The sequence below is a fragment of the Cannabis sativa genome, chromosome X (assembly GCF_029168945.1).
Source record: "Cannabis sativa cultivar Pink pepper isolate KNU-18-1 chromosome X, ASM2916894v1, whole genome shotgun sequence".
Lineage (NCBI taxonomy): Eukaryota > Viridiplantae > Streptophyta > Magnoliopsida > Rosales > Cannabaceae > Cannabis > Cannabis sativa.
Window position 1 is genome coordinate 82,914,332 of NC_083610.1, and position 144,179 is coordinate 83,058,510.

Below are 144,179 nucleotides of genomic sequence, written 5' to 3' on the forward strand. Positions count from 1 at the left end.
AACAACAAATTAAAATAAATAAAATAATAAATTCAAAGGAAGAAAAAAATTGTATTTATAAAGACATATTTAATTTTGTTTTAAATTGTATGTAAAATATATATATAAGAATAGAATATACATTTGATCTATTAAGTTTTAAAATATAATTATATTATATGTATATTTTTTTTACATTAGAATATTATTTGTATATATAATTTTTTTAATTTTTTTATAAATATGTGTGGATTGTATTTGTTGCTCCAAAATTCGCCCAAAATACGTGGACCAGTCAAGAGGGGACACGTGGATCAGATAACTTGGAAAGATTTGCTAATGGGTCCCGGAGGAGACACCCGGAGTACAAGCCACTCCCGGAAGCTAGTATAGCGTAAAGGCCCTCCGGGATGTGTCAGGTCTCTCCCGAGAAATCAAGTCGCATTTAATGCTGCATGGGAGGAAGCGTGTTGGGACTGTAACACGCAATAAAGTCTGACGGCACAACCCCCAAACAAGAAGGCGCTACAGTAATGATCATTTAAGTCTAGCGACGGCTATTCTGCGAAGAGTCACGTCAATCATAAGACAAAAAGGACATTCTCCATAAAAGCCCTACAGCACCTAGGGATTTGACCATGCATCACCCATGGTATATTCATCGGAAATGCCCAACTTTATGGATACTTACAGACACATGTGTAAGAACAATTCTAGGGATTATCCCACCAAAACACTATAAATACCCCCTCAAAGCTCATTTAATGGGGTCGGAGAATCTTGGTTGCAAAAGAGCAAGAAGAGAAAAAACTCACCAAGAACATTCTCTGTATTTAAGAGAAAAACATTCTCTCAAGTGTAGAATCTGTATTAAATACATCCATTAATAGCAGTGGCTCGTGGACTAAGGCTCATTAACGCCCCAACCACGTAAAAAGTCTTCATCTCACTTTCTTACAGCTCATTATTATAATTATATTTTAACAGTTGCCGAAAACCTCGGTCAACAGTATTAAATCGGTTACTTTTACATGTCAATCAATACTTAATCCGCACAAGTGTAGATTTTGAATTTTCTAATTCAATCCAATCCGCACAAGTGTAGATATCCGCACTTTATAGATTAGATTGAATTTGATCGGCTATTTTATAAACACCCCTAGTTTAAATGTTATTGTGGAAGATTGTGTTGATAAAAGTATTACAGTTCAGTCTCTTGTTATTGTCCTGCTAGATAAAGGATTCAAACATTAAAGAGAGGAAGGAAAGAAAAACCATTATTTCAATACTTACTTTTCTCTTTGTTATTATTAATTCTATTAGAATTATGTTCTTGGTGATTTTGTATTTACTTGGTTTGGTTAATATGAAATCCGCATTGAAATAATAAAGATCCAGCAATGTTATTTTATACAAATATTTCAGAGGTGGCTTGATAGAATAGTGGCAATATGAGTCAGTTGACGCATACTTTTTAAGTGCTTAATATGAGTATTCCAAAACTGCTATCTTAAAAGTTCTTGAGTTTTGATGTAAGACTTATGAGTACTCTAAGTTCGCTTTATGACTCATATTATTTGGCCACTTTAGTAGAATCATCTAAACTCAAGCTGTATACATGATTTTAATAATCTTTTAAAAGACTTGAGAGATATATATTTTATATGATTTTATGTATATATGTTATCTAAAAGACATTTTGTTCTAATTATAGAATAAATAAAAGCTACTTATAATACATCTAAAATACCTATAAAAATCTTGTATATCCAGTGTGGGATGTGCAACAAATATAATAAAGCTTCTTATCTTGTTCCTAAAACTTTTATGGTATTCACAAATAGTTTTTTGAATGTAAATCTCAAAAGTTTTTAAGAAGGAGTGTGCTGAGTTTGCTATGATTAAAAAGAAATAACCAATTCACACAGATTAAGGGGTATCAAAATAACAATTGCTCAAGTGTAAATAAAATTCCATGGTGGCAATGTTTGGAGAAAATAGTGATTTTCCGAACAATCAGCTTACAAAGATGTAAAAAGAAATAGACAACTTTATGCACTATTTACTGGATGCTCTTAGTTTATGCTATTTCTAAGGGCTGTTGCACAAGATCTTTGACTATATAGTATAAAAATGCATATTACAAGTGTCATACATAACATTTATTTTAATAACTATTATTGAATATTGTTAACTATTTACAAATACCACTTTTAAATACTATACACTACTAATGCCTAATATCAATACTCATTTCATCTATCTAAATACATCAGTTTCCACTACAAAGTAAAAGAAAAACTTGATGGTTAAGTTGTCTTACAACTCAGTCATTGGAAGTTTGATTCATCCAATAATCTGTGTGAGACTAGATAATGGCCAAATAGTTAGTAGATCTATGTCAAATTGAAGAAAGACTCACAACATTTTCAGATTACACTATTATAAACCAAACAAATAAAAAATGATGCATATCATTATTGATAAGGATTTTATTTTTAATTTTTATCTTTTGAACATAAGGAATGAACCCATGCTATTTTATTTAATTTAAGAGTACTTACCAGTAATGGTTATTTTATTAACTGTTACAATAATTAATTTTAAAAGGGAAATTTGATTTTCTATACTTACATATACCTAATATTTTATTTCTAAACTAATACATATCATCATTGAAAATATATGACCACTTTATCTAAAACCCAAAAATACCCCTCTCAAATTTTCCATACTTTTTTTTAGTGCAAAAACATAAAAAAAAAAAAATTGGTAGTCCGATGGGGTCCGATGGTAGTCCGGTGGTGGTCCGATGGTCACCTGATGCTACTTTTGTATGTACAAAAACAAAAAAAAAAATTGGTAGCAGATTTGGTCCGATGGGTGGTCCGATGGGTGGCCCGATGGGTGGTCCGATGGTGGCCCGATGGGGTGGCCCGATGGATGGTCCGATGGGTAGCCCGATGGGTGGTCCGATGGTGTAAATGGGGTGATGTAAATAGGGGTATTTTAGGGATAACATAAAAATTGTCATATTTTACAAATATTAGTTATTATTTGTTTAGAAAAAAAATTTTAACCACATGTAAGCATAAAAAATCAAATTTCCCTTTTAAAATTATTCAAGTGGGCAAAGGAGATGTAGGAAACCAGCAAATATAATTAAATAATATATATTTATGGGTAAATACTATTTTGGACCCTCTGTTTTACAAAAGTTACCAATTGGACCCTGTGTTTTGTTAAATGACAAAATAGATCCTGTATTTTCTAAAATAGTACAAATAGGACCCTGAATTGATTTTTTGTCAAAATAAAATTTAATTATAATCCGATCTAAAAGTGCTATGACAAAACTGTTTACATTTTTTGTATCTGTTCGTATTAAGCATTGTTTTCAAGTTGTTGTATTAAAAAAAAAAGTTGTCAAAAATTAAGCTCAGGGTCCTATTTTTACTATTTTAGAAAATACAGGGTCCATTTTGTTATTTAACAAAACACAGGGGCCAATCTGTAACTTTTACAAAACACAGGATCCAAAATAGTATTTACCCTATATTTATTCACTTCCCCTCAATTATATATTTCTCTTTTCCTTTTTTTCTCTAATTGAAGAAGTCACTCTTTTAAAAAAGTCACCCTTTAATTATTTAACAAATAAAATAAATGAGAAAAAACATTACTTTATTTAGTTTTATCACTTTGCTTTTTATATTCTCCTTTATTTTTTTTATTTTTTTTAAAAAAAATACATTTTATACAACAGGGACTATATTTAAAACCTTATATTCTTTCCATTAAAAGAAAAATCATTTATCATAAACATTCAGCCTATGGGGTATAGTAGTGATAAAAAGAAACGAAAAAAAAATATCACTACCATAAGAGTCCACATACATATAAGTACAAAAAAGAATTAAATTAATATAAAGTTAATCTCCATGTATAAATTTCTTTAAAAAAGAAAACAAAAATCCATGTATAACAATCTATCTCTCAACTCAAAACCAACAATTTCATAATCGTGATTGAAATACAAACTCCCATCCCGTGCCTACTTTTAAGCAAATTAACACTGAGTCAACTCACAAATCTGTTTAATACAAAGCAACTTAAATAAACTTACTCCAATATATTCAACATAATGTATGCCTTGTTTACAACTTTGAAACACAAATATACAAAATATATATATCAACATCATCAAACTTATGTAACGGATGATATACTATTAGTCTAGTTCTTCAAATTAATTAATTACAAAAAATTATACATCTAATTAATAATAATAATAATAAAAAAAAAGATTTTGTTGTCGTATTTAGATCTTATATAAGACTTGAAACGAAAGACCTGCTAAATAAAATGGTCAAACGCTAATGGCCATGAGTAAAAAACTGCCGAATATGAAATGAACTAGTCGTATTCCATCAAAGCAGAGCAGAGCACTACACAATATATAAAAGCTGAATCAAAACATTACCTGCTTAGAACCGAAAATGACCACTAACTATCCAAATACAAATCTAATATAAGTGAATTGAGATGGAAAGGTTTTCAGCTCACGAGCATTCATATCATACATAATGAAAGTTTTTCTTTGAGGAAGAAAACAGCATTCTCTCCTTATGGTAACAGTGCATTTTTGGTTAATTTCAACCAATAAAAGTAATTAAGTTCTGATTGACTATTATCTGGATTCTCGTTTTAATCTTTCATTAAAAACAACAAATGGAAAATAGAACAAGTGAATCTCACCGATTTATTAATATGCCACCTTCAGCTTGACCCTTTTGCAGAGGCAATATTGGAGACTGATAAAGATGATGTTTGATCTGGACCACCTACTCTAATAGAGTCCGGAGAATGTGCAGTAGCAATGGATAAACCGTTCTGAGAAGGCTGTGGTGAAGTCAATTTATAAGCATTTTCTTGAGACGCGTGCATGTTGACCTTAATCCTGTTTGTCCAAGAAATATCTTTTAGAATTGCCATAAATGCCTAATATATTAAACCAAAAGAAGAGGCTCTTCCTTGATGTAGATTAATAAAATGGAATGCAAATGCAATAGGCGACGACGGATCAAGCTTAAGGAAACACGTGTGAACGACATGTTATGGAAGAAAAATGGTTAAACTTTTACTTTACCTATTATGGATGTTCACATACTCGTCTGTTTCATCCAATATCTCCTCCTGAAAGAAACAAACTGAAAATTAGCTCCGATCTTTCAGGATGAAATACAAGTAGGACAATTATAACAATCTGCAGAAGTAGAATCCTGATCTGCTCCAGCCAGTCTAGTCAGTAGGATTCTAGCTTATTAATGAAACCACATAGAATGACAGGCTCCACAAATAACACACTGATCGGGCATGGCCATGATTTGCATTTGTTTTGAAAAATAACATTTACCTGAAGAAGTTCTTCGATAACATCCTCCATGCTAATTACTCCAACAACTTCTTCATCAAGTGAAAAATCTGGAATTGGAGTATTCTCAATGTCTAGAATGCAATAGGAACAACCTCGGTGTCGTTTCTTAAAGGCTGGTGTAGATGGTGGACTTTTCTTCATCTGTCCTCCACTGCTTTTATTTGTTTGAGAATCATGAAAACCAAAGTTTTCTTTTGCACCAGAATGGCCCACCACCTTATCATCTGTTAATCCAGCAAGCAAACCAATTCACACAGATTAAGGAGCATCAAAATGACAATGCTAAAGTATTAATAAAATTCCACAATGGCCCACCACCTTATCATAGTGATTTCTCGACCAATTGGATTAACAAAGATGTAGAAAGAAAATAGACAAATTTGTGCACTATTTTACGGCATGCACTCAATTTATGCTATTTCTAAGAAATGTTGCATCAGATCTTTAACTATAAAGAAAACATATTACAAGAGTCACACACCACTCAAATAAATCTCATTTTCTGATCCCAAAAGACTTTGTAGTTATCTAAAGCAGGGTATATCAAAAGCATCTTGCAGAGATTCAATATGAATTGTGTCAAGACAGTTAGTACACCTCACGTCAGTCACCTTCATCTATCTAAAGATCAGTTCCCGCAGACAAAGTAAGAGAAAAACTTCATGGTTAAGGTGTCTTAGAACTCAGCCATGTTGTGCATTGCAATGTTGAGGGAATAAAAAGCAGATTGTTGTGCATGTCAAGGCTTTAAGCATCGAGACAGACAGCATTAAGTTTCATGATGCCAAGAGGATAAAAAGCTTATCATTGTGTGTACAAGGACTTTAGTGTCGCGGTACCTAATGCCTGGCAACGCAATGCTGAACCGAATACAAAAAAGGGTAACTGGTTTTGTACAGGAAAGTTACTAGTTTTGACCTTGGCTATAAAATTGATGGGCAGGACATTTTTAGAGAGTGAATTGAAATTTCTCTTGTATACATTGGTTGAAGCCATGTTGGAGCATCCAAACAAACCAACAACCTGTCTAGTAACTTTGACTATTATAACTGGTTTAAAGTAAATGCTTAAGGAGTTTTACTCTAATTTGACATCATAGGAATATAGATAGTTGATTAAGTAAAACATATTGGCATGACCATCGGGAAAGTCCTGCAAATCAATATGGTTTCTTGGTTGACATTTCGCATTGAGGGGTAGAATTAAGTAAGTGTAATTATGTTCAATGAAATATTGAGGGAAAATTGTAGTCCTAGGCTCCCCAGAAATATTTGTTTATTTGAATCTGTTTAAAGTACTCAACAACTTTTAGTAATAATTCCCTGTGGGACAGTACTTCACTTTCACTTTATTACCTATTGACATAGTGGGCATTTGCATTGTTTGAAATCATAAGAGTATTGACCAGTCATTAGACAAGATATGGTTTCACAATTGTTAACTAAGTTAAGATTCAAACCTGAGAAGAATGTGACGCCAAAGAATATTAGATTTCGTTGTCACTTCATCAAGTCTTTGTTAGAGGATATACTGTAAGGACATAAAAGATCCTAGCTAGCAAAAATCAGCATCCATGTTGATGAAGACTATGATCACCAACAAATTGAAGTTGTGTTCCACTTCAGTTGGCATGCAAGCATGACACGATCAAGAAGATTTGGCACATAGATCAGGGTGTGAAGACGTAATTAAAATCAGCCTATATATGAGAGATTGTTAGATAGGTTTGAAGTACAAAAAATGGAGGGTGGTTTGACGGCCAGAGCAAAATAGAAAGAATAAAAAAATAGCCTTTGGAATTAGAAGTATGTGAGGTTTTCTTTTTGAGTGTCGTGTGAAACACGAACTGTTACTCGTGTTTTGTCAAAACCTCACATGTGGGGTGTTCGTGGTCGTCACGAGACATATGTCACGCTTGGAACAAGCTGTCACTTCTCAACTAGATAACTAATGCTACTCATGGCCCATTGAGGGTCAAGACCGACTAGCTCCTCGAGCAATGACCCCTTTGCACCAGCGATATTAGTATGTGGTCTTGTCCAAAGTTCCTCGAAGGCACTAGCTACTCGAATTTGATGAGACATGCTGAAAAAGTAACTACCAGAAGAGCAGAGGCAAAATGGACGCGGAGACCATGGACAACCAAAAAGCAAGCATGTCCAACTACCACCGACAACTTTGCGATTGTAAGAGTGGACGCTAGCTTTGTACATCCAAAAACTTGAAAGGTAAGAAATAAAATCAAATTGGGGAAATGGAGGTTAGGTGCACGGCTTGACATCTCCTGCCATTTCCCAAGACACGATCGTACACTCATCCAGTTCCTCTTCCAAAAGTTATGGCTACAGGATGCGAGTAGACCATATTCCTTATTGAACAAAGGAAATCCAACAAATTTCTTGCACTTAATATATTTTTCCTACTCTTCCTTGGGTAAACATGTTCTTGGCAAATATTTAGGATAAGTAATGTAACTTACCCTCATTAAGAGTACTAATCGCCCAAACGTCTATAAATAGGGTTGTGGGAGAGACTTGAAGGAACATCACAATTTGAGCAAGCAAAAATGCTGCCAAATTAAAAGCCTAATGGTAACATGGGATTTGCAAGTTCTTACTCAATATATTGTCTAGTGGACTAAGTCATTAATGAATCACGCAGAAAAATCATTGCCTAGAACAATTTTAAGCTTTCTAATATCATTGACAAAAAACAATGTCAACACTAACAATATTTATCATTAAGCGAAAGTTTTACAACATCATGTGGAAGTAGCCACAATTGGATGAATCACATAGAATATTATTAGTGGATTAGAAGTTAGTATTTTCCAAGGAACTCGAAATTCCTTCACAAAGTGAATACAAACACCTTCACAATCAGGAAAAAAAAAGAACGGTGTCTACCATTAACACATGATAAAATTTGGCATTAGATTTCTCATTGATGCTTTAAAAAGTATTACCTTTCTTAGACAATGGCCCAGACTGGCCAATTGTTTCTTTTTTCTCATTTAGATCCTTATAGACAACAGCAATGTGACTGTGACCCTTCTGAAATTCATTTAGAATATCATACAAAGGCATGTTTTCTGAAACCCTGTAAAATGAATGATAAAATCAAGAATAACAAACCACACAAGCAAAAAGATTGTCCAAGCAATCAATAAGCTCAAACATAATTTAAACAAAAAAGCTCAATCAATCAATCAGCATCTTACTACTATATCATATCTATCATTAAAAAGCCAATCATGCGAACGACATCGTGCCTCATGAAACAACTAAGAGAGAAACATGAACAAAAATATGGACATCTTATTATACCTAGGAATTTTTCTCAGGATCATCTTTCTCAATGGAACTGCATCGTCTGGATCAACTGCCAATAGATTTTTAACCTACACAAGTAACAGAAGTAATAGATTAGTTTAACTTACAAAACAATATCAGGTCTTTGTTTTCAAACAATCAATTATACTATTTCCCAAGGCAAGAGGAATACATCTAAAAGTAAAGATAAATAAAGTAGACAGACATAATCAAAGTAGAAGGAAACATAAAAATCTGGTGACCTTAAAAATCAAGTTCTAGAAAAAATGGTCTTTCAATACAAAAGAAATGAAATTACCAAAATAAGTCCAATTATATTTTTGGGATTGCCAGCATAAACCGGAACTCTACTGTGACCCATGGTCATTATTGAATTCAATGTCTCCCTGTAATGCACCATGAGAGAGATAAGTCAGAAGGAATGAAATGTATATAGACATGCCCCCTAGTCTACTTTTTTTTTCTTCTTCTTCTTCTCTTTGCTGAATCACTAGTCTACTTAAACAACCAAGATAATATATATATCGGTTACTTACAAATTAAGATTTGCATCCAAATCAAGGGAAAAAGCATTTGATATTGGAGTCATGGCATCTTTTGCGGTCTTTTCAGTCAATTCAAGTGCCCCAGTGATAATTGTAGTCTCGTCATGCGTTAAATCTCCACCTTTCCCAGCCTAAATAACAGCGTCATATATACATTAATATTTCATCGATGAAAATGAATAAGGTGGCCAGAGGTAAATGTCCCCACGGATGTAAACAAACTCCAAGCATGTAAGTTTTTGAACAAAAAAGAGTGAATCAGGGAAACACATCATTCCAATGGAACTCTTAATACCTCATTCCCATGGAAATTCACAAAGGTCTTGAGCTCTGCTCTCCTTAAAAGGACAGCGTGGCCCTTGCCCAACATCCAATCAAGCACCTACATGTCAAATGGATTAGATCAATAGAACAAAAATAACACTACACCAATGAACACAGAAACATGAATGCAAGCATTTAAACTGTTTAGTGAACCAAACAATCAAGTCAACTTGGGAAAAACACAGGTTGCTTGGATTTTTACCTACAATCAGTTATCATCTATAGATTTAGATGAGAAGATCACCTTACTGATTGGATAAGAGATTGGGAAAAATAACATGAGTAGAACTCGAACAAATGGTGCCAATTTTGCTCCAATAGTCAAGCCATAGCGAGTGCAGACTGCTTGAGGCAATATCTGGAACAGAAGAGAACAGAACATGCGTGTCATTATTAATTTTATAAACCTTCTGGCTCAGGGAAAGGAAAAGCAAAACGTACCTCCCCAAACATGAGAATAAGAGTGACAGATAGCAAAACTGCTGCCCAAGGAGGTACTAATTTGTCCAAAAATATTGGAAGAGCCTATCCGAATACAATTCGACAAACCATAAAAAAATAACCCACAAAATTGAAATCAAACAGTAACAATCGCCAGATTATATCCACAAGAAGAGGGTACGGTAATTATACCTCCATTGCTAAGGCGTTGCCCATTAAAAGCGTGCAAAGCAGAAGATGCTGGTTCTTCACTACAGGATAAATTTTAGCTGCCAAAAAATCAGAATAGTCGGAGTTAACGATTAATCTCAAACCATATTTTCAGCTGATATTGCTTACTTGCCACAATCGAAAGTAGTACGCTAACAAGAATAACCATCAGGATCATACAAGACGATTGAAATTCTAAATTTCCAAATTCAAGAAGACCAGAACCCCTAAAAACAAAAGTTATGGAAGGAGTGGTAGTAGTAGTAGTAGTAGGTAGGTAAGGGGGAAAGGAAGATTACTAACCGGCGTGTTTTCGATCCTGGGGACGGCCGGACTTCATGAGGACCTCAAGGTCGACAAGGCCAAGAGACATGAGACCAAGAGTGAGACCGGCCATGAGTCCCGCAAAGCATACTAAACCTATAATCACCAATACATACAACGAGAATAGCGACCCACAACAAGGCACGTCCGAGGCCATATCACCCTTTTGGGTTTTGCTCAACCCTTCAATCAATCAATCAATGTACATATGTATTATAATTGTAAGGCTAGATTCATATGCTCTCCTACTCTGATGTTCTTCCACTTCCAGTTTCTGTCACCAAACACCAAACCTTTGCTTGATATGATCAGAATTATTCACAAATTATATTACAAAGGATTTGGTTGGCTTGTGACGTATTTCACTTATACACATTTTCTTTAGAGTACATCAAGAAAGAAGAGTGTAAGTACAATTACAAATTACAATACACAAACGGCACCATGGTGCCTACTGCGGCCTGCCCACCCTTTTCTTTTAATGACGTCTTCTATCTTTATTTATTTATTTATTTTACTTTAACTATCATTATACAAAATTATTAATTAACTTAGGTGGCATTTGGTAACACTTTTTTAATTAATTTTTTGTTGTTTTTACTTTTCAATTTTATAATTAGAAATTAAAATTTTAAAAACAAAAAAAAATCACTTTCAATATTTTTTTAAATAGTTTTTTTTTAATCAATCTTTTGGATTATGACCAGACCCGGACCCAAATTCCCTCCCCACGGCCCTGGCGCTGAACTCGGCTTTTGACTTGAACCCGAATCTGACCCCGGACCTAGACCCGACTTAAATAAAATCAAAAAATAAAAATAAAAATAAATTTTACAGAACACACTTTTGTTTTCTGTTTTTAAAATTAAAAAACAAAAGTGGTTACTGAACGCATTTTTGTTTTTCAAAAATAAATTTTTTAAAAACAAAAATTTTAGTTTCATTTTGTGATTAAAAAATTAAAAAAACAAAAGTGTTACCAACACATTTTATTTTAGACGCAAAAGTTATATATTATTAAATAATAAAATAGGTCTTATATTTTTTAAAATAGTAAAAAATAGGACGTTGAAATTAATTTTTGATAACTTATAATCAACTTGAAGACAAATACAGAAAATATAAAGAGTTTTGTCATAATATCTTTATATCAGATTATTATTAAATTTTATTTTGACAAAAAATCAGTTCAGGATCTTATTTGTACCATTTTAAAAAATACAGAGTTCATTTTGTCATTTAACAAAAAGATTCAATTGATATTTTTTTGCAAAATACAAGATCTAAAATAGTATTTATCCATTAATTTATAGGATGTTACTTTATGAAATGAAGGTGCTTCCTACAATAATTCTTTTTAGCAATTTTGTAAAATATAAGACATGTTCTAACATAAAATGAAATGGTAATTATATATAAATTTTAGTAATTTGTAATTAAATAAAAAATTTATTAATTAATATTTAGAATAGATTTTTTTTAGTAATTATTCAATTCTTAAGAGAGACCATAAGAGCATTTTTAATTATACTCTCTAATTAACTAAAATAGGAAGTGAGATTTAAAAAAATGAACTCTAATAGTAGACTTTCAAATTTTTTACTTTTGTAGTATATTTTTTTAATAGTATTTTAATTGAAAACATTATTATTTTTTTATTATTTTATAAAATTAATTTATATTTCATAAATTTAAATTATAAAATATTGATTATAGTAGAAAAAGAGCAATAATAATAAAATAGCTTTTTATTTTAATTTTTTAGCTATTTTAGTAAAAGAAAATAGAAAATACTATTAAAAATATGCTCATAACTAACGACTGTAATTAGAATCACTTAATTACTTTCATTTGCATAATTATATAATTACATTATCAGGTAAACATGTTAAATTGTATAATTATCTCTAATTACACTATAACTTTTTAACAGAGTCGATCCTAAGCTAAGGCGGGCTAGACCCACATCTAGAGCCGACTCAATTTAAGAGTCCAAATAAAAAATATATTTTAAAAAATATACATATTTTTAATAATTTTTAAAAAGGGCTAAAAAAACTTTTTTACCTATAACCTATTTCAATTAAGGTGGGCTCTACTTTTTAAATGCAATTAATACCATAAATAGAAGTATTAAACACAACTAGGAATATTTATTTATTTTTTATAAAAAAAATGTGTAGATGCGTAATTTGAATTAGTGTCTACCATTACTGAATAATGTGAATACTACTCTAACTCTTTTGCTCTTCTCTCTACAGATGATATTAAGCCTGTCTAGTCACCCACTATCTTATTCTATAATTCAGGTTTTTTTTTTTTGTTTTTTAATTTTTCTGAATATGACTTTTCAAAAAAGATAAAAATTTACCGAATATGCTTAGTGGTGATTTGCTTACGCCTGCATATGCAACATGCATATTTTCCATTATTCCAGTATCTTTCGATGCCGTAGGAATAAGATATGCCTGCCTGGGAATATAATAATGCTATGTATGGACCGATTCACCAATCCATTTGCTTTGCTTTTAAAAAAAAAATAATATTGGGAATGTTACCCAAAATCTCATTTTTGACACAATTTTAACAAAATAATTTGTTTTTTACATTTTTATATAAGAAAAAAAGTTTAAAATTTTACTGTTTTAATTTTTTAATTAGAATTTTATTGATTTTTTTTCAAAAAAAATTACAATTTTATTATGTCCTAAAATAACATAAAAAAAATAGAAAAGCGACGTACAAACAACATTGAATGAGAACAATGTGTAATGTGTAATTGGAAAAAAAACTTATAATATGTAAAAAAAAAAAATCCGCACAAATTTATTTTACATAGTTTAAATAATTATGAAATAAAAAGCATTTGAAATTTAAACTTAATAAAGTAGGGTGAATAATGTCTTGGAAATCTTGGTTCGAGTTAGAATAGCGTGATTGTAATATATATAGCTTAAATTAAATTAAAAAAAAAAAAAAATTCAGAATTATGAACCTAATATGTAACTGGAAAAATTTTACAGTATTTTTTTAAAATTAAGCTTAATTAACTCTGTACCAGTGGTCCAGTACGAATGAATTTTAGCAAAAAAAAAAAAAAAAAAGAAACTGTGTACGTATGTAGAAACACGTGCTCCTGTTTGTACCTAACAAATACCAACTGTACCCCAACTACAACTGTTCTCCACTGTCTTTGGGTCCCACAAACCAACAATTCAGTTGTCAGTAATTTCCACTTGTTTTACATATTAATAATAGAATCAAATACATATTAAATAATTTCTCTCAAAAAAAAATACATATTAAATAATTTGTTTCAAAAAAATACATATTAAATAAAATATATTTTAAATATTTTATAATATATATATATATATGAAAATAAATGGGTCGGCCCGGTTAGATTATACGGGTTACAAAGAAATCAGCCTGTTACCAACTTAATAACCACGAGTTCAAGGCTTTTAAACTCAATTAGTTTAAGCCCAATAAAAATAGAACTGTTTTGGCCCAAAAACAGATTGGGTTAGCTTGGTTGGTCGGCCCAACGACCTAAAATCTCAACCCTATATAAGGGAAATGCCCAGTTCACTTTTCACTTTTAGGACAAGTAGAAGATTTTTAGAATTTATGCCCTAAAAATTATATAAAAATATTTTTAATTATTAACAAAGAGTTAAATATTTTAATGTATACATAAATATTAAATTATTAATATTTATTATTGAATAATTTATACATAAATATCAGAAAATTTCTTATTCATATAAGGATGTAATTTGTAGTTCTACAAAGAACTAAGATCACTTACCTATGAATAAAACAGTCAGCAACATATTAAAGTTATTAAATTTTTAATCAATGGTTGCTAGTACGGTTCATTAATGCAAGTAATTTTGGTTATGATTACTGATGTAGTATGACATCAAAGTAAATGTGTTGTATATAATATAAATTATATATGACAATGACTTATATGAATGAAGTTGTCTTTATCTAACATGCAGTTTACTATAAAGACTTAATTCATATCATAACAATGATCAATAGTATATCGGCTTAAATCCTAGTAATCATGAACTCTTGTTCATGTTATTAGTTTCTTTGATTCATTCGTTAAAGTTTTTCAGAGAAGATAATTCTTACAACTTCTGTTTTTCGAATCTAATAAAGTGGATGGCTGGGAACATGATCTACAATTATCGAATCCTAATTTTCTTAACGAATCGAATGTTGGTTCCCTTTAAGTGTTAATTCTAGAACTGGAAAGTTGTACACAAATTTAGATGGGATCTAAATTATACTTCCACTAGTGAATTAATGGTACTAAAGGATAAAGAAATAATTAGAAGGGTAAAACAGTAATTTGACCAAGACTAATTACGAACCAACACATAGAGGGCTAATCACTGAAATTGATTATATTAATGAACACTGCAGTAAAAGTAAATATAATTCTTAAATTATTAAGAGTTCAATTTCATATTTATTGTAGAGTAATTATGGAATTGATAAATAGGATTATTTGGTTAATGAGACTCAATGAATATCTACTTTATTGAAGCTTAGAATTATAGGTCTATGATCCCCGAATCACCACCTTGAAATACTGTCAAGGGAAGGAATAAAGAATAGTATAATGTTGTTCGAAAAATTTATTTTGAATTGGCAAAATAATAATTATTTATTTTTGTAATAAATAAATAAATTAAATAGGAAAAGAACAAAATTTGTCAAGATAATATTTGTTAAGACAGAAATTGTCAGGACAAAAGACATCATCCTTGTATTAATTCAGACATGGTAGGCGCCTATCCTTAGTGTAGGATGTCCCTATTGGTTTTGTCTTTTTGAGTTAATTAATTAATTAATTCAATTAGATAAATACTTGAATGTTTTAAAAAAAGGTTAAAGATACTTTAAAGTAATTAAGATATTCTCTCAAGTAGTTGAGGGATTACCTCATAAATATTAGTAACTAAATTCGGTTATAGATATTTGTTTATTTAAATAATAAAATGTGATTTAATTAATGAGATTTAACTACTATAAATAGAAGCCTGATTTAAGAAATTAGAAGAGAATTTTTAATAGGTATTTTTGAAATACAGTGAGAAAAAGAAAATAGTTTTTTCTCTCAAATTGTTCTTGCTCATGTGTTGAGAATTTTAACAAGAACACATTGTACACTTTATCCTAATAGCCCACAATATTCCTTGTGTATGGTGGATCGATTTGGAAGACACTGGTGTGAGTTATTTTGTATCATCCTTATCATCTGAATTAAAGGATACAACATACAGAAGTTTTGAGGATATCTCGATAGCCATCAAGAAGTATATGTTCTTAACTTATATTTTATTGTTAAGCTTTAATGTATACACATCTGGAGATCCATTGGGCTATGGTACAATGCTAATCAAATAATATGAATCTTTCCGCTACATACCTAATTTAGTACCATAAAAACCAACAGGATCTCCATCGACTCTTGTCTTCGCCTGGGCTGCAGGATCTACGCCGTCCATAGGAGTATCTCCATCATGGCCACCAGTTTATTTTGAGTGAGTACCATGGTTGTAGCATACAACCTTTGACAGTATCATTACTTTCTTCAGCTCTTAATGAAAGTACCAAAATGTTTATCAAAATTTTCAAAAACTAATAAGCTATAAACAAAAGCTAAAGACATAGATAAATAACACCAGAGTTTTTACGTGATTGGGGCATTAATGAACCTTAATCCACGAGTCAATATTATTATGCTAAGACTGGAAAAGCCTTAGGATTTACACAAGTGTTTGAACCCTAAAATTTACCTAAGCAATTGAGGAATGAGATTCTAACCCTTTGCTTGTATGGTTGTTCTTATATTTATATTGTTAGGGTTCTTTTTCGTTCGAATTTGCCCACTGGTTACAAATAATATATTAACTTTTGCACATCAATTGAATTATTATATTTGCTAATGTTTGGAAAGATAAATGCATGTTTGACTTTTGATTTAAAGTCTAAACCACTTTAGAACTTGTTTGATAATTATTTGAGGTGAAATTGATAAATTACATATGATTTTGAGATATGATATATGCAATTTTTTTTTTTTTTGATCGATTAAGCTTTTTAAGTTTACCTTAGTTGTGAATTCTCTAGTTTTACCCAATTTGAGCCTAAATGTTGACATCTTATTTTTTCTTTTTAACCCTATGCAATAACCTTTGAGCCTAAAAATTAAATTCTTATTCATCCTTTTCACACTGTAGTATATTAATGTTTTATATATTTGTATATATGTGAGAGTTTTGTTGATGAGAAATATTTATGGTTATATATAAGTGATAATGAGAAAAAAAAAATATTATTCCCTTAGAATGAATGTTTGCAAGTTATAAGTATCATAAAAAAAACAATGAAAAATAAATAAAATAAATGAATACTTGCAACAATTTAAGTATGGGGGAATAGTAAGTTTTATGAAAAAAAAAATACAAGATTAAATTGTTGAGGAGAGTGATTGGGGAACAAATAGAAATTATTTGAGAGAATATTGTATATGTATGCTACGGTGTGATTTGAGCCCAAATTAACTTTTTTTATCTACCTTTCACTTAAGTCTTACATTATAAGCCTATAAAGTCCTATTGATCTTTAAATTGTGTGTAATTAAATTAGTGGAGAATGGTTTGATAATTAAGCTTATAGAGTGAATTTTCGTTGAAAAATACATTTATTTTGAGATAAACATTGATTGTTGGCATGCATGAATTGATTTGAATGTTCGTAATATGATGAGTTGATTAAACACACACACTCACACAAAAATTGAGTTTGAAAAGTAATTATCTTGAGTTGAAATTCTAATGATTGAAGAGTTTAGATTTTCTTGGAATTATAAAGGAATGTACAATTTTTGAAACTACAATTATTTTTCATAAAGACCGATTTGTTTAAGTATTATTCATTTTATCATTAACTTACTCAAGGACGAGCAAGAGTCAAGTGTGGGGAAATTCGATGAGTCCATATTTGTCTTATAAATATGATCATTTTATGTATTAATATTCTTAAATTGATTCTTTAAATTATTGATTAGTGTGATTTTAATTTGTTAGGCTATTTTAAAGACTATTCATGCATTTAGAGTCTTTTGGAAGGATTTTAGCATATTTTGGTGGAAATAGTGGAAGTTGGCAAGCTCGATTTTATAAGGTGGAACTTAATTGTAAATTTGGATGACCTTAGAGGCAGAACTGGACTTGGAGCTAAACATAAAAATTTTAGATCTCGTTCTTATCTTTCCAGAACATCATGAATCGTCCAATTCTGAGCAATATCGAGAGAGTTATGGCTAAAATACTATCAGTCATCGCAGTAGGAAATTTCTAAAAAAAAAAAAAGATAGCGGAAAAAAAGGTAGTTTTTTTAAGTAGAGTTGAGATTTTTTTTATTTTTTTTTAAAAGATGAGTTATCTTTTCTTTTAGTAAGATATTTCCTAATACTAAAATAGAATCTTAATTCTAAAGGAATTTATCTATCTTTTCAAGCACTATAAATAGAATCCTAATTCTAAGGGGATTCATCTATCTTTTCAAGCTATAAATAGGGCATCTTAGGCTACGAATTTATTAATTCAAAAGCTACAAATTAGAGAGAGAGCAAGGAAGAGACGGAGATTGCGACTTTGAAGTGTTCTTCATTCTAGTTCTTTTCTTCTCTTTCTACTATTACTAATTATTATGATTTTTGTTATAATGACTAGTTCTGAGTAGTTTTCTTTTAGTTAAGGATTATTTCAAAACTCGAGACATGAATTCTTAATTTTATTATTGAATGCTAATTTCTAGTTTCCATCATATATCAAATTGCTTCTATTCTTCTATGTTTAATGTCAGGGTTATTGCTTTAATCTTGTTTAGATGACCACTAAATTAGGTTTTACTTTAATCTACTAATGAAGAATAGAACCTAGGTCAAATAAATTATATGCTTCATTGATTTGTTGCCTAGATTAGTCTATCTCCATAAATCTCAAGCTTTATCTAAGTTAAATAAATTACATGCTTCGTGGATTTACTGCTTAGGTAAAAGAGTTAATTATTGAGCGCTTCACTTTGATTACATACAATAGGGAGATTGGAATAATTGACTGCTTCAACTTTATCTGCGAGATTAATAGTTTGATTGGAAACTAAAAATTATATTCTTTAATAGAAATTAGGAATGACTGTTAAGGGTGGAGAATAACATTTAACTAGTTTCTCATATCGTAGTCTCACTTTAAATTTGTTCTTTTTATTTTTATTTTTATTTTGCTATTTTTATTCTAATAATCAAAATCCTCCATTTTCTAATTCTTGTTACTAAATTGTGAATAATTAAATAAACATAGTCCTCGTGGGATCGACCCTTACTTACGATTATACTAAAATAATTGGAATTAAAAAAATAGTAAATTTATTGTGGCTTACGACACGCATCATCAGGATGGCCCAACTGAGCCAAGGAAAAGAATGGAAGAAGCATTTGACTTCTCCATGCATGCTCCACTTGGCTCGGGGGGACATAGCTCAGTTGATATAGCTCCGCTCTTGCAATTGGGTCGTTGCAATTACGGGTTAGGTGTCTAATAGTTCAGGCAGTAATGATAGTATCTTGTACTTGAACCGGTGGCTCACTTTTTCTAAGTAATAGGCTGCTTACACTAGAAAATTGTTGATAAAACTCCAAAATGACATTTTCTTTTGACTTAAATTTTTTTCTCCTTATCATTCAGGAAAGACAAGAAAATTTCTAGGTAACAAACATTCTCTAGAATTTCTCTTAGATTTGAGCCCATAGCCGATGATAGAACTAGAATAGATATTTTTTTTTTCCTATTCACACGAGCCCATATCCTTTCTTTTCTATCAATCTCTAATTCTAACCTTCCTCCCCAATATGATATTATGGTGTCAGTATAGATCGAAATTTGCCAATTATGAGTTGGGTGCTTTAACCATTCAGCCATGGATGCTTAGCGGGGATCCTCGCACATGGTGAATAACCAAATTTCAATTGAAGTAAAATCTTTAGGGTAAATCAATGCAATTTAAGAGGACTTAATCTTAATGAAAGGACATCAATTCAAATCCTGAATTTTCAAATCGAGAGAGATCAAGAATTCTCACTATTTCTTAGATTCATGGACCCAATTGAATTCAGTGATATCTTTCATTCACATCTTTTTCCATCAAGAATGTTTTTATAAAATTCTTGGACTCCCAAATTTGGAGTATCCTACTTTCACGCAATTCACATTTACAAGGTTCAACGAGCAATTGATATTTCACGATCAAGGGTGTAGTACTATTTGTAGTAGCGGTCCTTATATATCGTATTAACAATCGAAAGATGATCAAAAGAAAAAATCTCTATTTGACAAGGCTTCTTTCTATACCTATGAATTACAATGGACCCATAAATGATACATTGGAAGAATCTTTTTGGTCTTCCAATATCAATAGGTTGATTGTTTCGCTCCTGTATCTTCCAAAAGGAAAAAAAATCTCTGAGAGTTGTTTCTTAGATCTAAAAAAGAGTACTTGGGTTCTCCTAATAACTAAAAAGTGTATCATGCCTGAATCTAACTGAGGCTCGCGACGGTGGAGGAACTAGCTTAGAAAAAAGAGAGATTCTAGTTGTAAGATATCTAATAAAACCGTCACTGGAATTGAGATCTCATTCAAAGAGAAAGATATCAAATATTTGGAGTTTCTTTTTATATATTATATGGATGGATGCTGCCAAAGGGAGTGGCGATGCCATATGCAAAAAGGAAGAGACTCATAGAATGGTAGAGGCAAATAAACTTTTGGTTCGTAAACCTCCTACATGGAGGTGATGAAGTCCTATTTGTAGGACATTATGCAATACAGGTTAGGCTGACATGGACCCATTAAATGTTTACATAGTGTTCAACCCACTAATGGAGTGATTACATTGTAGCTTATTGAATTGGTTTGGGCACAAAGCCTAAGGCCCAAAGGCCAAATCAGTAAGTAAGGCCTACTGTACCCTAGTGACTTGCCACACTTGAGCCACCAAATGATGTATGAGGAATGTTTTATGTCGTAGTGATCGCAATAATCCCTATACTGATCACACTTCTTTGCCAAACTCTTCTCTAAGAAAAGACAAAGGAGACATTCTGTAGATTTGGTAGGATAATGTCAGAACAGTGCCACGTCAGAAACTCGCCCAGAAAACTTGTGGACCCGAGAAGTTCTGTCCCTAGGCAATACCAATAAGAGCTTGCCTTAATTGTATGTAGCTTAATGTCATGACTCTTGGGCCTGAGCCCGAGACCATGGTGAGAAGTGGTCTGCACTGACGTTCTCGGCCTATTGATGCTTCCTTAAATGGTTGACTTTTACCGACTATAACTTGGTTGAAGCTGACTTAGACCAATTGGATGACCTTCCTAGACTCAATTAGGCATTTCGATCCCGGATCCTTCTTCCTGGGAGTGCTGTTCGCGTGGCATTGTTTTCAGTGATGTGTCTACCCTTCTTACAGGGCTTCCTCTTGACGGAGATCCACGTGTCATGACTAAAGGAAAACTCGAACAACATATAAAAAAAAAATACAAGAAATTTTTTAAAATAAATACAAGAATATTTGGAATAAATAAATAAATACACAAGAATGGTACAAGAAATAGTTATGTAGATAATGGTTGTAAATGAAAAACCCTTTTCCACCTCATACATCCCTAGCAAACACAAAAAAGGGCTTAAACGAGTTAAGACCATCAATTACCAAAACTACTCATCTCCAAGACTTGTACGACATATGCAAGCAAATAATACAAGTACAAGTGTCTTGTCAAATTGATGACTAGTAGGACACAGTAGAAGAAGCCAACTTGGGGAAAGGGGGGTATCCAATAAATGTGTAAATATTATTTATGGTGGTAGCCAAGTCGGCAGCGAGAAGCCAAAATAAAATAAAAAACAGTTGTTTACCTTGAGCCACTCATCATATATAGTACATATTTTTCCCTACTGTAGCCATTAGCCACATCTTCTAGTCACTTTATATCTAAAACAAAAAAGCAGTGAGAGGGCGACAGAATTGGGCATATGGATTGCGGTAGTCGTGGACTACATTGGTACCTTCCTTTTCATAAGTCTAAGAAGCTGGATACGGTAGAGCTTTTATTTATGAGCGCTGGTTTTGTGTGTGGCTCTGTTTTCTTATCCCAAATATAAAACAACCCACAACTTGTGACTTTTTCTTAAAACCTATCATCTAATATCTACACCCTGCAATATTTGCATTATCTTTAACAAGAATGTCGAGTGAGGAAAGAAACTTGCCTGAAGTCCCAGAATGGCCTGAGTTTAAAATTCCTGAATTGTTGTCCACTGAAACCGTCCGACAACTGCATGCTACCATCGAAAAAGAATGGGATGCCCTTCGAAGGTCAGCATGTCAAACGGCTGCTGGACGAGCACTGTGGAAACATGTCACTCATGACCCTTTGGCAGCCTTACTTGCTGGAGAGACTTACCTAAGAAGCCTTCATGAGAAGATAAAGAAAGACTGTGCAAACAATGCAAGTGAAATCTCTGGAGTTATTCTTGCAGTTAGAACTCTCTGGTTCGATTCAAAACTTGAAGCAGCCCTTCATTCCTTACATGGCACAGAAACACAAGTTGTTCTCCTTGGTGCAGGTAAATGATAAACACCAAATTTTACATATATTAACAGATAGCATAATTGTACTTTTACATATCTTAATTAGTAGTACATCGACAATGTTTACTTAATTTGTCAATCTTGTTTTTCTTCTAAATGTATAGGAATGGACGCAAGAGCATACAGGTTAGATTGCTTGAAGGAAAGTGATGTGTATGAAGTTGATTTACCTGAAGTAGTTCAAATGAAAACCACTCTTTTGCAAGCAGCAATGGAATCCCCAAATGAACACCAACATCTGAAAATAATGGCTAAATCCTTAACCAGAGTGTCAGCCGATATCAAAGGTAACGATTGGTTGGAAAAACTTGAAACATCAGGGTATGTGCCTGAGAAGAACACGGTGTGGATATTAGAGGGTCTCCTTTACTACCTTACTCACTCACAGGCAATGCAGGTACTGAGGATAATTGCTGATAAGTGCACAATGACCAACACATTCCTTTTAGCAGATTTTATGAACAAACCCTCAACTACACTTTCCAATTCCATCTTCTATTTCTATAGTGACTGGCCTGATAATCTCCTGCCATCACTTGGCTTTTCTCGTGTTAATCTTTCACAAATTGGTGACCCAGATGCTCATTTTGGACTCCTTCATAACCCTTCAAATTTGTTCAACAAGCTCCGCAGCTTGCCTCGGTCCATACACACCAATCCAGATGGAACACCTTGTTGTCGCTTGTATTTAGTGCAAGCTTCTGGTTCCCCAAATCAAACCCTAGAGCCAGCAGAGTTAAGGTTAAATATCTCTACATAGCTCCACATCCTGCTATAGTCAGTACAAATATACATGCAAAGGGATACCTTGCTATCACTTGAATCAGGAGGATGCTTTGATCGCCCAGTTCAGAGTCCCATATGGTACGGGTCAATAACTGTTATATTATAGATGTGCTAGATCATAGTACCATATGTGTAATCTCCCGATTAAGGCGTAGGGCATAATGGGCATATATAATCTTTCGTAGTCTTGTGTAAGGAATTACTATTCCCATTTGAAAGACCGGGAAGCAAATGTGCAATGTTTTCCTCAGAAATTCAAGTGTAAATAACGCTCATTTTATAAACATTTTTTTTTATTACCTGTCCGCACTAGATAATATAACAGGCAGAAATAAGCAGTCAATTAATCTCAATGCATAGAAATAGTTCCATGAAGGTTAATGTGGGAAGTCACGCTTATCAGATTCAGAAGCTCTGAACCACTTACTTACGAGCTAGCTATGGTGATCTTATAAAATAAAATATAATAAGCACAACGTGAAGCAGCATTGCATACAAGATTATACGTCTTCTTCGAACGAAAGCCATAAGCCCTCAGGCAAGAAAGGATGCAATTCTAATTGAATAAAACCTAGTAAACGGAATTTTTACAACGACTTAACCTCAAAACTGACCACTCAAAAAAGTAAATAACTAAACAAAAAATTAGTTTTGCTTTTCCTTAAAACAGTCCATGAAATCCAGTCAGTGGTCAGCTAGAGCCACACCCCTGGGTCCTAGAAAGTTAACAACGCCCAAGTGCAGGTTTTAACTGGTTGACGAACATAATTAGAAAAACATCACTCTGAAATTGGTACGACTAAAACTTGCCTTCATTTCATCCCATACACGAACATTATACAGTGAAATTTGAAAGTTTAGCTGTGTTTCTAACTTAATGTTTCCTGTCCGACATTGAATGATACAAGGTACATTTTCGAGTTCAATGAGTAACAGGGAGATACCAAGCAATGAAACCTCCACCACTTCCTTCAGCTCTTCACAATAACAGTACCAAATTAAGAAGTTCAGCCATTGTCAAGAAATGGTGAAAAATAAGGTAATTCAAGGTAAATAACACAAACGAGAGTTGGAAAAAAACCAATTGCATCAAAGAAAACAGCACATCATCTGAATTTCAAGCATGATATCCACAACAACTTGTGTCAAATTTCGAGGCAGTCTTTAACTCCTTGTTCAAATTTGTCAAGGAACGAGATAGCATTTGTAAGTGAATCTGCTATCCTCTGTCTGCAGTAAAATATTACAACAGAGTCAATATTGAAGGAGCCTATTCTTACATTTCAAAATTAGTTTACAGGGAACAATGTTGCACACCTACAATATAAATCTAATCAAATATGGAGGGAATATAACAAATGCTTACCAGTCAAATAGATTGTTATGGGGGAAACCCATATAAACACTACTCAAACAGACTGAATAAATAAATTTGACGGCAATCTTATTCTACATGAGAAATATCACTATCAAAAGACTCAAAACTGTTCAACTGTGTGCAGTATGCACTCAATAAATTGTTCTAGACAAATTTATCAAGACTCATTGATGAAACAGATTCACTCACTTGGTCCAACTTAAAACTTTATAAACATGATTGAAAGCAAGAAATACACTCTCAGCATACATTATAAATAAGAAAGAATCTCGATATATGTTGACTGTTCATAAGTGACAGCAGTAATAACTAATAATGCTTCAGCACTATTCCAAATAGCAAAACTTTAAATCCTAAGAAAATTTAACACGGAGAAGAAAATTTCTATGTTGAATTCTTAATTATAGTTCTTCAACAATTTGGGTAACACAACAAAAAGTTAAAACCATTAAGAAGCTGGATTTTAATGAGTTTAATTTTATATATTCTCCCACACATACATAGAAAAACTGGTAGACACTCATACTCGGCTCAGAAAAATAGGAAGAAGATGAATAGAGAACTTCATTGATCAGAAGGAAAATAGAACAAAGTATGTTGCGACTGTGTAGAAGTTAGTTACATTCTTTTAGGTTGTTGTTAGTTGGTTAGGCTAGCTGTTAGTTGGTTATGACAGCTATGTCATAAACCACTTTCTGTTGTAACTATTTCCTACTGCTCAGTTGTATAAAATCCCTTGAGGTATGATTCATTGAAGTTTATCGAGAAAGCTTGGAAACTCCACAGAGAAATCTTTTCTCTAAAAAGTTCAATCTGCATAATCTCTTCTAAATGCAAAGACTAACTATTTATAGGCCATGGCTAACAATACAACTAACTAGCCCACCAATAGGATACAAGGAAGCAAACTGTACAACACATTTAAAATAGAATAGCTTGGTCAATGTATTTAATAAAACAGCACACATCAGGACAGACTTCTCAAACACCCCAGCACCTAACTAAGCCCAACTCTATGTCCTAGGTCGCCTAGAGTGTGTGAATCTAACATAAACACACAATAAGAAAGGTCCAAAACAACACTTTTAACAAGATTATTATGCTTGTTAAAATTTGTGTCAAAGGTTTCTTGTAATCTTCTTGAGAAATTTACCTTTCAGATGGAAGTTGTATATCTGCTTCATTTGCCACAGTTTGTAGAGAACTGAAAGATCTGCAACATTGAAAGCAAAAAAAAAAATTAAAAAGGTAATAACATGCAATTATACACAACTTGTATCCAAGAAAAACTTGTTTGTCCTTTAATTCTAAAATATTATACACGAATTAAAAAAAAAGGTTTCTCTAACAAAAAAAACTATGGTCTGAGGTTCAATTTAGTGTATTACATGATTGCAACTGCAACGTCTAATAGTGTGTTATCACGCATAATTTTGGCACCTTGAAGCTTAGTGTCTGATGGAAAAAATTTAGACATTTCTTGCTTAATATTTATTTTGTAGCTTGAAAAATTATGAGGGTATACAAAGAAAAATAATATGCCTTTTTCTTTTTTCTCCTTTTTTTGGGAAAAGTTGCAAACATTTTAGGGGCTGAAAATACTTGGGCATTAGAGTAGCAGGGCGTACCCTTCAGTGTTGCAACACTGAAAGAAAAGGCTACTTTAAGCATGTTTGGCTTAAGCCTCATACACCTCTTAAGCGTCACAACATACGTGATGTTAGAGAAAGGTAACTAGTTTTGTGTTTTGTTTGAGAAGGCAATTTTGAGGCGCACCTCAATTTGAGTGATGGAAAACCTAAGGTACGGCACTGACATTTCATTTTAATTCAAACATTTACTTTTATGTTATGCTTTATTATATTTAATCATTCATTCTTGATAAATTTAGGTATCTCATAAATATTTTTAAATTAAATATTTAAGGCTTTTTGAGGCTTAAACCTCATTACACCATGAGGCTTACTCCTTGCCTCACAAAGACAAATCACCTTGACGCTTAAAAACACATTTCTAAACATTGATTTAGTGTGAAAAAATTACCAATTTTTGACCAAGCCTATAAAAAAGAAAAGGGTGGCCGACTTTTGCACATTTTAGAGAGAGAAACTACTTCACGAAACCTGGAGTGCGAATAACAAATTAGAGAATCAAAACCTTAACGATTGGAGGAATTTTTACCAAGAGTTTTCATCTTCTAAATTCTAAATCTTTTGTTTTCCCTTGTAAACTATATAATGATGATGTTTAAACCAGTATCCTAGAATCAAATATTAAATTGTTCGTTATATTCTATGCTACTAGTATCTAATAACCTGATCACTAATTAGATTGATTAGGAAACCTGAATGAACATGAGAAAAGGAATTTTCTGTTGGCCTTGAATACAATGATGTATGATCACTAAACAATCTTGGAGTTTTACGTAGTATAAGAATATAATTGTATGGCATGCATAACCTTTGTAAGAACCCATGCTTATTGAGTTTTACTTTAGCATGATCTTGATAAGAGCATATATAGTTGATTGAGCAAAATACTTTTGCATAACCATCGTGAAAAAAAATAAAAAACCATCGTGAAAGGTTTAAGAATTATTTGTTTATGCTCGCTTTTATTTTTAATTCACTTATATTGTTTCAACTATTGGGATAAGAATGAGAAAACATAATTTTTAGTACATGACAAATTTAAGTGATAATTTATCTATGGGACAATACTCTACTTTCACTTTATTACTTTTTACAATAAGCGTGCACTTGGGTATTTTTGTGAGACATTTATGCGAATTAGAATGTTGAATCGGTTCCTTTTGATTCGAAAATTGAACAAACGTTGTGAGGATTTTTTTTTTAAAAAAAAGCCAAAATAAAGGCCACATTTCATAATTTCCAAAGTTAATGTTGCTTTAACAAACAAATATTTAAAATGAAGTCTGTCTCGGATCCAAATCTCAAAAGAACTTGGATTATAATGCTAATCCAAATATAACTTGAAAAAAAGAATTATCATTTCTTCTTTTCAGTGGCTCCACCAAATCGAGGATTTTGGCAAGAAAGAAATCAACTACAACAAAATGGTTGAACACCATCAAGTGGAGAATACAATATAACTAAGAGAGTATGCTGTGCCCTTAAGACAAAAAATGGATTAAACACAATAGCACAACTCAAAACTCACACAAAATAAACTAGTTTGAATTTGGGTCATTGAAATGCCTCACTCTTTTAATAAACGAATCACTTTTGGGTTGACCCACCTAACCAGATTTGGGAATAATTGAAATCTCTCATGGGAAAACAACCTTGGCTAGTCTTTAAGACCACAAAAACCACCTAGATTCCCCCCTCCTCAACGTGAAAGATAACTTTTAATGTCATGCAACACATGAAAACAGATGCCCATATGCAGATCAAAGCCACAATTTTTCAAAGTCAAGCTGCATCCTTGAGAACATTAAAGAATCAAGTTGGCCAAATTGATATAGTTTGTTGAATACAAGGGCTCAAAATTATTTGCCAAGTAACACTGAGGCTAATTAAAAGACTATTGGAACAAAGAAATGTAATGCAATCTCAAGGAGTAGTGGGCAATAATTGCAACAAGGTAGAAAAAGAATATTGAACGTGAACAAGAGGAAAAATGAAGAAAGACCAAGTGAGGAATATGACACCCAAGCCTACGAGCCCTAATAACCCACCACCACCTTTCCTCATGGCTTACAAAAGAAGAAATCGTGGCAACAATACTCCAACATCTTGGAAGTGTTTAAGAAGCCACATATCAACTTCCCGTTTATCAATGCTTTAGCTCAAATGCCAAGCTATGTATATAGTTCATGAAGATCATTTAAGCAAAAAAAAATAAGTGGGCGGAGAATGAAATGATGATATAGAATGAGCCATACGACGCAATTCTACATAGAAGCTTCCTCTAGAGCTTAAATATCCAAGAACTTGTCATTCCTGGCACAATAAAAAAATCAATCTTTTGATAGAGCTTTATGTAACTATGGAGGAATATAAATTTGACACCTTATTCGATATATGAGAAGCTAGGGTTTGGGGAAATACAACCAATTTCTATCACACTTTAATTGGCAGATCAATCTGCTTTATCCAAGGGGTGTTCTTGAGGAGTTGCTTCTAAAGGTTGGTTGGGTTAATATTGCAAACAAACTTTATTGTGCTAGATATGGAGAATAATCTTGTGCTGCTGGTTTTGTCCAGCTTGTTTTGTTTTGTTCTGTTTTTGAATAAAATCTTCCCTTTGTTCAAAAAAAAAAGATATGGAGAATAATCAAATATGCTAATAATTTTGGGTCAATCATTCTTAGCAACTCAGAATGTAGCAATTCTTGCACCCAACCAGTAGTGGCAACTCAAAAATGGAAGTGACATGTGAGAATGAAAAATTTCACGTTTTTCATCAAAGCCCAAACTTAATACTTGTATGTAAGTAGATATGGTGGAGGATAAAAGAAGTCTTGAGCACTCACTTGATACCATTGAGTGTAATGTCTATTCCCCTAAACCTCAAAGGGTTGGCCTAGTGGTAAAGGGTCTTACCTGGGATAAGTTATTAGGCGTCAATATTTGAGGCCATTGTGGCAGACTCCCACTCGATGCATCAAGGCCCATGGGATAAGTCAAGGTGTGCGAAGTTGGCCTAGACACCCACAGTTACCAAAGAAAAAGTGATAGGATATCGTGTAAAGCATATGGGGAGGACAAACATGGCCTAATTACACCATACATATATGATTGTCAGAGAGAACTTCAATGACAAGCATCAAGAATTTGAAGAATGCAAGAGTCCAACTAATTGGTGATTGATGATATCAAAGGAAGAACCTAGACATTCTCAATAGTACGTCAAGCCAACGACGCTAAATAAGGTGCTTCTTAGGAGGCAAGCCAAGGTCTTTTCTTTAGTTTCTTTGTTTTCATTGTTTTATGTTTTGATAAAAGAAGCAAGTCTATTTAGCTACCACGACACCAACACCTTCACTTAAGCATCGCGACACCAAAACATGTCGTATTCTTACGTATCGCAATAGCTTCTAATGTGTCGCAATAGTGCGACACGTTGTAAAATTCCTAGTTTTCCAAGTTATGGGCTAAGTGTCATGACCTTATGTCACAATGTTGTCTTACTTCTATAAAGAAGAAAAAAAAAGGAATAAAGAATGAATTGGGTTTAAGAATTCACTTCCTTAACCCCCAACCACCATAAACATCTTTGCCCAACACCTCTTCCGTTTGAGCACTACCAATAATCACCCCACCATTTTCCTGGACCCTTGACTCTTATCTTCGGTTACATGCCTTTATGCATTTCTCCAAAAACCGCAACCTCTGTCTACCACTTGTATATTCAAAAAAGTATTTATTTCTACTCCAACCACAAGCACCCACCACCACACTGTACTATGACGTCGTTTGACAGCAAGATAACCCACCAACCATTTGAGCAACTTCAACTTGAGCAACAATTATTTTTTGAAAAAAAAGAAAGGGGGCACTTGTCTTAGACTGACCCCCACTCTAATTTATTGAAAAGTCTCACTTGTAACGAAGGAAAACCTTGGTAACAAGGAAAAGTAGCGCACAAACATAAATAATAACAACAATCAAACAAACAACTCAATACATACTACATTAAAGTTTTCTACTCTCTACATAAGTCTAAGAAGGATAAATCCTCAAAGTGTTTAGTCTTATAGACCGTGTAGCTATCCAAAATTTGATTTTCTCCCATAAATCCTCTGTTGAGCTTTCGATTCATTCAAATACTCTGTTATTTCTTTCAATCCATACTTCCCACAAAATGGCCAATATTGTTGTCCTACATAGTTTGATTCTACATATGCACCCAATCAACTTTTGATTTTCCTTGCTAAATCTAAGTTACCAATTGGAGAAGTGGAGTGACGTTCTTGTTGATTTACTCTTGAAGCTTTATGCTATTTGTTATTAAAAATGTGTGAGTTGAAATGAGTATACTTGGTTTTGTATATGATATTGTGCATTCCAAGGTCAAATTTTTGCTCAGCATCTTTATTGTTAGATGATAAACATGTGAATTTGGTTTGATGTGTGCAATTTTGACTGCAAACTTGAAGATTGGTGACTAAAACGATGCTTTTTGAGTAAGCTTGAATATGTTTTAGTACAGCATGGTACCATAAGTGGCATTTTAGAACTGCGTTGTGATGAAGGTTGACCTAAGGCTTGTTCTTTTATTAAGATTTTGGACGCTGGAAGAGGCATGTCAAAGGCTGAATGCTCTTTTCCTATTCTTTCTTATTAATCGATGATCATTTGGTGAGCTTGAAAGTGATCATTGGGCGAGCTTGAAAGTGATCATTGGGTGACCTTGAAAATGGTTATGGATATATCTAATATTGATTTGAGCACTTTTGTGGCTTAAACTATGATGAATGACTGTGTGGGTATAGAGTATAATGAAGCTTCCTGGGTTGTTGATGGCTAAAGTTTTTTATGCTTTGTTGTGAAGGGAGATTACTCTTGGGAAATCGCAACTTGAGCCAATGGCTATCAAAACTTAAAAGAGATTATCCTACTTCTTTCCTTTGCGGTTCACCCACCATTTCTGGATCCAGGCGTACCTTACACAAGCAAAGAAGGTGATGATGATGAGTGATCACTCGCATATAGGGCAGTATTTATCCTCATTAGTTTATATTTCTCTTATTAATCATTTTGTATATGAATGGCAATGCATTGCTTAAGTTTGGGGGTTGTGTGTGTCGTTTTGTTTATCTTTTTTATTTTTGAGTAGTTTCATAGATGTATGTGTCTACTTTTGTAGAGTCCTTGGTATATCTCCAATAGTAGTCATTAAGGTAACATGCTTAACAGACGCCCATGATAAAACTTTAGTGGAAAATGAATATGGTGCTTGAGAAGATGATAGTTGGGTGTTGAAAGTGTTATTATGCTTTACTTTTCTATCTTATGGTTTCCAAAAGCATTTTTGCACTTGGCCTCAATAGTTTTGTTCTAAGTTGTTGGTCAAAGAAAGTTTTCGTGAATTTAGTGTTGTTTGATCTCAATGAACTCTAGAACTTGCTTGAATGATTCTCGAACCAAAGTCCTAGGTGAGGTGATACTAAAGAGATCATTTAGTCATGTTTTATAAATTATTTGTGCCTTTCTAGCCTACCATTGATGAACTATCCCTAGTTGACCTTTTTTTTTTTGAAAAAGAGAAGAGGCCTTTATCTAAGACTGACCCCTCTCCCGTATACATAGATAACCTCACTTGTGGCGGAGGAATACCATAGTTACAAGTGCGAAAATATTTAAAATAAAATCACTCCAAAACGTCATAAAACACTAATCCCATGAGATGCCAGATTTTTTATTTCAACATAATCACATTATCCTTACCCATGTGAGCCTTAAACACTAATCCCTCCCTTTAAAAGAGAATTCAAGAATGATTCAAACAACTTCTTGCACACACTTATAAATATCAAAACAAGCACGTGTGCAATTAGATGTTTGAATCCTAATTCTGACATCTTCAATTATACGAAATTTTTTGAAAATTTGTTAGAATTATACACTGTTTATGTAAAAAAAAAATAGAATTACATTTTTCTATGTAGTGAAAATACTAAAAGTATATAAACATAGTGATTACCCAATAATTTTTTTATATAATATATATATATATTTATAGGAAAGAAAGAAAAGTAAAGAGGGGAAGAATTTCAAGAAACAAGTTTAAGGGAAAGCGAGGGAGGGTTACAATTCAAAGAGCGAGATTGGAGTTAAACAAAATCAAGTTTGGAGGTGACAAAAGAGAAATATTGTATTAAAGAAAAAAGTCAACATAAAAGGTTCAAGAGGATGCAATCAAAGTGTGAAATCAAAAGAAAGAAGAAAATAATGGTTTCCCTTGAATGTATTGATTATGTGTTTACATAAATGTTAACTTTCTTTTTTGTCAAATAAAAAAAAGTGTTAACTTTCTTTCTTTGTTATGTCTCATCCTTTATTTCATAATCCAAGAGTAGACCCAAAGTCTAACGTTACAAGAAACTAGTGACTGAAATTGTTAAGTGTCACTGACGCCCCCTTAGAAACAAGTAACTAGTGAGAAAGATGGCAGATTTTTTATTATTTGAGTTTCTCTCTAGGACTATACTTTTACTTTATTATTTGTTGTTGTGATAACACGATATTGTGTTGTTTGAAACTCCACACCAACATCCTACCCACACAGAGTAATTGTCTAAATTGCTGATGAACAATCGCAGTCAAGATGGAATGTCTAAGTAATCATATTCATATCATAATATATAAGGCAGTGAAAGGCTCAGTAGTTAGTAACAATGAGGTCAATAAAGCGTATATTAACAGTCATATATAGCATATATTCAGTAGTATGGCATATATTAACAGTCATTACCTTATAAGGTCCGCCAATATAGCCTCGGCCTCTAGCTTAAGAGGATCCTTATCGCCTAACAACGAGGCTGCATTTTTCACTATCAAACGAAATGTGCAAACCTGTGCATCCATATAAAATTGAACTTTTCAATAATTCTTCAAAAAAAATTGAAAGGCGTAAACTGAGTATAACTGCATACTTATTCTATTGATACACTTTAATTTTGAGAGGAAAAAAAAAAGCATTATAAAACGATATGAAGATGACAGTAAGGAATAACCTCGACTCCTGTATTGGCTTGAAACGCAACAAACGAATTCCTCTCTTCTATAACGCAATCTCTCGCAGCAGATCTCAACAGACTCTGGATTTCCTCCATGTCCTTTTCTGAATAATCCGAATCCTTAGCATCTGTCGGAAACAAAACAAATTAACTCTGGTAAGACACATACATGTTACATTATAAGAAAGTTACAGAAACAAATACATATATCCAGTGTATTCCATATATGAGTAGAGAGAGGTACTGAGTAAGAGATAAGCGGAACGAAGACTCTCTCGCGAGGCATCGATTGGAGCTAATAGAAACTTAGAGGACTTCTTCTTTTGATCCTTCAACCAATCCTTTGGTCCTGCTGCGTATGGATCAATCATCATGAAATTAGGGATTTAGCTTAAACAATGCGAGAAAATCAGAAAGAAAACAGAAAATTGAGGAATTTAAAAAGAAAAAAAAAACTAACAAATGCCGATTGAGAAAGCGGTGGCAGGTGCGGGTGTACTGAGAGAAGGAAGAAGAGCCAGAAATGAGAGGGAAGCTAGGTCTCTGCGAGAAAATTTGGGGAGAGGTTGAAGATGATGATGGTGTTGGAGTTTGGGAGAGAAGAAGAGTAAAGTTGATTTTGAATTTGGAGGGAAAGTTGATAAGGCGGGTCTCCACTGTTGTACTTGTACTACCATATTCGTCATTGATGATTTTTCTTTTTTTAATCCAGTGAAGCTTTTTTTTCTTTTGTATTTTCTTTTTCTTTCTCTTTTAATATAATAATAAAATATATTTTGCCTACTGCCCCCGCTAACTGCCGCAGTGTTGCTCAGAATAGAGGTGTTTTGGTTTACGGAACTAATCACGTGCAGGTCACGTGACGTTATGACTTATGAGAGTGTGGGGGAGAGTCCAATGGAATCTTAAGGACACAGTGGATTTGATTTGATGATGAAATTTGTGTTGTTTATCCATTTATGGAGTAAGCGGGTAACGATAAGATGTCTACCACAACCGAATACGCAGTCAACCTAAACTCGAAATAGACAAAGATCACATGTGGACTGAAACGGCAGCCACAGCATCTCCAATTTTAAAGGGAAATTTACATGGTATACTAACTTTTGTTATTTTTTTATAAAAATACAGCCAGGCGGTATTTTTTACTTTTTTACTGTATTTTTTTATAAGTTTTATACTGCAGTATACTGTGTTAAGTTTCACTGGTGTTCTACTAGTGTTTTACTAGTGTTCTACTGTTGTTTTGAGTTATACTGCTTTGTGTTTTACTGGTGTTTTATAAAAACACAGTATTTTTGAAAAAATTTCCGTGTGATAGTATTTTTGTAAAAGTTAACCAAAATTCCAGTATTTTTGTAAGTTTCCCATTTTAAATGATGTTTGGTCCTTCTTTTTTGGGCTATTTTCAAAAATATGGGAAAAATTATTAAGGTTATGATAAATATGGCATAAAAAGTAAATGCCACTAAATATGGCATTATCTAACCAATCAAACTAAAAATATGGGTTTTTTTCTAAAAAAAACCATATAAGACATTAAGAAGAAATCTGAATTTAAAATTCATAAAAAATAAAAACTTAATTAAATTACCATAAAAAATATTAAAATTCTCTTCATATTTATTTTTTAAAAAAAATAAAACAAATAATACTATAGTGATTGCCGAAGTTGTCACTTGTGCTGGAAAAGTCATCGGAGTTTCTGCGACACGGAAAGTCGCGAGTAGCCGTCGGTCTTGGAAAATTCACGGAAGTTCTTTGCCGTAGAAAAAGTCATCAGAATTAGCATTGTCGCTGGAAAAATCACCAAGAAACTAGTTTCTTGATGTTAGAAACCGGTTTCTTGGTGATTTTTTCGGTAATTTTACTGGTGACAATGCCAAGTCTGACGACTATTCTGGAGTTTGATGTCGGTCTTAGAAAAAGTTGCTTGGGAGTAGTTCTTGGTGTTGGAAAAATCGCCGAGTTATTGCCAGCATAAAAAAAGTCTTCAGAATTGGCATTGTCGCCAGCAAAATCTGTAGAAAAATCACCAAGAAAGTGATTTTTTCATCAAGAAACCGGTTTCTTCACCAAGAAAGTGGCTTCTTCATCAAGAATCTAATTTAGTTACACAACAATAATAAAGATTATGAAAAAAAAATGATATACACTAAAAATAATTGAAACCAGTTTCATCAATCAACCAAATAGAGAAAAAAATACAAAAAAAATTCCCAAGAAACTGGTTTCTTCATCAAGAAACCGAAAAAACCGGTTTCTTGGTGATTAGTCGATAATTTTTTCGGTGACAATGCCAATTTTGACGAATTTCTCAGAGTTTACTGTCGGTACTGAAAAAGCCACCAGAGTAGATGTCGGTGTATTAGTCGTCGAGTTCTTACCAATCTTTAGAAAATTCGTCATAATTGCCATTGTCGTCGGAAAAATTACGGAAAAATTACCAAAAAGCGGTTTCTTCATCAAGAAACCGAAACCGATTTCTTGGTAATTTTTCGGCGACTATGCCAATTCGATGACTTTTACGAAGTTTCTTTGTAGGAAAAGTCGTCGGAGTAGCTATAGCGTCGAAAAGTCGTCAGAATTGGCATTGTTACCAGAAAAATCACCAAGAAACCGGTTTCTTAGACTTCAAAACCGGTTTCTTGGTGATTTTTCGATGATTTTTCCGCAAAAATGCCAACTCAGACGAATTTTCGTAGCCGGCCAACTCCGACGAATTTCGAAAACCGCTACTCAGGTGACTTTTAAAACCATGACAAACTCCGGTGACTTTTCCGGCATCAATGACAAATAAAAATTCCTAAACAAATAAAAACATTAAATATGGGATTTAGAAACCTAATTACATATATATGGCATATCAAATACCATAAAAAAACCTAAAAATAAAAAAATACCATATAAATTGGCCAAACTTAAATGTGCCATATTTATCATAAGAACTTTTAAAATCCCATACTAAGTGTAATTTCCTCTTCTTTTTTTTAGGGTAAATGATGTTTGGTCACACTATATATTTTTCACATTTTTAATAGATAAAAAAAAATATTATACCATCACATTTTTTATATCTTCTCTTTTTTATTATTTTATCATAAATTAAAAAATTTAATGATTTAATATATATTTAAATAATTTTTAGAGATATTAATTATTAAAATATTTTAAAACAAAAAAATGTTAAAAATAACGTAAAAGATAAATAAAATAAAATAATATCTTTTTTAGTGATGTGAAATTTTTTAACATTATTAAAGAATGCTACCATTAGAGATATTATACAAGTAAAAAAAAGTTTGTATATATCATGTCCTTTTTTAAAAAAATTGATAAATGTTAACATATCTCCATATATTAAAAATGATTATTTAACAATAATTTTTTGATTTAACGATTAATTTTTTTATTATTTTGTTAAACTTAATAGAAGTTAATCTTTCGTGAACTTCCAAAAATATATAAATAAGACTAGACCCCCAAAATCCTAACTCATTTACATCGTGCGACAAGACCTTGGTCGAGAACAACGATTCTCAAACTTACCATGACGAACTTATATATGTAATAAGTGATGAAATTTTTTGCCATTAGGGGTTGACAGTATTGTCATTCTCCAAAGGTATACTTCCATATTTACTGTTCTATAGTCCTTAACTGCATTATCTCATACCTTTGGCAATAACAATACGATTTCAACTCTTTCTTCTTATAATGTTTTTGTTCTCTTCCTTTTAGAATTCATGTAGATTCGTGTTCGTTATTTTAACAAACGTTGATCAACCTTGATAAGTTTTGTAATAAATGTGTTGATTATTACAGCGTTATGATTCAGCTTCCCCAATTTGGATCGCGTGCGTGGTTCACTCTCATTGACGACACATCGACTCTCTTTGCCTCATCAATTGGCGCAAAGACTGTGCCAATACTGAAATTTTTTCCCTTTTTATCGTTGAAGTCAGTTTTTTTGCCCCACTCTTTCCAAATATACATTTATGTATCGATATTTTTATCATATTGTCATTACTTCTATACAAGAATAATTTTTTAGACTAAAAATATTGGTAGAACTTCATGTCTTGTTCGTACTCGTGAGTGTTTATGATGATCTAATTTTGCTTTGGAAAGAAAAAAATATTCCTCTTTGTTTGTGGATAATACCTGTACTTTCCAAAAATTGTGTAGATTTTTCCCTTTTATCATTTTTAATATAACATTACAATTAGTCATTAGAGCAGGTATGAGAAGACTTGGATTCATGCTATGTTGATTAAGGAAAAAATAAAATGGATTATCATGATCATTTTAAAATGTGTCACCTTTAGCATTTGTAAGTTTTTTTTCATGTATTTTTTTTAGTAAACTTGTATTTACTATTGTAGATTTGAAGTTAGGAATTAGTGACAAGGGTATATTTCATGAATTCCAAGATGCAGAGGACTTGGTTATGTTTGTTTTTGTTGTTGCATGCAGTTATGGATCCTTTTTTGGCTTATTCCAATCACCTACTGCTTTCAGACTAATTCAAGAGCACAAGTCATTAGAAAATTAACATTTGACACCTCAACTTTCCAATGCCCTTTATCTTACTATAATTGATTTTTATTTAATTGAATGTTGCATTGCATGATCTTCTTCTTTAGGTATGTTTGAGTCTTTTATTTTATATTGTAGTTGAATTTCAAATATGTGTTAGTTTTCTATTTCTGAAGCAAACCTTTAATGATACTTTTATTTTCATATTATTATACTACTCTTCATTACCAAATACGCTATTTAACTTATGATGTTGTAGGAAGAAACTATATGAACTACAAAATTTCTTTTTGATAAATTCAATTATTATAACATTGCCCAAAGGGGCTATATGAACTACAAAATTTTGAATGAAAGAAAAATAGATGAGTCTTTTATTTTGCAATGTTATTGAGTTTCAAATTTATGGTAGTTTTATATTTTTGAAACAAGTCTCTAAGCTGCTCAAACACGGTTTTATAGTGATTATAGATCGCTGGAGTATGCCCAGCCGAACGACGCGAGAGGCAGAGATACATCCAACGTGAACGATCGAGAGGATGACCCAGACAACCAACTCATCCACGTTGATAATGACAGATATGTTGAGATGAACGAAGAAGAGGAAGACAATGACAATTACTGTTTATGCCCTAAATAAAATCTATTTTAATATAATTAAATTTACTAATTAATAAAAGATCATAAATTATTTTATGTTACATGGTTCACATGATTACTTTAATGATTTTATGTTTAATAAATAAATTCTATTAAATCCCGAATATATAGTTATTCGTGACTATAGTGTTGTCTACACAGTGAAAAATAATCGTGATTGTATGCTTCAAACAATTTAGTCTCACGATTTATCAATGCACTGGATTTATACTAACGTGATAATCAACGATATAGTTTACTAACACTTGTATAAGTGGAATATCCTTTCTAGTTCATTAGCAAAGTAAACTAGTATCGGATGTATTGGCTATACATTAGACTAGTCTAATATTGATAGTGAAAAAGATATCATAAACTTACTATTATGTCTTTTCAAAGTCAATGTCATTTAGTTGATCTTAAGTCAATTGATCTCAATCTTGAGATGGTTAAGTTCTAGCTTAACTGTACTATACGAGTTCTTTGAGTTGTTTGTTACCAGCTTACCCGTAGGACTAGCCCATACTTACATCGTGAGAATTTGATAGTGTAATTGAGTGAGAGCATTAATCATAGATATGGAATCTATAACTTTTATTAAAAGTGAAACGATAGTTTCCTTAGAGCTTGGCTAAACGCATTTAAATTGAGGTCTCATTTCAGTAATTATATTAGTTTTCCAAATATCATTTACAAGTAGCTAAGTGTTTTAAGGATAAAATACATTGGAGGGTAAAATGGTAAATTGGTCACTATTCAATGTAAACTGTCTATAGAGGATCATTGACTGTTTAGATTTTAGAAATGGATAATTCATATCGTATCTATATTTGGTATATAGATCATTCTATGTAATCAAGAGTGCAATTCTGAATCTATATTAGAGTCATGAAGAATTAATAAGCTAAGAAATTTACTTTGTAAATTTTAGATCTACTTATTAGGAGCTTGGTTACATAGGCTCATGGTCCGCGCACTAACTGGGATAATATTATTTTGTAGTCTCAATTAATCAATTGGGATTCTATATAATAACTATATCTTATTTATGAATTTTACTAAGGAATTACATAATTGACAAAAAAAGAGAAATATGAGTTTACTTGTTAATTAGTATACTTTGTGGGTTTAATTAATAAATATATTTAAATTATATTTTATTTGATAATTATTTATAATTATTAAAATGAATTTGGTATTTAAATAATTAGATGATAAAAGTACTAAAATTAGAAAAGACATTTTTGTTTCATTAGTTGAAATAAAGTGGTAAAAATCTAACTCTAAAGCCCATATGTATATTCAGTCCTAAGAGTAAGATTCAGCCCAAGTCTTTATTTTAAGTCTATCTCATCTAAACCTAACCTAAAGTAAAGCCTATTAAAAGAAAGAGAAGAGAGTTTTGTCTGATGATGTTTTTCTAAACTAGAAAACTCTAGAAAGCTCACTTCTTCTTCTATTTTATTTTCGAAAATTCAGAGGCTATTTTCTCTTGGATTTCTTCATAAAATGTTGTGCTCCTTGGTATTGAGAATATGCCTACACATATCAAAGCAATACTCATCATAGTGAGGAAAATGTTGGAATTATTTTACCAGAATCTTAGATTTACTAACAAGTATGTTGTTAACATCCTAAATATGAACTTCTAAAACGATATGAAATAAACACATATAAAGTATAAGAAACCTTACAGTACTGGTTGCAGCGGAATATAATGTCTCCTTCCACTCAGATATCTAACCCTCTTGTATCCTTTCTGTAGCAGAGTATCACCAAGATCTGAGTCTGAATCTCCTTCTCTTGAAACTGGATTCTTCACAACCTTATGTACACACTATGATTGAGTACTACTTGATGTGTATGGGCACTCACTCTTTCACTATAGGCTCGGTTTAGAAGAGAGGAAGAGAGATAGAATAGTTTCGGCTAGGGTTAGGAAGGAGGCTCAAATTTTATCTGAAGGAATGAGATGCATCATCTTTTCCCTTAAGCCATCACTATCTCATTATAGGAAACCACCTAGGATTAGGTTAGATTTATTTGGCATTAAAATAATGAAAAAATAAATGGTAAATATGCTATATAGTGGCCGGCCATGTATGGATATTGGGCCCCACTTTGCAATTTTGCCATTTTCTCATTTTTTTCATCTTATTTTCTCAAAAATACCAATTTTCCAATTTAACCACTTAAATGTCAATTCTAATTATTTAATAACTAAAATTAATTATTAAATAATATTGTCATTTAATATATTTATTAATTAGACTTATCAAAGTCTCTTAATTAACAAATTAACCCTGGAAACTCTTTCTTCACAATTAAACCCTTGCTTAGTGAAAATTCATAAAGTAGACATAGTCTAATTTTAGAATTATAATTGATTAATCAAAATCAATTAACTGAGTATTACAAGTAGTATTGTCTCAACTAGTACGGGGACCATGGGCCTATATATCTGAGCTTTCAATAAGCAGACCCAGAATTTACCAAGTAAATTCACTGACTTATTAATTCCTTGTTGCATCCACCATATAACTTGGAATTGCACTCTCAGTTATATAGAACGCTCTATATGTTCCACGATATAGATACGCTATCGTTTATCCATTGTTATAATCTCAATAATCAATGATCCTCTATAGATGATTTACATTGTATAAGGGTGGGTTAAATTACCGTTACACCCTTCAATGTATTTTATCCTTAAAACACTTAGCCACCTATAAATGATATTTTAGTGAACTAAACATAATCTCTGAAATGAGTACTCAACCATTTATCTCTATTTAACCAAGCTCGAAGGAAATCATCATTTCACTTCTATACCCTGATAGAAGCTATAGATTCCATATCTATGTTTAGCGCTCCCACTCAATTGCACTACCATGTTCCCAAAATGTACGTATCACCTTGATCAAAAAGTAGGCTTAACTAACAAATCAAAGAACATGTATAATACTCTTGAGATCGAACCTAACCATGTCAGGATTAAGATCATTTGATCTAGGATCAACTAGGTGATATTGAATTGAATAGATATTACGGTAAGTTTATCATATCTGATTCAAAGTTCAATATCGGTCCCTTCCGATGCATACTCCATCCATTCAACCCAAGTTTTACTTTAACCAATGCCTTGGAAAGGACATAACACTTATCTAAGGTGCAAGTAAACTATGTTGTAGATTATCATATCAGTTAAACCATGTGTACTGATAAATCTAGGAATATATATTTAATCACATAATCTTGATTACTTTCCACTGTGCTGACGACACAATAAACAAGAATATAAATGTGATAAGGATTTGGATGAATTTATAAATCAAATAAATAAATAAATGATAACATGAACCAAATGACACAGCAAGTGATGAAAATACTTCTGTTTCTTTATTGATATTTAAATAATAAAGATTACATTGAAATGAAGTTTTATTTAGGGCATAAAACCCAACAAAAAATTACGATGAACACAATTAAAGGAGGAGAAGATATAGGTTTAGATCTTGATAATTCTCTGCTACAGACAGGAATCAAGGGCTAGAGATCTGTATGGAAGGAGTCATATTATTTTGCTGCTATCACTGTAAGGATTTTTTAATCCTTAATGTATTTATTATCATTTTTATGAATTTTTTATTTAGGATGCTAGATTATAGAATTATAATCAACATACACGGTAATCAACATACACAATTGAAGCAGTATATCCTGTTTGGTTGGCTAATCTAGTTTTGGTCCCGAAGCCGAATGGCACATGGAGAATGTACATTGACTTCACGGACCTTAACAAGGTTTGCCCTAAAGAATGCTTTTCTCTCCCACAGATAGATCAGATGGTGGACGCCACCTCTGGGTACCAGTTGCTTATAGGGGTGAGCAAAAAATCTGAGAAACCGACCAAACCGAGTACACCGACCGTTCGAACACCGAAAAAACCGACACCGAAAAAATCGAAAACCGAAAAAATCGCCTTCGGTTAAAACTACCTTAACATGGTCGGTTTTAGTGTCAATGACAAACCGACCGATTAAATCGAGAACCGACCAAACATATATATTATATACAATATATATTATTTTTGTACATATTTAATATACAATTTTATTAAACTAATTTTACTTATATCTTTTTATTTAAAGTCTCAATTATTCATTACTTTATTTTATTATAATTTGATGTATTTACGTATTATATGTACACACATTCATAAAATAATACGAGTTTTTTAATATCTCATTACCATATTAGTAGCACAAATAATTTGAACAAATTTTAAAAAAATTATTTTACATTATTTATTTAACTAACAAAGTTTTATTTTTAAATTATATGATATTTGATACAATACTCTAATTTTTTAGTTTTCAAATAATTATAAAAAATTTAAAAACTTATTTTTTTTTGAAAAAAAAAAATGAAGTTCGGTTTGGTCGGTTTAAACCGACCAAACCGTGGATTAAAACGGTCGTTTTTTTTTACATTTTTATAATGGTCGGTCGGTTTTCGGATTAGAACCATAAAAATCAAAAACTAAATTTTGGATTTTTTTTTTGTAAAAAACCGACCAAACTGACCGTTGCTCACCCCTAGTTGCTTAGCTTTATGGATGCTTATTCTGGGTATCATCAGATCAAATTGCACATAGCAAATGAAGAACATACCAGCTTCCAAATGGATAAAGGTGTGTATTGTTACAAAGTAATATCGTTTAGTTTGAAGAATTCTGGAGCAACATATCAACAACTGGTCAGCAAGATGTTCAAAAATCATTTGGGAAGAAATATGGAGGTTTATGTTGACACCATGCTAGTGAAATCTAAGACATCTGGAGAACACAGTATAGACCTCAAGAAAGCTCTTGGTTCTCCGAAGGAGCAGGATGAAGCTTAATCCTGAGAAATGTACATGCGGTGTCTCCTTCGGGAAGTTTCTAGGTTTCATCGTCAGCTCCTGAGGAATCGAAGCAAGCCCAAAAATGATCAAAGCCTTCGTTGATATGCCATCTCCCCGAAAGCACAAAGATGTGTAAAGTGTTACTAGAAGGATCGCATACCTCAATAGGTTCGTCTCAACATCTACAAACAAGTACATCTTGTTCTTTAACGTGTTTCGAGGAAACAAGAAGTTTGAATGGACTGAAGAGTGTGAAGAAGCTTTCTAGAAACTAAAAGAGCATTTGACTACAACTCCTATTTCATCAAAGCCAGTGGAAGGGGAAGACTTATACCTTTATTTCGTAATGTCTGATCATGCTAGAAGTGTCGCCTTAGTGTGAGAAGAAAGAAGGGTCTAACTACAGGTGTACTACGTTACTAAAAGATTACTGAGTGCTGAATCCAGGTATCCCTTGATTGAAAAGCTAACTTTTTGCTTACTAGTCGCCTCCTAAATGCTCAGACCCTACTTTCAAGCCTATGCCATCAAAGTATTGACAAATCACCCTCTCTGCCAAGTGCTTCATCAAGAAACCAGTTTCTTGGTGATTTTTTCTATGATTTTTTTGGCGACAATGCTAATTCTAATGATTTTTTCGGCGCCGGTGGCAACTCCAGCGACTTTTTTGGCACCGACAGCTACTCCGACGACTTTTTCGGTGCCGATAGCGAACTCCGGTGACTTTTTTGGCACAAGTGACGACTCCGGCGATCACTGTAGTTTCATTTGTTTTATTATTTTTTAAAAAATAAAAATGAAGGAAATTTTAATATTTTTTATGGTAATTCAATCCCATATATGTTAAGTTTTTATTTTTTATGAATCTTAAATTTAGATTCTCTTTTTAATATTTTATATGGTTTTTTTTTTAAAAAAAATCTATATTTATTTGATTGATTAGATAATGTCATATTTAGCAGTATTTACTTTTTTATGTCATATTTATCATAACCTTAATAATTTTTCCTATATTATTAAAGGGAAACTTACAAAAATACTGGAATTTTGGTTAACTTTTTCAAAAATACTGTCATACGGAAATTTTTTCAAAAATACTGTGTTTTTATAAAACACCAGTAAAACACAAAGCAGTATAACTCAAAACAACAGTAGAACACTAGTAAAACACCAGTAGAACACCAGTGAAACTTAACACAGTATACTGCAGTATGAAACTTATAAAAAAACACAGTAAAAAAGTAAAAAATACCGCCTGGCAGTATTTTTGTAAAAAAATGATAAAAGTTAGTACACCATGTAAATTTCCCTTATTAAAAATAACCCTTATTAATATGGAGCTATAGACCTACTAATAAAAGTATTATCTTTTAAAAAATTCAATGTAAAATTTTTAGTTTAATAATTATAGACTAAATACTAAAAAATCTATACAAAATTAAATAAATTAATAAAAATAATTATAATATAAGTATAAATATTTATTTATAATAAATAAGCTCTAACAAGATAAAAATTCTGAGTCCATTAACAGTTACAATATTTATCTTTAATTTATTAATATTCCACTTGGACGGTTTAACAAATTTAAACTTGTTGACACTGTAAAGTACTATTCCAAACTTTTTCAAATTTTATAAGAAAGATACCGTCCAATATATATTTTTGAAATCACAGATTAAAAAGAAAAAGTATTCTTTTTTCCCTAATTAATTTTTTACTAATTCCTCTTTCACTAAAAAGAAACTCAAAAAAGGAGATTCTCAACAAAAGCGAAAATAAAGAAAAGCTAGAAATAGAGAGCACGTGTTTTATAAGGGCACAGTCCACACACACCACTCGTCTCCGGCACGTGTAAGGGACGCTCACGATGAGTAAGTAAGTCATATTTTTTCTTTTGAAGTAGAGTAAGTAAGTCATTTAATATAAACCAAAAAAAAAAACTCTTCAGCTGGGTGGCATTGCATACTTATTTGAGGTGGACACGTGGCACAGCATCTTTAATTCCAGCCTCAATTACGAAGTGAGGATGCCACGACGACGTTTCAGGTTCCTCCCCGAGAAAAAACGGAAACAACCAACTCCCCAAATCCAAATGGCTTTTGCATCAGTACTAATATTAGGAAGAAAAGGGGAATCGATTATCGAGTCGCTCTGAATCTGATTGGGGGAGGAATTCAATTCTCTTATCCGATAATCCCAACTTTGGGATGGAATAATCGGAATTAGTACTACTTACTAGCTATTGTAATTGTATAAATTAGATGTTCTCTGGTTCCGCATTTCCAACCTCATTGCCAACTTGTACCAGTCTCATTGGCACTGCCATTATTTCGGAATCCGATTCCCTCTCACTAGTACTACTACTACCACCATTTCCACTACCCACCTTATTGTCTCTTCCTATTCTCCCCAAATGCCTATTTAATCCCAACATGCGAATTCCCAAGAAGCCCGTTTCCTTTTGCTTCTCTTTGTTTTCTCCTGACGTTTTTCCTCCCGCTTTTTCTTCTCGTATACGACTCGTTTCTGGAGCTTTCACTTCATCGGATTCTTTTCACGGAAAGAGAAGAGGGGTTTGTTTCGGAGGTTAGTGTCTGCCGATTTTAACTTTAGAAAGAATAATCACTATTGCTTGTTTTGTTCTTCTTTTGCTGTGTAAGAAACTGTTGTTTGTGGGTTTTCTTGGAAAGTTTTAGGAGTCATTACTGGGGTCAGGTAGAAAAAAATGGTTGTGGGTTTGGGTTTTGATATTGAGTAGATGACTGTTAAAGGAACAACCTTTATTTTTTTTTTCTTTTAATGTAGTGTTGGATTTTTAGGTGTTTTTTGGAGCCTAGCTGTGAAGATTGTTAGAGTGGGAACTTAACGTGGTGCCCAGGTAAGTTCGTTAAGGTGTTTTTGGGGAGTTTTTTTTCTTCTTCTTCTTGTTTTCAAACTTCGTTTCTTCGTTCTTTAGTAAAATGGTGGTTTGGGATTTCATTTCTAGTTTCTTTACTAAAGGGTCTGATGAGAAGTCTATTTTAAAGATAAGGAGCACTCGTTTAGTTGGGATTGTTACGTGACGTATTATGTTGGCTTATCTTATAGGCTTGAAATGTATTGTGTGATGTTTTCATTAAATGCTTTTGGCTTTCTTAAACATTTCGTTTTTGTCATTCCTTTCCACTGTTTGAGCTAATATATTGATCCTTATTCTGAAATTTATCAGGAATCAAACTATTGCATTCTGGTTATCCAATGGAGGAAAGTCACGGGACTATTGTAAGTGACATGAAATCACCTCGTCTTAGGAACACGGATTGCAGTGGTGGTGGTCAAGAGCCATGCATATGGTCTTCACCAGAAGGGGGGCGTAAACTTGACGTAATTGGAAAGCAAATCTTTTGTAACAGATCACTGAATATGAAGAATATTGTAGCTGTTGGATTTGATATGGATTACACTTTAGCACAATACAAGCCGGAAACTTTTGAGTCCCTTGCTTATGAAGGCACTATCAAGAAGTTGGTGTATGATTTAGGATACCCACGCGAGGTTAGTTTCCTCTGTTTTTTGTTGTTTGAGTCTGACCATTACGTGTAATGGGTTGATTAAGCTCAAATGGCTTTTGCAGTTGCTGAATTGGTCATTTGATTGGAAGTACATGGTAAGAGGTTTGGTTCTGGATAAGAAAAGAGGCAACATCTTAAAGGTTGGCATCATTTGTTTGATTTGATCTTTCTATTTTTGTTTTAAGTATGCTTCTTTAGCTTGAGTCTCATGTCTCAAAATTGTGCAGATGGATCGTCACAAGTATGTGAAAGTAGCCTACCATGGATTTAAAGAATTGTCCAAAGAAGATAAAGTTAGTATTTATGGAAGTACACTTACAAGGGATGCTTTTGATGAGCCTGACTATGCTCTCATTGATACCCTTTTTTCGCTAGCTGAAGCCTATTTATTTGCGCAATTGGTTGACTTTCGTGACAATAATCCTGGAAAAGTTCCCGACACTACAGAGTAAGAACATGACAGACTATTTCTTTTTAAGGAGGGTGCAGCATGTCAGTTAGTAATATATGATTCTGGCCATGATTTTGTCTGTAATTTATGTTTTATGTCCTCCAGTTATGCTCGCATGTATAGAGATGTTCGAGCAGCAGTTGATCTGTGTCATCGTGATGGAACTTTAAAGCAAATGGTTGCAAAGGATCCTAAAAGGTCTGTTCACTGGTTTGTTTTGAATTATCAGATTATGACTCATTAAATAAACTATTCAATTGTATGGTGGTGCTACAGTATTGGGTAAAGTGAAGTTGGTTAACTGGGCCTTTTTCTTCTCAAGTACTACAACCACCATTTAATCTGAAAAAGATACCCTATAAAAATTGACAGTGAGCATCTGTGATTGTGACACCTGCTTTTGGTCCTGCTTACTAGGTATATCAATGAAGATACTTCGATAGTGCCCATGCTCAAAATGCTCAGAGATTCTGGTCGAGCTACATTCTTGGTGACAAACAGGTATTGAGCTTCTTTTTTTATTTTTCTTGGTCAATGTACTTCAAATATGGTAATATTATTGATTGGATATTCTTTAAATTGCATAACTTACAGTTTGTGGGACTATACAAACATTGTGATGAATTTTCTCTGTGGAGCCCGAACAATGGATGGAATTAGAAAATGCAACTTTGATTGGCTTCAATACTTTGATGTTGTCATCACTGGCAGGTACTGTTCTCTTTTGATTCTGGAACTATTAGACCATGTAACATTTGGGAAAACATAATGTGATTTTACTTCAATCATGCATCTGTGGCTTAGGATAATTCATTTTTCTGTGTATATTAATAGTTCATTTTTAATCAATTGTCTATGCAGTGCAAAGCCGGGATTCTTTCATGATGATAGTCGTGCAAACTTGTTTGAAGTTGAACCCGTGTCTGGGATGCTACTCAATACTGATAATGGCTCTCCTATGCCTCAGGTTAGTTGCAAGATGTGAATTTTGGATAAACTTATCCTTCTGTTTTAGCTCTTTTTTTTCTCAATTTTATTGATTACTTTTTATTATGCATGAAAAAGGTGGGAGACACTTCACCTAGCTTTTCAGTGAAGGGACCGAACAAGTCATGTAGAGTTTTCCAGGTAACTAATTTCCATTTTTAAATGATATATAACAGCATTTCTAATATTCCAGAATGTATCATTACCCTATATATTCATCTTTTAATGAAAATAAAATAATAAGAGTTCCAATGGTGTTATACTCAATTACTTGAAATGTGGTCAGATAACATCCTTTTCAGGTTAGGTATGGTTCGATTATCCCACACCCTTCTTAATTTTAATTGAGGCTACCAATATTTACAAATTCTAAATCGATGACGTGCATTTGCTATTTTGAAGTTTTCTAATGTCTTTATTCCTGTCGGTGTTCAGGGAGGCAATGTTGGCCATCTGCATAAATTACTTACAATTGAGTCAAGCTCTCAGGTGAATTGTTTCTTCTATATGTTTACTAGATTGAAGTATATGTATGGTTAGAACTGTTTGTTCAGTAAGAATTTCAAAATGTTTTGTACAGTTTGTGTTTTTTAATTTGTTCATTTACTTTTTAACTTGTATCTTTTCAATAGGTTCTCTATGTTGGGGATCATATCTACGGAGATATCCTACGAAGCAAGAAAGTTCTTGGTACATTTATGTATACATACATCAATGAACTAGGATTGCTGCTCTATTTCATGTCTTGGATGCACATTTGTGATTAATGTGCCTAATATACATTTTAAGAATGCTGCTCTCTGTTTTCTCACATTTGCCATTATGTGTAGGGTGGAGGACAATGCTTGTTGTTCCAGAGCTAGAGCAGGAGGTTGAACTACTTTGGAAATTGAGAGATACCCGCAAGGTGTCTAATAGAACTTTTGGTTATTAAAATCTTTCAGTAAAGTTTTAAATATAGTTAGCAAACATGAGCTGACATTCTTTGATTTGTTTGGGTTAAAGACAAACATCTATTGACGTAGTTTATGCAGGAACTTCGATTGTTAAGGAATCATCGTGATCTCATTGAAGACAAAATTCATCATTTGAAATGGTCTCTCAAGTATGTATTTATCCATAATGCCATTATACTTTATTGTTCACTTGAAAACAAAATATTTACATTCAAGTTTGATTCTGCGTTTCAGATTTGACGATATCAATGAAGAGGAGAAGCGAAAATTAACTTCTGAGCTAGATGTTTTAGAGGTTAGGCCATTTTCCAACAATAATTACTTTCTCATCTAACTCAGCACATTATATAAAGAAAAGAACAATTGAAAAATTACCTTTTTTTGAATGTTTAGAACTTACGTCGGATGGGTTTGTTGACTTCCTTAAATTTTGTTTCCATTAACTTAACAGTCTGAAAGAGAGCAAGTGCGTTTAAGTCATCAACAAGCTCAACGGGAAAATCATCACAAGGTAGAGATTTTATCCATCCCATATGACAATTTTCATAAAATTTATCTGAGATTAAGTTTTAGAGTTTGAATTGTTGTTTCTTTTGGCCTTTTTTCACAGTTCCATACTGTCTGGGGACAACTCATGAAGACTGGCTATCAGAACTCTCGTTTTGCACATCAGGTATGATATTATATAACCTCTTTACTGTAACTCAGTTTTTAATGTTTATTGAGATATTATGAAATACATAATATATATTTATTGGGAGATATTTTTTGGGGGTGGTGGGGTGGTTGATTTTATTGTTGTTGCATTTGGTGCAGGTTGAGAGATTTGCCTGCCTGTATACCAGTCAAGTGTCAAACTTAAGCTTGTACTCTCCAGACAAATACTACAGACCTAGTGAAGACTTTATGCCCCATGAGTTTGATATCTTCATGTGAGCTATGTTTGGTTGGGAGGAAGCATGAATGAACATAGACCTCTTTTACAATAATGAAATTTAACTTAACATACAAAGCCGTGGGTTTAATTAGCAGCTGAATTGTCCATTCCCTCTTTGCTTTTAGTTTTAGCCCAAAAACTGGCACTTTGTAATGTAAGACTGAAATCTCAGTTTTTCTTTTCAACATTAAAATGTCGGACCCAACTTTTTAATTCACATTGTGAAAATTTATGTATTTATTGCTCTGATAGAGGTGGTACGGTTTAGGTAAGGGGTACACACACTCTTCTTTTAACATTTATTACGATGATAAAATTTCATCATTTTCAGTCCACTTGACAGAACAGAAGAGTCTGAAAAGACTACAAAAAATCTTCTTGGTCCTTGATATTTTTTTTTTTTAATTTTGGGTAAGTAACTATACACACTTTTTAAAATCAGTGATTCAGTAGATTTTCTTTTTATTTCGGTATTTAGTGTGGATGACAAAATTCCTTTTAAGAGTGTGTGTGTAACACATTTTTTTCTTTATTTTTATTTTGTTATCTACTAGAATTGGAAAATTTGACATCCTACTATCCACAATTAAAATAATATGCTAAATTGTTTCAAAAAAAAAAATATATGCTAAATTGTATTGGAAACAAGGTCTTTAGTTTTTTTTTTTTTTTTGAAAATGTGTTTCTGTATGAGTTGTCAAAAGTGTCCCTCCCATTCAACCAACCGTCTTTGTCCTCTCCTTTTCTCTACCCACAGCCATTAAAGGAACCCTCAAAAGTCAAAATCTCACCCATTCTTCTTATGTCCTCCTCACCGTGTTGTTTGTAGTGTTGTAAATATAGGTTGGATTTTTTTGAACATGACACGAATTCAAGAGATATGAGCACGACCAAAAACGAAAAAAAAAATATAAGCACAAACACAACATGATACTATAAATTAACACGACACGACACGATATACAAAATATGAACTTAAGCACGACACGACACGACAAACCCAAATAACATAGCACGTTAAAAACCTTATGATTTGATAATAGTAATAATAATAATATGAATATTTGCTTACAAATGCAAGAAGTCGATGACAATTGTATGTATTTGGGTATACTTAATATTATGGGACAAAATAAATCAGTAGTTCTTGGTTTTTTGATAGAAAGAGTTCAAAAGAATATACAAAGTTGGGACGCTAAGTTTCCTTCAAAAGTTGGTAAGGAGGTGCTTCTAAAGATGGCTGCTCAGTCGCTTCCTAATTTTGCAATTAGTTTGTCTGATGAACAAGTATTGGTGGAAATCTTCATCGAACTCGGAGTCTTAAGGATATTTAATGGATGAGTTGGGATCGATTGAGTGCTCATAAGTTGAAAGGTGGGATAGGGTTTCGACATCTGAGGGATTTTAACTTAGCATTATTGGGGAAACAAGCTTATCGGTTACTTACAAGGTTGAATTCTCTTGTTGCCCAAATCTACAAAGCTAGGTAATAATCTCATGAGTGCCAATCCAAATTCTATTTGGAGGAGCATTTTGGAGACTCAAAGTTTAATTAAGTGGCCTTCGGAGGAGGGTGGGTTGGATGTTGATGTTGGGATTTTGGAGGGTGCATGGCTACTTGATGATTCTTGGGTTACTTCTCATCATCCAACACTAATCAACAAGAAGGTGGTGAGCTTTATAGTTTCAGGACGGTTTAAATGGGATGACCGGATGAGAAGGTGGTCAGGAACCTTTTCAATGATCAAGATGCAACACTAATTTTATGTATTCCTTTCTGTGAGAATTATTTGGAGGATTCGTAGTTTTGGGAAAAGGAAAGGTCTGGATGTAATACTGTGAAGAGTGTTTATAAGTTGATTCAAGATGCTAGGGCAAATCAAGGTAGGCTAAATAGTTCCAAATTTTGAAGGAAATTGTGGATATTACTAAAAAATGAGTGTTTGTTAGTAAATAGTCAAATTTTAATAATTCTAATGCTATTTTTATTTGATTATCTGCAAAATATTACTAAAAAAGTATATAAAAAATAATTGAAGCTATAAAAAATACATACAAGTTAGTAATTATCTTATTAATTGTAAAAATAAAATGTGTAAAAATAGAGTACAAATTTGAGCATTTATAAGAAAATAAGACGGCTCAAGTAAAACTTGGTACAAATTCGAGCACAATACAAAAATACAAGTTCCGTGCTAGACCTACTTTTAAAAAATAGTACGATATGACATAACTCATATTTTTTTTATATAGCATAATATGACACAACCCATATTTTTTATAACACGACACGACATGACACATATTTACATCACATTCCTTTTAATGTTTTCATGATTAATCCATACGAAATAATGTTTTAATGATTAAGATATCAAATCTAAATTCGTGATAGGATTGTAATGGAGTAAATACTGTATTTTGTATAATTAAATTTATAAAAGTATATAAAATCTAAAATTTAAACTCTAAAAAAAAAAAGTTATACGATACTTACTAATTTATATAATTCAAGCACATTATACATGATTTATTAGTTTGTTCGCATATTTCCATTTAAAATTTAAAATCAGCAAAATTTTGCATAAAAATGATAATTTGCAATAATCTCATAAAAACTTAATTTTGGAGACTCAAAGTGGCTTATGGTCCTAAAAAGTTGATTTTTAAAGACAAAAACGATACCGAAAAGATACAATTTAGATAGTGAAATAGAAGTGAAATGTTCTAATCACAAAAAAAAAAAATAAATAAATAAATACATAAATAAAAAAATGACGGCCTTAAGTTATGGCTTATACATCGAAAGTAGATTTTTGGAAGTCCAAAATGATGCAATAAAGCAATGTTGTTGTTTGAATGCAAAATTTAAAAAAAAAAATTAAGTGGCGTTTGGTAATACTTTTTTAATTAGTTTTTTGTTTTTAAAATTATAAAAGTAAAAATATTTTTTAAAAAAATGTTCTATAAAACTGTTTTCACTTTTAATTTTTTAATTGAGAATTAATTTTTTTTTCTTTTTAAAAAAAAAGTCACTTTCAATATTTTTTTAAACAGTTTTTTTTTAATTAACATAAACTCCGACCAGATCCGGACCCAAATCTCTCCCCATGGCCCTGGCGCTGAACCCGACCTCTGACCCGAATCCGAGTCTGACTCCGAACCTAGATCCTACTTAAATAAAATCAAAAACTAAAAATAAAATAAACTTTACAGAAGACACTTTTGTTTTCTGTTTTTTAAAATTGAAAAACAAAAGTGGTTACAGATCGCATTTTTATTTTTCAAAAATAAAATTTTTAAAAAGAAAATTTTTACTTTCGTTTTGTGATTAAAAAATTAAAAAATAAAAGTGTTATCAAACGACATCTTATTTTTATGTTTTGAGGCGGGGATAATGGCCTTAAACACAATTTGAGTGTAAAATTATAATTTTTAAGTTTTTATTACATGAATAAAAAAATTACCTGATCATACATCAACAATTCATCAATTCAGAATTTACAATTCTACATTGATTCACTTCCAAAATAAAGTTTTTATGGCACTAACAAAGTCTCAAAAAATTAAATTTTTTTGGGACCATTGTGAGTCGTTATTTTAATATTATCTTTTTTAATCTCTGAAATAAAGTTTTGAAGCGATCATTGAAAGACAATCAAAATGACATCCTTTTGCATTATTTTCGGTCTCTAAAATTTACATAGAACTATCGCAAACTATCAGTTTAATATCGTTTGAGCGTCTAAAACCAAGTTTTAACGAGACAATCGCAAACCATCATTTTAAACATTGTTTTTGTTTGAAAATATGTGAATTTCCAATTTTGAGATTTTGTTTTTTAAGGAAAAAGAAATCCTCAAACAAAACAAATAAATCATGAAAGATGTTTGAAACAGATAATATAGTGTTTTGTGAGTTTTGTAAGTTTTAAATCATCAAAAACACTAAAAAAAAATTGATAGTGAATAATGGGTTCTTCTACGTTGAGAGGAGATGACGTTAACTGTTTTAATGGTGTTAATGGATATTCTGATGTGGTTCAATGGAGGATCAGATTTTTTTTTTTTTTTTTTTTTGGAATTGGTGGGGTGCTTTGCCGTGGGTAGAGAGGAGAGAAAGGGAAGAGGAGAGAAGATAAGAGAAGAAGGAGAAGTGAAACATTTTTTCAGATAATTATTAAAAATAATAGAACAGAAGCTCAAATTTCTCTTTTAGCATTTGCTTTGTAAATATTCCTTCAAGTAAAAGCAAGAATCACCATTTATTGGGAATATAGATAAATTCTACGTAACATGTATATATATAATTCGGAAATATCAATTACATCTAAAGTTGGCTTGGGCAATAAAAACATGCTTTCAGAACCAAGTACTACTAGCTTTTAAATCACCAAGCTCCAAAATTTATATCTCCACATCCAAAATCATGGTGGGTGAAAAGGGCTGTACTAAACCAAAAGCAATTCAACACAGGCTCGGATGATATGGAACCATGGAACTGGTTGGTTGAGTTGTGGAAGTGGAAGTGGAACGACAACGTTGAGTAGTTCCCATCCCATTCCCACTGGATAAACTCCCAAGAAACGCTCTTTTAAACTTTAATGCTCGTCTTGCTTTTCCATGTCTTGCATTTCAACAGGTTCAGGGAAAATCTCACTAGACAATCTTTTGTTGGAAGATGAGTGATCATTACCACCACTGCCCTGAGACCCCACTCTACTAGACTGTTTGAAGCTGCTGAAATTCTCTCTGTTCCCGTAGCCCGGTACAGCAGCAATATCAGATGATGAGCTGTGCCTCCAGCTTCCGAAGAAGGCAGCACTCCAAGACAACCGAGATGATGTCGTCCGCAGTCTCGCAGAGCTGGAACCCTCCATTCTCACTACCTTCAAAGGGTTCTCCAATGCTTTGAGAATGTGTTTCATGAGGGGGCGTTTTGATGGCTTCGGGTTTAAGCATGATCTTGCTACAATTGCCATGGCCCATACCTCTTCCAAGAGATCTTCATCAACAATCAGAGATGGATCAAGGATCTTGTTTATGAGTTCTTTGTCATACATACTGATGTTACGCACAGTATTGTCCAACCAATCTTTTGTGGTGGCATCGTCTGTTTTGCTGATGCCAAGCTTACCAGTCACGAGCTCAAGTAATACCTTTCCAAAACTGTAAACATCTTGAGTGCAAATTGCCAAAGAAGAGGCTGTCCATTACAAAGAAAAAAGGAAACAAAGTTCACATTATTGATTTGAAAATGAAAGATGAAATGCTTATGAGCAAGTAGTTTGTTTTTGTCATCTCATTTGAGTATGACGATAAAGAAGTTCAGACAAAGTAAAGATACTCACCAGAAGGGCCAGGCTCAGATGTTCTGCAAAATAACAAGTAAATGTAATTTGTGAGTCCACGATTGTGTATTAGAAGCTTAGTGAAACCATACAAGTACTTAAGATGAAATAAGTCTAACAATGTTCACCACAACCAAAAAATAGAGTAAGGGTCAGCTTAAAAGACTTACTGTTGCTTCCTCAATAACCTGTTGAGAACCTTTTGGTTAGCATCCCCTTCTTGGATATGGACCTCACTCAAGCTTCCGATTCGCACCTCATATTTATCATCTAGAAGAATACTACTTGCTTGAATATCCCTTTAATCATGGAAAGTAAATTATACTGTTAGTACTTGAGGAGTGGAAAATGCAGACAAGAATCATGTTCTTCCACTTTTTAAAAATGTATAATCCAACACTATATATTATAAATATCGACTGAAAAAGATAAACCACCAACAAGAATATATACTCAACAACTTCAGCAATACTTGTTACCTACCATTGACAATTATATCATGAAAGTTTTTTCATTAAAGAAAAAATAGATCATATATTAAAGTATGCAATAAAGTTCTTGACTAAATCAACGAATTCAGAATTCAGAAGCAGAGAGCGAAAATGTAGGCATACCTATGAACAAAGGGGGGACTGCATTCATGGTGTAGGTAAACAAGAAATTCCGCAGCTCCTATTGCAATCTTTAACCTTGTAATCCAATCCATGGATTGTAACCCATCATCTCCCAAACTCACAATACTGTGCAACGAATTGCCCAAATCTCCATTTGGCATGTACTTGTAAACCAAAAACTTCTCGTTCTCATTCTCCAAGCAGTGTCCCAATAGTGGGACTAGTCTTGTATGGGAAGCTTTGCGGAAGAACTCCAATTCCATCATATATGATTCGTTCTTGCAAGAACTCAAGTCCACCTTCTTAATAACTACCGGGGTTCCTTCTAAAAGCCCTTTAAACAGGATTCCGGAGTGTCCATGCTTGATGAGATTTGTGTCACTAAAATCATCAGTGAAGTGGACAATCTGCTCGTAAGTAAACGACTCTCCCAGACCTGAAAGGTATACTAGATCTTTAGGAAATGAAGGGTTGGCTCTTTCTGATACAGGCTCTGCATTTGCAACCCCTCTTTCACTTCCAACGTTCTTATTGCGACATTTTAGCAACACTACGAGAACCAATACTAGAAGCACAATGAAGCCAAATCCACCAAATACTCCAACCAGTATGAATATCAGTCTATTTCTGCTCTTCAATTCTAATTCTTGGGGACTTGTTGGTTTTGGGATCCCAGGATTTTCAAAAATTAAGTTCCTCTCAGCATAGAAGTTTGTACAATCCTGCAAATTTCTCTGATTCGGCAACTGTAGGCAATTTTTTGAAAGATTAGCATTATTACCTGAACTTTCATATACCTTTCCTTGGAAATAATTACCAGACAAATCAAAGAAACGCAATTGCCAGAGTGAAGAAGTCAAATTTCCATATAAAAAGTTGTTTGAGAGGTTGAAAGTGGCATTCTTCGTACTGAAATTTGAGCTCGGAATTTGCAGAGCTCCAGTAAAATTGTTTCCAGATAAATCAAGTAACTGCAAGTTGGGAATAGACCAGAGTGAACCAGGAAGAGCACCATCGAGTTTATTGTCACTCAGAACCACAACCCGCAGCTGAGAAAGGCTTGAAAACAAGCCCTTTGGCAATGGACCCTCTAGACCATTAGCACTAATATCAATAACCCTCAAGCTCCTCAAACCCGTGAATTCTTTAGGAAATGACCCAGTAAAAAAATTCTTGCTACAATTTAGCTCAACAAGTCGAGAAAGTTTATTCAACTGAACAGGTATAGAAGCGGTAAGACTATTATCAGAAGTACTTAAAAACTCAAGTCTCGAGAGGTTACCTAAACCTGATGGAATCGACCCAGAAAAGAAATTTGAGGAGAGGTCAAGAGTAGTAAGATTTCGAAGTGAGGTAAACTCGAACGGAATCGACCCGGTGAGAGAATTACGGGAAAGATTAAGAACTGATAGCTCTGATAATTGCCCCATTGAAGAAGGGATGCTACCGGAAAGGCTATTATCAGAGAGATCCAAGGAACGAAGATTGATCAAACCGCCAAGCGACTGAGGTATTGGACCAATAATCAAACACGACCGGAGGTCGAGCACCTCAAGTACATTAAGGCTTTCGCCAAACAAGTCGGGTATAGGCCCAGGAAGCAAAAACCCGGACGCGTTGAAAGAAGTAAGGAGAGTCAAATTGGCTAGGCCATCGACGGCGAACTGGGGTTGGCGTCGGCCTTTCTGGGTTCGCCGGAGTCCCGAGACAGTAAGCCCAACGACTCGACCATTTTGGTTGCACTGGACTCCGGGCCAACTACACGGATTGACCTTTATAGGCCAATCTCTTCCTCTAAGCCCAAGTGACGACCGGAGGCCAAGTAACGCCGACCACTCAGCTCTGGAGCTTAACCTCACTTGCTGAGCTAAACCCCACTGAATAAAAAAGGCAAAAAGAAAAACCGTGAAAAAACAAACTTGAGCTTTCATGGCTACTTCTGATGATATTCAGCTGAAGTTCATATACGAAGCTTTCATTTCATCTTCTTGACTTCACAACCTTAGTTTAGAGTCTCACACTACAGAAAATGGGATTCTCTTTGGGGCAATGAACCCAAAGGAAGAAACTTTTTCTTTTTTTCTCTTTGGTTGGGTTTCCGAGAAATTCTAAGCTCCAATCACGAGCTTCAATTTTGCATGCTTCGTTCCTCCTCTCGAAACACACAACCCAATAGCAGAAACGACACCGGAACAAGAATTATGTATCTATATTAAATATTGTATACAAATATATACAATCTTTTACTCTGAAATAATCTTAATTAGAGCTCAGTATAGATGTGGACATTGAGATGGCACGGGGTTTGAAGAAGAAGGTAAAACAATAAATGAAGACAATAACAACCATGGCCAACTGCATGAACTGTTTTTCTCTGCAGGACACCGGAGCTATTAATGAACCTGGAACTGGGAGCTTTCTTCAGTCTCGCAATTATTATTTTGGGATGTGTTTTTGCAATTGCTGCTGGTGCGGTGGTGGTGGTGAATGGTGAATGGTGATGGTGTAGTGTTGGGAATATCTAATAAGTTTTTTCTTACAGAAATGTCGAGATCACAATGTTGTACCGCTATCGGTACATTTTAATATTAGGTCCTATTAAAACTTTATATAAATTAATATGTAAATATATGAAAGATTTATGAAAAGCAGAATAAAAAGAATTACTCTTTTGAGCTTGGGGAGCATAACTTATATTTACAAGTGATATAATATTAATTAATTTTTAGAATATTTTAATAATTAATTTTTTAAAAAAATAAGTAATAAATATTTGATAAATCAAAATTTGAATATAATTAAAATATTTATAGTTAATTAATTATGTATTTTATAAATTCAAACAAATCTAATATTTGATCTATCACACAAAATATTTACATCAGTCCCACATATTTTTATTAAATAAATAATATAATAAATTATTAGGTGACACGTTGGTAGGGTGTTGAACACTAAATAACAATGTTCTTTTTCTTATGGGTTCTTCCTTGGTGTTTCTTGGACCCAATGTTGACCTATTCTTTGCTCTATTTAAGGCCATAAGCTTTCATGTTTAATTAGAGATAAATGTTAAAAGCTACCAACCGATATTAGTATAATTCAGTATTAATTAGATACTAAATAATTTAATTTAAATCACTAATCATTTATAAAGCAGCAATATGTGATGATATTAGGCACATATTGTAACTAGCTTAAAGTAAGCCGCCTCAACCGAAATTTCAATCTTTGAAAGGAAAACAAGGACAACTCCAGCATAAAACAAAATTTGAAAAGTTATTAAAAATTGTAGGGCCCCTTTGTACCCACATTTGAATTTTGATGATTTTCTTTTTTTCTCTTAAATTAAAATATTGGGTTTTCTATTTCAAAAAAAAAAAAAATATATATATATATATTGGGTTTTCTATTAAAAAGAAAAAAATAAGTATATATATTTTGTAGGGTGACAAATTTTGTATTCTCACTTCAATATTTCTTTGGCTATACATTATATTGTATAATTTATTGGAACTAGCTTCAAGTGGGCTAGCTCGGTCAGGATTTTATCAAGGAATTTGCAATTTTTTTTTCCTTCAATTGGATGTTTGATAAGATTTGTAGGACTACTTTTTTTTTTCTTTCCAAATTTCTTTTTATGGCGAGTTCGTTTTAAATACCAATTTTTATATAAAATAGTTCTTTGGGTATAATCGACAATGTGTCAGAAACATTATTTTGTGAAGAATTTATTATACTCCGATTTCAATATTTGTATAACTATGGAGACAATACATTTATATATAATATTTCTTTTGAAGGAAATTAAAGAAATTAAATTTGGGAGAGGGGTATTTGTTAGTTTGATTATTCTAAAAACATCATTTTCACAAGAAAATCATCTAAAATTGGGTTGTCAATATTATAAAGACAATTCAAAAGGTATCCACACCACTGTGGCTTTTGAATTTTCAAGATAGAGTAATGTTTTATAATTTATAGTGTTGAGGACAACGGTAGTTGTTTGATTACAAGTTTACAACTATGCTCTTGGGATAATTATAGCCCAATAACCTCATGTCTATAAGATTCCCTGTAGATAACAGAAGAAAAGGCTCAACAACAACAATAATAATAATAATAATAATGAACAAAATTGAAAAGTTAGCCATTGTCACTTTCTCACGTTCTAATATGTAATTTATTTTTTTAGGTTCATGAATTAGATAAGATAACCAGAAAATGAGCCTTTAATTTAATATGATTAGTTTTACACTACTGCATAACATGAATTATCTTATCGGTATAGCCACACCAAACACCAAAACCGCAGTAAAACAAGGGATCAGAACTTCGAGAAAGAATTAACTAAAAAAAATAATAAGGTTTTGATGTAATCAAAATAAATACCGATAAATAAGGCAATAGCATTATTTAATATTAATGAACCAACATTTTTTTCAAATTCAAGTAAACTTATGCTCCAAAATCCAAATAAATTTGCTGATGTTTAATGTTCATACATGATTTTTCTCATTATTGATTTCGAGCAGTTTTAATTAAGTGTTAAAAATCAATTAATGTTTAGAACTCAAACACAATAACTATATGTGATAGAAAATGTTAAAGTTCCAGTAATGTGTAATTTTTTATGTGTCGATATTATTATTGGTTCAATTAAATATTGGGTCATATATAATTTAATATAATATTTTTTTAAAAATATATTACTAATCAATCACAAAATGACATATTTAATTGTGTTAAGTACCATTAATGTCCAATAATAATACTTTTATAGCTACATATTTCAGGTTAAATAAATAAATAAATAACAAGCAAACAAAATCTCAGTCATCATCAAGTTTCGTTGAAAATTCTAGCCACCTTACCTCAATTTTGCTACGTGTAGTACAATGAAAACATACCCATAAAAATATTGCCAGTCCAACCATTATTAATGTTTTCAATTCTTGTCTTATTTATTAATTATTTTTTACTAGTCAAACATAATATGTTGCCACATATATCTGAAACTTTTTCTCTCTACGTTATTGGGACTTCCATGCGATACCAACTAAAAAGGATTATCGGTGCATATGTTTCAGTTTTTACTCGTCAATAAGTTATAAATTTATTTTTCATAGAGTTTTTTGTGATAAAATTTTTTCAACTATCGTTTTACTTGTATATAACTCTCCAAGCTATAATTTTGGAGATAAAATCCTCTAAAATGAATGTATTAGTAATAAATTTAAAGTGTCATTCGGTTAACTGTTATTATGGGCTACTTGTGTATACACTCGTGTACATATGCTACATTTATATTGGTACACCTAATATTATTATTTAAAAATTATTTTCAAAATTCATTTTAAAATTAAATAAATTAAATTATAAAAAATAAAAAATATATATTTAAAAAAATAAAAAATATTATAAATTTTGAAATAATTTTATATTTTTAAAATAATAATATTATGTGTACTAATATAAATTTAACACATGTACAAAAGTGTACACATAAGTAGTCTATATTGACAATTAACTGTAAAAAATAGATGACACCTTAAATTTGCAAGCAGTTAAGTAGTTTGGAGAGTTTTACCGTCAAAATTTAAGCTTAGAGGATTAAGTGCAAGTGGAGTGATAGTTGAAAGGGTTTGGCTGTAAAAAACTCTTTTTAATAAGGTTAGTTTATTATAAGAGCATTGCTATAAGGCACCAGTAGTGATGTTTAATAATAAATATTTACAGTTTGGTTGATTAGAATGTATGACATATTATACAATAGTATGGATTCGAGTCCCATGATAGATATATTCTCAAGGTCGACCCTACTTAGTGATGATATTTTGTGATTGTTTAGCGATATCTCATAAAAGTTATTATATTAAATTATATGAGACGTGATACTACCGATAGATAGTGATATGATATGTTAGAGAATGTTAGGTACCTGTAATGCCTTAGCATTTCTTTTATTATAATTCTTTAGAAAATTTAAAATTATTTAAAGTGTCAAAATTAAATTTTAAATAATTTATTGAATGCGTAATTTTTTTTATACCCACATCTACAAATTGTTTGTAGAATTTTAGCTTTTGTAATTACAAAATAAGAAAAGAATGTAGCTATATATATTTTATTAGGGATATGGCAATTATACCTACAAGTTTAGGTATCTGCGGGTATCCACCCCTAATGGGGTGGGGGCAGGGGTCAAATTTTGGGAGCAGAGGCGAATATGAGTTTAAATGTTCATACTCAAGTCAAGTTTAGGGCGGGAGAATAGATATTTGCCCCAACCTATCCTGATATGATATATGTATATATTTAAATTTTAAAATCTTAACTATTACAATTAAAACAACTTCATGTTTTAAGTTTTTTATTGATTACATTATGAGACATTTCAGTTTTTCATAAATACAGCGATGCATATTAATAATCACACTTAACTGCTTTAAAAAAATGACACTTAACTACTTATTTTTGATTGCCAACTTTGTATTTACTTACTCCATTTATTATACACATTATTTCACTTATGTTTGTTTTTTTGAATAATTTTTATGATATATATATTTTTTAATTCTATTTGAGACATCATTTTTAAATATATAAATATATATATGTAAGTGGGAATTCTTTCCCCGCTGACTGTTGTCAAGAACGTTTGAGACTTATACGCATTGGATGCAAGTTATAGAATCATAATTAGGTGTATGGATGCCTAGTTACATTTCAGTTTTATGTTTATGTTTTATGCTTCTCTTATTGAGTCTGTCAACTCACAATTATGTTTACATGTGTAGGTAAGGGCAAAGCAAATATTGAGTAGCAGTGAGTCTAGAGTCAAGAAGATTGTACATATCGGGATGATTAAACTTGGAGTGTTAGGGTCTTCAGAACAATATGGTTCATATTTTGTTAGTCGCTAGGCGACACTTTCATATATGTAGCATTTTGAATATGGTTGTAAATAAAAATGAGATCCCAAATTATGTAATTTTTTGTATTTAGTATTTATTTATTAAAAGTTCAAGTTTATTTAAAAAGTTTTAATTAATCACGTTTTTTAATAAACTTTTTGATTAGCAAAGGAGTGCACAGTAATTAGAAAATACAGTGATGTGCCTAATCTAGTAGGGCGTTATAATTTGGTAACAGAGCTGTCAAATTATCTTTCAAAGATCGTCAAGATATGTATAATCATCATCAAAGATAAGCTCGACTCACTATCCAATAAGCCTTTACATGTTTTTGTAATTTAAATTAATTTTATGAATAGAAAAGCCAGATAGGAAGTATGTTAGTAGCTTACTAGCTGATTAAGAGCATGTTAAGTTCTCATGTTTGCGATAATTAGTTTACGGTTATGATCGCTTCCTGGCTAACTTGACTTGTATTTTTGCAGACATGTCCTATAGAATGGAGACTCATCGAAACACCAGGGGTCAGGGCAATATGGTCGAGACCAGTAGAGGCCGTGAAATGACTTACAGAGGTGCACATGAAAATCCACCACAAGCTTTTCATGATTGGGAGCAAAGGTTTGTAGAAATGTAAGCCAAAATTCAACAGCAAGATGAGGAAATTCAGAGGTTGAGGCAACATGGACCTCCTATGGTGTCTCCACCTCAGGTACAAGTTGATGTAGCTTCAGTGTTGCCAGCATAATAGTTTTTCACCAGTAACAAATTAAAGCCTTTATATGAGAGATTCATGAAGCAGGGACCTCTAGTTTTCTTGGGAAGCCCTGCTGTGATGAAGATCGAGCAGTAGCTAACCACCATAAATAAAATTTTGAATTTTATAGGACTCATCAACAATGCTTGGGTGACTTGTGCGACCTTTCAATTCTAGGATGATACCCTGGTATGGTGGGATATGGTATCCCTTAATCGAGATGTTTCAGTAATTACCTGGGAGAAGTTCCAAGATTTGTTTAACAAAAAATATTACAATGAGGTTGTGCATAGCACCAAGAGAAGAGAATTTACTCAGTTGGTTCAAGGAGAATCGATGTTGGTAACTGAGTATACAACTCAGTTTGACAAACTTTCTAGATTGGCCTCAAGAATTGTACTTACTGATTTTAGTAGGATAGAAAAGTACTTGGCTTGTTTGAATGCAAAAATCAAGTACGATATGATGATTACCAAGAATGACACTACTACCCATGTGTTGATTTTGTGGTACTAAATTAGGTACGCAACAGAAGAATAATTTTTTATTATCTTCGTACCACATCCTCAAGATCATCATATGTATATATATATTAAATCTAAAAGTAAATACACGAAAATATAATTTATCTCTCGAAGCATATCAACAGAATAATAGTTTATAGTTTTTATGGTCCAAGCAATAGGTAACAAAGGGCCGGGCCCTTCTAATGTAGTCTCCTTCAACCCCTAGCCCGCAGGAGTAGCCTCAACTAGCACAGATAAAACCTACCTTGGTTCTATTCTTCATGGCAATGGCCAAAAAATTAGAGGGGTTGGGCTATCCGGTAGATTTAATACCAATTTTTGTTAGTTCGTAATTATGGGTATTGTTTTCGCAATCCGTTTGCTTTTAGGTTTCATTTAGGACCATCTTTTGGTGATGAGTTTTCCTTACACAAGCTGGTATTAGAAAAGGATGTTGTGAAGACAGATGGGTCATTTCCCAAAACAGTGCCTATATTGATGAGTGTCACTATCCTGAAGCTTTTAATCCAAATGTAGTGAAAGGTAGTATTGTGATATGCACAATCTCAAAGGGGTTCTTTAATGGGACCTCTACTGTTACCGTCATCACCAACACGAAAAAAGCTTTGGGATTTTTAGGTTTTCTTCTTGTAGCGAATCCCACATATGATGATTTTGTTGTTGAGCCTATACCTTTAGATGTTTCTGGCATTTTGATCCCATATGTAGCTGATGTTCAGGTATGTAAGAAGGTGCATATACATTATTTAAAGATTCTTACATTATTTAAACAAGATATTAATGATGACAATGATGTAGGTTATGTTGCACTACTATGGAGAAAGTACACATAGAGACGAGAAAAATATTGTAAGGAGATCTCGGCCAATTTAGTAAGTATGGATTGATGCTATCACATTAGTACAACTAGAGCAATGAGTATAGCCTGATATTATGGTTAATCATACTGTTGTCAAGAATGTTTGAGATTTATACACGTTGGACGCAGATTATAGAATCATGATTAGGTGTATGGGCGCCTAGTTACAATTCAATTTTATATTTATATTTTATGCTTCTCTTACTAAGTATGTCAACTCACAGATATGTGTACATGTGTAGGTAAGAGTGAAGTAAAGGCTGAGTACGAGTGAGTATACAACTGGATGAAGATTATACATATCCGGATGATTAGACCTGGAGTGTTCAGATCTTCGGGACAATATAGTTCATATTTTGTTAGTCGTCGGGTGACACTTTCATATATGTAGCATTTTGAATATGGTTGTAAAATAAAAATAGGATCCCAAAATTATGTAACCTTTTGTATTTAGTTATTAAAAGTTCAAGTTTGTTTAAGAGTTTTAATTAATCACGTTTTTTAATAACCCCTTTAATTAATAAATGAGTGCATAGAAAATACTGTGACATGCCTAATCTAGCAAGGCGTTACATCGGTCTTCAACTAATCCTTACAAGTCTAGAGGTATTGTAGTGCCTACAAATCATCAGTGCGGAGATCATTGAAACCTTTTTTGTTTAGCTCTTTTAACTTTACCTTGAGCCTCTTCAATTTCGCGATCACACAGTACATCGGTGTCCAAAAAACTAGTAAAGACCAATTTCTTTTCACTAGCTCTAAAAAATCAGGTGTCGAACTCCACATCTTAAAATACTTGAAAGGCTTCTTCCCATGACACAAGTCTGGATACATTGGTAAAAGTATCAGATAATGATCAAATAAACCTTCACTCATATAGGTTACTTCAGCTGTAGTGTTTAGGCTTAATGCCTATTAGCTCATCCATGGAACAAACCTTCTTCACTCGATCTGACAAAATTAAGCCTCATATCTTTTTCTTTTCAGGGCTTGTTCCAATTCCCTGAGCTCTACTCTTCCGCGATCGACCACGACCTCCCATGACCACAATAAGGTGCTGATAATCGTAACCCTAGCAAAGAGTCAAAACAGAGAATCTTAAAATTATTTAAGAAATTGATTTATTGTGTGTAGATTAAAAGGTGAATATCATAAATTGTTGTTTTTTACTTATAATTTAAATAAAACATTATTAAATATTTATGTATATAGTTTTTAAATATTATACAATATTAACATTACAAATTTATACACACATTAAAAAATCAAAACTAAATACACATCACCTTCAAGAATTTTTTGCTAAACATAAAAAAAAAAAAAAAAGTAAGAATAAGGAAGCTCACATTAAGTTTCAAATACATTAATTGAACACTTTCAGGACATATATGATAACTGGAAGAATTAATATAATTTAATTAATATTTTCAAGTGTATTTTAAATTTGATTAATTTACTGTATTTTTTTTGTCATGAATGTAATTTTTTTTTAATAATGTAATATTTATGTTATCATATGTAAGATGATATTTTAATTTTATCAACTTTTATAAATTTTGATTGGATTGGAAAGAGTTCTTAACATTAAATTTAGGAGGCGTTTGGTTGGGAGGAATGAAAATATAGGAATAGGAATAGGAATGGAAATGAGAATAGGAATGGAATGGAATAAAATTTAAAATAGATAAAAAAAATTAATAAAAAAATAATTAAATTTTTTTTCTTATTACATTGGAATGGTCATTCCTTCCTTTTTAAAATGGAATAGCCATTCCACCAAAATGGTAGAAAGAGCATTCTATTGGAATGTCATTTCAATACTTTAAAATGCAACCAAACAAAGGAATGAAATGAAAATTATTTCCTTTCCATTCCATTTCATTACCTCCAACCAAACGCCACCTTAGTGTTTAGAAAGGGTGGGAATATAAAATATATTTTTCTTATTTAAAAAGAAAAATTGGGAACCCACATAATGATTGTGACTGACATGCCAACTCTCCAAACGCGTTAATTTCCTTTAAATCAACTTTATAGTTTTTTTTTTCTTCTTTTTTCATGACGACGTAGACTCTCACTAATCAATAAGTAAAATATTTTGGGCTCAATCATATCATAACTAGGCAAAATTGGGTGCTTGCTTAGATGCATGGAAAAATATGTCATACATCGTTTTAACGATGATTTAGATGTTTCATTCATTAATTAAACAACGCCATAAGAAAAATGGCATGAAAAATAGCCAATTCATTTATGCATCAAAATATAATATCTAATGATGTGGTACTATTTAAAAAACTTATAATAATGTGCATTAATTTTTATTATACATTGAAACTAGGGCAGTGGGATGGGATGGATAGCTGAAAAACCTCATTAATAGAAACAAAAAAAATCCAAAAAAGAGAAAAACATTTCAATTATATGATCGATTATGATGTGACATTAAATATAAAAGGACAATAAAATAAAGTTTGACGTTTTATGGAGTTGGACGTAACTAGGTGGACTACCGTCTAATGAGAAAAGAAAAGCATATATATATATATATACGTGTCCAACTTGGTAACTTTATTTTATATGTCGGCCCTTATTGCCTTTGACAATGATTGACCATAGAAATTCGCCTACTGTACTATTCTTACGTGGCATTTTTTTATTCGTCCAAAATGCCACGTTGGGAGTAGGATGCTACTATTGACGATAATATATTTATTTTTTTCTGAAAAAAGTAGAGCCAATTGACTTGGTCATATGGTCTTTGCAGCCAATGAATAATGCATAAGTGGTAAGCTTTTACATGTTCATGTTCAATAATTATAATGTGAAACAATTTTATGACCCACAATCTCCAATTTTTGCTTCTATCATAATTTTTTTTTTATTTAAGCGTTTATATATTACAATCATATTTTACTTGGAACTCGAACTCAGGACCTCTAACACACGCACCCACCTATGGCCACTTGAGCTAACCTCAAGTGGTTATCGTATTTTCTTCTCATACTATAGTTATCCAATGTTTTTTTTTTATTATTTATTTAAATCTACATGCAGTTTCCTTATATATTAAATTAAATAAAAAAAAAATCAATCATGCAGCTTCATTTGTATGAAGGGCATTTGATGAAGTTAAAAAAAGACTTTCACTACGTGAGGGTCAACTCTTTTTCTTCCTTCTTAATCTCATTACTCTTATTTTGTTTAATTTGTTGAAAATTTATAGGTGTTTCAATAGATACAACTCAAAATAAAAAATACAAGAACAATAATATTGATAAAATAATATTACAACTCTAAATAAAATATACACATAAATATAAAAAAGAAGATGAAGAAAAAATTATAAAACACAATATAAATAGTAGTATATATAGAGATGTGAGAACAATCTCAACACCACAACACAAAGTGTCAAGTAGGAGAATCACAAAACTTGAACAAGGGTTTTACACCTTTGTCCAAAAGTTGTATATACGAAAATATAAAAACTGTAAGCGTTTGCAGCAGCAGAAAGTAATTCTGCTACAGCAAAACTGAACAGGCAGAATATAAAATATTTGCAGAAAAATAAATAACTTGACACAAGAGATTTGTACGTGGTATCAGTGTTCTCCCGAACACTCCTAGTCCACGGGGCCACGCCCAGAGAATGAAATCAATTAATAAAGTATCAAAATTACAAAGACAATTGACTTAAACAAGTTTAGACTCCCTCTAAAGTATTGCCGCAATCCTTTGTAATCTACTTTATGAATCTGACTTCTTGAAACACCTTCAAGCCCGAACTCCCTTCGTCTTGAAGTGTGAGTGCTTACTTCCTCCCGAAGTAAGGCTTTAACAAGTCTTCTCCCGAAGACCAAGTGCTTACTTCCTCCCGAAGTAAGGCTTTATCAAGTCTTCTCCCGAAGACCAAACTCTTGTTCAGTCAAGTAGTTCTTCACAACCTCTAGGATAGAGTAAGAACAGAAATAGAACAACTAGAACCTAGGTGAACAACTAGGCTCTCACAAAACAAAGAAAGACTCTCTTCTCTCAAAAGATAAATGTAGAAAATGAATAATGGAAGAGGTAATTCGAATGGTTGCTCTCTAGGCTCTATTTATAGATCATAGAAACCAAAGAGGCAACCACAAGTTCGAATTAGCAGCTGTACAAAAACTTTCCAAAAGAAACACGATCTGATACATCAGATTCGGATGCTGACGAAGCAGATCTGCCCAGAAACGGGAAACTTACTAAAATCGGGTCCGATCTTCTTTCAATGCTTGATTCCTGGCAAAAACAGATTAGATATTCTGATTGTATCAAGATACAATCGAAATCAATAAGGAAAAGGCAATAAACAAAGTTTCCCTAAAAAAGATAACTTTCCAAAAGAGAATTCCTTCTCTTTTGAGAAGTTTTCAACAAAGGAAAGTTCAGCTGAAAGTGCAACTTTCCAAACAAGGAAAATGACAACTAATAACCGAATAAAAGAGGTAAGATTTCGAAAATGAATGCATAGCAATCTTACCATAAAAAGGAAAAATTATTTTGTCACCTAACTTGCCAAAAAAAGACTTTACACATATCCCCAATCCAACAAGAAATAAGCAAAAATATCTAAATTTGGATCTTTAAAATTAAATGATTGTTTCTTGTTTCTTTTTTTTAAAAAAATATTGTAAAATTTTTTATTGGCATATTTGATAATATAAGACAAAAATAATATTTGTGGTATTTTTGAAATTATTTTTATTTGTTTATTTATTATGTTCGAAAATATAGTTTCATTTTCTTAGTGTGAAAAAGCTTTCAAAATCATATTTTATTCTCTTTTGACTTTGTGTGAATTAAATATGAGTTTTCCTTGTTTAGAATATTTAATTTTATCTTTGTTTTTTAAGGAAATTCTTAATCATATTTTATTCATTTTTATCTGATTTCTTGACCAAGAAACTGTGTACAACTATGTGTGTTAATGTAGTCAAAGTTGTCTTATTAGTTTATGGAAATTTTGCTGAAAACTTGTCCAGGTTCAATGTACCTGTTTGAACGGACTGACTGTGTGTTTAAACAGATTTTGACTTTTTTATTTGAGAAGATTTTTATTTATTGACATGATTATTTCTTGATTGTTTGACCACAACCTAGAGGATTTCTAAAGTGTATAAATACACTCTTATATTGTTGGTATTGGTTAGCTCTCTTGGTGTATCATTTCTTAAATTACTTTAAAGTTAGAGAGTGTTTTCTTTGTTATGTGAAGAACTTGAGTCCAACAAGTATTTAGTATTTTATTATTATGCTATTCTGTATTGCTTCTTGTTGAAATTATGCAGGTTGAACACTTTAGATATTGTTCATCAAGCTTCGAGAGAAGTCTTGTTCGTGAGTCACTTTTTGAGAGCAAAAGTGAAAGTGAATCACTTTTCGGGAGGAAGATTGCAAGTTAGTCACTCTTTGGGAGGAAGATTGTAAGTGAGCCACTCTTCGAGGGGAAGATTGCAAGTTAGACACTCTTCGGTAGGAAGATTGCTTGTGAGTCACTCTTTGGGATAAAGTGTGCAAGTGCTACGATTTGAAGGGAGTTCAAGGTCTCGGCACTTTAGAAATTTGATTAGAAGAATAGATTACAACAATTGCAGTTTATTCAAAGAGGGAGTCTTTATTTGTATAAGTCACTTTGGTTTTGTAATCACTTGAGATTCATCTAATAAATTTCATTCTCTAAACATGGCCCCGTGGACTAGAAGCAATTCAAAAGAGTTGTTGATACCACGTAGAAAATGTCTTGTGTCATTTTATTTTTTGCATTTTTTACTATCTGCAGTATATGTCTGTTCTGTCAGATTTAGTGTCTCACAGAACAAAGATAATTTTTGTCTAAATAATTTTACTACAATTCTGCATTATTTAAATTGTTTGATAAATTTACTTGGTAATTATAAAAATGGAATTTCAATTGGTATTAGAGTAGTTTACTAAACTCTTAGTGAAATCTTGTTTTCTTTAATTTTTGTTTAATTTGTTTTTTCGTGTGAAATGTCTTTCTTTGTAGAAGGAAGTTCGGTATCTCGTCCTCCGCTACTCAATGACATAAACTATCTCTACTAGAAAGTGAGGATGAGAGCCTTCATTAAAGCACAAGATAAAAAAGCATGGAAAATAATTTTGTCTGGATGGTCTCTTCCCTCGGAGGAAAATAAGGATGGTAGCACAAAGGTAAAATTTGAAATTTTATGGATTACAGAAGAATAGAAGTTATCTAGTTATAACAATAAAGCTCTTCATGCTATCTTTAATAGTGTTGGTGAAAGTTTAAACAAACTTGTTTCTGCTTGTATTTCTGCTAAAGATGCATAGACTATCCTTCAAACTTAGTTTGAAGGAACTGCAAATGTTAAAAGATCTAGATTCATCATGTTACAAACTAGGATTGATGATCTAAGAATGACTAATTCTGAGATATTCTCTGAATTCCATGAAAGATTATCTGACATTTTTAATGAATATTTTGCCTTTGGTGAGAAACTTGATGATTCTATTTTGGTGAGAAAGATAGTACGAGTACTTCTGACAGGTTCAATGTTAAAATCACGGCTATGGAAGAGGCAAAGGATTTCAGTACTATGAAAGTAGAAGAATTGATGGGGTCTTTTCGCACCTTTGAATTAAATTAAAAGATTGGTTCAAAGGAGAAATCGAGTACCTCCAAGGAAAAAAAAAGACTATTGCTTTCAAAAGTACTGAAAATGAAGCATCAGATGATGAAGATATTGATAGTGACATGGCTTTGATTGCAGTGAATTTTCAGAAATACATAAAAAAATTAAAAATAAGAAGTCTAATTCTAAGACCTCAAAATGTATTTATTCTTCTTTTAAACCTTTTCAATCTAACAGGAAAAATATTGAGTGCAGGGAGTGTGAGAGATTTGGTCATATCCAGTTAGAATGTGCAAATACCTTGAAGAGAAATAAAAAAGGTATAATCACCTCTTGGAGTGATAATGACTCCGAGAGTAGTGAAGATGAGAAAGGTAATGTTACTTTAACTTTTGTTATCCCGAATTCTATATCCAAAGGTAAAAATTTTGTGTGTTTGAATAATATCTCCAAAGATGAAGAAAATTCAGATAATGATGAATCTTTAAGAGAATCTTACAAGAAGATGTATGATTCTTTGTTGAAAATTTGTTCTGAAAACCAAACCTTGGTAAGTAAGAATAAAGAATTGTTATTTGAAATCAAGCAACTTTTTGAATTAAATGAAAATTTGAAAAAGAAATAATTTCAAAAAATGATAAAATTAGTAAGTTGTCAAAAGATGTAAATGCAATTGAGAAAAATGTAGAATGCTTAATCCTGGTTCTTCTATTTTTGAGGAGATACAGAATTCAGGTCAAAGGAATCATGTGGGACTTGGAGCGTCAAAGTCTCAAATTTCAAAGAAAACCTTTTTTGTTTCTGGTGGAAGTCTGCATGCTAATATGTCTGTTCCAACTTCTTAGAAAGTTGTTGCATCAACTAGCTTTGTAGTGTTAACAGATTAGTTACAGTTAGCAAGTAAAAATAATGGTAAGCTTGAAAAATTCATTCCTACCTGCCATTTTTGTGGCAGAAAATGTCATATTCGACCTAAGTATTTTACTCTCAAGAACTTTGCCAAAATTTGAGAGATTTAAATATTTTAAAAAATCAAAGAGAGTAAAAAGGAAAAATGTTCTTAAAATTTAGGTTAAAAAGAATAAATGTTTGGCTAGTTTTAGTTTTGAATATGATAGAGGAAGTGCTTCACATTTTTGGTATTTGACAGTGGGTGCTCGAGACATATGACAGGTGATAGGTCTATTCTTACAAACATAAGATCTATGCATTGTGGATCCGTAACCTTTGAAAATGGAGTTGAAGGTAATGTTCTCGGAATAGGTACTCGTGACATTGAAGGTTTACCTAAGATCAAAATGTTGCTTCTTGTGGAAGGACTTAAAGCTAATTTGCTTAGCATAAGTCAAATATGTGATCAAGGTTACACTGTTAACTTTGATAAAGACAACTGCTTTATTTTGAACAAAAATGGTGAGAATATGCTTGAAGGTTTTAGATCTAATGATAATTGCTATACCATGTTGCCTTCAATTATGTGTCAATATGTTGTGAATAACAATAGTGATGTGCGGCTTGTTAAACTTGGTCATATTAATTTCAAAACTTTGAAAAAGTTGTCACATAAAGGTATTGTTCGTGGTTTACCTAAACTAGGTAAAGAATCTAATCACACATAAAAGTGTTTTTGATATAAATACTTCAAAAGTTTTAGAATTGCTTCATATGGATCTTATGGGTCCAATTCAAATTGAGAGTTTAAATAGAAAAAGGTATATATTTGTTTATGTGGATGATTTTTCTAGATTTACCTGGGTAGATTTCTTGAGAGAAAAATCAGATATCTTTGTTTAAAATTGAAAGTTGAAAAGGATTACAATATTGGTAAGATTGTGCGCATAAGAAGTGATCATGGTAAAGAATTTAGAAACTCTGTGTATGATGATTTTTGTAAGTCTGCAGGTATTTCTCATGAGTTTTCAGCACCCAAAACTCCTCAACAGAATGAGATAGTTGAAAGAAAAAATTGCACCCTTCAAGAAATGGCTAGAGTGATGCTAAATAACAAGAAACTTACCAAATGATTATTGACTGAGGCAATTAATACTGCTTGCTATATCATTAATTTTGTTTTTCTTCATCCAGGTATTTTAAAAACATCTTATGAAGCCTGGAAAGGTAAGAAACCAAGCGTGGCTTATTTTCATGTTTTTGGTTGTGCTTGTTTCATTTTGAGAGATAGAGAACATCTTGGTAAGTTTGATGCCAAGAGTGATAAGGGTATTTTTATTGGATACTCCACTAACGTAGGGCTTATCGTGTGTACAGCATGAGAACCCAAACTGTAATGGAGTCTACTAATGTTGTCATTGATGATTCTAGGGATTTATCTGAGTTTTCCTCTTAAGAAAATATTGATAGGTTTATTGATACACCTACTGAAAAAAAAAATAATACTGTCATCGACTCTCCTCTTGCAATAACTCAGGTGTCTGTTCAAACAGATCATGAATCTGATGAAATAGATACTGAGAAAATAGAAAAGAAGTTTCCAAATATCATCTCAGATAAAGTCTAAAACGAGCCATCAAGTAAAGTTAAATTGAATCATCCAGGAGATATAATTCTTGAAAATCCAAAAGATGGCATGGTAACAAGAAGAAGGTTTAGTAGTGTTCCTCAATTTGTTTGTTTTTTTATCCTTGGTTGAACCTAAGAATGTGAAAGAAGCCTTAACTAATGCATTTTGGATTAAAGCTATGCAGGAAGAGTTAGAGCAATTTTTTAGAGAACAAAGTGTGGATTCTTATTCCTAGACCATTGTATATCAATATTATTGGTACAAAATGGATTTATAAGAACAAAATTGATGAGTTTGGCTTAGTTATTCGGAATAAAGTAGGACTTATGGCACAAAGGTGTACACAAGTGGAAGGAATAAACTTTGATGAAACTTTTACACCTGTTGCTAGACTTGAATCAATTAGATTATTATTGTCTATTGATTGTTTGATTGGTTTCAGGTTATTCCAAATGGATGTCAAATCAGTATTTCTCGATGGAATCTTGAATGAGAAAGTCTATGTTGAACAACTGAAAGGATTTGAGGATCCTCAGGCACCTGATCATGTTTACAAATTAGAGAAACAAGCCCCACGGGCTTGGTATGAGAGAATAACTCAGTTCCTAGTTTCTGATGGTTACAAGAGGGGAGGAGTAGATAAGACTTTATTTATCAAAAATAATAAATCTAACATAATCATTGCTTAGATATATGTAGATGATATTATTTTTGGTTCTACTTCTAACAATAAGGTGCAGGTTTTTGTGAAACTGATGAAAGAGGAATTTGAGATGAGTATGGTAAGAGAGTTGAACTATTTTTTTGGTTTACAAGTCAAGCAGTTAGATGATAGTATATTTGTTTCTCAAAGCAAATATGTTATGAATTTGGTAAAAAAGTTTGGACTTGAAAGTTCAAAGATTGCTAAAACTCCAATGGGAATGACTGTTGTTATACCCTAAATTCAGAAAATATCCCTAAGAAGAAGGATTCGTGGAGTATGTAGATTTTAACTACAAAACTACGTAAAAATATCTAAAGTTATTATATCTTTTATTACTTATTAATTTTTGTAAAATATCTATTACTAAAAGGCTATTTAGTTTTGGTTAATGAAAATCTGCGTTAATGGTTTGGTACTTTCATTGAGAGCCTTAATGATAAAACTCAGAAAAATCCCTCCATATAAACAGAAATCATCTATATTCAATGGCTGATAACAATCAAAACGATGAAAATCGCCCTAAAGAAACTACATGTTGCCTTAGAAAAGAGCCAATGGGATCTCAAAGACCCCATACCACTAGAACATCACGTTCAAGGAGAAACGATGGTGGTGGTGATCAAAATTCAGAAAGAAGGAATGAAGATGCCAATAATTTTACCAGATGCGTGCCTAGAAGTGAGGATGCTTATGACCCAACTATGTATGTACCATTGGTACAGTTAGAGAATAGTTTTAAAATCTTGCGGTGCGGTTGCAGTTTGAGAAATTACAATAACAAACATATGTGGTTTGATTTGAAAAATAAGTCACAACCCACATCGCCCGTACCGCGAACACCTTTGACAACAAGATCAATAAGTTCAAACAAGTCATTATCAATCACAGGGCAAGAAGAACAAAAGACCTCACTAAAATTATGGATAAAATAATGTGATAATTTCAAAACATACAAAAACAACAAAAAAAATTACAAAAATACTGTCTATACAGAGTTTTTAATATTTTTTTACAATTTTTTAGATTTTATTTATATAAAATAGTCTTTTGGTGTATTTTTATGTTGTATTCTTGTTATTTTGTTGTTGATTTTTTTATCATTATTTCTTTTATGTTGCTTTGTTGTTGCTTTGATGTTACTTTTATGTAATTTTTTTATTGTTTTTTTTTTTTGTACTTTTATAGAATATTGTAAAAATATATATAAAAAAAACTTTAAACGTAGAAATGTAATTTTTTTAAAAAATTAATATTTCATATAATTATCCCTAAAATAATTACCAACGGGGCTACGATCCAAAAGTCCAGTTAACACATCGTTAGAAAAGGCCCTAATAAATTTCCTTTTCCTTCTAATCACCATGTCAAAAACTCCTTTATTTTTGTAAGACACCATTTTTTTTTAGAGTTTTTTCATATATATGGGAAAATATAGAAAATTTTACTTTTATATGACATAAATAAATAATACAAAAAAATATGAGATTAAAAAATAATTAAAGTTTAAAATGTGAAATAAAATAATCAATAAATTTAATAAACATTGTAATAATAAGTTTCACTGGAAAAGTCACCGGCATCGGAAAAATTGTCTAGGCCAAAAAAGCCAACGTAAAAATCACTGTCGCTGAAAAAGTCACCGTCGCCGAAAAAGTCACTGGAAAATTCACCAGAAATAGATGTCTCAGATATAACTAAAAATAGAACTGATTCTATAACATAACGAATAAAAACAAATAACTCAAACTGGTTATAATTGAAATATAACCGGTTTTGTAACATAATGAATAAAAATAAATAACATAAAATAACTCAAACCAGTTATAATTAAAATAGAACTGGTTCTATAAATGTGTTATAATAAATAAAAATAAATAACACGAAATAGCTCAAACCGGTTATATAACATAATGCATGCAAACAAGTAACACGCAATAACTCAAACTGCTTACAATCAAAAAACAAAGACGAAATCAATTCCTAAAACACTGAAACATAAATTAAAAATAAAACTAGTTCCACAACAAAATACCTCATAATACATAATACCTCATAAAAACTGATTATAATTTTTTTTTTTAAAAAATGGGGATCAATTCTAAAAATATTGACGCATAAATATGAAAAGAACCGGTTCCATAATAAAATAAATAAACACAAAGAATAACACACAATAACTCAAAATATAATATAGAAAAACCAGTTATATTTATTAACTAGTTAAAAGTTTGAGACAAAAAAACTGGTTCCGTAAAGCAACTAAAATAAAAACTCACACACAAGACTAGTTAAATAAAATAACTCAAATAAAAATATTCATTCAACATGCTCCAACCCACCAAATAATTACACACATACCATATTTACCCCAAAAATACTCATTCATTATGTCATATAACCGGTTCTATTTTAATTATAATCGGATTGAGTTATTTCATGTTATTTGTTTTTATTCATTATAATATTGTTATAGAACTGGTTCTATTTTCATTATAACTGGTTTGAGTTATTTTGTGTTATTTATTTTTATTCATTATGTTACAGAACTAGTTATATTTCAATTATAACATGTTTGAGTTATTTGTTTTTATTTATTATGTTATAGAACCGGTTTTATTTTTGTTTATATCTGAGACATCTACTTCTGGTGACTTTTCTAGTCAATTTTTCTGGTGACGGTAACTTTTTTGGCGACAGTGACTTTTCTAGTACCGGTGACTTTTTTGGCAACGGTGACTTTTCTAGTAAAACTTGTTATTGTTCTACCAATATGAAATTTCTATCTTTTTTTTTTACAAAAATATGGCATAAAAGATTCCATATAAATGTAAAAAAATAAAAAAAAATGCATAATCTATAATATAATTTATTTATGCCATAAAAAAATAAACTCTAATAATATTCCATATAATTTCTACTTTTTCTTTTCATTATTTTGTGTAATTTCACCTTATTTGTGTGGTACTTCTTTTGTGGATATTGTAATAGCCAAAAATATGGTCCAAAGAAAGGCTGAAAATGTTGCCTAATGTGGCCGAGTAGCTGCAATGCACACAACCCACTAAAAGCAAGTTAGTAATTAGTAATCCTAGAGAAATAGGGCCGTGAACGAATTGGGCCAGCCAGGGTCCACTTACCAAGATCCAATAATGGGCTCTGTATTTGTGTCGGTCGACTATCATTGTGCGCCCGGCTCCAAACTAATATTCCAAGAAATTTACTATATAAATTAAAAAATTTAGGTTTACAGAATTTTTTTTATATTTCTATAATTTTTTATAAAATTAACATAAAAATAACAAAAAAAAAATTAAATAAAAATAACATGAAAATAATATCTAAATAATATTATTAAAACAATAATAAAAAATAACATACAAATAACAACAAAAGAATATAATATAAAATACCATATTTTTTATAAATAAAATCAAAAAAATTATAAAATTATTTAAAATACTGTGAAATTATATTTTTGTAATTTTTTATTTTTGTGTATTTATAAAATAATCCCTATAAAGTATTACCTAATTGACTAGTCCAATCGATCTCACCAGCAGAATCATATATATACATACATACTATCAATCACTTTTCTCATTTTTCTTCTCGAACATTCTGGTTCTAATTTTGGCCAATCCCAACTTGTTAGGAGGGACCGCCCACCGATGGAGAAGATAATATGTTTTCTCTTCATTTATTGGCGAAAAAAATTATGACAAGGATGGCGTATTAGAATATTTTATTTATGGAAATTATTTTCTAATTAAGGAAATGATTTTCTATTTAAGGAAATAAATAAATAATTGATTTTCTGTTAAATGAATATTTTATATTCATTGAATCTGGACAAAATCAATTATGTAATATTCTATATATGGTCAGATTTCTATATTCATTACCTGATTTGATTTCTTGAATTAATTGTCAAAATATTCTGACAATTAATGTGGCGTAGATACTGATGGAGTATCTCACCTATAAATATAGGGTCTCGGTCCCCGAGCTCCTCACTCATTCTGTTCATAACAGCAAAATCCATCTAAAGAGAGTAGAGAGAGCGAGGAAGCCCGATTACCCACATCAACCAGTTTTCCTTGCAGATCAAAGCTTATGTGGGTTTGAAGCTCAAGAATCAATGGCTGGAGGTATTTCGATCCTTATTCATAGTGTATATATGTTTGATTTAATTCCGCATTTTATACATAAACATATATATTCCAGTTTATACATAATAAATTTCTAACAGTTGGTATCAGAGCATATTTATGGAGATATGTTCTATTCCGCATATTTATGAAGTTTATTTTGAACTAAGAATCAATAACAAAGGAGATTTACATTCTCACTTGTTTTTATAAATGATTCTATTATAGACCTTGGCATTTGTTGCTCGTTTCAATTCATTAATCAGTTCCAAACAGTGAACTAGAGGAGAATGTATACAGACTGCCATAAATTTTTCCTCTAATAGTGGTGAACATATGCAAGCTTAAGGTGTCTACCTGTAGATTAAAACAAACATCTCACAAATTAGTATTATATCATCTTTTCCTTTAGGTTTGAAAAGAGAATTATGGAAATCATCATATACCAGAAGGTTAGTGGGAGTAATATTTGTTTTATACGTAGACAATATGTTACTTGCAAATGATGATAAAAGTTTTCTATATAAGTTGAAATAATTCATATCTCAAATAATTATTTTGAGATAATGCATATAAATAACATGTATAATTTTAATTAATTAGAGAGTAGCCACAGCATCTCTGATTAAATAAAATTATGTATTATTCATTTGATATAACTTTTATCTTTAAGTGTGATAAATTCAACTCAAACCAACATCTGAAAAAATGATTTGGAATGAGAATAAATTAAGAACATTCATTTGCTTCTATTTTAGAAGCCTAATGTATGCCTAAGAGTCTGAATAAGACTTTGCATTACATTTGGTTCAGGATCGTTAAGTAGTATCGGAATAACTAAAGTTAAGACCACTTTATTTTTCATACAAAGTGATGAGGTGTCTTTAAGATACTAAAAAAAATTATATTCATACATATTTTGTTAAGATGAATTGACCATCTGGAAATATAGTTAACCAATTAGATTCTAATGTACTTCACTGGTTGTATTGATTCACGTAAATCAATATTACGTCCTTAAGATTACCAGTAAGTTATATTGTAGAAAATCTTGATTGTTATTTCCACTATAGAAGTCAGATTCATTTATTGTTTTGAGGATACATCTCGTATGATGTATTATAGAGTTTCATAGTAGGCCTAGAGTTCAGAATTACAGTTTCATTAGGCCATTAAGAAAATTTTGCGATAAATTCAGCTACAATATTTATGGCTAATAACTCTAAGAGTACTGGTCGAAGCTAGCATATCGACATTAAGTATTTAGCCATAAAAAGGCGTGATAAGTGGTCATTAATCACGCAAACTGAATTGGGTGATCGCATAGATCCTTGACTAAAGGCATGCCGCAACACAAATTCAAGGATCATAAAGTAAATATGGGATTCAGTTAACCCATATGCAGTTTTTTTTTATTTGTACAACCAAAAATTATTTAATGAAACTCTAATTTCGATATTTTCTCATATTTATGTGCACCTTAATTTCATCTGAGAAAATTATCGTAAGAGGACCTGAATAAACATAAGGGTTAGGGTTTATTCGCTTAAGTACATTGCCACATAAAGTACATTGTTATATAGTAAATGTATTGTAATACATGGAAGATAATACTCGATTCATAATGAGGACATGTCGCTATGATTCGTATGTTTATTATATAATGAGGAACGTTGGGTTTAAATATTTTAGTTTAAATGCTGACCAAGTGGGAGAATATTAGAATATTTTATTTATGGAAATTATTTTCTAATTAAGGAAATGATTTTCTATTTAAGGAAATAAATAAATAATTGATTTTCTGTTAAATGAATATTTTATATTCATTGAATCTGGACAAAATCAATTATGTAATATTCTATATATGGTCAGATTTCTATATTCATTACCTGATTTGATTTCCTGAATTAATTGTCAAAATATTCTGACAATTAATGTGGCGTAGATACTGATGGAGTATCTCACCTATAAATATAGGGTCTCGGTCCCCGAGCTCCTCACTCATTCTGTTCATAACAGCAAAATCCATCTAAAGAGAGTAGAGAGAGCGAGGAAGCCCGATTACCCACATCAACCAGTTTTCCTTGCAGATCAAAGCTTATGTGGGTTTGAAGCTCAAGAATCAATGGCTGGAGGTATTTCGATCCTTATTCATAGTGTATATATGTTTGATTTAATTCCGCATTTTATACATAAACATATATATTCCAGTTTATACATAATAAATTTCTAACATGGCGTTGTTCTACTTCCTTTTATTTATATATCCATGTGGCTTGATATGTATACGGTCACAATATCACCTTTCCTAATAAATAACTACCATACATACATCTTATGTTAGGCCTTATATTACCAGAAAAGTTTGTATATTTGTAAATATATATTTATATAAATACAGTGGTGAAGTCATTCAAAGTAGTACTAGTAGCGATGTTACTGTTTTTGTCTCTTCTCATAATAAAGATTTTCTATACTTCTTATCCCATTAGTAAACTGTATTATTAGATTGGGAATTATTAATAATATGCCATATACTGTAATATGTAATATGTAAGATAAAACTTTTCGAAATAAAATAAAACCTTTTAGTCACAGTAACTTCACGATTAATGTAGAATCTCCTTAGATAATGAGCATGTTATTATTAATAATAATCAATACAAACTCATGCTGATATTATTTGAGATTAAATATTTAATTTTAGATCATTGATATAATAATATACATACTTTTAATCTCAACCTTAATCTCCAATAATCATATTAATTACACTTCTTTGATACACATATGGAGAAAAGGGGAGCTTGGGTGTAATGAAAATTATTCTTCTATTCTCTCTATACAATATAGCCACACTCATTTTACTTTAATCACCAATCAAGAGCATAACCATTTTTTAGGAGGAATTATGGGCCAATTGAGTCTATATGCCCAATGAAAGAGAATTAGTTGTCTTGGTCTAAGAGACTAAAAACATTTTAGAATGTGTCCATAGGCTCCAGACGTGTTAGTACGTTTTGTCTATCTCATTCTGGCTTAGTAGTAATATAATGTATTGTCGATTATATTATATGTTAATACTGACACTGAGTGAGCAACACTTAATTATATTAATCCACATAAAATATTATAATAACAAGTTTCTATGTATTCGACTTCCATGTTGGAATCTATAATACTGATTTGTTTAATAATTCTCTTACACTACAAAAAATCTTACTTTTAGTACAACAAAAATTGTGACTAAAAGTAACATAGTTGTAACTAATTATACACTACTACAAAATAGACTTTTGATGTTGGTTCGAGGGACTTTTTTTTTTTTTACAAAAAAAAACCGACACTGAAAACTACCCCAACTCTTTGGTATCGGTTTATAACTGACACCTATAATGACTTTAAGTGTCAGTTAGTAGACCGACACTAAAAGTATAACCTAGACCAAAAAGAGTTTAAAAAAATATACATGCAGATTGCGTATAAGTATCAGTTCATAACCGAGACTAAAAGATCTTTTGGTTTCGGTTATAAACTGACACTTATAATAAGGCATTAATTTGGAACAAAAGGCCCAACTAAAAAAACTCATTTCCAAACCCTACCCTAATGATATAAAAACAAAATTTAAAGGGAAACTTACAAAAATACTAGAATTTGGGTTAACTTTTACAAAAATACTGTCACACGGAAATCTTTTTAAAAATACTGTGTTTTTATAAAACACCAGTAAAACACAAAGCAGAACAACTTAAAACAACAGTAGAACACCAGTAAAACACTAGTAGAACACTAGTGAAAACTTAACACAGTATACTGCAGTATGAAACTTATAAATAAAAAAGTAAAAAATACCGCCTGGCAGTATTTTTGTAAAAAAATGGCAAAAATTAGTATATCATGTAAATTTCCCAATTTAAAACCTACCCACATCTCAAACTACTCAGCCTCCCTCTCTCTCCCCCCCCCCTCTCTCTCTCTCTCTCTCTCTCTCTCTCTGTGTGTGTGTAACTCTCAATCCCTCTCTGATCTCTTCGGTTCTCAGCGCAACCACGGCCAGACCACGTTGTTAGCCTAAACAGACCGTTGGTGGAGCTCGTGAAAGCCAAAGCTCGTGACTGTGGTGGAGCTCGTGAAAGCCATTTTTTGTGACTCTGATTGATCCATCCAAAGTCCCAACTAGCCAAACAAAGCTCATTTTTTTTTGTTTTCCCTCATTGAAAAGTTCTAGATCAGTGCCTTCCATCTTCGAGCGTCACTGTGAAACTGGGACCACCGCCATATACGGTGGTGCTCCGGTGAGGGTTTCAGTCAGAAGTTATTAATATTTTGAAACTCAATTTTTGTGTTTGAACTGTATTGATAATTTCTATGTGTTATGAGATTTTTTTTTGCTATTGAGTTTGATTATTTGAGTTTGATATATGTTGTGATCTTCTTATCATTTTTATATTGTTCTGATTAAATCATGAGAAAAATATTCCTCCTTATTATTCCTATTATTATTATTGGAATTTTATTAAACAAATTCATAGAGATATCATAAAGAAACTAGGCAACCCAATATTAAACAAAAAAAAATTATAATTATAATTTTAATATAAATAATACACAAATTATGTAATATTATAAAAAAAATTATAACTTAAATTTTGTAATTTCTGAATTACTAAAACCTATTTTGACAATTTTTTTTCTTTCGAAAATACCCTTTTTAGTATCAGTTTAAAACACACATTTATACCAATCAGTGTCGGTTTTAAACTAACATTAAAGGGAAAAATATATATGTACACTTTAAGTGCAGTTTTAAAATGACACCAAAACTCATTCGTCTCGGTTTATAACTGACACTTAAACTCTGACTTTTTGTGACTGTAGAATATGTGTCGGTTCATAGGTATAAGTGTCACTTTAAAACTGACACCAAAAGTGTAGTTTGTAGTAGTGATAAATCATCATTCCTATGTTGTGACTAAAATGTCCGTGGCTAAAGGTATTAGTCACAAAAATCACAATTTATTATGACTAAGTGTATTTTGAGTCAAAATATTTATTGTGACTAAAACTAAATTAGTGATAACTTGTATTTAAATAATATATTTTAGTTACAACCAACTTTTTGTTATGATTAAAAATCACCTTTAGTCATAAAAATTTTTGTTGTGACTAAATAATTATCATTAAAGGTATCTATTTTTATAGTGTTTGTTAGTTAGGCTACAACACTCCTCTTAGTGTGAACACTAATACAAGTGTCAAGTTTCGACCATTTCTGTCTCTGTCTGATTAAAAATTGAAGTTAAAATCACTACCTAAATACACAAATATATAATCTCTAATATTTTCTGAGATATTTGAGAATATTCTTTCCTACTATCCAATAATTTAATCCAGGATTGAATTAATTACGACGAGCAAATATCAGCTACACAATATAACATACATTGTATTACCTATTGTGAGACATTATGTCTTCTTCTTCTTGAGGTTTCTTGGACATTATGGTTAGCGTGTCACCATTCTTGGAGTTTTGAATGTTAGAGCATTCGAACATTTTAACAATATTAAAAATGGTAACAAATAACTCTCAAATTTCGTATTTTAATATTTCTAATTTATTATTTGATTAAATACTTAATTAAATACAGAATAATAAAATTGGTACTGAAATAATTTTTCTGCAGTTACAGAAGACAATTCTGTAACTCTAGAATAAACTAAAAAAAAACAGTGTAGAAAAGTAAAAACACACAAAATTTTTGTACGTTGTTTCAACACAATCCTTTCAAATTGTTACTAGTTCATGGGGCTACGCCTAAGATTCATTAAATAGATCTCAAAAATACAAAGTAATTGACTTATGCATAAATAGACTCCCTCTTATTTAGTGGCGGAGCCAGAAAAAAATATTTAGGGAGACCAAAATTACTCTCTTTAGTGCTCACTAAAATTTTAACTTATTTAGTCTATATAAAATATTATCTTTTTTCTACAACTATCAAATAGGTATAAATCAACATCATTGTTGTGATTTACATTCCAAAATATATTCAATACTACATAATATCATAATGATAGCATTTTAAATTTTAAGATTAAAAATCCTAATTTCTGTTCCAAAATTACAACAAAACTACAATACACTGAGTGGTATTCTAAAACTATGATAAAAATTTACATGTGTATTAAAATTACCAACTTAATGAATGGGTCACATTAAACTATCTTAAGAAGCTTCTTCAATTCAATTTTTTTAAACTCACCAAACATTACTGATATGTCACGAAATTTAGCTCACAAATTTTAAAATGTCATAAAACTCGATAGGTGATATTGTGGGTTTACCCAATATAACTTAATTGTGACTAATATTAGGAACATGGCTTAGTTCTTTAATAAATGAGAAAATAAACTATATAATTTTTATTAGACTTTTTAATTCTTATATTACTTTTAAATATTTGTTTAATTAAGTAATTTATTTTTCCTTTAAAATAAAAAAGTAAAGATAAAAATAAGAATTGATTTACCACTTCTTTGTAATATAATATTATATTATATTTATAAAAATTGCACAACAAAAAAGTTAAATTGAAAAGTCAAAATAAATTTGATAACAAATATACGAGGAAGCTATAATTGTATATATGTATATATTTCCTAGAAAGATGAGGCTGTACAGCACAACATCCCTCCGCCCAGCCCATGTTCTCATTATATGACGCAAGTTTGATGTACTCTATCTTTTAGTCGAATCTTGCTGAAATTTCAAGTGCTCGAACTCCCTTCGATCTTCTTAAACAGTGCTTGCTTCCTCGCGATGCAAGACTTGAAAAGTAATCTCTCGAAAGCTTTGAAAAACCTTCTCCCAAAGGTAGCAATGTTGTTCTTCTTCTTTGTAGGCTTGAATACAGACTCAAGATAATACAAAATACAAATAAACAGAGTAAGAGTCGAACAAGCTCTTCTCTACAAACAAAGACACTCTTTCATTAAGATATACAATTCAAAGTGTATGAAAGAGATACTAAGCCTAGCTGCTATAAGGTGTATTTATAATCAATATACACCTTATTGACAGCTTACACACGGTCTGAACAAGACCACAGTCCACTAGAAACTTCCCTAAAATAAATCTTCAATTAGCCCAGGAATTTCCATTTATGTACATACAGAATCGTGAGCAGTAAGTACAACTTTTTTTTTATAGAAAAGGAAAGTTTAGCTCTGGTTTTCTCCTCAAAAAATATGATCTAACAAATTGGGAAACTCACACAAGATCAGGTAAGATAGAAATGAGTAACCAAACTTACCATTTTTACCTTATTTCCATAAATAAGAAAGCTAGACAATTTTCCTTCCAAAATTAAATTAATTAATATAAAAGTTAAATGCACAAAATATGAAAACTAATTTAAATAGAGTAATTTGCGGCATAAATACCTAAGTTTTATGTCGGGTAGCAGATAAATACCTAAGTCATATTTTTGGCGGTAAAAATACCTTCCGTCACACTCAAGGAACTTCCGTAGGTACCTCTCCGTTTTCTTCCAAGTAAGTGTCCACGTGTCACTCTTTTATTAGTCCACATCATTAATTTTATTTTTTATTTTAAAATTCATTTAAACCTATTTAAAAATCATTTTAAAATAAAAAATATATTAAAAAAATAAAAAATATATATATATTCTATTATTCTTACCTTTTTTTTTTTAAAAAAAAAATATCATTTTGCATAAAATTTTTTAAAAAAAACATCATTGTACTCATCACCCTCAGTTATCGTACTCATCATCTTCACCATATTCAAAACCACTGTTCATCATCTCAACATTTCCAAAACCAGATTCAAGTTAAAAAAAAAAACCCAAGAAAAAAAACCCAAAAAATTAATAGGTTGTTCCATATTCTTGTTCTACAAACTCAAATTTGTACATATTGAAATGATTTTCCCTAACTTATACACAACACATTATAATATCAAAGCATAAAACAAAATATACATATATTGATTCTCACAGTTGCACATCTCCAAATTACTTTCCCACCAGATCTATCTCTTTCACTTGATCTTCTCTTCCATTCCTTAAACGATTTCCATTCAAACAGATCCAAAAGTAAATATCGAACTTATCAAAGTAAAAAAAACCCAGAAATTAATTACCTATTTTTCGAGAGAACTCATCCGATGCAGCAACCTCGGATCCAAAAGTCTGAAACCAAAAAGCCACATCCTTATTGTACCTTCCTGAGCTTGCGGTGGTGGTTGCCTAAGTCTGGGAAGGTGGTCGATCAAGTCGTTTTTTGGAGACTCAATCTGCCCAATCCTCAATCGTTAATGGTGTATCTCTTTAAATCATCATTTGTATAGTTTTCAACTCTGATTGTCGAAAAGCTTCCCACAAGTTAATGTGTGCAGGTATGGTGGGGTTATGATTTAGGGTTTTTAATTTTACTAATAGATAGAAAAAAAAATTATAGTTTGCAATAGAAAGATTGAGAGTGATATTGATGGAAATAGAAAAAGAAAACGGGAGGGATGATAAATTTTAGGGATTGATGATGAAGAAGAAGAGAAGAAGAAGAGAAGAGAGAGAAGAAGATCGTGGATGAGATTGAAGAGAAAAGGGAAAAAATAATTTTTTAATTTTATGAGATATTTTATTAATTTTATTATGTATTTTTTTTTAATTTTAAAATGCTTAAATGAATTTTTAAATAAGAGATAGAATTTAAATGATGTGGACTAATAGAAGGGTGACACATGGACACTTACTTAGAAGAAAACGGAGAGGTACCTACGGAAGTTCCAAGAGTGTGACGGAAGGTATTTTTACCGCCAAAAATACGACTTAGGTATTTATCTGCTACCCGACATAAAACTTAGGTATTTATGCCGCAAATTACTCAATTTAAATACTCCAGCCGAAATTAATAATAAATAATAAAATATTTTTGTCAAAATAACATCCCAACAATATTGATGAGGTCACCTCACAAATTAAATCATGAGTTTATTCTACCTATTCAACAATATATTTATTAAGAAAATTATTGTTTATGTCCCGTAATACATTAGACTTGTTATTAAATAGTTCAATAAATAAGTATAACAAATATAAATTTACCAAACTAACCACAAGGGAGTCCTTTGGTTACCAAACAATGTGAATTTAGTCACAAATTAATAAGAATCTAATTATTGCATGGATACCTAACCAATTATATCCACTGTATCACAAAAAAGGTGAACAAGCTCCAAGTTGGCATGCCACACTCTCATCAAAAGGAGATAATACTTAAAGATATATATAAAATAAGAAATTGTATACATAATTATAATTAAAAATCTGATATTTTATAAATTTATAATTTATATATATATATATAATTTTATGTATTTGTTACAAATATCTATACCGCGTATATAGTTTAACATTATATATTATAGGGTTATTTGCGGCAAAACCCCTTAAAGTAGGGAGGTTTTTACAACTAACCCCCAATTCTAAAATTTTTGCGGTAAAACTCCCTAAACTCAAGTTCTGTTAGCACTTAGCCATTTCCGTCCATTTTTATCTGTTAAATGCCATGGTGGAATGTCCACGTGTACACAGTGTACACGTGGCACAATTTTATTAGTCCACGCAATAAATATTTTAAAAAATAAAAAAATTAATTATTTAAAAATAAAAAAAAATATTTTTCTTTACAAATTAAAAAATTAAAAATTAAAAAAACAATTTTAAAAAAATTAAAATTAAAAAAACCCTAATAACCCTAACCCCACTCTTCTCCTCGTTCTCTCTCTGTGAACTGCCGCCTTCTTCTTCTTCTCTCTCTGTCAAGCTTCGACTTCCAGACGCCGCCGCTCACCGACCTCCTCACTCCGTTCCTCGTCACCACTCACCGTCAGGAGAACTGCTTCTTCGACGGGGTAGCCGCCGAGCTCTCATCTTGCCGAAGCAGTTCTGGTGGATGGGATCAGTCGTGTTGAGGAGGACGAGGAGGAATTGGATGAGCCCTTGGGCCGGGCCTGCGTTGCCGAGGTGGGGAAGCTTGGGTGCGTCGAGTCTAGGATCTTGAAGAGGGTGAGAGAGGAGTTTGGGGTTTTGGAGTTTGTGGGGTTGGGGGGTTTTGAAAATGTGAGGGGATGTGTATGAGTGGAAATGATTGAAGTTGGAGGTGGATGAGACTAAGTATGAGTTTGTGGGGAGGTGTGAGAAGGGAGGGTGAGGGTGTGACTGAGGGTGTGATTGTGATAGGGTTAGAAGGAAAGAGGCGGGTATAGAAGAAGAAGAAGAAGAAGAAGAAGAAGAAAGAAAAGAGAAAAAAAAAAAAAGAAAAAGAATATAATTTTTTTTTTTTAATTTTTAAAGATATTTTTATTTTTTTATTTTTTTATTTTTAAATAATTAATTTTTTTATTTTTTAAAATATTTATTGCGTGGACTAATAAAATTTTGCCACGTGTACACTGTGTACACGTGGACATTCCACCATGGCATTTAACAGATAAAAATGGACGGAAAGGGCTAAATGCTAATAGAACTTGAGTTTAGGGAGTTTTGCGGCAAAAATTTTAGAATTGGGGGTTAGTTGTAAAAACCTCCCTACTTTAGGGGGTTTTGCCGCAAATAACCCTATATTATATAGATGGATGGAGTACTAATTTTAAGCTTTTGATAAAATAAAATTAATAAAGGAATCCACATAGATAAATACATGGCACACCGGACGTACGTGGATGATAAGGATTCTGAATATTTTTATGAATTATCATCACCAAAATATTTTGTGCACTTGAAAGCTCCTTCAAAAAGTTGCAAAGTTTTGTTTTCAACGAGGACAACCACATATATTTGATATATAAATACGTGTACATATACATATATAATATTCCTAAGGTAATGGCTAACATTTTTTTACTTATATTTGTAAATAAAGTATTACATATAGACTAACTAATTTGTAATAAACAGGATATTTGCCAAATAAATATTTAAAATTTTAAATTTATAATCAACATAAATTTAATAATTCTTTTAGCATCATACATACAAATATTAGTAAAATTATAATTTTTATCGGTATAAAATTAGTCTTTAAATTTGTTGAAAGAAAATTTATAAGTAATTTATACTACATGTTTTTATTCAAATTCAATGACTAATTAAAATTTGGATTTTATATATTGTGTTATGTTTAAGATATTAACATAGACTATTTTGACGAAACTAAACTAAAATTACAATTATACTAATCTCATACCGCTAAAAATATCATTAGATGTGTTGGTTACAAACACAAAATGTTAGGTTCTTATGCCACAATTCTTTTCTTCCTATAATATATTGAAAATGTACATAATGACTAAGACTTTTTTTTTCATCATTGCCTTAATTACAATTTGTAATGAAGATTTTAGATAGTAATTTTTTTAATATAACACATAGTAATTGTTTTTGATATAGTATTGTATTATATCATATTATATTAAATTATGCTTGTATATATTAGAGGATAAATATTATTTTGGATTCTGTGTTTTGTAAAAATTATTAATTAGACTTTTTGTTTTGTTAAATGACAAAATAGATCATATATTTTCTAAAATTTTACAAATAAGACCATGAATTGATTTTTCGTCAAAATAAAACTTAATAATAATAATCTGATTTAGAGATGTTATGACAAAACTGATGATATTTTCTCTATCTGTTCGTGTTAGAAATTGTCTTAAAATTAGTTATGTTAAAAAATAAAATTGTTGAAAATTGAGCTCAATATCCTATTTGTACCATTTTAGAAAATATAGGGTTCATTTTATCATTTAACAAAATAAAAAATCCAATTAATAACTTTTACAAAACACAAAATCTAAAATAATATTTACTAATACAAGTTTTTTTTTTTGAGAGAATTACTAATACAAGTTAATATTATGTAGTACGTCCTATATAAAAATATAATATTAATTATACCATGCAAATACAACGTATAATAGTGTACTAAACACTATTGTAATTTTTTCTTAAAAAAAAAAAGAAAAAAAGAAAAAAAGAAAAGTATAATGTATTTTTTCCTTTTTGAGAATTGATCAAGTTCAATAAATTCTTTGAGTATATAGTCAAACACGTCGAAAAAATCTCATCATCATCGTGTCGGTTCATATATATTCCCAGCCTCTAGAATTACTTTCAATACATTCCACAAATTTTCATAGTTAAATTGATTATAATGAAATTTAAATTTAACTAGCTAGAAAACCCACCAATAAAATTTGGACTCAATCTATATCTTTATTTGGTCAAACTGGTCTGATCAATAAATATTGCTGGAATGGAATACTTTCATATTGTATAGCGATACAGCTGTGATTCTGCTCTAAAAAGTAAAAAGTAGTTGTTAAAAGATCACACTTTGTGTAAAAATATATTAAGAGAGAACAAAACTAAATTTATATTTTTCATACATTATTTCAACAACGGTAGAGAGATTTTTCTTTTTTCTTTTTTTTTTGTTAAAAAAAATGGTAGTAATTAAGAAAGCGTTTTCTTAATTAGTGCCTTTCATCCTTTTATTTATTTATTTTGAAATGAAAGATCTTATCAATACAAACTGAGAAAACTAAGCTTGCAAAAGATACAAGGCTTAGTGAGGGAACTCTTATTTATAGAGATTGAGTTTTACAAAATACAGAGAAAGCCAAGGAAAAACTAACTGTAACAGACATAACAGAAAAGATATTTCCACTCAAGAACCTAACTAACAATACAACTAACTGTCAGTACAACTAGCTTTATCATGAAAATAGGCGTTATATAAAAGTATACTATTTTCTATAAAATAAGACGTCCATTCCTTGTAACGACTAGTTTTAGTATATATATACTATTAAGGTTGAAAACGTTTGAAATTATTTATTTACTTACAAAGAAGGTAGTGTAAATGGCGTGTTGTTAATTTCTTAGGTATATATATCTTGTACTTTTAACGTGAGTATAAATTATTGAGGCAATAGTGACACAGTAAACGTATGTTGACCTTGTACAACTATGCCAAGTTATTTATAATATTTGAAGGGCCTATATATATTTGGTAATCTATACACAGTGGGGGACCCAAAATTTAAAGTGAGGGGGTGTAAATAAATTTAAAAAGAAAATATAAAGTGTAGTTAGTGGGGTTTGAACATTTACCCTCTAACCTATTTACCAACTACCTTAACCATTACACCAAAGTTACTATTATGTCTGTAAATATCATCTTTTAATACAAATATATGTTGTAACTAATTAAAATACATATATATTTTTTTCTCGATTTTTTTTTTCAGGGGGTTCGCCCCCCCTCGCTATAATGTGGGTCCGGCCCCTGTCTATACACTACTTGAGTTTTCAATGATACTTATCTTATCATATATTTTGATATATAAACACAAATTTAATTATTAAAATTTGGTTAATATATATGATTGAACTATCTTTAATTAGAGCAATTTGGTCAAATTGATAAGAATTAATTTATTGATCATATTATTACTTTCTATTTTATTACATATACTTATAGTACTTATATGTAATAAAATACAAAGTAATAATAAATAAGTATATTTTCTTATGTAGCAACAGAGAAAAGACTAATAAATTTTTAACAAGAATTCAAAGGGCTTGTGAATTATTATTTTTTAAATAATATTGCTATTATTATTATTATTATTATTATTATTGTTATTATTATTTTGACTATTATTTATACAAATATAAAATATTATTATAATTAATTAATTTATTGAATGCATCACATTTTATTAATTTTAAGTACTGTGCTCACATTATCAATCCATATAAGCAATAAGAATTTAATTCATGAAATTCTGCTAACGTATATCATATATATTGTCAAAGGCACTTGTTATTATTGCACCTCCATTAATTAACTAGTTCTGTGAGCTGTACTGCTAGTACAGTAGAAATAAAATAACTGTAATTTCTTTAACAAGGAAATTAATTCAATACTACCCTTCAAATAATTATACAAAGTATAAGATTTTAATTTTTCTTTAATTATTTTATCACCGCACATGGTTCATCAGAACTATAAATATCCTATCATTTTTTTAAGAAAAAAACTATAAACTAATTAGCCTTTAAATAGTGATATATATATATTCACATATTATCTTTCACAATTTTGTGAACATTTAATTTATTTTGTTGTACAGTATATAAAAATGAATAATTTGCGTGCTTTGTTATTTTGAAATATAAAAATAGATTTTACCCCCACTCGAAAAAAAAACTAGGAATCTTAGTTGTCAAGTCGTTTAATTTTTATTACACAATATAAGTAACGTTCTACAGCCACATATACCCATCATGGCTAATATTTTCCTTCTTTCTCCTATTTCGTCTTTTTGCAGGTTGTATCATATTTTTCAAAGTATAAAATGAGAGGTTTGGTACTCTCATTCTACTCACAAATATACATATATATATACATTCTTCTTCTCTGAATATATATATACACATATATTATATATATAATGGGGTCATCAGGTTCATGGACAGCTAAACAGAACAAGCTGTTTGAGAATGCTCTAGCCATCTATGACAAAGACACACCAGATCGTTGGCACAACATGGCCAAAGCAATTGGTGGAAAAACAGTGGAAGAAGTGAAGAAGCATTACGAGACACTTGTCGAAGATCTCAACAAAATTGAGACTGGTCAAGTCCCTTTACCAAATTATAAAAAGATCAATAACAACAAATCATCAGTTCCCTATATCCCATATATGGATGAAGAACAAAGGTACTCCTCCTCCTCCTACTACTACTATATACTTTGGCTTTCTTTTATTTATTAATTAATGATATATATGAATATACTTCTTTTTGTTTTTGGTTAATGTAGCAGGTTGAAAAATCTAAAAATGCAATGAAGATCTGCTGATGATTTTAATTGCTCTCGATATTGTATTAAAGATTATATATCGATCCTCTCAATTCAAGCAAGCTAGGCTAGCTTTTTCAATCGAGAGAAAGATTTGCTTATAAATTATTATTATTATTATTGATTATTTTCAAGTCCAGCACACATATACATATAAGGGAAGATTATTAATGTTGGAAGTCGGCTGGAGTGTCCCTCGCATCTTTTCTCATTTCATCATGTTCATATATAATAATGTGTGTGTAACTTATATATGAATTAATGATACAGTATATGCTTCTGAAGAGTACTTTTAATTATATAATTAATATATGGGTGATGTTTAATTTGTTTCTATAATTATATGTCTTAAGGCCTAATTAAGCTGGTTATTTTAATTTATTAATTATGATCTCTTGTATATGATATTATATATTTAACCAACTATGAAGAATTTTCATTACATTTAATGTAATGTTAATGGTATATATATACTAAATAATCATTAATTATTTAAAATGTTGATCAATATTAATAATATGTTACTACCCTATTGTTCAAATATATATATGGCTGAAATCATTAATAAAGTCACACCTCTGTAGTATATATGTTGAGCCTTAAAAGTGTCTAATAAACAATACTTATTATCACAGTACAAAAAAGAACTTTAACTTTTAGAATTTTGCTTGTTGACTAGACCACATCAAACTGTAATCTGGACCCTAACGCAGCCATCCCTCCTAATCATGAAATATATGCGATCAAGTCAGTTTTATTATTATGAGCACATTGTATATTAATATTCCATCTAATATTATTTAATAATAACCTCATCAAACACAACACACACGCACACACACATGTGTATATATATATATATCAGTTTGTTTTGATATATATACCATGCTCTATAAGATGTATTGGAGGCGAAAATTGATTGTTGGGTTGATGAGGTTGATATATAAAAGTGGTATATATAAAGTGCAGAGAATCCATATCTAAATATTATAATGATATATACACATCTTATACAGTCTGTACTACAAGATATGATCCTTTGGAGATAGAGAATTTTTGCTGATGAGGTTCATCTAGTACTCCATCAAAAGTTGAAAGTTGGGGTGAATTCCTCATTTATCTAAAAATCGACGTGAGTATAAGAATTTTTATACATATATATACATATAAATATATATATATTTATGTAATCTATCATTGTCAACGTTCGATATGCTTAAATATATATATTCATAAATTTATGTGTGCATATGTATATGACTTTATTTGTCCAATTTCCTTATTGGTTTTGTATATAGAAACGCACGAAAAAATTAAATAAATATAAAACATGAGTATTCCAGCTTCTTTCTTACATGCATATATATATATAAGTCAAGTTTCTATAATGGACTAATTTTTACTTTCCATAAATAGTAAGTGTGGGATTCATGGCTCATGCATAATTGTTTTCTGGTGTTGAACAAGTATAAGAGAGAATATTATACTGGAAACATATACTTATATCATATTTCACGTATATATATATTTAAAGAGAAATACTAAAAGGTACCAATATGATGCCTAACACTATTTTATGTGTTAATTTCGCTATTTATCCAACTAAGTATCGGGTTCCATATATATAATTTAATATAATAACTTTTAGGTAATATTGCTAGCCATTCGGAACGCTAAATGTTGAGAAGGGGCTAGGTATACCACTGGTGCCTTCATATTAATTTAAAATATAATTACTGAATAAATAGCGTTGACTGGGTCGTCTATTCTCATGACCCAATAGAATCATAAATTCAATCAATCCCGTTTCTCATTTTATTCGAACAATATTCTGTCTCTAATATGACAAATCCCAACTTGTTGGGAGGGACCGTGCATCGATGGAGAAGGAGATAAATGGTTATTTATTCTTCCTTTTTCTATCTTTTCTTTTTATATTTGTTATTATTTTGAGGAATTAATGACAAGGACTCTTTAATGGTTTCCAAATAAATATTATATATTATTATATAACTTTATGTACATAAATATCTTAGTTAGCCGGGTGATATGTATCAGAAGATCCCATATATATAACGTTTCATCATAATATATAAGAGCTCTCTAAAGAATGGAGTTTGAGTAGCTAGCTAGTTATCACTATACTACAACCAACTCTTTTACCTTAATCCAATTTTTTTTTGATAATTTAAACAATATATACGAATTATCTTTCCCGATCTTTGTAGAGTTTGCTCCCAGATTTTTTTTAGTTGCCAAAATTCTGTTCAACTATAAAAATTATTACAAATATCAAGTATATTGTGGTGGTTTCTTTGAAAAATTCATTGACATAACACTAATCTAATGATAGTCTCACTACTAAATGAACTTTTAGAATCGGTTAATGCCTAAAACCATCACAAAATAACAAATAACAAATTAAATTTTTTTAGTCAGTTTGGGACTGATGCTACTTTGTGTCGATATAAACTAATATTTAGTTGACACATGTTAAGCGAAAATTTTAAAGTAGAATATTAAAATGAATACAAAACACACTTTCGGTTATGCCAAATTCATAGCACAAGAGTTTATTAATTTTAAATTTGACACTACAAGAATCATACTCTTTAATGAGGAAAAATTTTGTCAATAAAAAGTAGTTATTTTGTCAGTAATGATTATCAATGGTGACACGTCGTTAGTAAAAATTTGTTGGTGATAAACTTGTTGGTCTTTTTTTTTTTCTTTTTGATTTTATGGACTGTTCTTTTTTTTTAGAAAAGAAACAACTTTATTTACATATTACCACAATATTATACTATATTTACTCAATGTGAAAAGAATATTTTTTTTAGGACTACCAAAAAACAACCGTCTCTAAAATGTAAAAAAAAAAAAGGTAAATCTATAAAAATCTTTACTTTTTGTTGTTTATGGGTATTTATGAAATAATCTCTTATGGACAATTTTATTATTATTGTTTTAAATAATAAAATTATTAATTTTTATATTTTTAATAAATAGTAAATTTTACTTGAATTTTATAATTGCGTATTGATCACAATACTAAAAGTTGATACAAATTATAAATATATGACAATTTTTTTTTTTTTTTTTTGCAAAATGAAATGGCCTAAGTAGCTAAAATCATTCCACAAAAAAATAGTAATTGACGGTGGAACTCTTTTAATTTTATACATTAAAGGTGCGTTTATTTTTTTTTTTTAAGATTCAGACATTTGAATTTAAGTAATAAGATATTATATCTGAATTTGAATGCTGAAATAATTAGACTATTTATTTTTTACATCTGAATATATTTTTGCAATGTTTTGAATTGTATAATATTAGCAAATTTATTATATTATTTTTTTCATTTAAAAAAAACAACCCAAATATTCAATGCAAAACATAATTAATTTTAAAAAAATTAAAGTATCAATTGTTTCCTCTAACTTAATTACTCTTTCAATTTTACTAATTATTTCATTTAATAGTATACAAATAATATATTATTGGAAATATTCTATGCAACTTTTTTACAAAACATATATAGAATATGTAGGTAATATTAGGTTAAGACATGTAATAACAAACAAAAATGCACAATATCTTCTCATTATCTATGTAAATGTACAAGAAAGCACACATAATCAAAGTGATCAAATCACTAAAAAAAACACACACACAATGATGTGATCAATACTGATCATGCACCTCACACACAAAACGAAAGAGATTCATCAAGAACAATGCAAAAAGAAAAATATGAGAATGATTGAGCAATAATTTAAAATTAAAATGACTATAATAAATTTGCTAAAATTAATGCTACTGTTGCTAGAAAATTGCTTGCAAGAAATGTAATATGGTAAAAAGTGGCTTGAATAACTAATCCCCCTAGTCAGGTTTTTTCCAGTTACTATAGCATTACTTAAGTATTTTCACACAGAGATAACATAATTTTTTATGTGTTTATGAGAATTTTTCAAAACTCACAATTTAAGTTCTACCATCTAGATTCACATATTCCTATATCAAACCAGATTGCAGAACACCAATTAAACATCAATTATTAAGTTATGCAAGGTAAATGAAATATTCCTATTTTACTTACTAAGAAAAACCTAAATCTAGGATTTCTCATGCTCCATCCAAGTTAAACTACTAGATCTAGCCCTTTCGAAACAAGATATAGCTTAACAAATTGTTACTCATGGCTAAGACATAACAATCAAATAAAATGACAAGCTTACTTGAATGAATAAAGACAAATATGCTTAAAAATTAATCATACCCAACATAGGAGTTCATAGCCATTCAAGCCTTAAGAAAATTAGCTCATGTTTAAATCAAAAAATATAATTCAAACTCGAAATTGTTCATCCATGGCCGCTGCCCTTTTTACAAATTATCAAGTTTCTAGTATTTAAGACAAGAAAGAAAAGGAAAACAAAAATATAGAAGAAAAAGAAATGCAAACAAATAGGGCTTTTGTCCTTTTCTTTTTCTTACACTTGGGTCCCCATTTTTCTCCTTCCTCTTTTGTACTTTTTCTTTCTGCACTTAATTTCCTCAAAAAATGGCAGCTGCCATCATGTTGAAGAAGAAGAGTGTACTTAGTTGCTTTTGCTCACTCCTTACAATGTAATACCCTAAAAATAGAAGCCCAAATTATTTATAATCTTGGCGCATTAGGTATTGTCTCCTCCTTCCACAACGCATAACTTTGAGTGACTGCTACATAATTGCTGATGTGGATAGGTGAAATTTGTTTTTCAAACTTCTTCCACGTCACTGCCTAGAATGTTATAGCATTATGGCAGCATTTCTTGCCAAATTTAAGCTTTTCCTTCCACTTTGCCTTTGCATCATTTCTTTTTTCCTAGCAAGTTAATTCTTCTTTCTTACAACAATCAAGTAACAATTAATTAAAAAAAAAAGACAGCTAAAATAATAATTTTTACAAGACTTAAAAGTTAGCTTACTAAATAGAAAATAAAAATAACATTACTTAAAATTAAGCAAACAAACACACTTTCACTACCCTTCTCACAATAATTTCAGTTTAAAAGCATAAAAAAATAACTTTATACCATAGAGATATTAAGATGTTATATTATTAGAGAGAAAATGATGTCATTATAAAAATTTGCATGGATGTTATTTATTATTTTTTAATAAAAAATTAAAGCTAAAAAGTTATTGTAGCTGAAAATTAAGATATATATTAAATAATAATGTGTGAGTTCATAATTATAATATTTTTAAAAAGTACTATATATTAAAGTATTTTTAGAAGTAAGATTGTCAAAAATAATAAAATATTATATTTTTAGATAATATATAAGTTTTTAACATCTACTATTGAAGATGTTATCTTGTCCCGTTTAATATTCGGGGATTGAAAATCGTTCCCGTCCATATCCTACTTGGTGCACATATTGGCAATTACAGTTGGTATTGGTAATTACAGTTAGTATTGACAATTACCATTGGTATTTAACGGTAAGATTTAAATGGTGTTTGAAATAAGAAAAGTGAAGTTTAAATAACTAAATTCAAGGGCACAACTTTACAGAAGAGGCGCTTAATAGGGTTCTGGGTTTAATTCTAAGCTCGAAGTTTAAATTTGCAAAGTTTCCGGATAATCATGGCGGCCAATGCTTCTCCCTTTAAGGTAGTGTTTTTCTCTCTTGGTTATTAGGGTTTATTCCTTCTCTCCTATGTAAACTTCTGAAAGGAATGATGTACGTACTTCTTTGGAAGATCGGGAGATTATCAAGTTTTCTGTTTGATTGATAGTTCAATATCTCTACTACCACATGAATTTTCGAAGTAACTGGCGTTAATGCTGTGCAGATAATTTTGGGATCATCTTCAGTAGCACGTCGGAAAATATTGGCTGAGATGGGATACGATTTTACAATCATGGTAAAATTTCTGAATTTTATTTTTTGTTTCGAATTTTCTGAGAACTTTAAGTGTTTCTAATTGTAGACTGCAGACATTGATGAAAAGAGTATCCGAAAGGAGATTCCAGAAGAGTTGGTTGTGGCTCTTGCTGAGGCCAAGGTCAGATTTTAAGTTTGATAGTTTCATGTTGATTTGATAAGTTAGTGCCGATTGGTAAAACTCTAGTTATTTATTTATTTATTTATTTATTTAATTTTTTTTTTATGGGGAGTCTACTTTCTCTGTTTTGGGTGCTTGAGTTCAAGTATTTTCCTTTGATTACAAATCAATTACTCACTCAGGCAGAAGCCATCATATCAAAATTAGAATCTTTGCTTAATCAAAACAAGGATGACACGCCAACATTATTGATTGCAGCGGATACAGTATGTCTTTTAATCTTCATTTTAGGCATATCAAAAGATGGTGCCCCTGATTTCACCAAAAAAAAAAAAGATGGTGTCACTTAGGGCCATTTATGGATGGAGAATGTAATACGTTTTTGCTCAATCAGTAATGCTAAAATAAACAAATATAGATATTGACACTCACTGATTTGATATCTATTCTAACAATTAATAATATAATATGGTTATTATTTTGAAAAAACCACAAGTGATCAAGAAGCATGTCCTATTCATTGTGTGAGTTTTTTCATTTATTATTAAACCATTACAATTTGATCCAATGACCAATATTAAAAGGAAAATTTGAGTTTCTATGCTTATTTTAGCTATTTAATTTAAAAAAATCTCTTTTTACACTATCAAAAATATATGTACATATCCTCAATTGACAAACTATCTATGATCATTTTTTCCTAGTTTGGTATTTCAGAAAATTGTTTTTTGGCCCGAAACTAAGCTGCTTCAAGTAGCGTTTGTGCTCCTTTGCTACCCGTTTAGTTGGTAGTAAATATACTGGGTATTTGTTAGGGTCCTAGCTCTACAGTTAGCTGCCTTGTCTTTGTATTTTTATACTAATGCAATCATATTATTGCTCTTTCCAAGCACTACTAGTGTGGTGGTAGTGTAACTGTGGTTGGCACTTACCTGGTGGAAACTTCTTCTCAGGCGGCAGCCATCCTTCCAAGGATCCCCACTGGTGACTACATAAATGATGTCGAGCCAACACTGTTAATTACTGCAGATCAAGTATAAACAAAGCTCTCTATATTTTTACTCACCTGATTCGTATTGTGTTGCATGTGCCTTTTGAAGAAAACTGGAAAATAGGTTATTGACATGTTGGTTTTTTAACCCTTAGCCTTTAACAATTTAGTTTCGCTTGTTAAATCAAGTAGTGTGGTAAAGTCAATTATGCAGTCTGGGCATTTTGACAACTTGGCTATTTCTCTTCTTTAAGGATGGAGAGATATAGAAGTACGACTTGAACATTTGTAAATTTTTTCTTATTCTTTCAAGTGGAGATCCAGGATGAAAACTTCCTTAGATTTTCATTTTAAAAGTTCAAATTCTAGATTCACAACTTTCCAATATTTTTCCTTTTTTTTCTCTCTAAATAAATATGAATAAAAAGTCTTTTTTTTCTTTAGTTTTTGTAAGTTAAATATTGGAGTATAAATGAAAGGAATCGTACCTCCTGGCATATACAGACCAATCTCTGCCGTACATTTTTCTTTCCACCTTTGTGCTCCCGTTTTCTAAAATTTTAAAAGGAATCATCTCTTATTTTGTGACATCTGTCTCCTAATGATATCTTTCAGTAGCAAGTATAAAACATGAGTTCTCCAGCATAGGTGGCCCTTTGGTGATGATCATATTTGTTTACACATACAATTGCTCTCTTTACTTCGAGATGAACTTATGTTTGTGTTATTTCTTACGTTTGATGTAAAATGATTTGGAGGTGGTGGTCTATGAAGGTGTAATCAGGGAAAAACCTTCCAGCAAGGAAGAGGCTCGGAAGTTTATGAAAGGTTTGATTCATATTGCAGCTTCAGTTTTAGACTATTTATTCTTATTGACTCCTATTTGTGATGTAAACTGCAGATTACTCCGGGGGGCAGGCTGCTACAGTCAGCTCAGTGTTTGTTTCAAACCTGAAATCTGGATTTAGAAAGGGAGATTGGGACCGGGTGGAGGTAACGGTTTTCTATTTTGCTTAATGAATTTTGTTTTGAGTTTTTTTTTTTTCATCTTTTCTCATTTCTCTTGTTAAACATGATTCCCATTAGCTTATAATAGAGTAGTGTTGAACTGTTGACTTATGAATTATTAATGTGCTATGCAATCTACATAAAAGATGTAGTGTTGAACTGTTTGTGCTTCCAACTTTTATTTTATCTATTTCTCTATATGCAATTGTATTTGTGTAGTATTTGAGTAAGATCATTTTTCCAATTAAAAAGATATTTATTTGAATTAAAACTTAAAAAAATTGCCTTCACTTTTTGTTAAGGATTAGCAAAATAATATTTATATTATTATCCCCTGCAGATCCATTTTCATGAAATACCTGATGATGTTATTGAAAAATTGGTAAGGAAGTCGCATCTTTCTTCAATTTTAGTTTTTACTATTTATTATTTTCGATTGAACAACAATCAGGTTGGTTATTCCTCTTTATATTTATGCAAGATTGACGAGGGAACTGTTCTTTTCGTTGCTGGTGGACTTATAATAGAGCATCCTTTAATTCTCCCGTTAGTAAAGAAAGTGGTTAGTATGTTTGTCTCTTTCTATAGTATTCTTGGTGTATGGATTTAACTCTTGAGTTTGCTTCAACTCTGTTCTGGGTATGAAAATGTTAGGCCCCAAGTGAGATTCCGGTATTTTATTCTAGACATAGCGGCAAATTTGGTATTGTGAATTAATGCGTAGGCTGATTATGTTGGTGTGTGAGGTGGTGTATTGGGAGTAGAATTCAAGTAGTGGTTCGGTTAATGTTGGGTTTGCTGAATATATTTATATGCGAGGTGCTTTTGTGAGGGGTAATGATAATGCACACACTTCTTTTTACACCAAAATACTACTCACACTTTATGTGGTAAATTTTTGTAACCAATGAAACTCATGCTACTATGTTAAAAAGTAATGCCATGTAAAACGTGTTCACATAACATTACTCTTTCGTGAGAGGGTGATCTTTGCTCTTGCCGAGAGTACCAAGCCTCTCAAATGCTTGGAGTGGCTGTATTTTGACCTAACAGTGGATAACTAACAACATCCGACATATTTTCTACTCAATATCAGTTTGGGGAAGCAAGTTGAAGTCTAGTTGTATTCCATAGAGAAAGTAGTTAGCACTATTTGTGAGGAGCTATATTGTGAGGTTGGTTTCATTGTGATTGAGATGCAAATGATGCTACAAAGTTTGATTAACTCTTCAAAACTCATTTGAAACTTAACCATTCTTCTTCATTGGCTAGCAACAAGGAGTGAGAAGTGAAGCAAATGAGGGATTTTTTTTTTTTTTATTTCTGATATCTATTTTAGTATATACAAAGGGTATATAGTATATAATGTGAACATCTAGTAATACTAGAGTAAATGAAAAATGCATTAAATGTTTACAACTAATTTACAGCTAGCTTGATTTCATACACTCCTCCCCAAGCTAGATATATACTAAACATTCTTAATTTGGAATTGAGTTCCCTAAAGTTAGGACGATGGAGAGCTTTGGTTAAGATATCAGCTGCTTGTTGTCTTGAGGGAATATGCTTCAAGGTGATGATCTTGTTTTCAATCTTCTCACTAATGAAGTGACGATCAATTTCAACATGTTTGGTCCTATCATAATGAATTGGATTCTTTGCTATTGCTATGGCTGATTGATTATCACAGAGAACATCTATTGGGCCTTCAAGTTTGATTCTGAGTTCATCAAGGAGACGTTTAAACCACATTCCTTTACAAATTCCATGTGCTAAGGCACAAAATTCTGCTTCTGCACTGCTGCGAGCTACCACTTGCTGTTTCTTGTTGCGCCAAGCTACAAGATTTCCCCAAACGTAGGAGCAGTACCCGGAAGTGGATCTTCATTCAGTGAGAGAACCAACCCAATTTGCATCTGTGTATATTTTAAGATCTTAGTTGAGATTTTTCCTGAATATTAACCCTTTTCCTGGTGTTCCCTTAAGGTACCTAAGAATCCGGTAGACAACATCCATGTGTTCCTTAAAGGGATTATTGAGAAATTAGCTAACAACACTCATAGCGAAGCTAATGTCAGGCTGAGTGTGAGTTAGGTATATTTACTTTCCCCCAAGACGTTGATAACTTCCTCGATCAACTTTTGTTTTGATTGTCAGTACTTCAAGTTTGGTATTAGTGTCCATCGGAGTTTCAATTGGCCTGATCTTAGTTTCTTGTAATAGGTCAAGGACATATTTCCACTGAGTGACTGAGATGCCTTGGCTGGATCTTGCAACTTCCATCTTCGAAAAAATTTTAATTGGCCTAGATCTTTAATCTCAAATTCACTGGAGAGAAGCTGCTTGAGATGAGAAATTTCTTCCATGAAATTACCAGTAACTGCTTATGTAAACCTGTCAAACCAGGCTCGAGGGGATTGCTTGAGGCCGTAGAGAGTTTTTTTTAGTTTGCACACTTTTCCTTGAGAATCGGTCTTCAAATCTTGGAGGAATGTTCATGTATACTTCTTCTACAAAGTTGCCATTGAGAAAAGCATCCTTTACATCAAGGTAGTATAAAGGCCATTCATTGTTTACTGCAATAGATAAGAGAACTCGGATGGTGTTTAACTTAACAACAGTAGCAAATGTCTCTTGGTAATCATTGCCATATGATTGGGTGGACCCTTTAGCCACTAATCGGACTTTGGATCTTTCGATGCTCCCATCAGCCTTATACTTAACTAAGAAGATCTATTTACAACCAACTGTGCGTTTGCCGTTAGGTAGATCTGTGATGATCCATGTTTTATTCTTTTCAAGTGCTCTTAGTTCCTCCATTGTGGCAACATTCCAATTGGGATTCTGTAAAGCTTCCTGGACCGAAATGGGAATCTGAACTTGGTCCAGAGCGGTGATAAAAGCTCTATAGGTAGGAGATAAGCTTGAGTAACTCAAATAGTTGTGAATGGGATGTTTGAGTGCAAGAGCGAATCCTTTTCCTAAGAGCAATGGGAATGCTTAGATCGTTAAGCACATTTTCTTCCACAATAGGTTCAACTCGAGCATCTTCCTGTTCAAGAATGAATGGAATCAGATTGTATGCTTGACTTAGCTGAGTTTGAGTGGTAGCTTGTTCATTGTTTGCTAGATTCTTCTTTCTCCTTGAGTAAACCCGAATTTCTGTGTTTGGGTTGTGGACAGGCAGGATTTGAAAAGATTGGAGGAGTTTTTGGCTCATGTGAATTGGCTGAATGGTTGGGTTGGTCCTCGTTGATAGGGACAAGACTTAAGGAAGGGATTGGATGAGAATTTCTTGGTTCATGTGATTTGACTGAATAGTTTGGAGTATGAGTAACAGATGAATGAGGAGTTTTTGAAGCAATGGTGTTGTCAGAAGAAGAAGAAGAATGAGTATCAATGAGTGAAACAAAGTCCCAATTTTGTAGTTCTTGACTATGATTCTTCCCCTAAACTGCAAATTTGGGATAATAAGACTCTTCTTCAAAGAAAGTGACATTGATGAAGTTGAACATGAAATTGGAGAGTAACATTTGTAGCCTTTTTTATTAGATGAGTAGCCAAGAAGAATACATTTAGTGGCTAGAGCATCAAGTTTGCTGCGATGTGAGGAGTGAACATGGACAAATGCAACAGAACCAAAGACACTAAATGGAATTTGAGACACAAGATGTGAGTGAGGATATGCTTCTAGGAAGATTTGCAGCTGAGTTTTGAATTTTAATACCTGTGATGGCATTCTATTTATGAGATAGGTAGATGTGAGAACTGCTTCACCCCATCATCTTTTTAGAACATGGGATGAAAAAAGTAAAGATCGGGCTACCTCTAGTAAATGACAATTTTGCGTTCGGCCACACCATTTTGTTGTGGTATGTCTACACAAAAACTTTGATGAACAATCCCGTTGGATTGCTAATATGATCCAAGGACAGAATTGAAGAAGTCACGAGTCGATTTTTAACACTTGGATGTTTGTTTGGAAGTAGCTTAGATCATTTTGCGGAAATTTTGGAAAATATGACTTGTTTTTTATTTTTCTTTCACGAGGAATGTCCAACTTAGGCGGTTGTGATCATCAACTAGTAATAAAAACCAACGTGCCCTACTGATATTTTGGATTTTGGATGGACCCTATATATTCCCATGAATGAGTGAAAATGGGTGAGAGGGTTGATGAGGTCTTGAAATGAAAGAGTGACGGGAATGCTTAGAGAATTGACAAATATCACACCTGAGAGACTGAGGATTTATATTGACAAATAGGGATGGGAATAAGTGTTTAAGATACACAAAATTTGGATGACCTATACGGTAATGCCATAACATGATAGTATTGATTTTATTGGATTGATTTATTGAGGAAAGAGATTGACCTTGGGAGAAACAACAATGATTTTCATGGTTAAACACGGGGTTGTCGATTTTTAGCAGATACAGGCCCTTACTGAACTCAGCATAGCCAATCATCTTCTCCGATTCCACATCCTGAAAAACACAAAACTTAGCAGCAAACTTAACTTCACAATTAATATCTCTACTCAATTTGCTTACAGAGAGTAAATTGTAATCAAGCTTTGCAACGTAAAGGACAAAATTTAGGACAAGATTTGGTGAGATTGTTATGGTTCTAATTCTGTCAATTCTTGAACATGAGCCATATGCTATGCGAACAGTCTTTTCATGAGAGCACTTGCTTAGAAAAGAAAATAGTGATTTATCACCTATCATATGGTCAGAAGCACCAGAATCCACAATCCAAGGGTCATTAAGGGTTTGAATAACCTGAAGTGCATGAGTATTGCATTGTCTTGCGACTAAAAAGATGGCTCTTAATGAGTTTTGTTCTACCATGGAGAAAGACAACAAGAAAAGCAAGGGTAGAATCCCAGAGGAGACGAACAGAGAGAGAGGACGCCAGAAAAATGTCGCTAGAGACGGAGAAGAACTAGAGATGAAACCTAAGAGAGACGATGCGGAAAAATGTCGCTGGACACTGCCACGCGTGTACACGTACACGCGCCTACGCATGGAGAGGGTCGCGTCAGATGAAGGTGGCGCATGGGGCTCACGCACAGCTCAGATGGACGTCGAATTTCTGGGTTTTGTTGATCGGAGGTGGGACAAGCTCCCTGAGTCGGAGGTGAGAATATAAAATTCATTTTAATTAGTTCTCTAGGATGGAGCCTCCAAACCCTAAGTTTAAGAACCCTTATTTTAAGAAGGGAAGGGATGAGAAAAATAATATAGTTTGAGAAACTTCACATGCTCTGATTCCATGAAGCAAATGAGGGAAAATATTTTTTATTTTCTGATATCTATTTAAAAGTATATACAAAAGGTATACATAATACAATGTGAACACCTAGTAATACTAGAGCAAATGAAAAATGCATTAAATATAAATTTACAACTAATTTACAGCTAGCTTGATTTCCTACAAGAAGGACTAGCGATGTCTTTAATAATGGCAATATCGACATGGTGTAAAAGAGCTCCATTTAGATTTTTCGTTTTCCAAAGTTAGAGTTACCCTACTTTTCATGGGATCGATCCAAATCAATGGGTTCTTTAAGTAAAGAGCTATTTTGCTCATCAATGATTTACCAATGAATATAAATTGGAGGTGGTAGTGGTAGTTATTGGGTTCGAAGGGGATGGATTACTATGCGTATTAGTGGGAACATAAGTTGAGACCCATGTTTCTGTGGGACGAGATGAAGCTTTTGTTTCTGAAACACGTTCGTTACACTCAAAAAGGTTTGCTTCAAATCAACTTCTTGCATTGCATTAGGAGACCTTGAAAGAAGATCTTCGGTAATTCATTGAGTTAGTATTCTCACCATCAGAGAATGTTTTTGACAAGGTCATTTTAAGTCACTTTATCAATGGGCTTCAACGTGACATAAAGAACGAAGTGAGAATTCTTAGGCCCGTTAACTTGGGCTTGGCCATGTATTTGGCCCAAAAGGTGGAGGACAAGTTGGTTGTCGCTACTCAAGATATGACCATGAAAGAATATTTTCGGTAGTTCATTTAGTTACTATTCTCACCATCAGAGAATGTATTGGACAGGGTCACTTTAAGCCACTTTATCAATGGGCTTCAACGTAACATAAAGAATAAAGTTATAATACATAGGCCCGTTAACTTGGGTTTAGCCATGTATTTGGCTCAAAAGGTGGAGGCCAAGTTGGTTGCTGCTCTTAAGAGACAACATTGAAAGAATATTTTCTGTAGTTCATTGCGTTACTATTCTCATCATCAGAGAATGTATTGGACAAGGTCACTTTAAGCCACTTTATCAATAGGCTTCAACGTGACAAAAAGAACGAAGTTGTAATTCTTAAGCCCATTAACTTGGGCTTGGCCATGTATTTGGCCCAAAAGGTGGAGGCCTGGTTGGCTCAGGTCGACTACACACTCCACGGGTTCCATTGGCTCTTTCAGTTGACTGCCCTCTACAACAAGCCCAACGCCATATTTGGAGGCTTGTCGATTACAGCATAATATTTGGGGTCCTTATTGTTGCTTTACTGGTTCAGAAATGCAGGCTAAAAAAGATCAGGGAGTTTGTTATCATTGTGATGGGAAATGGAAGTATGGCCACTAGCATTCGAAGTTTGAGCTTATTGTCTTGAGTGAAGAGGTCGACCGTGAGTCTGAAATTGTCAAAGAGAGGAAGTTGTTGGAGCTAGTATCAACGAAAATTTCTAAGTTGATCAAGATGTCGTTGAATTTCGTTGCTAGGTTCACTACTCCCAAGACAATTAAGTTGATTGTGGTTATTGTTAAATAATAGGTGGTTATGTTGATTGACCTTAGGGCTACTTACAATTTCATCTCAATTCTTTGGTTGAGAAACTCCACATTTCAATTTCCACTTACGATGGTATGAGCGAATCTATTTGGGGGCAAGGCATTAACACTGTGGGGATGGTAAGGGGATCTTCTTACTTTTACATGTGGGGAAGAGAATCTATTTGGGGGCAAGGCATTAATAGGCAAGACGGGATCTTACTTTTACAACATTAACATTGTGGAAGATTTTTTACATTTGTGCCTCAACAGTCCACATGATATTTTTGGAATTCAGTGATTGGAAACTTTGTGTATGACCTATACAAATTATGGATTCTAGCTCATGGAATTTCAGTCGGGCAAATGGGATTGTGACACAATGAGGAAATCCTTCATTGGGCAAGTCATTGATGTCTCTCAAAGCCTTGCGGCAGATGTTCAAGCATGAGGGATTGGGGTTTGTGATTGAGCTCAACCAAATCGAGGGGCCAAGCACAACAACCTTGGTGCTTCCCTTTTTTGTTTAAGATGTCGTTGGGCAATTTGGGAATGTATTTGCCATGCATGCCATTGGGGTTTGCCTAAAGCATTCTATTTTGTGTTTGAATGCTTGTCATGAGCATTCTTTTATGTGTAAAGAAGGTATATCCTCAATTCTAGAAAGGAGATATAGAGACTCATTCAATAGATGCTCACAACAGGCATCATTTAAGTAAGCAAGAGTCTATTTTCGAGGCTGATTTTTTTGGTGAAGAAGAAGGATGGTTCACGACATTTTTTGTGGATTATTGTGCTTTAAAGATAGCCCATGTCCCGATAAATGAATTGCTAGATGAGCTCTATGGTGCTCAAGTCTTTTCATTGCTAAATTTGAAGTTCGGATACCACTAGCTATGCGTTAATTCTGTTAGTATCCCAAAACAACTTTTCACACTCACGATGTCATTATGAGTTTCTTGTAATGTCATTCAGGCTTAAGAATTCCTTGCCACATTTCAATCCCTTATGAGCAATGTTTTCCATCCATTCTTCTGTAAATTTATCTTGGTTTTCTTTTTGCAAACTCATATGAAACACTTAACTGTTGTTTAGCAAACTCAGATCGCTTATGTGGTTTATCTCATCTCGAATTCGGATTTGTAAGTCTATCCTAGAAAAATCCAAGTAATAGTGCAATGGCCTACTCCCTCCAATTTGTGTGAACTCTGTGGTTCTTGGGGTCAACAGGGTACAGGATATGCTCGTATTACTTTGCGTTTAATAAAGCAGCTGAAATGGGATAAATTTAGATGGAATGTATTTGGTTCTGGGTTGTAGTTCCTCTGTTTGTTTAGCTTCTAGGACAGTGTGATTCTTTATTGAATAGTAGTGTCAGTTCACCTCTGTCCAGTAGTGGCCTTAGCTTTTAACCGATTTTGGTTCGATCTTTTCCCTGTTTAAGAGCAGTTATGGTCATAGATCATTTGGTGGTGTCATTGGATTTTAAATATTTGTAATAGTTCAACTTATGTTGGTTATCATTGTACTCGGGGTTAATTTGTTCAACCCGTGTATTCAGCTTGGTTTAATTTTATTTGGGTCATCGTCTATGCTGCTCTTTAGTATCGTTTGACCTATAGGGCTGCGGTCCATTTTAACAAGTATATGAAATTCATTTCCTCTTAGGGTTGGGACCTATTTTCAAATTTAGTCAATAGCAGGATCGAAGCAAGAAAATAACATTTAGACAAGAGTCGATATTACTGTCTTATTGTATGGTGAAAACAAGAGAATCGTCAACTGTGACATAGCTAGCCATTCCCTCTAGTAGCAAATATAGCACATGGAATACCGTTGGCAGTTATTTGTGATAAAATTTAGCTGCGACATTGCGAGGTTTGTGAAGTTGAGAAATTGAAGTATTTTTACTTTATTTTAAGAGTTTTTTGAATGATAGATATATTATATTTTTGTGCTGAGAGGTCTTAAGTAAATTTGAAAAGTTGAAGCTAAGGTTATGTTACAATTTCATTAGCTGCTTAAAATTTAAGAGATGTGATATTTTCAAGGTTAAGCTTTTATAGTTGAAAATTTTTGAACTGTGAAGCTGTTGGATTTTTTTTTTCTTTTTCAATTTGGTTATATTATTTGAATATCTCAATTTATAACCATATATAAATGGATAAGTTTATAAAGAAATATTTATGCATGATTTTAAAAAACATGATTTAGTTGTTATCTCACTAATTTGAATTATATGACTAATTAAAACTTTACAATATTTTTGTTTGCTTTTCTAATTAGATTTGAATGACTTATTTGTTTATTATATTAAAAGAGCATTCATACACATGATCTAAAAGTGGGTAAGAATGGGGCTTGTCCCTTAATGAGCCAATGCTAGGGGCTTAGTGGACCAGGATCAGTATCGTGCTAAACATACCAAGCCTAGACTAGCCTGCGATATGCCTCACTGTGCGACAGCTTTAGCGTAGACCAGTGCTTTGTTAGGGCCTGACAAATCTAGACCAAGTCAGGGCCTAATGCGTCAAAGGTCCTGCCAGGGTCACTAGGGGCTAATAGAAATTTTTGGCATGGCTATGGGGGATTACGGTTACGATAGTTGGCATTGGCCCGTACATTTTGTCAAAGTCCTGGTTTCCTTTCAACTTGGGCAAATTGTAAGCCCATATCACTGGTTTACTCGAGTGCGTTTGCTTTTATTTTTCATAGACGATTGATTGTGGGGTTGGTGCTTGCAGGTTGGAACAACAGATAGCGTGATGGGACTCCCGAAAGCACTCACTGAGAAACTTTTAAAAGAGGCTCTCTAGTTTCCCTAACTTGTTGCCTTGTTCCATGTACTTGGTACCTATCTAATTTGAACTCCATTCTCTACTAATTATTACGTCCCTGGAAGCATATTGGAGAGTGGAAAGGGCTAATTATTGGCTGCCCTTTTTAAATACACATATTGTGCAACATCCAGACAAGCTATTATTTATTGTGATGGAGCATAGGAAAGGAGTTTTTTTTTTCTTTTCTTTTTACTTTGTGCCATTATATCATATCGTAGACAATCTGTTCCAAAATAGGCTCAGAACATTCTGAAAAATGTCGCTGGTGACTCGTGATATATCGTGTTTAGGTGTAAAAGTAAGCCCCAATGGGCTTAGCTATGAGATGAGTTTCCTCATGGTTATGGACTCATGGGGAGCAAGATGGTTACATTGGCCCATACTCTTGCTTCTCGTTAATGGAGTCACAACCATGGGGAGTCATGCTTATCAGATGAGATGAGTTTCCTCATAGCTATGAGACGAGTTTCCTCATAGTCATGGACTCATGGGGAGCAAGACATTGACGCATACTCTTGCTTCTCATTAATGGAGTCACAATTAGATAGGGATGACGATTCCTGTTTACGAATCATATTTGTGTCGTGTTGAGACTTATATATAACAGGTATATGTCTGATCCGAATATGACCCGTTTGATAATCGTGTTAAAAAATAAAAAGCAAACACGACCCGTTTTAAACGGGTTGATACGACATGACACGTGTAACCCATTTATAAACATATATAAGAATATTTTGTTTAGACATGTCAACTAATAATATATTTTTTAATATTGAAACACGTTTATGTCCTATTTATGATTTGTTAAAGTACTAAAATAATTTTAAATAGGTCATTAACAAGTTATTTTTGTATTAGTCATGTCAAACTGAACACAATTTGTTTATTAAACGGGTTGGACGAGTCAACCTTAGTACGGCCTGAATTCATTTAATGCAAAACCCAAATTCGTCACCTCTTGTGCGGTTTTGAGTGGTGTTATTGTGTCTGTCTTTGTCGATTCTACAATCAGATTAATACTTAAGTTACCCTTGGTAGTCATGAAATTAGTGAAACGAATATACGAACGTGAAATGAAATAAAATTTAATGTAACTAAAAGAAATAGATGAAACGTTTATTAACTAGAATGATCTTTCTCCCGGTTTCTCTAGAAGAAATACTCCATTTTACTAAAATGTATAAGAAACGTTCTCATTGAAGTGACATTTGATCTTTTAAATTACAGTCAAATAAAAGAATGAATTGTAAATGATTTTTCTTTTAAGGATGGTAATTTCTGCCATTGTATTTAATTATGGCCTGGACCATTTAGTTTGTTTTAACCTTCTACTGGTGTGTGGAAGTTGTCCGCATCTTTATTAGGTAGAGTTTGGTTTACACGAATGAGTGTAGGAATATAATTGCTATTTTTAAAGAAAGATCATTCAAGTATTTGGTTTGTTTATTGTCATTGAAAAACTCATTCTAATAGGAATTGTAATTCATGTAAACTAAGGAATTATTTTTATTGAATAAAATGATTTTTTTCTTAGTTTTGTTAGTTGTCTTTAAGGGATATATATATTTTTTTTTGAAAAATTTACAGAGACCAAAATTACAAAAGAAAATTAAGTTAATAGGGAAAATTTTTTCTTTTTACGATTTGAATTTTTTTATTTATAAAAATACCCTTTCAAGTTCTATAATTTCTAGATTGATCATAAGGATTACAAGCAGTTGGTTATGTATAGTTGGAATAGGCCTATTAGGAGTCATGGACTGAAAGAAGTCTTCTATAAAACTTTGAGACTCAAACACAAATTGAAGGCTTTCAACAAGTCTTCTATTGGTGATATTGGAAGCTCCTATGATAAAGCAAAGGCCGATTATAAGGATGCTCAATCTGATCTCCAAGCAGCCCCCTTAGACAGTTCTAAGATTGAAAGAGAGAAATTAGCAGCTAGCCAGTTTCAGTACCAGGAAAAGTTGTATCTGAGTTTTTTAAGCCACAGGAGCAAGATTAAATGGATACAGTAGGGTGATTCTAACACTGCTTATTTCCACTCAATGCTCAAGAAAAGAAGAGAGGATAACAGGATTGTCTCTTTTACCACAAAGCAAGGGAGTTTGAATGATCACTTTCCGGAAGTGGTTCAACACTTCCTTAATCATTTTCAAAACATTATGGGCAAAGAGAATCCAACATCAAGGCTGATTCAACAGGATTGTATTGACATGGGCTCAATTCTCACTTTGGACCAACATGTACATCTACTGAAACCTTTCTCTCTTAAAGAAGTCAGGTCTACGATGTTTAGTATTCCAAGTACTAAATCTCCTGGGCTTGATGGATTTGGTTCGGGGTTCTTTAAATCTGTGTGGCCAGAAGTGGGGAAGGAGATACACAGGGCTATCATTCATTTCTTTCAAACAAATCAGTTCCCTGCTGATCTTCATAATACAGCCCTCTCTTTAATTCCAAAAGTGGAAAACCCTTCTGGAGCTGTTGATTATAGACCTATAGCTTGTTGCACGACCCTTTACAAATGCATCTCCAAATTATTGTGTTCTCGATTAGCTAAAGTGCTTCCTAATTTAGTTAATCAGAACCAAGGTGCTTTTGTAAAAGGTCGTTCAATAGCTTACAACATTCTCATTCTCCAGCATCTTTTGAAGAACTATAAGAGGAAGAATTGCTCCCCCAGGTGCACGGTTAAGATTGATATAAGTAAGGCCTATGATACGGTTAACTGGGACTTTCTTGAGAAGTTGCTGAATCTTTATTGTTTTCCTTCTAAATTCATAACTTGGATCATGCTTTGTGTGAGAAACACTTCCTATACTTTAGTTATGAATGGAAGGTTACAGGGTTCTTTTAAAGGAGAACAGGGTTTGAGACAAGGTGATCCAATATCTCCTTTACTCTTTGTTCTGATTATGGAATACTTGTCTCGAAGATTCCAACTTGCTGCTAAAGATAAGAGATTTAGGTATCATCCTTTGTGTAAAAAGCTGAAACTGACCAACTTATGTTTTGCTGATGATCTAGTTGTCTTTTGTAAGGGGAATGAAGACTCTATCCAGGTGATTAGGGAAGTGTTGGAAGATTTTGGTAAAACTTCAGGTCTCTCTATTAATCTTGGGAAGTCTCACATATATTTTGGAGGAGTCTCTCAACCAGATAAATTGGCTCAACTCATCAATTTACAGGTAGGGAGTTTTCCATTTAAATATCTTGGTATTCCCATTAGACCAACTAAATGGAAGCTTGAAGATTGTGGTACAATCTTGAAAAAAATGAAGATCAACTTAATTTCTTGGGCAACAAAGCACCTTTCTTTTGCGGGGAGGGTTCAATTAATTCATTCAACCTTATTGAGCCTGAGGAATTATTGGATGAGAATATTTCTTCTCCCAAAAAGTGTGATAAAGGAGGTTGAGAGATTATGCCGTGGTTTTCTTTGGGGTTTAAAAGATAATCGGCCAAAGATCCATTTAGCTAGTTGGGAGAAAGTGTGTCTTCCAAAAGCGTTTGGGGTTTTGGGTTTCAAGGATGGAGTTCAATGGAATAAATCTTCTCTTGCTAGGTTTGTTTGGGATCTTATGAACAAAGAGGACTTACTTTGGGTGAAATGGGTTAATGGTATTTATCTCAAGGGGGCTGATTTTTGGAACTATGATCTAAAAGGAGACACAAGTTGGTATTGGAAGAAGTTATGCTATTTGAGGAGATGTTTTTCGGTTACATATATTACTTCTGCTGGAGCTAAGGGAAAATTTAGAGCTTCTAAGCTCTATAATTCTCTAATCTTGCAGCAGCCGGATCCTGCAGCTCGGGCCATTTGGTGTGGGTTGAATGTTCCAAAACAGAGCTTTATCTTGTGGCAGACAGCTCATTCTAACCTGCTCACAAGAGATAAGCTTGCTTTATTCCACATAACAGCAGCTGATTTATTATGTGCTGTTTGTGGTTCTGACATTGAAAACCACCAGCATCTTTTCTTCACTTGCAGGTTCTCAAAGAAGGTTCTTGAAGCAGTCTTTGCTTGGGTGGGATTTAGTTGTTGGGCTGCTGATTTTGGGACCTGGAACAATTGGCTTCGGCTGGGCCATTCTAGCTTGATTGGGAGGTTGTTGATTGTTATATTGGCAGCCGCCATTTATCATATTTGGAGGAATAGGAACAATTGTCATTTTTCGAATTACTCAAATACTGTCAATTGTATAGTAAGCAAAATTAAAAAAGATGTCAAATATAGATTGCTTCTTATCAAGGATAGGAATGGCTCCAAAGTGGGATTAGATTTACTTAAGCGGTTGATTGTAATTAAGTGAGGGTGAGGTTTCCTTGTGAGAGCCTTGAGGGTGTATTCCTTTGTGTTGGTATGATTAATGAAGCTTTCTTCTTCTTGATAAAAAAAAAAAATAAAAAAAAAAAGAAATAAAAACAATAAACTATTTTTTTTATTGTTTTATAATTTATTTATAGGTGTATTATATTTGTCATTAGGTTGTTTTGGTTATTTTATAGTTGATTTTTCGTTGTTTCTTTACCTTTTGTTAAAAAAAAGTGTATTTTTTGTAATTTTAAAATTTTACACGAGTATTTTTATAAATAAAATAAAAATTTTAGGTCGTAAAATTGTAAACGCATAAAAAAAGATATTTTTGAAAATTTCCTTTTTTTTTTTGGTGTCATGGTGTTTGCTCTATGGTGAACTCTGTTTTACTTTCTTCTGTGTTAGTCCAGTTTGATGATTTCTGCAACACTCCTATCCTCCCATATTTTTAAGCTCATTTTTCTTTTCACAATATTGTTAATAATATTTAACCAGAGAATACTTAAACATATAAAAATCTAAATTTCCAACCAAATAATAATTATTTGCAGAATTACCTTCTATATTTTGTTATCTGATATTAAGTGAATTGAATTTCTTGTATTTCATAGAGAAATAAACTAGTAAGTCATAATTTATAATTGTATAGCTAATATATACATCATTATACAACTAATATATATATATATATTTATATATATCACGCTCGTGGTCAAGTTGGACCCTAATTGAAATGCTTACAAAAATAATTAACCTGCACCCCATTTATAGTTTTTGTTTTTCATTCTTCACATATCCTGTGAAAATTAAACCTTGTTGAATATTTTCACGTAAAATGATAATCAATCTCAATGTGCTTAATCTATTCATAGAACGAAAGACATGATTAGGTGCAATATTAAAAGCAACTTAGTTATCACACCACAATTTTGCTAGTACTGAAATCTTAAGTTCTACAACCACTTGAGGCTAGCTCAAGTGGCCATAAGGGGTGTGTGTGTGTTGGAGGTCCTGGGTTCGTGTCCCAGGTTATGCTGATGTAATATATAAACGCTTAAATAAAAAAAAAAAAAAATCTTAAGTTCTACTTCAATCAATAGTTGATATATCCACATTACCTCACATATAGATTGTCATAGCTCTATGTTTTGACTCTGTACTAGATTGTAACACAACATTTTGCCAGAAAAGGGTCTTCGCCAGAAAAGAAGGCCATGATTTCGAAGTTTAGACAACAAATAGTTGGAGGAGCCCAATTATTGGAAGAAAGTAACAAATACGACGAAAATACAGGTTCCTTAAACAGAGTATGAGCCAGCCAAAAAGTTTGGCCAAGACTGGAGTAGTCAACTTGTGAGCAGGACGGGGCAATATTTTGCTTCTTACTCTTTGAAGAGACCAAACTCTCTCCAACAAAAGTAGAATAACATGAAGTGGATCTTCTATCCACCTTGAAACATGTCCAATCTGCATCTGAGAAACACTCAATATGAGCATGTGCCCATGATCTGTGTACATGATACATCGCCCTGGTGCTCCTTTTAAGTAACACTGACAACACTAATTGAGAATGTAATGTTAGACGAGTCACGGTAATATAATTCAAATTTTCAACCAACTTGTGATATTTTTCAAGGTCTTCAAAGACTTCTCCGAATCTCTTGTAAGGTACACAATAAGATTCATTGGCGTACCACAAGGCTTTTCTCCCAACTTTTTTTGTCTCTGTCAACAAGTCAAGTACATACTTTTTTTTGAGATAGATAAATACTTTTTTTACTCCGAATGACTTCAAATTCCAAGAAATATGTGAGCACCCCCAAATTATTGTGAAGTTGGGTAAGAATGGAAGATTTAAGAGATGAGATCCCCCTAGCATCATTTCTAGTAATAACAATGTTATCCACATGCACAACTTATAGAATGATACTAATAGTTGATCGTTTATAGAACACAGAATGGTCTTACTTGTCAACATACTGAATTTCTCAATAGGCTGACCAAATTTACTAAACCAAGCATGAAGATTTTGTCTCAAACCATATAAATATTTTTGAAGATGACAGACTCCCCCTGAGAACCAAAATTAGGAGGTTGCTTCATATACACCTCCTCTTGAAGATCTCCATGAACAAAAACATTTTTTATATCTAGCTAATATAAAGACCAATGATGTGTAGCTGCCAAGAAAATAAGTAGCCGAATAGATGTCAACTCAACAATAGAAGAAAAAGTATTACAATAGTCTACTCTATAGGTTTGAGCGTAACCTTTAGCAACATGATGGGCCTTCAACCAAGCGCTCGATCCATCTAGGTTGACCTTAATATTGAATACCCATTCGCATCCAATTACTCGTTTTCCTGTAGGTAAATCAACCAAGTCTGAAGTACCATTCTCATCTAAACCAATCATCTCTTCTACAATTGCATTATGCCAACTAGGATCAGATATGGCTTCGCAAACGTTCTTAGGAATCGAGATAGAATCAAGAGAAGCAATATAATAGCAAGAAGAAGGTGACAAGTGATTATAAGAAACAAAAGAAGAATCAGGATAAGTGCATTAATGTTTATCTTTATGTAGGGCTATGGGAAGATCATTCCTTGGGTTCGAATCTGATGACGAGAAAGCAAGTGGATGACATGAAACGAGAGGTGAACCCCTGAAGTACATTTTAATAGGAGGTGGACGCATGTTAGAAGTTGTAGCTGAGACAGGTTGAGTAATAAGAGACTCGCCGTGAGTTGTGTTTGAGATAGGTGGAGAAATATAAGACTTGTCAGAACATGTGTCAGGGTCAAAATATGCTGACGAATCATTGTCCTCCCCCTAATGAGTAGGAGTAGATGAAGATAAAAAATAGTGTGTGTTTTCCATGAAGGAAACATCAGTGGAGACAATATATTTGTTAAGATTGGAACAATAACACATACCTTTCCTAAAGATGCGAATAAGCAAGAAAGACACACTATAACAACTTGAGATCTAATTTGGTGACATGTAAACGAACATCTCGAGAAAAACAAATACTACCAATTATCCTAGGGGCAACAAGAAACAATGAGTTAAACAAGAAAGGAATTTTATATGGGATCTTACCATAAGAACAGAAGATGACATGCGATTGATAAGAAAACATGATGTAGAAACGGAATCGGTCCAAAAATGTAGGAACATGCATTTGAAATAAAAAAGTTCATTTTAAGAAGATATCTATTTTTACATTCTGTTGCACTATTTAGGATTTAGTATCAACGTAAGAAGTTTCATGAAATATACCGCTAAAGACCATATAAGAATGAAACTGAGCAAATGTATATTTCTTGAAAAAATCACTTTGCAAAGTACAAAATAAAAAAAAATTAAATTGATTTTTAATCTTAGCACAAAATACACAAAATATAGAAAACAACCCAGAACATTTTTTTTATTAAATATAATCAAATTACATGATAATAATAATCTACAAAAGTAACAAAGTACTTGAATCCAGGTTCTAACAAAATAGGAGGACTCCAAACATCAGCATGAACTAATTCAAATGGAACACTAGCACATTTATTGACTCGAGGACTCGAACTAACAATATTTGACAAATTGATACGACTCACAATCTAATAAAAAAATCTCACTATATTGAGGACAAAATTTCTTTAACAAAAGAAGGGATGGATAACTCAATCGAAAATGAGCCTTAAAACGATTTCGCTAAAAAAAACAATAGAAGTTGGTGGCATGGATCGAGAGCATAAAAGCTGCAAGATTCATGTCCTTTACCAATAATCTTCTTCATCATAAGATCCTGAAATAAACAATGATCGGAAAAGAATGATATGTAACAATTTAGATTACAAGTGGGTTGACTAATACAAAGCAAATTAAAGGATAAATTTGGTAAGTTTAAGACTTGTGAGAAAGGAATGAAAGGTTAGTAATTTTTCCAAATCCAAGAACACAAGAAGATGGTGACCCATTAGCTAAGGTGACAGTAGAAGTGGAACTATGAGACTGAAAAGTAGAATGAAGATAGGAATTTCCTGTCATGTGATATGTGGCGTCAAAATCAATGACTCTTTTTGACGATGAAATAGAAGGCATGCATTAGATATACCTGAATCGATAATAGCAATGACAGAAGTAGATGACGACTTAAGTGATTCCTAGTAACGTGAGAACTTGGCAAATTCATTAGCAAAAATGGACCGATTTGTCAGGTATGTTACTAGTGCTTGCAACATTCGTGAACTAACTTTATTGGTTTTTATATTGTAATTTCCTACACTCAAACTTTATGGTTTGGTGTCTTATGATAATTACACATAATATCTCTAGTATCCGGTGTTTAAGTTTCAAATCCTTGAGAATTGCCTCCTCTATGTCCACTTAGCTAGGGTAGAATTTTTTTTACGACTTTCAAAAGCACTATTAAGTGAAGTAGAGTGAGTAGTTTCTGTACGAAAAACAAGACCAAAGACGTCTTGTGAATAAAAGATATCAGACCCTGATAGAACTTGTGACTTTGCAGAATTAAATTTAAATGAGAAGAAGCTCGTGTTGGAAAGCAAGAGAGAGAACCACGATCGCCAGCCACACACCCACCATGACTGAACCATGATCAGACCATGAAGAGAGAGAGAGAGAGAGAGAGAGAGAGAGAGAGAGAGAGAGAGAGAGAGAGAGAGAGAGAGAGAGAGAGAGAGAGAGAGAGAGAGAGAGAGAGAGAGAGAGAGAGAGAGAGCTCGAGGGTGGAAGTTTAGCACGAGCGGGGTTTCTGGGGTCAAATTAGAAGGCTTGTGGTGGTAGCAGTGTGCGTCGCGGTCGGCCAATGGGGTGGCCCGGCTGGCCATGTTTTGGCACCGTCCAAAAGAGATGAGAGGGAGACACCGAGAGAGACACGAGACAGTAGGGAAAGAAAGAATTGGATTAGGGGTTTTTTCTTATTCTTTTTATACTATGTGCCACCCTAAATTAGAGGTTATAAAATTGTAAGATGTGAATTAGAGATAAAGTTTGTTAGAATCAATCACAACATTGTAAAATGTTCAAAACAACATGTTAAAGAATCAAGTAGGTAATTCGTGTATTTAAATTTTTTCTTAGAGATTGGATTTCCTTATCAAATAAGTATGAAAGTAAACTTGTACAAAAGAGAGTTGTGAGGGATTCTCAAGAAACGATAACTATCAAAATTATGCACACCAGATTTTTCCATTATATATTTTTAACAAAATATTATGTATATTTTAAAGTTAATTTTATCTTTTAGTTTGCATGATATTTGTATCAAAATGTTATACAAAGACATAAAGGAAGGTAAGTCTTTTTTTTTTTTTTTTTTTTTTTTTGAATATTTTGTTTGTTTAAGACTAGACCCAGCTTTTTTTTTATTAAAAAAATAGTTTTAAATCAATTATGTAATTTTTTATGTATAGTTTAAAAAAAAAAAAAAATTCAATAGTTCCAAAACATAATCAAAAACCATTAACCAAAACTAAAAATAAACTAAATATCAAATTTCTTAGATCGAAACTGATGGCTTAGCAGAAGAAAGTCTGGACCTTTTCTTAGCCAAATTAATATAGGCCACCCTCTTCTTCTTATCAGCAATTCTAGCCCTCTTCCTCTGCAAAGTCAATGGAGTAACAAGCCTCTGAATCTTAGTTAAGTGTTAACATATTTCCTAACATCATCGTCCTTCGAAAGATTAAACAACTTACGGATTTTTGAAGCCCTCTTTGGACCTCTCATTCTAGCTTTTTATAAGTGATTTATGAGGTGTTCTTACTTTATGAATACTCATGTTAACATTGATACTTTCTATTTTTTTAATTTTCATGTTCGTAAAAAAAGAAACTAGTTACTAGTTAATAATATGTTACTTCTTTATACAATTTTGAATGCAAGGAAAAGTTGGTCGATATGCACCAGTGTTCGAGAAGTACCAGTAAAAAGCAGAGTAATAATTTCACTAGGATAGTTAGAAAAGAAACCCAAAAAATAACATTAACAAAGTGTTATTATTGAAAAATTAGTAATATTAAAATGTAATATTTCTTAATATGTAACATAACAATAATGTAATTAAAAATGTTATTATATGAATATAACATAAAAGAAATGATAACATTAGAAAATAGTGATTATTAAGAAATTATAACAACATAAACATGTAATATATCTTCATATATAACATGATAATAATGTAATTAAAATCTATACCATTACATTTTGAAAATGTTATTAATAAATGTAACATAATGAACCATAACACTAAATTAATGTTAACTATTTATAATATATAACACCAAAATAATGTTATAATATGCTATTTAATTACATGAGTTGTCTTAACAGTTGTTAAAATGTTATAAAATACATTTAATTATACTTTTTCAGTATTATCGTAAATATTTTTTTTGTAGTGGAGATACGTGTTAACATATTTCCTAACATCATCGTCCAAGGAATCACCACTAACTTCGTGTGAGATTCTTTTGTCGAAGAATGCTCTTAATTTCTGGTTGTCATCTGTTAATTCTATTTTTGGCATATTTAATTGACAAAAATATTTTATTATTCTTTGTATAATTTCGGCTGGTATACTTTAATATGGTTTCCTATTTGGTGTATTCAAACTTGGAAGGAAAGTTGTCTAGCTTTCTTATTTTTGAAAAAAAGGTAAAAATGGTAAGTTTGGTTACCCATTTTATTTTTATCTAACCAGCTGTGTAATCTGATCTTGTGTTGAGTTTCCCATTTTCTCAGATCAGATTTCTTGAAGAGAAAACCGGAACTAAACTTTCCTTTTCTATAAAAGGAAAGTTGTAGTTACTGCCCACGATTCTGTAGGTACAGAAACGGAAATTCCTGGACTTATTGAAGAATTATTTTAGGGAAGTTTCTAGTGGGTTGAGGTCTTGTTCAGACCGAATGTAAGCTGTCTATGAGATGTATATTCATTATAAATACATCCTATAGCTGCTAGGTTTTGTTATCTCTTTCACGCACTTAGAATTGTATTCATATCTTAAGGAAAGAGTGTCTTTGTTTTGTTAAACTCTTTTATTCACTTTCATATCTTAAGAAAAGAGTGTCTTTGTTATGTAGAGAAGAGTTGTTCTACTCTTACTCTGTTTATTTGTTGTTTGTATTGTCTTGAGTCTGTATTCAAGTTTACAACGAAGAAGAACATCAGTGCACCTTCGAGAGAAGGTATTTACAAGCTTTCGGGAGATTGCTTTTGAAGTCTTGCATCGGGAGGATACAAGCACACCTTCGGGAGAAGGGTTTTTACAAGCTTTCGGGAGATTGCTTTTGAAGTCTTGCATCGGGATGATACAAGCACACAACCTTCGGGAGATGGTTGTATAGGGTTTCGGGAGATAGCCTTTAAGCCTTGAATCGGGAGGATTCAAGCACTCTTCAAGGTGATCGAAGGGAGTTCGAGCTCTTGGAGTTTTATCAAGATTCGGTTAGTAGGTGGAATACATCAAGCTTGCGGCATACAATAAGAGGGAGTCTATTTATGCATAAGTCAAAACTTTGTATTTTTGATACCGATCTAATGAATCTTATCTCTGGGCGTGGCCCCGTGGACTAGTAACAATCTGAAAGGATTGTTGAAACCACGTACAAAAATCTTGTGTGTTTTTACTTTTATGCACTGTTTGTTTTTTCTGGGTTTCTCTGGAGTTACAGAGTTGTTTTCTGTAACTACGGAAAAACTGTTTTCAGTACTAATTTCATTATTGCGCATTTAATTAATCACTTAATTAAATAATCAAACTGGGAATATTAAAATACAGAATATCGTCATCAATCTCAAGCTTCTTCTGGCACCCGGTGGTCGGATTGACAATGTTGAACTTCATGTTTGCAGAGGCGCTACTCTCTTCATTCGCTCCTGAAGAAACTTCTCAAACCTTTGATCGTTTTAGATAATGATACATTGTTGATGCTAATGCTTACATTAAATTTTATGTATTTTAATTTAATTGGTAATAGATTTCACATTTGCTATTACCAGTGTATAACATTTGCTATTATCCTTCTGAGAAGGAATATCGTACTACTTCGAGGAGAGAGAAGAAACTTCACTCCCTTTGGATTCTTAAAATAGAGATTATGAAAGTGAATCTTGTTTTAGAAAAACTTAAAAATCGTTTGAGAATAATTCTACATTTCTTACACAAGTTCACTTGGTCCACCATTGTATATAATATACTCTACAATAAACATTAAAATATATGTATATATGATGTGGGACTGTGAAGTCATGTTTATATATTAGTCACCTGTATATATCCTTAGTAATTAGTATTCCATTCCTATGATAAACCAAAGCATAGAATTGGTTTGCATTGGGATGAAGTCAAAACCAAAATCAATTAATGGCTGATATAACTACGTGTTTGGGCAACTTGCTTCACTTGGCGTGTGATATTTCCAGACAAACTATTTATTTATTATATACACTTCTCAATAAGTGTTACTTATTAATGGTTACTAAAAATAATGATAATGTAATAAGTTATTTTCTTTTCTAATAAATTTATATTCATTATTTTCTTTTTGAAACGCAAAAATTTTAAGAAGAAAACTTGATTTCTGGTTTGAAATCGAAACTAAAACCAATAACATCGATTCTAAAAATTTATGCATCACAAATTCTAACACATTAGCATTAGTTATGCACTTAGAGCATCTCCAATGGAGTGTCAAAAAGGTAGTGTATTATTTTATTTTAGCACATTTAAAAAAAATTATACTCTAATGATGTTCTAAAAAGTGTGTTAAATTTGACACATGCTAAAAGTTGTACTAAATTTGTCACAAGATATAATATTGTGCCAAATTTAGCCTACAATAAATGTTATTTTTTTTATTTACTATAATGTCACTAATTATTATGATTTATTGACTTTTACTAAACTTTATTTACTTTATTTATTATATTACCTTTATTTAAATAATAAAATAATAAATTTTGTGTATTCTCAATAAAATATAAAATGACCATCAATATAATTAATTATTTTTTTCTTATTTTGCATTTTCTGCATTGGAGCACGAGCACAATTGTAAATAGTGGACTAAATATAACACAAACTCATATTTTGTGCCAAATTTAGTACAAATTTTAAATTTTACATTGGAGATGGTCTTAGGCTAGGGATTTTTTCTATTTTAGGTTAATATTACTTTAAATAAACATTTATACTACTACAAGCAAAAATAAACATTTATATTGTTTATTAATTTCAAATATACTATTTCTAAAGTTTGTTATTTACAAAAATACGGTAGAAAAACTCCCCCAAATGCGCAAGGAGAAGTGTGACACACATGTGGCTATGTGGGCGAGTGAGACTCACACGCGAGTGAGGGACAAAGCCTTCAGAGTTGTCTGACGCTCACAAACTGTAGCGTCAGAACGCAGCAGTGGTTGCCACGTGGCGAATTCGGACAAAGTGAATTTCAACGTTTCTCAGCACAAAACAACTAAAAAACAACACAAAAACAACTAGAAAACAACTTAACCATAATATATAAATCAATTAAAGTTTATCATATTATGCAAACAAAAATAAATTTATAAGACAAAAACCTCAAAAAATACAATACTAAAATAACTTAATAGCAACAAATAAACAACACGATAACAATTCTATTTTAATATAAAAATTAATTGAGCATCAACACTTACGTCAACTTAAAAAATAAAATTAAAACAACACACAAATAAAAAAAACATATATATACATTTATTTCTCTTAGTTAAACAACTAAATAACAACAAAAAATAACTGCATAAACTCCACTACAATATGCAAATTATATAGGCATAAAAATAACTTTAAAAAAGTAAAAAATACCACTAATGTATAGAATAAAATAAACATGTATATATATACATTTTTATTTGATTGAATAACTAAATAACAACAAATAAACAATTGTATACTATAATATGCAAGTTAAATAGGCATGAAAACAACTCCATGAATTGCATCAGATCCAAGAAAAAAACACACAAATAATCTATAAAATAAATTTAAAAACAAGTACATAATACTTGTACACCAACTCTAACATATATCTACACATTAAAAAAAATAAATATATACTCATTTTTCTCTTTGTTAAACAACCTAATAGCAACGAATAAACAACACAATAACAATTTTATTTTAATATGAAAATTAATTGGACATCAATACTTGCGTAAACTTAAAAAATAAAATAAAAACAACACACAAATATTATAAAAAAGTATGTATACATATCATTTCTCTTAATTAAACAACTAAATAATAGTAAAAAAAATGGCGTAACAACTCCATTTCAATATGCAAATTACATAAGCATGAAAATGATTCTAAGAAAATAAAAAATACCACTAAGGTATAAAATGCATTTAAAAGTAACCACAAAACACATTTATACCAACTCAATAATATATGTAGCCATAAAAAGCTAAACATATACTTATTTTTCTCTTGGTCAAATAACTTAATAACAATAAATAAACAACACGATAACAATTTTATTTTAATATAAAAATTAGTTAGGCATGAACACATTGCGTCAACTAAAAATTAAATAAAAACAACACACAAATAATCTTAAAAATAAAACACAACTACAAAGTACAAAAGAATTATACATTAATTACTCAAAAATATATGTACCCAACAAAAACTAAACATATACTCATTTGGTATAATTTGATTTAAAATTTTGAATTGGAATATTTTTTATCAACTTGAATTGCTAGGGATTAGTAATAAGCTAGTTAGAGTTGTGTTAAATGCTCAAAAATACATATCTAAAAATACATTAATTTCTAAAAAAAAAATAACTTTATCTAAAATTTAATAAAATGAATGTGGTATATTTTTATTTGAAATAATTTGGTAGGAAAAATAATTTTACGGCACATTATAAAAAAATAGGAAAGAAGATAATACTATTTTTAAAAATTAAATAATAAAATTTTAATCTAAAAATAATATTATTAGTTGGTCAATATAAAATAATATTTTATTGGTCAAACAAAAATATAATTTGATATTAGTTTTAATATTGTTTGACAACCTAAAAAAAACGTAAGAACAACATAAAATTAATTTTAATAAAACAGAAATAACTACAAATCACATATACAAACACAACCAAAAAAGTATAAAAAATAAACTAAAATATACATCAAAACAACAACAAAATATTTGGACAACCTCTCAAATATGTCTGAAAAACTAAATATATACTCATAATTATAAGACTATTTATTATCTCTTTTGGACAACTCAATTACAACTGAGAAACAACTAGACAACAACACTACTTTAATATGTAAACTAACTAAATATCAATCTCAATAAATCAAAAACAGTGACAAATTACTTATACAACACCATGATACAACAAAAAAAAAATATAAAAAATAAATTAAAATATACATCAATATAATTGCACAACAACTAAAAATCACTTACAAAATAACTAGATAACTACTCCAAAATATATCTAAAAAACTAAATATATACTCATTTTGTTTATCTTTTTTGGACAACTCAAGTACAATTAAAAAACAACTAGACAATAACACTGCTTTAAATATCAATATATTTTGTTGACAATCTAAAAGAAACGTAAGAACAACATAAAATTTATCTGAATAAAACGAAAACAACTACAAATCACTTATACCATGACAAATAAACATATACTCAATTTGATCTTCGTTGAATAACTAAATCTCCATGTATAAATAATGAATAATAACCTGAATTTAATATGGAATTTAAATAATTAAGCATCAATACATTGAGTCAACTAGAAAAAAAACTAAAACAACACACAAATAATCTAGAAAAAAAAAACACTTAAAAACAACTATAATGGAGATTCTTTGTGTCTTAGATCGTGACAAGTGTTTTTTTTTTTCAAGTGGGAGTGGGAGCTGAAAGATGAGTACTATTGAATTAGCTTAATAAATTTTTTAATGCGTGTGGATGCAAATAAATTTAATGTGATATTTCAAATACAATCAGTTAGACTCAAATCATTTTTGAGCATATAAATTTATATTTTATAAACTATAAATAAAAATAATAATATAAAAAAAAAAATCAACTATATAATACTAAAATAGGATAGGGCCGCCACTTCTATATGCTTTTTATGGTGCTTAGCCATTTGAGATTCAACCTTCTCACGAAAAAAAATATTTTCAAAAATAAGAAGGTTTCATTCCTCAATTACAATTAGCTTCGAAGGTTAAAAGAGATTTTTTACCCATAACAAGAATAACTTTAGAGTTTTTTTTATTAGATGTTTTGAAAAAAAAAAAAAAAGTAAGAAAAGGGGAAGATAACCTAGAACTAGTTACAACTATAGGTTGTAAACACCTGTATGTGAAATGGGTGTATACTAACTACAAAAAGTGATTTTTAAAAAAAAAATAAAAAAGGTGAAAAAGAAGTTGATATGACCTGATTGTAGAAGATAATTGTGTTGAGAGAGAAAATGTATATAGAAAATGAACAAGAAAATAAAGAGTGGGAAGAGAGTTATAGACAAAAATATGCATGTAAGTCCAAATCGTAAAAATGTAATTAATGAAAGTTTAAAAAGTAATGATGAAAATAATGAAGTGTACAAAAGAAGAAGATACGGAACAAAAGTAAAAATGTAAAATACTTTACATTTTAGTCATGAGTTGTAAATTTCTCCTTAGGCTACTAGAGTTCCTTGTACATTAAATTTGAGATGGTCTTAGCATTAGTGATATGAACTGACGTTGTTGATTTAATTCTAGTCAATAATGTTAGTCAACGTCACTAATCGACGCTAAAAGACCTTTTTTATGTAGTGCTTCATATGTATATATATTTTTTTCTGGAACATTATAAATATATATAATTTAATAGAAGTAAATAATACACTTTCAAATTTAATCAGTATTATGTGTGCTTTTTCTACCATTTATATATCAAGAGAGATAAATTGATGTATTTTATATTTATTTATAAATTATTCAAAAAAAAAATATAAAAAAATACATATCTATATCTATATGTTTATATAAAGGAAAGCAAAAAAATATATCAGGTGACATTTTATATGATTTTTTTTCTATATTTACTAATTTGTTAGACTTTATCATTTTAGGAAAAAAATTTGGATATAAATGTTTTAGAAACAATCCCACATTATTTAAGAACTATTTTTTATGTTGTCCTATATAGTATAAATAAGTCTATTAATTTTTATTTTTAATTGTCACAAATTTAATTTTTTTTCACATATAATAATTTTATTATACAATCCAATATTGTGTGATTTTTATGATTTTGAAATCTTGCATAGTGGTTGCGGTTTAAAAAATTATAAACACTGCATGTGCAGTTTGGTTTGAAAAACTAGACAAAAACTATACTGCCCGCACCGCGAACATCCTTAACTGTAAGTGGATGTTTAATTTTTTGTAATTGGATTGGATTGGATTTGTTCGTTATAATTGGATTGGTTCAGTGTAATTAGGTCATAAATTAGATCACAATTGTTATTGAGAGTTAGGAAGAGAAAATTTTAATGTTAGATTAAAAATACTTGATTACAATTAGACCCAGTGTAATATTATACTTTATTTTGTGAAAAATTATATTTAAATGGGTAATTTGCGGCAAAACCTCCTAAAGTGGACAGGTTTTTGCAACTAACCCCCTAATCTAAAATTTTGGTGGTAAAACTACCTAAACCACTAGTCTGTTAGCAGTTAGCCCTTTCCATCCATTTTTGACTGTTAAGTGCTAGGTTGGAATGTCCACGTGTACACAGTGTACACGTGGCACAATTTTATTAGTCCACGTAAATAAATATTTAAAAAATTAAAAAAATTAATTATTTTAAAAATAAAAAATAAAAATTTTCTTCTTCTTTAAAAATTAAAAAAACAATTTTAAAAAAATAAATTTAAAAAAAAAAACCCTAATCCCTCATTGTCTTGTTCTCTCTCTCTCTCTCTCTCTCTCTCTCTCTCTCTCTCTCTCTCTCTCTCTCTCTCTCTCTCTCTCTCTCTCTCTCTCTCTCGTTGTCCTACTGCCGCCCCCTCCTCCTACTCCTTCTTCTTCTTCTTCATGCTCAGTTGGGGGGACCTTTATGGCCGGTACCATTGGGAAGAAGAGACTCAACAACCGCCAACCAAAGCGACGCCAACCGAGACCTCCTTAGTCCAAGCTCCGACCTGGCCACTCTCATCAGCCGATTCGCCAACATTGACGCAACCTTCGCCACCACACGCCAGGCCAACTGCCCTTTCTCCGGTGGCGATACCAACCTTGCTCCCTTCGACGCCACCCAGAGGTGGAGGCTGTGTTGGCATTTTCTTCCAACTCTTTGATTGGAACCGAAGGTTCGCCAAGAAGAAGCTTTTCTCCATGAAATTGCTGCCTCCTAGTTAGTCCTATTCGTTCATGAACTCCATACATGAAATAAAACCCAAAAGGGTTAAAGAAGTGTGGTATGAATTTCCGGTACAAACACTCAGCTTCTTCAACTTTAACCTTCGAAATCTCCACATTCGACGAGATATGTGAGGCCCAGTTTTGAACAGGGTTGACCAGAAGTCCTGAACTTGTTGTACCTAAATTTCTCAACAAAGACCTTCACCGAGGCCTTGTTGTCTTTCTCGGTTGCCATGGGTGGTGGTGAGTTTCCATGGGTGGTGGTGGTGGTCTTGTCTGCAAATGAAGATAGAGGAAGAAGAAGAAGAAAGAGGGTGAAAGAGAAAGAGGAAGAGAAAGAGGAATTAGGGTATTTAGGTTTTTTTATTTTTTTTTTAAATTGTTTTTTTAATTTTTTTAATTTTTAAAGAAAAAGATTTTTTTTTAATTTTTAAAATAATTAATTTTTTATTTTAATTTTAAATAATTAATTTTTTTTATTTTAATTTTAAATAATAATTACGTGGATCAATAAAATTGTGACACGTGTACACTGTGTACATGTAGGCATTCTAACCTGGCAGTTAACACCTAAAAATGGATGGAAATGGCTAACTGCTAACAGAACTTGGGTTTAGGAGGTTTTACCACCAAAATTTTAGAATTTGGGGTTAGTTGTAAAAACCTCATCACTTTAGGAGGTTATGCCGCAAATAACTCTATTTAAATATAATTTAACTAAATAAGGAGAATGACCAATAATTTTTAAAATAAAGAATCAAATTTTATATTTAGTTTATTACATAACTACGCAAAGTACAATTACACTTACTAGTTATATATATGTATAAAAGAATGAATCAAATAAAGATAGAATCTCCTAGTAAATTTTAAATAAGGTATTTTTTAATAAATAAATGACTGATGTCATTAGATAATCCTTGGAAAAGAAATTTTAAATTTTAAAAATATTACATATTAATTATAAATAAAATAAGGACCCATAGATGTAAATCCAATGACTACTAATGAAAAGTAAGCTGGGTATTCGATCTAATCAATTTTTTTTTTCTTTTTATCGATCAATTTAATCATAATTGAATTTGAAAAATTATTATATTTACAAAAAAGTTTAGATAAATATGACATGAAAACTTAATGCCACAATATATGGCATTTCTTAACAAAACAAACTAAAAATATGGTTTTATAAATGAAAAAAAGCCATACAAAACATTAAAAAAACAAAATTATTTTTTAAAACAGTTCTCTCATGCAATACCACAATCCTTTTTTTTTTCTCTCTGTTTGATTGCTTAATATAAATCTGTATACAGGCCCGGCCCTGGGCATAGGCGGGCTAGGCCTGTGCCTAGGGCCCACCTATCCCAGGGGCCAAAAAAAAAATATTTACCTTTTAAAATTATATCATTTTTTTACTGATTTTGAAAAATACCATATTTTTTTCTAAATAAGGGCCCAAACTAATTTTTTTTTCTATGGCCCACTAAAAATCAGGGCCGGTCTTGTCAGTATATAATAAAATATAATAGTAAATAACATTATCTAAAAAATTTATATGATTGATTGAAAAAAAAATTGTTGATGCAATAAATAAATACAAATATAATACAAATTATATAATGTATATTAATTTAACATACAAGTATGTGAAACAATAATAGTATATACTTTGCTTTTAAAAAATCTGGAATATTTCATATATTTTAGATATTAATAAATTCAAAGCATGTAATAAAATTGCATGAAATATAATTAATTTTACTTAATAAGTAACTGGTTATGTAATAACACAAGTATAAAGTAAATTCAAAAACTAACTTACCTACAAATATCAAATAATACAATGGTCTTTTAAATATTATCAAAAAATTGCTTTCAATACAATTAACCTACAAAAAAATAATTAAACTCAATTAAGTATACTTTCAATATTTTAATAAAATAAAGTAATACGATGTAAAATTTAGATCAATACGAAGTAAATATTCTTAAAAAGTTATTAAAAAAATAAACAAATAAATAAAAACTTAACTGGAAACCAAAATTATGTAACATAAATAAAATAAAAAGTTGATTCATTCAACATCCTGTCTTTTCCTTTCTTTTCAACGTTTCATCATCTGTTATGTAACCACCAACTTGTTTCTTGGTAGCATGAATAAACAAACTCACAACAAGATCATCTTGCTACCATATCGACCATCTTAGATGGAATCTCATCAATTTTTTCACGAATAAACAAGTCAACAAACTTAATAACAAACACTCCACAATCACATAAAACAAAAAAAAATGGATTATAATATGAAGTCAAAAACTAGTTTCGTTTCTCACTTAGTTAAAATTCTAACATAGGGAAACCAGTTAGTAAAGCAAAACCAGTTTTTTGAATAATCAAAAGAAAAAACTGAAACTTAAAACTCAGTAATGAAAAATAATAAAAAACCAATTATGAAAACTCGTTACTTAAAAAAAACCAATTATGAAAATTAATAAAATAATAAGACATACCACAATTTTTTAAAACAAATCTATATAAAATTAAATCATAGAGACTAACTATATTAAATGACCAATTAAAAATACATAAAAACCTGTTTCGTACCTAACAATAAAATAATACGAAGAAACTTAAAATAAAAAATATACACTAATATCATAATATGGAGCAACCCCATTAACAGAACCCTCAAATCTGTGAAACCAGTTTCAAACATGTGAACCCTGTGAAACCAGTTTCTCGACCCTGTAAAAATCATAACAAAATTAAAATGATGAACACTAAAGTTGACTGAAACTAGTTTCATCAATCAACCTAATAAAAAAAGAAGCACACACACAAACACAAAAATACAAAAAAAAGAAAATAATACTAATCACAAATATAATCAAAACAACACACAATGCATAACAAAATACTAATCGCAAATATAATCTAAATTAGTTTTGGACCTAGAAACAAAATAATAAAAAAAAAAGAAACTTAAAATAAAAAATATACGATAACATCATAAAATGGAGCAGCCACATGACATAATCCTTAAAACCTATGAAACCAATTTTGAACCTGTGAAACCAGTATCGAACCTGTGAAACCTGTTCTGAACTTGTAAACCCAGTGAAACAAGTTCAAACCTATAAAACCTATTAAACATGTTTCGACTATATGAAAAAATATAAAAAAAATAATAACAAAATCTGTGAAACCATAACAAAACTTGTAGAACTCCTACAAAATTATAACAAAACTTTTCAAAATCTAACTAAAAATCAGTTGCATAAAAATAAATTGTAAAAACTAGTTACATTAAATAACTAATTAAAAATCTAAAATAAAGAAATCAGTTTCATAAAATAAACAAATTAAGAACTAACACATGATAACCAATTACATGAAACAATATAAAGCTCTTTTTCTTACATAAAATTTCTAAATTTAACATAAAGAAACCGGTAACAAAAATCAACCAAATAAAAACCAATTACTTGAAAAACTAAATCAAAAGCTAAAATTTAGAATTCAATTACATAAAACAACATAACTAATAATTAACCACAGAAACCAGTTTATTATTATTATAACTAACTAAAAAAATAAAACAAATACATGAAATAGCTAAAACAATCAAAAAATCGATTGGAACACAAAAAAACAATTACAATAAAACAATTGAGCAAAAATCTAATATAACAAAACCGGTTACAAAAACAAATAAATTAAAAATTAATTGACGAAAATCAATTACCTAAATAATTAAAACAAAAATTTAAACTTCGAACCCAAAACAACAAAACCAACTATAAGATACAGAAACCAAAACCAGTTAACAAACAATATTTCTAACACCCTTTAAATATTAACTTATCAAATGAAAGTTCTCAATAATTAGGTAAAATAAAAAATTTACATAAGAAACCGGTTTCTTGAAGAAGAAACCGGTTTCTTGGTGATTTTTCCAGCAACAATGCCAATTTCGACAAATTTTTCGGTGCCGACAGCAACTCCGACGACTTTTCCGTCACCGGCAAAATAATAAACATTAAAACCAATTTCCAACACAAGCTAAAAAATAAAAACCATAAATATGGGCAAAACAAAGATACTAAGAATATAGTCTACAAATAAAACTTGAATGAAAAATAAAAAAAAAAATAACACATAATGAAAATGCCTAAAAATAAACAAACAAAGAACAGAAAAAGCCCTAAAAACCAAAACTACCTAAAGCAACAATGAAAACACAACTTAAAAACCAGTTTCTACCATTTACTAAAAGTTTCTACCTAAAACCAACACAAATCATAACCAAAACAAGAAAGTGAAAAAAAAAAAAAATTACAACAACAACAACCTGATGCTTACCAAAAATTAAAAAATTAAGACCAAAAACCAAAAACCAAAATACTAAAACATACAACCAAACCTAAAACAAAAACTACATATAAAATATATTATGAACAAAACAAAAACACACAAATCACTTCAGATGAATCATTTTTTTTTAGAAAAAAAAACAACAACAAACTCAACACATTGAAATACTTATCACTTAAACGACATACAATAAAGAACTTGGAAAAATTGTATAACAACAATGATAACTTCCAAAAACTAAAAAATGGAGATGAAAAAAGAAACCTTAAAATCAGTCAATAGAAAATGAGAAAAAAAGGATAAATACCTTGAACAACACATGAGAAATGCTACTCTTACTCAAAGCACATTAACACCATTATTGACCAAAAACCGAGAGGAGAAAAAAAGAGAGGATAAAACGAAGAATGGAGGAAGAAAGGAGAAAAAAGAAAAACAATGAAGTGAAATAGAGAGGGAGAGAGAGAAGTATATAGGCAGTTGATTAGAAAAAGAAAAGGGAAAAAGGAAGAGTTGAGGGAGAAGCAACCATCAAATCATCATCATTACATGAAAAAAAAAACAGTGTAAACAATAAAAAAAACTGATACAAAAATTTAAAAATATATAACATTACAAAAATAACCTCCAGAAACTACAAACAACAACATAAGGGCTTTTTAAACATACATTATACACGCATGGGCTTTAAAAACCCATAAAACATGACCAAAGTTAAAAAAAAAAGCTATAAAAAGTGTCTAAACTAAACTATGTCATATTTATCATAAAATATTCTGAAAAACCATACTGCACGTAATTTCCACTTTGATATAATCTAATTAGATTTTAAAATCTAATTTAATTACTAGTTGGATTGTATCGATTTTTTTTATTAGATATCTAATTACACAACTAATTTTTAATATTAAATTAAAAATATAAAAAAATACGTAAAAATTAAATATCACAATTTATTTATGTTTAATACTACATAATAATATCATCGTTACAAAAACATTTCTTATAATTACATAATCATTTAATAATAAAATGAAAAAAAAATTAATAAATAAAAAAAAGCAAGATTATTTATATAAATTTCACAAAAAAGGTAAAGCGAGATCCGAAGATCGAGGACGCAGGCAAGGTGAGATCCAACGAGGTTCTAGGTAGCAAGTTTTAATGACCGAGGTTGAGAAGCTGCAGCCTGTCTATTAGCTATGGAGACGGCCGTTTCGTTTCAACACCTTTTTGTGATGGTTGAGAGTGACTTCGAGACAGCTATCAAGACTCTAAAGGGAACCTGTTCCAGTTGGAGAATCGATAACTACGCACATCATTGTAAATATCTCTCTAATTTTATGTTAGGCTGTAATTTTTCTTTTATTTCTAGAGTTTGTAATTTTGCGACCCATAATGTAGCTAAGTGCGTGTCTGCTAACAATGCTACCAGTATAGTTGATCTCTCTTTTATACTAGATTTTATCCTTTATAATGACTACAAGATCTAACTTTTGATTTTTCTATTTATAAAATGTTGATTTTGAAAAAAAAAAAAAAAAAAAAGAGGTTGAGAAGTACGTAAGCTTCGATGATCAAGATTTGGGTTTAAAATTTCTTCAAAATTCTGAGTTTTAATCAAATCTCAACATTCCTCAATCTCTAAACATAAAGATTGTGAGATTGTGTGTCATAATATTTGATATCCAAAAATCCTTCAAAGAGTTAAAAATTTATAGGGTTATTTACAAAAAATATAATATTTTTTTTTCTATATATATAAATAGAATATTTCTCAATTGCTATTATCCATGAATGGTTACTAAGTAAATTTAACTATAAATATTAATTTTAAAAATATTAAATCATCAAATTTTGATCTAATAACAAATAATAAAAGAGAAATTTAAATTTTATGCTTAATTTCATTACGTAATTAAAAAAATATCAAAAAATATTTCTTTTTAGACTATATAAAAAATATATTCATATAAAAATATTTAAGTCAAACTCAATTTTTACTTATCTTTTTTTTTTTGCTAAAAAGATTTTTTTTAAAATTTTTTTTTCAATCGAGGGAATAATCTCAACCATATGATATAAAAAGAAGATATTTTTCTAATTAGGTAGAAAAATTAAGGATAAAAACTCAAATTTGTCTAATTTTATTCATTCACGAGTAATACACATTAAAATTACAAATCTATATAAATATACATGGGATTTTGACTTTTACTGTAAAATATGATATTTTAATTCAAATTAAACTTATAATAGACAAATTCTACTACCATATTTGTATCGAAAATGTATATATTATACACAACCCATTACCCAACAAAAACATTTTTTTATAATTACATAATCAATTAATAATGAAATGAAAAAAAAAAAAAAGAGCACGATTATTTATATAAATTTCACAAAAATATATGTTTATAAATATTACACTAATTAATTTAAAAAAAAAATATAAATAGACTATATATAAATTTTATATTTTCTATTTTTGTTCTTTCCTTAGGATGATTTTGAAAGTAATTGTGTAATTACTAGATAGTATAATTACTAGAATAATAATAATTACTAAGATAGTAATTGCACAGTATAGTAATTAAACTATACTTTAAAATACATATCATATTTGGATATTAGGTGATAATTACTTATGAATTCCTATTGTCTTGTTTGACAAAATTGTTAGAAATTACACCTTAAAATTAGAATTTTTAGCATTTAATATTTAAAATTGGAAGTTTTGAGTAATTACACAGTTTAATTATACCCAATATACATGGGGTATAAGAATTGGAGAGTATACTTTCAATTGTACAGTTACAATGTATTTACGTTATATAAATGCGCAAAATTATGTAATTACTTCAATTACATTCAATTCTAATTCTCTCTTGACTTTTTAATATGTCTAAATAAATAATGTAATGGAGTGTTAAAGTTTTGAAGGCCTAATTTATTATCCAATTACATATATATTTAACATCTAATCATATCATTACTTTAATATCTTTTATTACCCAATTAAAAAATTATCATAACTTGATATCATATATTATATTCTTATAATATTAAGTTTATATTAGAATTGTCTCAGTAAATTTATACTTATATAATTTAAATATTATATTAGTCTATTTTTTAATAAATAATTATTTTGTTGCCTTTTATACTAAACTTAAACCCTTATTTATACACTTAATTCCCTTTTTTAGTAGTAAAACTACCTTAAGTTCACTTCAAGTTGCAAATCCACTATTTCTTCCATTTTACTCTCTTAAATGTCTATGTGGCTAATCCTAATCACTATATTATCCTACATGACAAATATAATAATATCCATGGCAAACAAAAATTAAATATAATAAATTATAAAAAAATTAAAACTTTAATAATAAAAAAAAATCCTCTTTTTTTTTTGTTCTTATTCTCGTTCCTAGCTCCTCCTTCTTCCCCAACCATCATCTTAGCCATTCTCACCATTCTAACTCTATACAACCACACATAATTAACATCAAATAAAATAGAGAATATTTTTTAAAATATTATAAAATACATTTAATTACACTTTTTTATTGTTATGGTAAACATTTTTTCTTGTAGTGCTTGCTTGTTGCAACCACCCATGATTTTGAAACCCATGATTTTGAAAACGTACATATCCTTTGAACTCTTCGCCCAAGCAATCACCACTAACTTCCTGTGAGATTCTTTTGTCGAAGAATGCTCTTAATTTTTAAATTCTTAAAATAGAGATTATGAAAGTAAATCTTGTTTTGAGGGATACAGTTCATGTTAATCCTCTCAAAAAGTTAAAAATTGTTTGAGAATAATTCTATATTTCTTACACAATTTCACTTGGTCCACCATAAATAATATACTCTACAATAAATATTAAAATATATGTATATATGATGTGGGACTGTGAAGTCATGTTTATATATTAGTCACCTGTATATATCCTTAGTAATTAATATTCCATTCCTATGATAAACCAAAGCATAGAATTGGTTTGCATTGGGATGAAATCAAAACCAAAACCAGTTAAACGTTGTCAGTCAGACGATCAAAGTGGCACTCAATTAATGGCCGATATAACTACGTGTTTGGGCAGCTTGCTTCACTTGCGTGTAACATTTCCAGACAAGCTATTTTTATTGAGGGGTCTATTTTTAAAGAACTATTTTTTATGTTGTCATATATAGCATAAATAAGTCTTTAATTTTTATTTTTAATTATCACAAATTTAATTTTTTTTATGACATATAATGGTTGCATAAAATAATTTTATTATTCTGTAACGCCCTAAAAATAAGGAACGCCACGTGTTGAGACTGAACATACACTAATCCTGCTAATCCGAGATATACTAGAGCCAAGAGCAGAAATTAAACTTTAAAATACAGAATAAAATAATAACTTATAATAATTACACTTTAAAATACATCTAAAAAGAGTACATTTTATTTTGGGATCCCGTAAAATATTTTCAAAATATTACAAGTCTACACGCTGACCTAAGCGGTAAAAGTGGAGATTACAACAATTCCACCTGGCAGACCCAACCCTCGTGGTCTAGCTTGGCCTGAACATGTACAATGCACCGCAAAGGCCCTCAAACTCATGGCTGATCAACTACCGACTTACCCTTTCTTACACAATAGAGCACACGTGAGCCAATGCCCAGTAAGATAGCATAAACAACAATATGAATAACAATTATAATTACTTAAGTGTTGATGTCACTGCATTTATAGTCTATTTAACATAGACATACGTGTTACGCTCACACGCCTATTTACAATAAGGCCTTTGAATGGTTTATCTCAGTTTTAGATACCGAGTTGAACCTTGTTATGTCTTAACCGCATAACTCTTTATATCAACATATATAATACATTATACATTCACATACATTCTAGAGTAATAACCCTAGACCACAAAATAGCTAAACCTAAGGTAATAACCCTAGTCTCGGTTTTCTGCATAATATATAAAATAACATACATGAGCACCATTGCACTAATCTCTATGTGCTAACTCACTGTCTTACCTGATAATTTAAGTGTGTGGAAATTCTAAATCTTTGGGTGTTCCTGAGCAAGCGCCAATAATCCTAGTCACAGATTCTCGGGATTTCATAAATAGGGTTAATCTCAAATTCATTTTAATACATATATAAAATATGAACTCCAATCATAGACTAACACATAGAGCCCGAAATGAGTTTTGCAACGATACCAAGAACATCAAAAATAGAGTTTGGAGTCAAAAGTTCTAACCAAACCAAATTTTAAAAACATTCTGCCTTGCTGAACACATAGCAGGCTGTGGCACTCAAGAACCGGATCGCGGCTCCTGGGTTGAAAACCCAGAAAAACTCATATTTGGGTACCCAAAAATGTACCAAACTCAACACTAAAATACCATAAATTGACAACAAGCTTCCAAATCAAAATGAGGTATTTTCAAGCATTTCATACACCAAAATACATCTAATAATCATGCACAAACCAAGATTTACTCATCACTAAATCAATCTAACATTGGTAATAAATTAAGCTTAACAAATAGCTCAACAACACACCCAAAAGCATAACTTTGGCATACAAAAAGAAATCACTTAGCACATAAATTTCCAAGCCTTGAAACCTTGGTATTCAAGGCATAAAATCCAAAAAATTCAAAGTGTTTTCTTCAGAAATCAAACATCAGAAATCCAAACCAAAGACCTCCCAAAACACATAGATGATCCTAGCATAAACCTAATAGCACAATCATACAATAATCACTAAACTTCTCTCAAGAACACCAATAACACCATTATTTAGCTTACAACCAGAAATTAAAATAAGTGAAATAGATCAAAGAAAGCTACCTTATGATCTTCAAGCTTCAAGCAAGAGAATACACAAGATCCACACCAAAATTCAAGCCTTTTTCTTCCAAGATTGAGTTCATGAAATCACAAAAGAGAGAGAGAGAGAGAGAGAGAGAGAGAGAGAGAGAGAGAGAGAGAGAGAGAGAGAGAGAGAGAGAGAGAGAGAGAGAGAGAGAGAGAGAGAGAGAGAGAGAGAGAGAGAGAGAGAGAGAGAGAGAGTGTGTGTGTGTGTGTTTGGGCGGTTTGGGATCTCACAACCTAGAAAATGTTCTTCTTTTTGGGTGAAATTGGTTTTGTTGGAAAATAGAAAATTTTAGGCCAAAAGACCATTTTGCTCCTAAGGCACACACATGAGCATAAACACATGAAATGGCAAATTTGTCATTTCCACTCACACATATATATCACATAATTCATATTTTCTCATTTAACACATAAAAGGCATAACTAAATCCCAAAAATATATTTTGGACCCCAAACTCGGTTCAGCCGAAAATACCCAATTGTGACTATACCGTGCCGACTTATCAGAAATCACCTACAAAAAGACAAAATATACATACTATATAATAATATAGTCCATAAACATAATATACCATAAAATTACGATTTTTACCTTTCTCAGGTCAAAATTACAAAAATACCCATGTCACACCAACATGGTCTTAAAATGCAATAAATCACAATAATTCTACATATTAAATCATATAATAATGTAATTTCTTATTAACACTTAATTAACTTAGTTAGGATTGCTAATCCGGTTATTAAACTTTAGGATATTACATATCCAATCTAATCTTGTGTGGTTTTTATGGTTTTGAGATCTTACAGTACAGTTGCGGTTTGAAAAATTATAAAAACTACATGTACAGTTTGGTTTGAAAAACTAGACAAAAACTACAACACTCGCACCGCGAATACTCTAATTGTAACCAGATGTCTAATTTTTTGTAATTAGATTGGATTTGATTTGTTCGTTGTAATTAGATCGGTTCATTGTAATTAGATCACAATCTTTATTGAGGGTTAGAAAGAGAAAATTTTAATGTTAGGGTAAAAATATTATACTCAGGGTAAAAATATTGTGTGTTTTTTTGTACAGTTGTTTAATTTATGTGCATATTTTTATCATGTATATTTTGTTCTAGATAATATTTTTGTTGTATGCATGTGTTAGATATTTATATATATAAACTGAAATGTATATGTTTAAGTATTAAGTGCGGAATTAATCAAACATATATACACTATGAATAAGGATCGAAATACCTCCAGCCATTGAATCTTGAGCTTCAAACCCACATAAGCTTTGATCTGCAAAGGAAATTGACTACCATGGGTAATCGGGCTTCCTCGCTCTCTCAACTCTCTTTAGATGGAATTTGCTGTTATGAACAGAATGAGTGAGGAGCTCGGGGACCGAGACCCTATATTTATAGGTGAGATACTCCATCAAGATTCTGTGCCACATTAATTGTCAGAATATTTTGACAATTAATTCAGGAAATCAAATCAGGTAATGAATATAGAAATCTGACCATATATAGAATATTACGTAATTGATTCTGTCCAGATTCAATGAATATAAAATATTCATTTATCAGAAAATCAATCATTTATTTATTTCCTTAAATAGAAAATCATTTCCTTAATTAGAAAATAATTTCCATAAATAAAATATTCTAATATTCTCCCACTTGGTCAGCATTTAAACTAAAATATTCAAACCCAACGTTCCTCATTATATAATAAACATACGAATCATAGCGACATGTCCTCATTATGAATCGAGTATTATCTTCCATGTATTACAATATATTTATTATATAACAATGTACTTAATGTGGCAATGTACTTAAGTGAATAAACCCTAAACCTTATGTTTATTCAGGTCCTCTTATGATAATTTTCTCAGATGAAATTAAGGTGCACATAAATATGAGAAAATATCGAAATTAGAGTTTCATTAAATAATTTTTGGTTGTACAAATAAAAAAACTACATATGGGTTAACTGAATCCCATATTTACTTTAGGATCCTTGAATTTGTGTTGCGGCATGCCTTTAGTCAAGGATCTATGCGATCACCCAATTCAGTTTGCGTGATTAATGACCACTTATCACGCCTTTTTATGGCTAAATACTTAATGTCGATATGCTAGCTTCGACCAGTACTCTTAGAGTTATTAGCCATAAATATTGTAGCTGAATTTATCGCAAAATTTTCTTAATGGCCTAATGAAACTGTAATTCTGAACTCTAGGCCTACTATGAAACTCTATAATACATCATACGAGATGTATCCTCAAAACAATAAATGAATGTGACTTCTATAGTGGAAATAACAATCAAGATTCTCTACAATATAACTTACTGGTAATCTTAAGGACGTAATAAAATATTGATTTACGTGAATCAATACAACCAGTGAAGTACATTAGAATCTAATTGGTTAACTATATTTCCAGATGGTCAATTCATCTTAACAAAATATGTATGAATATAATTTTTTTTTTTTTAGTATCTTAAAGACACCTCATCACTTTGTATGAAGAATAAAGTGGTCTTAACTTTAGTTATTCTGATACTGCTTAACGATCCTGAAACAAATGTAATGCAAAGTCTTATTCAGACTCTTAGGCATACATTAGGCTTCTAAAATAGAAGCGAATGAATGTTCTTAATTTATTCTCACTCCGCATCATTTTTCGAATGCCGGTTCGAGTTGAATTTATCACACTTAAAGATAAAAGTTATATCGTATGAATAATACATAATTTTATTTAATCAGAGATGCTGTGGCTACTCTCCAATTAATTAAAATTATATATATTATTTATATTCCTTATCTCAAAATAATAATTTGAGATATGAATTATTTTAACTTATATAGAAAACTTTTATCATCATTTGCAAGTAACATATTGTCTACGTATAAAACAAATATTACTCCCACTAACCTTCTGGTATATAATTATTTCAATAATTCTCTTTTCAAACCTAAAGGAAAAGATGATATAATACCAATTTGTGAGATGTTTGTTTTAATCTACAGGTAGACACCTTAAGCTTGCATATGTTCACCACTATTAGAGGAAAAATTTATGGCAGTCTGTATACATTCTCCTCTAGTTCACTGTTTGGAACTGATTAATGAATTGAAACGAGCAACAAATGCCAAGGTCTATAATAGAATCTTTTATAAAAACAATTGAGAATGTAAATCTCCTTTGTTATTGATTCT

The 144,179-nt window shown here is 31.3% G+C and overlaps 7 protein-coding genes and 1 long non-coding RNA gene across 15 annotated transcripts; 4 read left to right on the forward strand and 4 right to left on the reverse strand.

Annotated features, from left to right (window-relative positions):
• Window positions 1-4,091: 4,091 nt before the first annotated feature.
• LOC115700784 (DUF21 domain-containing protein At1g47330) lies at window positions 4,092-11,110 on the reverse strand. 2 transcript variants are annotated; one of them, XM_030628432.2, is made up of 13 exons: window positions 10,572-11,110; window positions 10,251-10,327; window positions 10,059-10,142; window positions 9,862-9,975; window positions 9,589-9,675; window positions 9,285-9,424; window positions 9,047-9,134; window positions 8,743-8,816; window positions 8,382-8,515; window positions 5,396-5,640; window positions 5,129-5,175; window positions 4,738-4,939; window positions 4,092-4,427 (listed from the first exon to the last, which is right to left on the reverse strand). In XM_030628432.2, the coding sequence occupies exons 1-12, from the start codon at window positions 10,747-10,749 to the stop codon at window positions 4,759-4,761; spliced, it is 1,449 nt and encodes a 482-aa protein (XP_030484292.2). In that variant the 5' UTR covers window positions 10,750-11,110; the 3' UTR covers window positions 4,092-4,427; window positions 4,738-4,758. The 2 variants fall into 2 exon arrangements, with proteins under 2 accessions (XP_030484292.2, XP_060961668.1); XM_061105685.1 differs by lacking the exon at window positions 4,092-4,427 and having other exon boundaries at window positions 4,491-4,939; window positions 10,572-11,060.
• A 10,539-nt stretch (window positions 11,111-21,649) lies between these two features.
• Window positions 21,650-23,419, forward strand: LOC115700797 (uncharacterized). Its single transcript, XM_030628453.2, has 2 exons — window positions 21,650-22,307; window positions 22,437-23,419. Exons 1-2 carry the CDS (start codon window positions 21,926-21,928, stop codon window positions 23,090-23,092), a joined length of 1,038 nt encoding a protein of 345 aa, XP_030484313.1. The 5' UTR covers window positions 21,650-21,925; the 3' UTR covers window positions 23,093-23,419.
• A 491-nt stretch (window positions 23,420-23,910) lies between these two features.
• LOC115700808 (uncharacterized) lies at window positions 23,911-34,130 on the reverse strand. The gene is made up of 6 exons (XM_030628464.2): window positions 33,664-34,130; window positions 33,448-33,555; window positions 33,201-33,331; window positions 32,939-33,039; window positions 25,650-25,709; window positions 23,911-24,348 (listed from the first exon to the last, which is right to left on the reverse strand). The coding sequence occupies exons 1-6, from the start codon at window positions 33,887-33,889 to the stop codon at window positions 24,264-24,266; spliced, it is 711 nt and encodes a 236-aa protein (XP_030484324.1). The 5' UTR covers window positions 33,890-34,130; the 3' UTR covers window positions 23,911-24,263.
• An 11,007-nt stretch (window positions 34,131-45,137) lies between these two features.
• On the forward strand, window positions 45,138-50,407 carry LOC115700814 (uncharacterized). Of its 2 annotated transcripts, none has more exons than XM_030628484.2 (17): window positions 45,138-45,875; window positions 46,498-46,823; window positions 46,903-46,980; window positions 47,068-47,288; window positions 47,397-47,489; window positions 47,709-47,792; window positions 47,886-48,002; window positions 48,153-48,258; window positions 48,357-48,419; window positions 48,714-48,767; window positions 48,911-48,968; window positions 49,109-49,185; window positions 49,313-49,383; window positions 49,469-49,529; window positions 49,686-49,745; window positions 49,845-49,907; window positions 50,051-50,407. In XM_030628484.2, exons 1-17 carry the CDS (start codon window positions 45,551-45,553, stop codon window positions 50,168-50,170), a joined length of 1,977 nt encoding a protein of 658 aa, XP_030484344.2. In that variant the 5' UTR covers window positions 45,138-45,550; the 3' UTR covers window positions 50,171-50,407. The 2 variants fall into 2 exon arrangements, with proteins under 2 accessions (XP_030484344.2, XP_030484336.2); XM_030628476.2 differs by having other exon boundaries at window positions 45,216-45,875; window positions 49,304-49,383.
• A 3,970-nt stretch (window positions 50,408-54,377) lies between these two features.
• LOC115700834 (probable LRR receptor-like serine/threonine-protein kinase At2g16250) lies at window positions 54,378-58,809 on the reverse strand. Its single transcript, XM_030628502.2, has 4 exons — window positions 56,136-58,809; window positions 55,692-55,820; window positions 55,522-55,544; window positions 54,378-55,376 (listed from the first exon to the last, which is right to left on the reverse strand). Exons 1-4 carry the CDS (start codon window positions 58,064-58,066, stop codon window positions 54,772-54,774), a joined length of 2,688 nt encoding a protein of 895 aa, XP_030484362.1. The 5' UTR covers window positions 58,067-58,809; the 3' UTR covers window positions 54,378-54,771.
• Window positions 58,810-87,095: 28,286 nt separating this feature from the next.
• On the reverse strand, window positions 87,096-88,130 carry LOC115714833 (uncharacterized). Its single transcript, XR_004011131.2, has 2 exons — window positions 87,388-88,130; window positions 87,096-87,308 (listed from the first exon to the last, which is right to left on the reverse strand). It is a non-coding gene; the product is annotated as an uncharacterized LOC115714833 (long non-coding RNA).
• A 5,506-nt stretch (window positions 88,131-93,636) lies between these two features.
• Window positions 93,637-94,465, forward strand: LOC133031944 (protein RADIALIS-like 3). Of its 2 annotated transcripts, none has more exons than XM_061105735.1 (2): window positions 93,637-94,040; window positions 94,146-94,465. In XM_061105735.1, exons 1-2 carry the CDS (start codon window positions 93,772-93,774, stop codon window positions 94,168-94,170), a joined length of 294 nt encoding a protein of 97 aa, XP_060961718.1. In that variant the 5' UTR covers window positions 93,637-93,771; the 3' UTR covers window positions 94,171-94,465. The 2 variants fall into 2 exon arrangements, with proteins under 2 accessions (XP_060961718.1, XP_060961717.1); XM_061105734.1 differs by having other exon boundaries at window positions 93,641-94,040; window positions 94,143-94,465.
• Window positions 94,466-99,530: 5,065 nt separating this feature from the next.
• Window positions 99,531-112,065, forward strand: LOC133032760 (uncharacterized). Of its 5 annotated transcripts, XM_061107098.1 has the most exons (11): window positions 99,531-99,674; window positions 99,748-99,846; window positions 100,029-100,100; window positions 100,167-100,241; window positions 100,424-100,507; window positions 101,195-101,275; window positions 101,991-102,060; window positions 102,134-102,225; window positions 102,581-102,622; window positions 102,722-102,802; window positions 111,783-112,065. In XM_061107098.1, exons 2-11 carry the CDS (start codon window positions 99,820-99,822, stop codon window positions 111,852-111,854), a joined length of 696 nt encoding a protein of 231 aa, XP_060963081.1. In that variant the 5' UTR covers window positions 99,531-99,674; window positions 99,748-99,819; the 3' UTR covers window positions 111,855-112,065. The 5 variants fall into 5 exon arrangements, with proteins under 5 accessions (XP_060963081.1, XP_060963085.1, XP_060963084.1 ...); XM_061107102.1 differs by lacking the exon at window positions 100,424-100,507 and having other exon boundaries at window positions 99,532-99,674; XM_061107099.1 differs by lacking the exon at window positions 99,531-99,674 and having other exon boundaries at window positions 99,691-99,846.
• Window positions 112,066-144,179: the final 32,114 nt, after the last annotated feature.

Excerpts from the sequence above, each read along its gene's own strand:
- LOC115700797 (XM_030628453.2), top strand. The coding sequence starts at position 21,926 with ATGTCGAGTGAGGAAAGAAACTTGCCTGAAGTCCCAGAATGGCCTGAG. Across the intron at positions 22,308-22,436 it reads AGTTGTTCTCCTTGGTGCAG|GAATGGACGCAAGAGCATAC; the intron begins GTAAATGATAAA and ends CTAAATGTATAG.
- LOC133032760 (XM_061107098.1), top strand. The coding sequence starts at position 99,820 with ATGGCGGCCAATGCTTCTCCCTTTAAG. Across the intron at positions 99,847-100,028 it reads CCAATGCTTCTCCCTTTAAG|ATAATTTTGGGATCATCTTC; the intron begins GTAGTGTTTTTC and ends AATGCTGTGCAG. Across the intron at positions 102,803-111,782 it reads TCCCGTTAGTAAAGAAAGTG|GTTGGAACAACAGATAGCGT; the intron begins GTTAGTATGTTT and ends TGGTGCTTGCAG.
- LOC115700808 (XM_030628464.2), bottom strand. The coding sequence starts at position 33,889 with ATGACGAATATGGTAGTACAAGTACAACAGTGGAGACCCGCCTTATCA. Across the intron at positions 33,332-33,447 it reads TTCCGCTTATCTCTTACTCA|ATGCTAAGGATTCGGATTAT; the intron begins GTACCTCTCTCT and ends TGTTTCCGACAG. Across the intron at positions 33,040-33,200 it reads AAGCCAATACAGGAGTCGAG|GTTTGCACATTTCGTTTGAT; the intron begins GTTATTCCTTAC and ends ATGGATGCACAG.
- LOC115700784 (XM_030628432.2), bottom strand. The coding sequence starts at position 10,749 with ATGGCCTCGGACGTGCCTTGTTGTGGGTCGCTATTCTCGTTGTATGTA. Across the intron at positions 8,817-9,046 it reads ATATAATTGGACTTATTTTG|GTTAAAAATCTATTGGCAGT; the intron begins GTAATTTCATTT and ends TTACTTGTGTAG. Across the intron at positions 5,641-8,381 it reads TGGGCCATTGTCTAAGAAAG|ATGATAAGGTGGTGGGCCAT; the intron begins GTAATACTTTTT and ends CTGGATTAACAG.
- LOC115700834 (XM_030628502.2), bottom strand. The coding sequence starts at position 58,066 with ATGAAAGCTCAAGTTTGTTTTTTCACGGTTTTTCTTTTTGCCTTTTTT. Across the intron at positions 55,545-55,691 it reads AGGTTATTGAGGAAGCAACA|AACATCTGAGCCTGGCCCTT; the intron begins GTAAGTCTTTTA and ends GTTATTTTGCAG. Across the intron at positions 55,377-55,521 it reads ATCTGAGCCTGGCCCTTCTG|CCTCTTCTTTGGCAATTTGC; the intron begins GTGAGTATCTTT and ends TGTAATGGACAG.
- LOC115700814 (XM_030628476.2), top strand. The coding sequence starts at position 45,551 with ATGTTCTCTGGTTCCGCATTTCCAACCTCATTGCCAACTTGTACCAGT. Across the intron at positions 45,876-46,497 it reads AAGAGGGGTTTGTTTCGGAG|GAATCAAACTATTGCATTCT; the intron begins GTTAGTGTCTGC and ends GAAATTTATCAG. Across the intron at positions 47,490-47,708 it reads GTTGCAAAGGATCCTAAAAG|GTATATCAATGAAGATACTT; the intron begins GTCTGTTCACTG and ends CCTGCTTACTAG.
- LOC133031944 (XM_061105734.1), top strand. The coding sequence starts at position 93,772 with ATGGGGTCATCAGGTTCATGGACAGCTAAACAGAACAAGCTGTTTGAG. Across the intron at positions 94,041-94,142 it reads TATATGGATGAAGAACAAAG|CAGGTTGAAAAATCTAAAAA; the intron begins GTACTCCTCCTC and ends TGGTTAATGTAG.